The sequence below is a fragment of the Oncorhynchus clarkii genome, chromosome 29 (genome assembly GCF_045791955.1).
Source record: "Oncorhynchus clarkii lewisi isolate Uvic-CL-2024 chromosome 29, UVic_Ocla_1.0, whole genome shotgun sequence".
NCBI classification, from domain to species: domain Eukaryota; kingdom Metazoa; phylum Chordata; class Actinopteri; order Salmoniformes; family Salmonidae; genus Oncorhynchus; species Oncorhynchus clarkii.
Window position 1 is genome coordinate 9012055 of NC_092175.1, and position 144179 is coordinate 9156233.

The 144179-nt window shown below is 45.4% G+C and overlaps 6 protein-coding genes and 1 pseudogene across 13 annotated transcripts in view; 5 read left to right on the top strand and 2 right to left on the bottom strand.

Moving 5' to 3' along the window:
• Nucleotides 1–17242: 17242 nt before the first annotated feature.
• Nucleotides 17243–68804, top strand: LOC139388067 (seizure 6-like protein). 2 transcript variants are annotated; one of them, XM_071134586.1, is made up of 17 exons: nt 17270–17541; nt 44462–44947; nt 45203–45342; nt 50421–50616; nt 52248–52433; nt 52640–52811; nt 52971–53137; nt 53414–53608; nt 53863–54001; nt 61009–61205; nt 61872–62066; nt 62303–62494; nt 64411–64605; nt 64944–64979; nt 65606–65720; nt 67799–67904; nt 68034–68804. In XM_071134586.1, exons 1-17 carry the CDS (start codon nt 17454–17456, stop codon nt 68061–68063), a joined length of 2835 nt encoding a protein of 944 aa, XP_070990687.1. In that variant the 5' UTR covers nt 17270–17453; the 3' UTR covers nt 68064–68804. The 2 variants fall into 2 exon arrangements, with proteins under 2 accessions (XP_070990686.1, XP_070990687.1); XM_071134585.1 differs by lacking the exon at nt 64944–64979 and having other exon boundaries at nt 17243–17541.
• A 1398-nt stretch (nt 68805–70202) lies between these two features.
• Nucleotides 70203–72711, top strand: LOC139387802 (protein-tyrosine sulfotransferase 1-like; annotated as a pseudogene).
• Nucleotides 72712–73424: 713 nt separating this feature from the next.
• On the top strand, nt 73425–75448 carry LOC139387912 (polyubiquitin-B). Its single transcript, XM_071134274.1, has 2 exons — nt 73425–73485; nt 74346–75448. Exon 2 carries the CDS (start codon nt 74353–74355, stop codon nt 75268–75270), a length of 918 nt encoding a protein of 305 aa, XP_070990375.1. The 5' UTR covers nt 73425–73485; nt 74346–74352; the 3' UTR covers nt 75271–75448.
• A 4443-nt stretch (nt 75449–79891) lies between these two features.
• LOC139387911 (tubulin alpha chain, testis-specific) lies at nt 79892–83349 on the top strand. Its single transcript, XM_071134273.1, has 6 exons — nt 79892–80158; nt 80424–80646; nt 80743–80891; nt 82088–82240; nt 82408–82935; nt 83049–83349. Exons 1-6 carry the CDS (start codon nt 80156–80158, stop codon nt 83343–83345), a joined length of 1353 nt encoding a protein of 450 aa, XP_070990374.1. The 5' UTR covers nt 79892–80155; the 3' UTR covers nt 83346–83349.
• A 15231-nt stretch (nt 83350–98580) lies between these two features.
• LOC139388039 (tubulin alpha chain, testis-specific-like) lies at nt 98581–101826 on the top strand. Its single transcript, XM_071134534.1, has 6 exons — nt 98581–98720; nt 98867–99089; nt 99207–99355; nt 100505–100657; nt 100826–101353; nt 101467–101826. Exons 1-6 carry the CDS (start codon nt 98718–98720, stop codon nt 101761–101763), a joined length of 1353 nt encoding a protein of 450 aa, XP_070990635.1. The 5' UTR covers nt 98581–98717; the 3' UTR covers nt 101764–101826.
• Nucleotides 101827–101911: 85 nt separating this feature from the next.
• LOC139388332 (vacuolar protein sorting-associated protein 37B-like) lies at nt 101912–112051 on the bottom strand. Its single transcript, XM_071134943.1, has 4 exons — nt 111869–112051; nt 105941–106112; nt 104748–104830; nt 101912–103388 (listed from the first exon to the last, which is right to left on the bottom strand). The coding sequence occupies exons 1-4, from the start codon at nt 111980–111982 to the stop codon at nt 102999–103001; spliced, it is 759 nt and encodes a 252-aa protein (XP_070991044.1). The 5' UTR covers nt 111983–112051; the 3' UTR covers nt 101912–102998.
• A 1812-nt stretch (nt 112052–113863) lies between these two features.
• Nucleotides 113864–144179, bottom strand: part of LOC139387881 (electrogenic sodium bicarbonate cotransporter 4-like) — a 35560-nt gene continuing 5244 nt past the window's right edge. The window contains exons 3-27 of one of the 7 annotated variants that reach the window (XM_071134206.1): nt 143940–144176; nt 139025–139154; nt 138604–138764; nt 138207–138362; nt 137709–137834; nt 136358–136413; nt 129384–129541; nt 129186–129273; nt 128793–128947; nt 128477–128608; nt 128096–128270; nt 127882–128015; nt 127597–127777; nt 127436–127526; nt 126653–126684; nt 126222–126413; nt 125066–125179; nt 124525–124686; nt 123240–123418; nt 122944–123016; nt 122786–122854; nt 122482–122655; nt 115917–116087; nt 115308–115414; nt 113864–115056 (exon numbers count right to left, since the gene is read on the bottom strand). In XM_071134206.1, coding sequence (XP_070990307.1) covers nt 115310–115414; nt 115917–116087; nt 122482–122655; nt 122786–122854; nt 122944–123016; nt 123240–123418; nt 124525–124686; nt 125066–125179; nt 126222–126413; nt 126653–126684; nt 127436–127526; nt 127597–127777; nt 127882–128015; nt 128096–128270; nt 128477–128608; nt 128793–128947; nt 129186–129273; nt 129384–129541; nt 136358–136413; nt 137709–137834; nt 138207–138362; nt 138604–138764; nt 139025–139154; nt 143940–144176 — 3251 coding nt within the window. In that variant the 3' untranslated portion in view covers nt 113864–115056; nt 115308–115309. Of the gene's footprint in view, nt 115057–115307; nt 115415–115434; nt 115732–115916; nt 116088–122481; nt 122656–122785; nt 122855–122943; nt 123017–123239; nt 123419–124524; nt 124687–125065; nt 125180–125476; nt 125591–126221; nt 126414–126652; nt 126712–127435; nt 127527–127596; nt 127778–127881; nt 128016–128095; nt 128271–128476; nt 128609–128792; nt 128948–129185; nt 129274–129383; nt 129542–136357; nt 136414–137708; nt 137835–138206; nt 138363–138603; nt 138765–139024; nt 139155–142445; nt 143038–143939; nt 144177–144179 lie in introns of those variants that run through there. The other 6 variants (XM_071134204.1, XM_071134205.1, XM_071134209.1 and 3 more) reach the window with 6 other exon arrangements.

Consider the following 144179-nt stretch of genomic DNA (forward strand, 5'->3'; position numbering starts at 1 on the left):
AGCTGAAGAAGAAGAAGACCGTGCCTTATGGGATTCCACTTCGTTACGAAGCCAGCAGCGTTGCAGGCTCAGTTGAAGTGCCTACCAGAGGGACTAACACCTTCGATCATTTTCACTCCATCAGCTTTGAGACACTTGGCGGAGGCATGCGTGAACACGCAAATGGAGGGCCGAGGGACGATGATTTGGGGTTCAGACACATTTGTTGTTGGATTCATGCATAGAGATAGATAGAGGACTCATCTTTGTATCTGTTTCATTAATCAAGTGTCAGTGACAGCGTTGGAATCGAGGCAATCTCAATTTTGAAGAGGTACATTACTCCTTCACAATTGGTTGATCCTTCCTGATGACCTGGTTGGACATGTCTCCAACTGGGTCACCAGGAGGGATCAGCCAATGAAGTTGGACGTCCCACCCAGTTGATTACATTACAATGGTGGAAGCCCTCAGTGGCACTGCCCATGCTAATACAGCCTTTTGACCACTAGAGGCCTCTATCATTCTCTATGGATTCATGCCGCTTGTGTTCCAGTTTCTTTTTAGGGAAAATCCCGTTGGAAAATCCTATCCACTGTGTGGTGAGTTGGCTAGCACAGTAGCAGTCTCTCTAGTCGAGACAGACAGATTGCCTCCCACAATGCTCCAATGTAGTTGCTACCCTAGGTCTGGGATTTCCAAGACTAGTAACAGTAGTAGTGAGTGACTATGTTTAGCCTACTGTGTAAGCGTATACAGCGTTGTAGTGTATGACTGTGTAACCTTAGTGTGTTTGGCGTAATGAGGGATGTCTTTTAACGGTGATGTTGCTGAAAACACATAAAGCAAGCCGTTTGTTGTTGTGTGAGAGCCTCAGTTCTTCAATTCTCATTCTCTACAGTATATGTGTGTGTGTGTTTGTGTTCTGCAGACAGCCGTGGGATGTATATTTAATGCAACTCTGTGGGCTCGGATCTCTGCAGTCAGTGGAGAACAGAGTGGAGAAAACATGAGCTGAGTGTGCGACCACCGCACCCCTAAGGGGAACCCACACAGACTCACTAACACACACACACACACAAACTCTCATAAAAGCAGACACACACACTTGCTCCTAGACAGGCCATCAAAGAGTACCGCTTTGGGAAGAGAGCAGAGAGAAAGATGAACGGATGAGAGAGAGAGAGAGAGAGAGAGATGCATCCATTTAATGAAAGAGAGAAAGAGTAGAAAGTGTTGGCCATAAGTGTATTTGACACAAACTTCAACATTGTAACACAACACCCATTTCTCTTTAACTAGGCCTACTCAAAAGCCTGCGTAACAGCTGCACATTCTCTATGCCAGACGAATACAAGACCTCGTCCTCTGATTGCAATGCTGGCTCATATTTCTCCCATAACATTCAGACATAAATACAGGCCTTCAGTAATGAGCCATCCAGTCGGGTTTCATATGAAATATAAATAGCAGGATAATGTGGAATAATTCAGATGATTACGGAGCTGATTGCGTCCCTGATGGCTTCTAGCTTGACCGGTGGAATTGACCACTTTAACGACAGCGACATATCGACTGAATACTAATGAAACTGACGAGAGAGTGTGGGTGTTTGTGAGAAAGAGAGTGGTTTGAGGGATCGACTGGATGAGGAAATAAAAACTAGCTGAGGACGAAATCCCTAATCCCTTATAGCTACTGTTTACAGGCCTCCTGGGCCATATACAGCGTTCCTCACTGAGTTCCCAGAATTCCTATCGGACCTTGTAGTTATAGCAGATAATATTCAAATTTTTGGTGATTTTAATATTCACATGGAAAAGTCCACAGACACACTCCAAAAGACTTTCGGAGCCATCATCGACTCAGTGGGTTTTGTCCAACATGTCTCTGGACCTACTCACTGTCACAGTCATACTCTGGACCTAGTTTTGTCCCATGGAATAAATGTTGTGGATCTTAATGTTTTTCCTCATAATCCAGGACTATCGGACCACCATTTTATTACGTTTGCAATCGCAACAAATAATCTGCTCAGACCCCAACCAAGGAGCATCAAAAGTCGTGCTATAAATTCTCAGACAACACAAAGATTCCTTGATGCCCTTCCAGACTCCCTCTGCCTACTCAAGGACGTCAGAGGACAAAAATCAGTTAACCACCTAACTGAGGAACTCAATTTAACCTTGCGCAATACCCTAGATGCAGTTGCACCCCTAAAAACTAAAAACATTTGTCATAAGAAACTAGCTCCCTGGTATACAGAAAATACCCGAGCTCTGAAGCAAGCTTCCAGAAAATTGGAACGGAAATGGCGCCACACCAAACTGAAAGTCTTCCGACTAGCTTGGAAAGACAGTACCGTGCAGTATTAAAGAGCCCTCACTGCTGCTCGATCATCCTATTTTTCCAACTTAATTGAGGAAAATAAGAACAATCCAAAATGTATTTTTGATACTGTCGCAAAGCTAACTAAAAAGCAGCATTCCCCAAGTGAGGATGGCTTTCACTTCAGCAGTAATAAATTCATTAACTTCATTGAGGAAAAGATCATGATCATTAGAAAGCAAATTATGGACTCCTCTTTAAATCTGTGTATTCCTCCAAAGCTCAGTTGTCCTGAGTCTGTACTACTCTGCCAGGACCTAGGATCAAGAGAGACACTCAAGAGTTTTAGTACTACATCTCTTGATACAATGATGAAAATAATCATGGCCTCTAAACCTTCAAGCTGCATACTGGACCCTATTCCAACTAAACTACTGAAAGAGCTGCTTCCTGTGCTTGGCCGTCCTATGTTGAACATAATAAATGGCTCTCTATCCACTGGATGTGTACCAAACTCACTAAAGTGCCAGTAATAAAGCCTCTCTTGAAAAAGCCAAACCTTGACCCAGAAAATATAAAAAGCTATAGGCCTATATCGAATCTTCCATTCCTCTCAACATTTTTAGAAAAGGCTGTTGCGCAGCAACTCACTGCCTTCCTGAAGACAAACAATGTATACGAAATGCTTCAGTCTGGTTTTAGACCCCATCATAGCACTGAGACTGAAGGTGGTAAATTAACTTTTAATGGCGTCAGACCGAGGCTCTGCATCTGTCCTCGTGCTCCTAGACCTTAGTGCTGCTTTTGATACCATCGATCATCACATTCTTTTGGAGATATTGGAAACCCAAATTGGTCTACATGGACAAGTTCTGGCCTGGTTTAGATCTTATCTGTCGGAAAGATATCAGTTTGTCTCTGTGAATGGTTTGTTGACAAATCAACTGTAAATTTCGGTGTTCCTCAAGGTTCCGTTTTAGGAACACTATTGTTTTCACTATATACTTTACCGCTTGGGGATGTCATTCGAAAACATAATGTTAACTTTCACTGCTATGCGGATGACACAAAGCTATACATTTCAATTAAATGAAATTGCCAAAATTTTCCTCGTTAGAAGCCTGTGTTTTAGACATAAGGAAGTGGATGGCTGCAAACTTTCTACTTTTAAACTCGGACAAAACAGAGATGCTTGTTTTAGGTCCCAAGAAACAAAGAGATCTTCTGATGAATCTGACAATTAATCTTGATGGTTGTACAGTCGTCTCAAATAAAACTGTGAAGGACCTCTGCGTTACTCTGGACCCTAATCTCTCTTTTGACGAACATATCAAGACTGTTTCAAGGACAGCTTTTTTCCATCTATTTAACATTGCAAAAATCAGTAACTTTCTGTCCAAAAATGATGCAGAAAAATTAATCCAGTTCTAGGTTAGACTACTGCAATGCTTCACTTTCCGGCTACCTGGATAAAGCACTAAATAAACTTCAGTTAGTGCTAAGTACGGCTGCTAGAATCCTGACTAGAACCAACAAAAAAAATTATCATATTACTCCAGTGCTAGCCTCCCTACACTGGCTTCCTGTTAAGGCAAAGGCTGATTTCAAGGTTTTACTGCTAACCTACAAAGCATTACATGGTCTTGCTCCTATGTCACGTTCTGACCTTTATTTCCTTTGTTTTTTCATTATTTAGTATGGTCAGGGTGTGAGTTGGGGTGGGCAGTCTATGTTTGTTTTTCTATGTTTCGGCCTAGTATGGTTCTCAATCAGAGGCAGGTGTCATTAGTTGTCTCTGATTGAGAATCATACTTAGGTAGCCTGGGTTTCACTGTGTGTTTGTGGGTGATTGTTCCTGTCTCTGTGTTTGCACCAGATAGGCTCAGTCATTTGTTTTTTTCTTTTCACTTGTTTTGGAAGAGAAGAGAACGAGCGCCATTCTCCTTGCGGAGATGGTGCTAAATACATCAACACGGTCGGTCCCTGGGATTGGGCTGGCTAGCACGATTAGGTTTGCTTGGAAGGAAAAGGAGATGGAGCCTTTAGGACGGGAATCTTTTGGAAGGATAATATTGATGGGGATTCTAAAGCTGACGGTGAAGGACGTGTTTTGTTTCCAAGGCAACTCGTTGGAGGGAGCATACGACGTGGCACTATATACAGAGGTAAAACACGATGATATCCTGAGAAGGGCAAGAGCAGTGGGAGGTGAGAGGCCGATGTGCCACTACGAAATAACAAGCCTGGCGAAGAATAATTTTAGGGTTGTAACTGTCAACATTTACAACCCTTACGTTAAGGACGAAGAGGTGAGGGCTTTTCTGGGGAGATATATGGATAACGTCTCCTCAGCAAGGCACCTCAAAGACTCCCTTGGGTTTTGGAATGGGAGGAGAGGTTTCCAGGCCCTCCTCAGAGAGGACCCAAAGGGACATGGTGGCTACCTCCATCCTCCTGCTATGTTCTCCCTAGGGGCTGACAGGGGGACGTTGTTTTATGCACGTCAGCCCCCATTTTGCAGACGCTGTATGGCCTACGGTCACATATTCGCCTCATGCAGTACAAGAAAATGCAGATTTTGTGCATCTGAGGATCATGAGGCGAGGGATTGTGACAAGCCTAAGACGTGCCATGGGTGTGGCTCGTCAGCACACCTGTGGCGGGGGTGCCCGGCCCGTCAGCGGTCATATGCGTCTGCGGCTGGGGGGGGAGCAGGGGCGGGGGATGGGGGAAGAAGAGGAGGGGAAGGAAGCACGCCTCATGATCAGAGTACAGGTCCAGAGGGGAAGGCCACAAGGAAGGAGGAGGAGCAAGAAGCGGCGGAAGGAAGAGAGAAGGAAACGGAAGGCACGGGAGTAGGAGAACCAGGAAAAGCGGCGGAAGAAGGCAACCGAGTGGAGGAGCATGAGAGAGAAGAAAGCGATGGAGGAGTGGTGGAGAAGGAGACGGTGGAAGAGCAAGTGGACTGGGGGGAATGTGCCCTGGTGGAAGAGATGAGGGGTATGGTGGAGGAGCTGGCGGGGGGGGGGTGGTATCTCTCCACTGCCGTCATCACCAAAGAAGAGAATGAAGAGGAGGGAGCGATTGGCCGATAGTGAGAGGGAGGGGATGGCCAAGAGAGTGATGGGGGTGGGAGAAACCTCTGGGTTGCTGCTGGTTTCCACAGGCTCTCAATACTTCAACAAGCATTTCTCAACGGCTGGCCATGCCTTCCGCCTGGCTACTCCAACCTCGGCCAACAGCTCCCCCCCCCCGCAGCTACTCGCCCAAGCCTCTCCAGGTTCTCCTTTACCCAAATCCAGATAGCAGATGTTCTGAAAGAGCTGCAAAACCTGGACCCGTACAAATCAGCTGGGCTTGACAATCTGGACCCTCTATTCCTGAAACTATCCGCCGCCATTGTCGCAACCCCTATTACCAGCCTGTTCAACCTCTCTTTCATATCGTCTGAGATCCCCAAGGATTGGAAAGCTGCCGCAGTCATCCCCCTCTTCAAAGGGGGCGACACCCTGGACCCAAACTGTTACAGACCTATATCCATCCTGCCCTGCCTATCTAAGGTCTTCGAAAGCCAAGTCAACAAACAGGTCACTGACCATCTTGAATCCCACCGTACCTTCTCCGCTGTGCAATCTGGTTTCCGAGCCGGTCACGGGTGTACCTCAGCCACGCTCAAGGTACTAAATGATATCATGATATCATAACCGCCATCGATAAAAGACAGTACTGTGCAGCCGTCTTCATAGACCTTGCCAAGGCTTTCGACTCTGTCAATCACCGTATTCTTATCGGCAGACTCAGTAGCCTCGGTTTTTCGGATGACTGCCTTGCCTGGTTCACCAATTACTTTGCAGACAGAGTTCAGTGTGTCAAATCGGAGGGCATGCTGTCCGGTCCTCTGGCAGTCTCTATGGGGGTGCCACAGGGTTCAATTCTCGGGCCGACTCTTTTCTCTGTATATATCAATGATGTTTCTCATGCTGCGGGCGATTCCCTGATCCACCTCTACGCAGACGACACCATTCTATATACTTCCGGCCCGTCCTTGGACACTGTGCTATCTAACCTCCAAACGAGCTTCAATGCCATACAGCACTCCTTCCGTGGCCTCCAACTGCTCTTAAACGCTAGTAAAACCAAATGCATGCTTTTCAACTGTTCGCTGCCTGCACCCGCACGCCTGACCAGCATCACCACCCTGGATGGTTCCGACCTTGAATATGTGGACATCTATAAGTACCTAGGTGTCTGGCTAGACTCTAAACTCTCCTTCCAGACCCATATCAAACATCTCCAATCGAAAATCAAATCAAGAGTCGGCTTTCTATTCCGCAACAAAGCCTCCTTCACTCATGCCGCCAAACTTACCCTAGTAAAACTGACTATCCTACCGATCCTCGACTTCGGCGATGTCGTCTACAAAATTGCTTCCAACACTCTACTCAGCAAACTGGATGCAGTTTATCACAGTGCCATCCGTTTTGTCACTAAAGCACCTTATACCACCCACCACTGCGACTTGTATGCTCTAGTCGGCTGGCCCTCGCTACATATTCGTCGCCAGACCCACTGGCTCCAGGTCATCTACAAGTCCATGCTAGGTAAAGCTCCGCCTTATCTCAGTTCACTGGTTACGATGGCAACACCCATCCGTAGCACGCGCTCCAGCAGGTGTATCTCACTGATCATCCCTAAAGCCAACACCTCATTTGGCCGCCTTTCGTTCCAGTTCTCTGCTGCCTGTGACTGGAACGAATTGCAAAAATCGCTGAAGTTGGAGACTTTTATCTCCCTCATCAACTTCAAACATCTGCTATCTGAGCAGCTAACCGATCGCTGCAGCTGTACATAGTCTATTGGTAAATAGCCCACCCATTTTCACCGACCTCATCCCCATACTGTTTTTATTTATTTATTTTTCTGCTCTTTTGCACACCAATATCTCTACCTGTACATAACCATCTGATCATTTATCACTCCAGTGTTAATCTGCATAATTGTAATTATTTGCCTACCTTCTCATGCCTTTTGCACACAATGTATATATAGACTCCCCTTTTTTCTACTGTGTTATTGACTTGTTAATTGTTTACTCCATGTGTAACTCTGTGTTGTCTGTTCACACTGCTATGCCTTATCTTGGCCAGGTCGCAGTTGCAAATGAGAACTTGTTCTCAACTAGCCTACCTGGTTAAATAAAGGTGAAATAAAAAATAAAAAATCTGTTGGGTGGGGACACACCTAACAAGACTCAGGACTGGGTACAGGAGGAGGTGGGGAGTTTTTTGTTTGGGGACTCAGCCTCCCCAAATTTTTTCCAATCCAGCTGCAGCACTGGGGAGGGGGAGGATTGTGGGGGTAGACCCAGGGTGCAGGGCACCCCGGAGCCAAACACTATTCCTGCATCCTGGGTTGGTGAGATGGAGGAAGAGGGGGGGATGTTGGGAGTACAGATGGTGTTATCACCGGTAGATATGGAGCAGGGGAGCATCGGGTGAGTCTCCTGTTTTTGTTTTTTTCTGTCTGGGTTTAGAATTTGAGTGTATTACATGTTTTTATTTTATTCTTTCATGGGGTCTGATTTTACTTTTGTTAGTTTAAATGTAAGGGGTTTAAGGGATTGTGTTAAGAGGAGTGCGGTTTTTAGTTATTTGGAGGGTGTGGGGTTTGATTTTTGTTTTTTACAGGAGGTTCACCTGAGGGATGGAGGGGATGTTAATAGGTTTAAGAGGGAGTGGGACAAGGGGGAGTCGGTTTGGGGTGTTGGGGGGGTGCACTCATCGGGGGTAGGGATTTTGTGTGGGCACAGGGAGGTTAAAGTGGAGGATTCTTTTGTGGTAATGCAGGGGAGGGTTATAGGGGTGGATGTCACGATAAGGGATTGTAATTTTAGATTAGTGGTGGTGTATGGACCACAGGTGGTGGCAGACAGGAGGGAGATGGTGGACTGTCTGACGCCCCTGTGTGTCACAAATAGGAAATTAGTGATAGGGGGGGATTTTAATACAGATTTAGGAAGAGGGGGGGATAGCAGTGCGGGCGCCATTGCCAGGCTAATGGCTTGCCATGGTCTGGTAGATGGTGGTCTGCACACTACTCCGAAAATGGACGGTCCTACATGGCGCAACTCCAGGGGGGTTGAGCGGAGGCTCGACTATATTTTTGTACCCAGGTCTTTGGGTAAGTTGTCTGGGCGGCTGTTGCCTGTTTTCTTTTCGGATCACGACGGGGTGCTCCTGCAGGTGCGGTCGCCAGTCTGCCTCTTTGGTAGGGGGTACTGGAAGCTAGATCGGGATGTGCTGGAGGAGCAGGCTTTTGTTGACGGGTTTTATGGTTTCTTTTGGAGGCTTGAGGGTCTCCGGTCCATGTGCGAGGGGGTGTTAGAGTGGTGGGAATTAGTTAAGGTGAGGATTAGGGCTTTTATAATAGGGTATTGCAAGATGAAAAAAAGGGAGGAGAGGAGGGAGGTGGATCGTATCCAAAGGTTAATTAGAGTACGAGGCAGGCAACCTCGGCGGGTCGTTTGACTGGGAGAGATCCGCAACCCTAAAGGCGCAGCTCAGGGAGTTGCAGGAGCGGAAGGCTCGAGCTTTCCTGGAGCGTGCGCATAGTGGCTTTCTAGAACACAATGAGACTTGTTCTGCTATGTTCTTTAAGTCGGTTAGGGCCAGACAGAGTAGGAAGGTAATGCATGGCGTTAGGGAAGAAAATGGTAGTATAGTTAGAGAACCAGAGGATATGGTCAGGGTGACAACTGATCATTTCCAAGGTTTATTTAAGGAAAGGGAAATAGATGTAGAGCAGGGAAATGTGTTTTTAGAACACTTGTCCAGGCGGTTGCCGGAGGACATTAGAGAAGTGATGGAGGCCCAGATCTCACTAGAAGAGGTTGAGAGCGCTCTTAGGAGGATGGGAAAAGGGAAGGTGCCTGGGATAGATGGGCTGCCGGCTGAGTTTTATCTCAAGTTTTGGGGTATACTTGGACCAGTGGTCCTCGAAGTCTTGAAGGCCATCCTTGAGACGGGGGTCCCGGGGGGGATCAATGGCTGTTGGTGTGCTGTCACTTTTATATAAGAAGGGGGAAGTAACAGACCTTGGCAACTGGCGGCCGTTGACGATGCTGTGTGTAGATTACAAGCTACTTGCAAAGGTTTTAGCAGACCGGTTGCGCACAGCCCTTCCCTACGTCGTCCATGAGGATCAGACGTGCGGGGTAGAGGGCCGCTCTATTAGATGGAACCTACAGTTAATCAGGGACTCCATCGCTTGGGTTGAAGATAGAGGACTGCCTGTAATGGTAGCAGCGCTAGATCAGGCGAAAGCCTTTGATCGCGTTAATAGATCATTTTTATTCAGAGTGTTAGGTCGATTAGGATTTGGGGAGAAGTTCATAGGATGGATTCGTACATTATATGTCGGAGCGGGGTGCCGAGTTAGTGTAAATAGTCACTTGGGTGACGTTTTTGACCTCTCGTCTGGGGTCAGGCAGGGGTGCCCACTCTCGGCTCTCCTCTTCGTTCTGTACATGGAGCCTCTGGGGGCTGCCATTAGGGCAGACACAGGGGTGGAAGGCTTGTTGATCCCTGGAAGTGGTAGGCTGCGTGTTAAGATGACGCAGTACGCCGACGACACTTCCTTGCTGCTGTGCAAGGACTCGTGCCTGACAAGGTCCCTTGCCATCTTTGGGGATTTCACCCGAGCGTCGGGAGCAGTTCTGAACCATGCAAAGTCTTCCGTCAAGTTTTTCGGAAGATGGCGCGGTAGAACGGATGTGCCCGGGGGGTTATCTCTCTTGTGAGGGGGCCCTGAGGATTCTCGGGGTCCATTTTGAGACCTCCGGCTCAGCGACGCTAAACTGGAACATGCGTATCGCAGTGGTACAGAGGAAGCTAGCAATGTGGAAGGCTAGGTATTTGTCTTTTATGGGCAAAGTCCTGGTTCTAAAGGTGGATGTGTTGCCGTCTCTTTTGTATTTGGCGTACATCTACCCATTGCCGGCTAGTCTGAGGAGGCCTCTAGTGAGGCTTGTGTTTCAGTTCATGTGGAGTGGCAGGTGCGAGTGGGTCGCCAGGGCACGCATGCTTTGTCCCATCGGGGAGGGAGGTAGGGGGGTACCACATTTCCCCCTCAAGCTGGATGCAATTTTTGTTTCTTTCTTGTTAACGGAGCTTGCTCATCCAGTGATACACCCGTCCGGTTACCTCCAGCGGGTGTTCTTCTCGTATCAGGCGAGAAGCGTAATGGTGTGGTCTAACACGGGTCCTCGGGCGGAACAGCTGCCGTGGCACTTTGGTCATGCGGCCAAGTGGCTGCGTGCGCACCCTGAGGTTGAAGTTGCCCGAGTAGGTTTAGATCACAGGCACCTGTACGAGGAGGTCAGAAAGGCAGGGAGTCCGGCGCCTGTAGTGGGCATCTCGGAAGTGGTCTGGGAGGGAGTGCAGGTCTGGACAACAGGCTCAAGACCTGAATTGGTTGAGCCTCCATAAGTGCTTGCCGGTACGTTCCATCATGTACCGGGATAGTTTGGTGCAATCCCCCACCTGTCCAAGATCCTCTTGTGGCAGGGAGGAGACTGTGCGCCATGTCTTTTGGGACTGTGCCTTTGCCGGAGTAGTATGGGCTAGGGCACGGGTGTTGTTAGGTTTGGTAAGGGGGGATTTTGTATTGACGTGGGCCAGGTTAGAGAGAGGTGTAGGGAGAGCGAGAGGGACGAATTGGGACAGGTTTCTGCTCTGGCTTCTCATGAGTCTCTTTAAACGGGGGCTGTGGGAAGCCAGGCAGAACATGGTGAAGACAGGGAGAGATTGGGGGGTGGAAGGGATAGTGAGGAGGGTGGAAGGAGATTTGAGGGGGAGGATGAAGAAGGAGGAGAGGAAGTGGGGGCAGCATGCTGCCCGGGAGAGGTGGAAGGGGGGTTTAGGGCTGGGTGTCATTTAGATTTGTAAGGGGATAGATTAGGGACGGGGAGATAGGGAAAGGTAGTTTGTAGGATGACGGGGAGGGAAGATGCTCCCCTGAGGTTTTGTTTGGGGTTTTTGTTTAGTTAAATTAAAATACCATTCTTGAAGTATGAATGAAAATTATGAGTTGTAAAGAATGAATGGTATTGAATGTAAGAAATAAAAAATAGGGCTGTTTTTGGTTTTCCACGTTTATTGTTTTGTAGTGTTCGTGTTTATCTTTTTTTATTAAACATGAATCAATATAACCACGCTGCGTTTTGGTCTGCCTCTCCTTCACCACAAGAAAACCGTTACATCCTACCTATCTTTCTGATTTGGTCCTGCCGTACATACCTACACGTACGCTACGGTCACAAGACGCAGGCCTCCTAATTGTCCCTAGAATTTCTAAGCAAACAGCTGGAGGCAGGGCTTTCTCCTATAGAGCTCCATTTTTATGGAATGGTCTGCCTACCCATGTGAGAGACGCAGACTTGGTCTCAACCTTTAAGTCTTTACTGAAGACTCATCTCTTCAGTGGGTCTTATGATTGAGTGTAGTCTGGCCCAGGAGTGTGAAGGTTCTGGAGCAACGAACCGCCCTTGCTATCTCTGCCTGGCCGGTTCCCCTCTCTCCACTGGGATTCTCTGCCTCTTACCTTATTACAGGGGCTGAGTCACTGGCTTACTGGTGCTCTTTCATGCCGTCACTAGGAGGGGTGCGTCACTTGAGTGGGTTGAGTCACTGACGTGATCTTCCTGTCTGGGTTGGCGCCCCCCCTTGGGTTGTGCCATGGCGGAGATCTTTGTGGGTTATACTCGGCCTTGTCTCAGGATGGTAAGTTGGTGGTTGAAGATATCCCTCTAGTGGTGTGGGGGCTGTGCTTTGGCAAAGTGGGTGGGGTTATATCCTTCCTGTTTGGCCCTGTCCGGGGGTGTCATCAGATGGGGCCACAGTGTCTCCTGACCCCTCCTGTCTCAGCCTCCAGTATTTATGCTGCAGTAGTTTGTGTCGGGGGGCTAGGGTCAGTTTGTTACATCTGGAGTACTTCTCCTGTCTTATCCGGTGTCCTGTGTGAATTTAAGTATGCTCTCTCTAATTCTTTCTTTCTCTCTCTCGGAGGACCTGAGCCCTAGGACCATGCCTCAGGACTACCTGACACGATGACTCCTTGCTGTTCCCAGTCCACCTGGCCGTGCTGCTGCTCCAGTTTCAACTGTTCTGATTGCGGCTATGGAACCCTGACCTGTTCACTGGATGTGCTACCTGTCCCAGACCTGCTGTTTTTAACTCTCTAGAGACAGCAGGAGCGGTAGAGATGCTCTTAATGATCAGCTATGAAAAGCCAACTGACATTTACTCCTGAGGTGCTGACTTGCTGCACCCTCGACAACTACTTATGATTATTATTATTTGACCATGCTGGTCATTTATGAACATTTGAACATCTTGCCCATGTTCTGTTATAATCTCCACCCGGCACAGCCAAAAGAGGACTGGCCACCCCTCATAGCCTGGTTCCTCTCTAGGTTTCTTCCTAGGTTTTGGCCTTTCTATGGAGTTTTTCCTAGCCACTGTGCTTCTACACCTGCATTGCTTGCTGTTTGGGGTTTTAGGCTCGGTTTCTGTACAGCACTTTGAGATATCAGCTGATGTAAGAAGGGCTATATAAATAAATGGGATTTGATTTAATGTTGATCTGAGATACGTAATAACAGAAGCACAAGTCCCCCATCCACATATTTGTGTGCATTAGAATGAGTCTTCTACCCAGTCAATCAAATGGACCATGGGAGACAGGTAAGTCAACAGGCACGTAGTGAGTCCCAGCGCTAGTTCCTGTTGATGGTGTTGTAACACATGAAAACTAAACATGGTCTCCGTAGCGATAGAAACCTTCTGAGAGGAGTTGTAGAGATCTACAGCAAGCTGCCATGGCCACAGGGCTACTCCATATGCACGGCACACACACACACGGTACTACACACACACACAGTGCCACACGTATTGCACACACACACTTAGCCCCCTCATTCGACAGTGCACGGCTGAGTGTGTGTGGGATGGAAAGGAGATTCCTTACTGGTTTCAGGGACAGCCATGACAATGAGAGCGAGGAAGGAAATGGAGAAGGAGAGATGCATATTGATCTTGTGCTGTTCAATGGCTAACACTGTTTTCCATGTTGTGTGTGTCTCAGTGTTCAGAGGACAAGGAGCCAGGAGTTCAATGAATCAATACAACTACTAGTGCATGACCTACAGTATCACCCACTGCATATTTGTGTGTGTGTGTGTGTGTGTGTGTGTGGTGTGAGTTAGCTTATGCGAGCTTAACTGTTGGCAGTGACCTTTCTGACACACACACACCACATAAATGCTAGAATACTACAGTGTGAGATGGTAAGACTGCGGGTCTGTGATAATCATTGAGCTCGTCTCACTGCAGAGGCTTATCCCCCCTCTCTTCTGCGTACACACACACACACACACACGTGCCGCATAAGCACATCTCTCCCCTCTGATGCCTTCCCCCTCACTATAGAGAGAGAGAGAGAGAAAGGGAGGCAGGGAGGGATAGGGAAAGTGGAGAGAGCGAGGGTGTGGTGGTGGGGGAATGCCAGGAGGCGAGTACTGAGAGATCTCCCAGTAATACTTCTCTCCATACCTCAATGTGTTGTCTCTTCCTTTGTTATCGGGGATGGGGAGAACACTGTGATATTGCTTAGCATCTTAGATGTTTTACCATTAGAGAACGAACAGAGGCACGGAAGCTTTACTGTGTTTCTATCGTGCACATCTCTGGGATCTGAACACCACTGGTTCCTGTGGCCTGATAGTGTTGAGTGTTTCAGCACCATGGACAGCAGCCTGTATGATGTTTGACTCTCTCTCGCTTCGTTTTGATCCATTTCTGGCACGCACGTCTCTCCCTGAAGTGTTGCACTCGTACACTCCCCCCCAAGGATTGATAAGCATTGTGTTTGTGTCGACAGAGGGACTATCATGCGTTTTACACGCCAATCCTATGCTTTTAACTCCCTGAGAAGGTGACAACGGGTGTACACTTCAGGGAGAAGGAAGAGAATGTTAATTGGGTCTGGGTAAAAGGTGGAGAGGTGGATGTCTTAGTGCTGCTGTGGTGATTAGTATGTAAATCCTACCAGCCCTGTTACTGTGTAGGACATGACAGGCTCAGTGCTGGGTCTCTGTGGTGTGTGTGTGTGTGTGTGTGTGTGAGTACGAGAGTGAGAGAGAGATTGGTGGGGGGAGGGGAGGGGACAATAATGTAGTCAAGTCACTAAACCTCCAGTCCGAATCGAGTGCCAAGTCCCTAGCATTCAAGTCCGAGTCCTTTGTGCTCGAGTCACGAGTCCCTTGTTAGTGCTCAAAGCTACATTTTGCAATGTAGAAAGCTGAATAACTTACTGTCTTGCACATTGGTAAGGCTAGCCGCTATCTGACATTTGCTTTTCTATATATCATGTTGAATAATAACAAGGGAGAGAGACTTTCTGACAACAAAGTCACGACTGGTCGAGTCCGAGTCCTGGACCTGCGTATTACGTAACACTCACCGTCCCACTCTGTTGCGTCCTTAGTGTGTGTGTGTGTGTGTGTGTGTGTGTGTGTGTGTGTGTGTGTGTGTGTGTGTGTGTGTGTATGTATGTGTGTGTGTGTGTGCACATGCAGTGATGCGCACTACAGAGCACAATACTTTCAAGCCTAGACAGCTCCTCAGACCACCACAGACTCTCTCTCTCTCTCTCTCTCTCTCTGTCACACACACACACACACAAGCACTGCATGTGATAGTTGAGGAGATTGGGGACTATGAAAGGGACAGATGGAGAGGGCCAGCTGCTGTGGTCCTTAATGAGGCATCTAGTTGCATAACTCAATCCTAAAACCCCAACACTTTCTATTTACACGACATGACCAAAAGTATGTGGACACCTGCTCGTCAGACATCTTCCAAAATCATGGGTATTGATATGGAGTTGTTCCCCCCTTTGCTGATATAACAGCCTCCACTCTTCTGGGAAGGCTTTCCACTAGATGTTGGAACATTGCTGCAGGGACTTGCTTCCATTCGGTCACAAGAGCATTAGTGAGGTCGGGCACTGATGTTGAGCGATTAGGCCTGGCTCGCAGTCAGCGTTTCAATTCATCCCGAAAGGTTAATGGTTTGAATCCCAGAACCGACTAGATGACAGATCTGTCCATGTGCCCTTAAGCAAGGCACTTAACCCTAATTGCTCCTGTAAGTTGCTCTGATAAGAGTGTCTGCTAAATGACTAAAATGTATCTATCTCTTGCTCTAAACCCCGAAAATATCTATCTCTCTATCTAAACCCAATACATTCAATCCATCTCTCTAAACTCGACACTTTTATCTGTCTATCTTATCCCTGACACTTTCTATCTCTCTCTTTCTGTCTATCTCTCTCTAAACCCAAAACGTTCTGTCTATCTTATCCCCAATACTTTCTATCTATCTTATCCCCAATACTTTCTCTCTCTCTAAACCCAATACTTTCTGTGTCTCTCTAAACCCAATATTTCTGTCTCTCTCTAAACCCAATACTTTCTATCTCTCTCTAAACCCAATACTTTCTGTCTATCTTATCCCTGACACTTTCTATCTCTCTCTAAACCCAATACTTTCTGTCTATCTTATCCCTAACACTTTCTATCTCTCTCTAAACCCAATACTTTCTGTCTATCTTATCCCTGACACTTTCTATCTCTCTCTTTCTGTCTATCTCTCTCTAAACCCAACACTTTCTGTCTATCTTATCCCCAATACTTTCTATCTATCTTATCCCCAATACTTTCTCTCTCTCTAAACCCAATACTTTCTGTGTCTCTCTAAACCCAATATTTCTGTCTCTCTCTAAACCCAATACTTTCTATCTCTCTCTAAACCCAATACTTTCTGTCTATCTTATCCCTGACACTTTCTATCTCTCTCTAAACCAAATACTTTCTGTCTATCTTATCCCCAACACTTTCTATCTCTCTCTAAACCCAATACTTTCTGTCTATCTCTCTAAACCCAATACTATCTATCTATCTCTCTAAACCCAATACTTTCTATCTATCTTATCCCCAACACTTTCTATCTCTCTCTAAACCCAATACTTTCTGTATATCTCTCTAAACCCAATACTTTCTGTCTATCTTATCCCTGACACTTTCTATCTCTCTCTAAACCCAATACTTTCTGTATATCTCTCTAAACCCAATACTTTCTGTCTATCTTATCCCCAACACTTTCCATCTCTCTCTAAACACAATACTTTCTATTTATCTTATCCTTAATAGTTTCGATCTCTCTCTAAACCCTGACACTTCTATCTATCTAGTCATGCTCTCTATTCATTCTCTCTCTCTATTCATTCTCTATCCATTTTAAGTGTACCACAGCGAGACTTTCTTTCTGCACTCTCTTTTCTGTGTTTCTCTGCTCCCCTTTTGCCCTCTGTCCTTTCAGATGTACAACAGGGCATCGCCATGGATACTGGCATTTGCTAGGTGAATACCAAGGGGTAGAGCTCTGTTGGCACACACACACACACACACACTCACACTCACACTCACACTCACACGACAATCAGCAGTTTTAATTCCTAATTATTGACAAAGGCAGGTACATTGTCTGTGGTAGACTAAATCCCTTTCAAGTATGAAAAGACAGTAAATTAACATTTAGGCTGAATATGTTAAGCTTTCTTTTTAATTTTAGAGCAGCTTCAGCACGACTTCTGTTTGGTATTTTGGTATAGCCAGGACATACTGTATATTCTAATGTATTGATCTGTCTTTACAAGCTGTGTGTGTGTGTGTGTGTGTAAAACGTATGTGCACGTGTGTGTGCGCGCAGTGTGAGAGATCGAGAGGCATGCAGTTTGGCACAGCAGAGCGGGAGGAGAGAGAGAGAGAGAGAGAGAGAGAGATCAGGACAGAAAGAGCAGAAGAGGCAGAAGAGACGTGGCACATTGCGAGGTTCAGGCGAAGGGAGGCAAGACATGCGGACGGCAGAGAAATCACCACCACCACACTGTGCGCTGACAGAGGTGTAGAAAAACAACATCTAGGAGATCGCTGTGCAGACCGGCTGTCGAACACCAACCTATTCTCCGCGTGCATTCCGTTAGCAGGTCTATCTGGACAGAACGGCTCTGTCTGGTTGTATGAAGCCATGCCACCGGGCCATTACCGAATCGGTGCCCTATCAGCGCTACTCTGTGTCTGTGTGATTTGGACCGGGTTAGCAGCGGAAACACAAGGTAATGATGCTGGGTTTAACTTTCTGGCCGGTGTGTGTGTGTGTGTGTGTGTTATCTCTGTGCTAAGCCATTTGATGGATTTGTTTGAGGTTCCCCTTGGCTCCTATCCAGCATGAATGACTATCACAACTTTGCTTTGTCTGTGTTGCTAAATAGCGTAGGCTACTAGAATTCTAGCCTGTTAGAATCATGATACAAATCTTAATTTTGATCCTAATAGGCTATTCTAATTGATTTGTTTGAGCACTTTCAATTACATTATATACAGTGGAGGCTCCTCAGAGAAAGAAGGAGAGGAACATTCTACTCAGCGAATTTCATTTTAAAAAATTATAAAACTTAATAAACGGTATCCTTTTAAGACAAAACATGTCACAAAAAATCTGATTAAAACACACTGTTTTGCAATGAAGGTCTACAGTAGCCTCAACAGCACTCTTTGCAGTAGCACCATGGTGTAGCCGGAGGACAGCTATTTTCCGTCCTCTTCTGGGTACATTGACTTCAATACAAAACCTAGGAGGCTCATGGTTCTCACCCCCTTCCATAGACTTACACAAATGTATGGAGAAGAAAACCCTGTCAGCAGTGCCGCTTACTGACAACAGCCGAGACAAACAACTTTAACACCTTTTTTGATAGATTTGAAACAGCGGGCAGGCCTCCTGTAAATGACTTACCCCTCCCAAATGACAGTCCCATAATTATCTCTGAAAAGGATATCCTTCAGGTCTTCTTTAAACTCTATCCTTGGAACCAACAAGCTGTGGTGATCTAAGCTGGCAGATTATCAGGGCGTGTAAATGGCAACTGTGTGACATATACAGAAGACCTTTTCAAGTGTTACTGGACAGCTGCAGAATCCCCGAAATCTGGAAAACTGCAACTATTGGGCCCCTTCCCAAAGTGAATAATCCCAAATCCCTGAATGACTATCTCCTTGAGCTCGGTGATAATCAAATATTTGGATTGTGTTGTCCTGGGACGGAGAGCCTACTTGACCGTTCCAGTTCGCATATAAACCAGGCCACGGGGAGCGCGTTTGACAAATAAAATGTGATTTCATTTGAATGCCAAGCGTCACATCTGCCTGTAGCCCGGCAAGTGCGGGGAGCTGGAACAGGCCGCACTGAGTTGTGCTGGCGAACTGGGGATACCGTGCGTAGAGCTGGCGCAGGATATCCTGGGCCGAAGAGACACACCGGAGACCAGGAGCGCTGAGCCAGCACAATCCGTCCTGGCTGAATGCCCACTCTAGCACGGCAACTGCGGTGAGCTGGAACAGAGCGCACCGGGCTGTGAATGCGCACCGCATAACCCGGTGCCTGACCGGTCACACGCTCCCCACGGTAAGCACGGGGCGTTGGCTCAGGTCTAAACCCTGACTCCGCCAATCTCCCCATGTGCCCCCCCAAAAATGTGCTGCCTCTCGTGCTTGTTTCGAGGTCGCGAACCCCGGTGTCGACGTTGTTCGTCCCTCGCTGCCTCCGTCTGCTCCCATGGAAGGATATCCATTCCGGCCTGGATCTCCTCCCACGTCCAGGATCCTTTACCCTCTAAGATGTCCTCCCATGTCCAGTCCTCCTGGCCACGCTGCTTGGTCCGTTTTTGGTGGGATCTTCTGTTACGGCTATCGTTAGTACAATGAAGAGTGGACCAAGGTGCAGTGTGGTAGGCGTACATCGTATTTTTATTGATGACACCAAAACAAAATAACAAAGACAAAAACAAAAAAAAAACGCTCAGATCTGTAAGGCTAAGAAACTAAACAGAAAACAAGATCCCACAAAACCCAAACAGAAAATGACAACTTATATATTATCCCCAATCAGAGACACCGATAGACAGCTGCCTCTGATTGGGAACCACACTCGGCCAAAACAAAGAAATAGAAAACAGACATTCCCCCCTGAGTCACACCCTGACCTAACCAAACATAGAGAATAATAAGGATCTCTAAGGTCAGGGCGTGACACTATAATTGACTCAAAACTCTCAACATAAAACAGATGTACAAAAAGGGACAACAAAGACTGTATTTCCTGAGGAGATTAAATATATATCAGGTCAATAAAAGAATAACAAGTAAATTCTATAAATCCTTTGTTCAGAGTGTTCTCACTTTCTGTTTCCAAGCCTGGTACAATCAGCTATCCATCGCAAATGAAAACCAGCTGCACAAAAAAGCAAAGCTGTGAAGCAAAATCTGTGGAGTTAATGTCAAGAACATGGAAGCGCTGACCAGACACACCCACTCAACCAGGAGTACCAGCTCCTACCATCATGCCGCAGATACAGTCCAAATCAAATCAAATGTCATTGGTCACATACACACGGTTAGCAGATGTTAATGCGAGTGTAGCAAAATGCTTGTGCTTCTAGTTCCGACCGTGCAGTAATATCTAACAAGTAATCTAACAATTGAACAACAACTACCTTATACACACAGGTGTAAAGGAATGATTAAGAATATGTACATATAAATATATGGATGAGCGATGGCCGAACGGCATAGGCAAGATGCAGTAGATGGTATAGTCCATCTTTACAAAACCGCCAGAGCCCAGAAATAATTTATTCCCACCAGTATAAATCAATTGAATAAAGAACAGCTCAGCCCCTCCCGCTTCCCAGAATTGTATGAACTGAATTATAAACTTCATCCACATGTTGTCTGCTATATTTATTGCCTGTGATTTATGGATTTCTGCACCTGTTGTTATTGTTGTTTGTTGAGAGGCATGACACATTTCCCAAAAGGGACACACAATAAAGAAGTATTGTTGTTATATTTAACTAGGCAAGTCAGTTAAGAACAAATTCTTATTTACAATGACAGCCTAGGAACTGTGGGTTAACCGCCTTGTTCAGGACAAAATATTTTTACCTCGTCAACTTGGGGATTTGATCCCGCAACCTTTCGGTTGCTGGCACCAACACTCTAACCACTAGGCTACCTGTTGCCCCATTATTAAGCAGTACTTATGGCGACTTCCGAAGGACGTCCTACACTATATCAGCGCTCTTGCAGTATGAACTGACATGTCTATCCAATCAAAGGATCAGAGAATGAATCTAGTACTGAAAGCATAAGCTACAGCTAGCTAGCTAGCGCTGCAGTGCATAAAATGTGGTGAATAGTTGACTCAAGGAGAGAGAAAGACATTAGTTTGTAATAGTTTTGAACAAATTAATTTTTTCAAAAAAATAAGACGCAGCAGACAGAGAGAGCGCTAGCTATATTCCGTTTGTGTATTTGTTTGTTGTTGAGTAGGCTAATTTAGCCTACTCAAACAACCGGACTCAAACAGAGAGGAATACTATTTATGTTAGCTCGCTGGCTAAGGATATCCTACACTTCAACTTCTTCAAGACAGGGTAAGCTTTCGTTGGCGGCCGCCGGTGTCACTTCTAAACTTCTTGCTGTACACTGTACTGCAAGACTGTACATATGGAAATGAGATGAGTCATTCAATGCTGGAATGTATTGTGGGTTTACTAATGTATTAGTTCTAGTTTGTTGACCGTAATATTATTTTGGTGGCATCGATGTAGGATGTATTGCGGTTAGCGGTTATGGTATGAAGATTGAAGATTTAGCTTGTGTAGATTTTTTCCGCCTGGTGTTGTGTTTTGCACTCTTGTCCAAAAGCGAAGCAAAAATGTGAGAGAATTATACAACGAGCAAAGTGGTGATGCTGTATGTGGCTGCTATGAAAGTGAACCTATGTGTGCAGGTGATCAGGGGGCGAATTTATTCCACCAATTCTGTCGCAAAACGTTTCTTAAATGGAAGTGAATGGAACAAAACGGGCTTACCTGAATTTGTCCAATGGAAACTCTCGGTTTAGTTCTGTTTTACAACTGTTTGGACTAATTTCACCCCAGATCAGCTAGATGCAGGGAAGAGTGTGCATGGCCGTCTGTCTGCCACCTTGATTATTCCAATTATTCCAATTTGTCTCTCGACCTGTGCACCTACGTTATAAACGTTCATTTGTCGGCTAAGTTGTAGCCACCTCAGGATGGATACAGGCTAATGTGTAATGCAGTAGCCTAAACCTTTCGATGTAACATTGAGCTAGCTGGGTGAATGGAATAGGAATGACAGTCATCCAAAATACTGTAATAGAAACAAGGCCATGCCCCACCCCCCGCCTCAACAAAAAAAAAACATCTCTGAAGGTGCTTAGGCCATTCGGCTAAAGCTACATTCGACCTATTATTTTCTTGCCTTGATGAGAGAGCTTGTTAAACAGGCACTGGCATAGCCTACAGCGTGACGTGTGGGAGTCAAACAAAGAAATAACACAAAACACACAGCAATTAGCATAGCCAATCGTTGTTCGGGATTCTGCCAGCGAATTTATGAATACCTCTGGTTGTCGGGAATAAAAAATACGTGTGTGCACGCGCGCGCGTGTGTGTGGTGTGTGCAGAGTTTAGAAAACGTGGGGGTTTGTCTGGTTGCTGCAGCATGATCTGGAGCCGCGCTCGACAAAGGTGATGAAGACTTTGCAGGGTCCCCCCTCTAGTGTGTGTGTCAGTCAGACAGGCTACCTATTAACCTCCACTATCCCATCGGCTAACTGAATGTCAGACATTCAGACAGCACCGTTTCTCTGTTGTTGATGTTCTCTATTTAATCAACATGGTCTCTGTCTCTCTCGCTCCTCTACCCAGTTCATGGGCTGTACAATAGCAAATGATTGTGTGTTTAGCCTTTCGGAGAGGCTGTTAGTTATTCCTCCTCGTCACGTCTTGATAAAAACGGCGATATAATATTATCCTATTAGAACTCGGTAGCCATATAGCCGATCTGTTTTCTAGTCATATCACAGACAGTGGGCTGCCATGCAACTGTCTCTAATACATTGTATCAGCTTCTGCTGTGTGTTTGTTTGTGTGTGCGCGTGACGCGTCTGAGAAATTTGCTGCTATGCACAGATATTTCATCTGTAGGAGAATGTGTGTTGTTATTAGATTGACCTCGTTTCAACATGCGAGAGGTTATGACAATTGTATCATCGCGGTCTCCCACCCGGACGCCAGTTGATGGTGACTGTATCGGCTAGGGCACACAGGTCTGGTCTCTCCATGAACGCAGGGCTCTAACTGGTCTAAAGCAGGGGTCTCCAACAGGTCGATCGCGAGCTCTCAGTAGCTCGCAGCCCACATATGAGTAACTCGCCAAACAATTCTGAAAGTAGGCCTACATGACATGTTTCGTGTTTTCCACCGCAAACTGTCATAAACAAATCTCACATGTATCAGACACCGAAATCTCCCGGGTACTATCTAATCAACGTAACATTGACATTATCCCACCGCTGGTTAGGTTCTATTGGCCAAACATAACACAATATCTGCCATTTAATTAACAACAATATTGCCCCTGTCTGTCTGTGTGGTGCGCGCTGTTTGTCTATCACTCCATGTGTATGTAGTAAGTTGATGTGATGACCATCTTGTGGGTTGACAGAAATACTTTCCCCAAAACCTTCTCAATTAAATGTTAACTGGCCTTACTTGTCAGAAGTATATCATGAGTAAGTATATAATTTGTATATATTATTTGTTATTTGCAAACTTTGCAATGAAATGCGCAACAGCAGTACAGAACCATTGCTAGACTGACACATGACTCACTTGCTAGATGCGCAATTAAAGGGCCAGATGCGCAATTAAAGGGGAATTACACTCAAAAATCTAAATTGGTTAGTTTTTATTCCAGATCTAAATAACAAGATCTTCTGATGTGAATTAAGCATTGACATGGACCCAGAACATTCTATTTCGTTTTTTCTCTATGAACAATTGTACTTTTGAGAGTGGAAACCAGCAAAAATCTAAACTCAGGAAAAATAAAACTGACAAAACATAAATTGGAGGAAAAAAATCACTGATTTTATAGGGCCCCCCTTAGAGTTGTTTATTAATCATTATTTTACCAGGTATATTGACAGAAAACATAATGCACTACTTTCTCTTGAACACTAAGGACCCGGGGAAGAGAAGAATGTGCCTATTTGAAAGCTAGAAAAAAATGAGTAGCCTGCGACATGTTTCATATTTTTTAAGTAGCACTCATGCCAGAAAAGGCTGAAGACCCCTGCTCTGGAGTCTAGCCAGTCTCTCCTCTCCTCTCTCCTCTTCTCTCTTCTTATCTCGACTTCTCTCCTCTCTTCTCCTCTACTCTTTTCTCCTCCCCCCTTCACCTCCCCCCTTTTCTCGCCTCCTCCTCTTCCCTACCCTTCCCCTGGTGTTACATTCACTTCCACTGTTTCTGTCCTCCTTCCCCTTTCCTGTCATCCTTTTCTCTTCTATTCTCTCTCGCTCTTACTCTCCTCTTCCCCCTTTCCTTTCTTCTCTCTTCATACTCTCCTCTCCCTTCCTTTCCAATATCTTTCTCCCCCTCCTCTCTCTCCTCGCCGTGGCAGGTTGTCTGTTCTCTCCTCTGTAAAACTCACTCAGCCGTAATTTGTCTTTCTCCTCTCATCACATCACCTCGCATTCTTTCCCCACCATCCATCGTGTTCTCTCGTTCGGCAGAGGCCCACCCTTGCTTCTTCTTGTTTTTCTAAAGGCTGAGTAGAGAGAAGCTGTAACTGTGAACAACACAGGGAAATATGTCCTTCAGCGCAATCAGCCCAGTCTTCTTATTGGAAAACCAACTAAGGCCTAAGAATTCTAGAACACATTTTTTTGCCATATGTATGGACAGAATATCTATTTCCATTTAACATCAAAACGGTGTGTGTGTGTGTGTGTGTCCAGGATTATCAGTTCTGGCTGACTGTGGGGTTATAGGGATGCTGCTGACACTATTCCACAATAAAAGCAATTAACTGCAGCTTAACTGTGTGGCTAAGCTGCTCTGAACCCATCCGCAGTGTGTGTGTGCATGCGTGTGCGTGCGTGTGTGTGCGTGCATGTGCGTGTGTGATTGAACTGTCAGGGCTTTTGTGTTGGGCTGTCTCTTCCTCTGCTCTTTTCCTGTTGCTGCTGTTGTTGGCCTGACTAGGTGTTTGTGCTTTGACGTTTCCGTGGCTTTAGCCCAGCCTCTACTAGGGGTGGGATGAGAACAGAACAGAAGTTTGTATCAGGATAATAACCCAGTGAGAGTACTAGGCCGGGATTCAGCTATGCACATTTTTAAAGCCAGCGTTTCCGCTCTCGCGGTGAGACCGCATTCACGGCAAATGCAGATTGTGTCGGCTCAGTCCAAAATGACCTTTAAATGTCAAGCACGCTTTAAGGCGGCTCTACCACTGATCAGATAGAATCCCGGCCCTAGTCCCACTCCTCTATACCCGACTGATTGGATTCTAGGGAGTTTTTCCTAGCCGCCGTGCTTCTACACCTGCATTGCTTGCTGTTTGGGGTTTTAGGCTGGGTTTCTGTACAGCACTTTGAGATATCAGCTGATGTAAGAAGGGCTTTATAAATACATTTGATTTGAATTTGATTTGATTACACCTCATATGTTTCACACTCACAACCACACTCTCCTCTCCATAGCATGGCTTTGAAACCACTAATCCCAGGATGACGCTATGGCACGTCTAGATGTTGAAAAGGATGACAATGTGCAATGCCCTGAGCTATTTCAGAGGTAAAGGTTGAGGGTCATTGGTTAGCATCACATTTGTGCACAGTATAAAGTGTGGTAAGCCATTCTGTCTGGGCCCTGTTCAACACTAACTATCATTATAAGGCTGATGGTTGTGAGCTGAGTTTGTGGCTTCAGTTGATTGGCACGATTAGGAGCGTTTCCAGCCGAGCGTTTTATACTGTTAATTTAGTTCATGTTCCATCTTCCCTTTGCTTCAAAGCCTCATCCCTCATAGCCATCATCTGAATGGCCTACTCTTCCGTCTCCCTTCATTACAGAGTCCCATTGAAGAACCTGTCTGGTCCTGTTCCCGAAACTCTGTGTGTGTGTGTGTGCACGTGCGCAACACGCGTGTGTCTGTGTGATAAAGGAAGGCGCTACTCAGATCGACACCGATAGCTACGGCTGTCTGGCGTGATGTTAAATAAACATATTTGTCTTGTTCACTTCTCAGATGCTTCTCTTCTCTGATCTACTACGGAAGAGGAGGGGGGGGGAGCTTGCAGAGTTTGAATGTAGCAGTGTTACGCAACTCCAACGTGGCAGCTACACTAACACTCTGTAAGCTTCTAAACTTAAACGTTTCTATCGAATTAAGATTTCATCCTAACATCCTAGCTTTCTACTTCTCTCCCTCCATCGTCTCACCTGCTGACCAGACCGCACACGCGCGTGCATCAGTGTGCGTTGATTTTGTCCACCCACACCAGACGCGATCAGGACGCGCAGGTTGAAATATCAAAACGAACTCTGAACCAACTATATTCATTTGGGGTCACGCGCGTCAACGAACATCTGCGTAGCCAGGCGCTAAAATAGAACTTGGTTCTATTTGACGCTTGACGTGAAATAAGTACTGCCTCTCCCATCTCCTCATTGGTTTTTAGGAGCATATACCCACCTGGGTGATTGAAAGATGAACTGAGTTCCACACTCCAGTCCAGTTGGTGGTGGTAATGCACCTTAAAGTTGGTTGCCAACCGCCATATAAAGTCCAAACAAGAAGTCAGAAGGAGGAGAGATTGCTAGAAACAAACTATTTACTATTTTATCTGTGGATGAATTGTCAGAGTAGAGGACCTTGTGCATTTCAGGTAAAATAACAACCCAATGTTTATATCCCAGGACAAATTTAGCAACAGCAAGCTAGCTAGATATATTGCCTTAAATGTTTAATGCATTCCGACCTGTCAAGCAGCGTGGGTTCCAATGATTGACTAACATGTTTGCGTAAGATAATTTTGCAACGCTCCCTCACTTGCAGTGTGGGCAGCATGTCAGTGATAGTTTTGGTGGGAAAAGCCTATTCAAGCTGTAAGACAGTAAAAACAACCCATCCCCCTGGAACTATCCCTCTGGCTCTTTGTTGTCGCGCTCCAGTTTTCAGCTAATCTATGATCTTTAACATTTATTTTTATCCCTAACCAAAAAAGTCCCCCCTCCCCCCACCAACAAAATCTAAATCACAGTGCAGTTATCACAATACTACAATACTACCACTAACAGGTCCTGATCGTCATCATAAAGGGAACATGTTTAATTCAACAAATACCTAACGCCACAATGCTGTAATGTTAGTAGGAGGAGATATGCATCTTTCAAACTATTTGCCACAGATGTAAAGCGCTCCGCACATCATCGTGGTCAACAGTTGTAAAAATGGCCGAGAGTGAGACAGGGAAGCGACAGTCCTGTATGGCAATTAAATGAAATGAGAAGGTGGCAAATAGCAAACTTTGCGAGATGGAATTGAGCTACAATGGCAGTACAAGTGCAGTGCTTAACCATCTGAAAGGGAGGCACCGTGAGACCCAAACTGTTGCTGGCAGCAGCGCAGGCCCCCAAAAACAGACATTGGACAGGCTCTTCACACAGACGGAAGTGCGATGAGTGACAGAGTGAGAAAATCACAGCTGCTAATTCCAGAAATTTGTGCAGTTGATATGCAGCCATTGTCAGTGGTACACTCTTAGAAAAAAAGGTTCCAAAAGGGTTCTTTGACTGTCCCCATAGGAGCACCCTTTTTGGTTCCATGTCGAACCCTCTGTGGAAAGGGGACAGCCGAAGAAACCCTTTTAGATTCTGGATGGCACCTTTTTTTCAAAGAGAATTTCGTCTTCAGTCCCCCACGATGGCATATCCAGGAACCAGACTACAAGATTCCATGTTGAAAAACTGTGACGGCCAGGATGGAGTAATTGTACAGTGATTGCGCTGCAGGTACAAACGCAAGCTCTCAAACACCCCATATGTGGCGTTAACAACAGATTGTTGGACATTTATGAACACGCTGTCATTCATCACTGCAGCGAGCCATCACATTGATGAGAAGTAAGATGTGAAGTCCCATGTATTGAACACTGAGAACATAGAGGAGAGGCACACAGCAGAGAACCTAAGAATGGCATTAACTACCATCGTTGCTGAGTGGGCGTGGGGGACAGCAGTCAGCTGAGCGCAGTCCGAGAGGGGAAATGTCTATGTGAGAATAGAGACAGCATTGCTTCTTCAAACAACAAACAGCATACCTCCAAAACGGGCTCCAGAAACAAACTATGACAATACTTTGCTTACAGAGCAGATGATGAGGGCCAGCCCACTGAAACAACTAAAGGTGTTACGAAGCAGTGCAGTTCAAGGGAGGTTTAGTTTCAAAATTACATTAAAATTATATTACATATTACATTTGCATTGTAACGTCATTCTGCTAGCTACTATATTTGAATTGTTTTCGAGTGTCAATGATATGAACATACATTCAGCATGACATTCATGTGAGCATTATGACATGATTACAAACCAAAAGTTCTGTGAAATTCACTCATATATTTAGACTATTTCACATTTGTCTGCAGCCAGCCAGTAGCCCTGGGCAGAGCGTTACACCCTGGGCAGAGCGTTACACCCTGGGCAGAGCGTTACACCCTGGGCAGAGCGTTACACCCTGGGCAGAGCGTTACACCCTGGGCAGAGCATTACACCCTGGGCAGAGCATTACACCCTGGGCAGAGCATTACACCCTGGGGGTTGAAATGCACTCTGGGAATAGTAGTATGCTGGGAAAGTCTATGGTGTGTACTAGAGACTATTGCAAAATAGAAGCTTCAGAAATGTCAATACAAAACCTAGGAGGCTTGTGGTTCTCACCCCATTCCATAGACATACACAGCAATTATGACAACTTCAGGAGGACATCCTACAACCTATCAGAGCTCTTTATGATATGAAGGTTTGACTTGGAAAGGATTTTTCGCCTAGTCACAGACAGCTGATGTGTTGTGCTCTGAAGTCCACAAGCGAAGGGAAAAGGTGAGAGGAGGAGAGTGTGTAGATGTGGGAAGGAATTTTACAACAAGCAAAATGATCATGCTGTTTGTATGTGGCTGCTATGAAAGGGAACTGTGTTTGCATGTGATCATTGGGTGTATTCATTCTGTTGGAAAAAAAAATCTTAAACGGAAGCAAACGGAATTAAGCTTTTTAAACATACTTGAATTTGTCCAATAGAAACTGTCATTTGCAACTGTTGGACAAATGATTACACCCTAGATCAGCAAGATCAGGCAAGACTGCCTGTCACCTTGATTACTCTTAATTTTTCTCTTGACCTGTGCACCTACGTTGTAAAGTTGTAGCAACCTCATGATAGGTACAAGGAAAAGTTGAGGATCATGTAGTAGCCTAAAACTATCGATTGTACATTAAGCTGGGTGAATGGAATATGAATGACAGTCATCCAATATGCTGTAATAGAGATAAGGCCATGCTCATAAAAAATAAAGAGTTGTCCTCCCTCATCTTAAACGGCACCGACCACCACTGGACTATACAGTACATACACACTCACTTGCACACACTACACTGACACTCTCACACAACCCACACACATTCACATACACTACATACACACACACATACCGGCACAACACAAACACACATATACACACACAGACACTTAAACACTGATCATATGCTGCTGCTACTCTGTTTTTTATTTTACTCTTGTTATTATCTATCCGGATGCCTAGTCACTTTACCCTGCCTTCATGTACATATCTATGTCAAATACCTCGTGCCCCTGCACTTTGATCTGGTACGGGTACTCCCTGTATGTAGCTCCACAATGATCTGGTACGGGTACTCCCTGTATATAGCTCCACAATGATCTGGTACGGGTACTCCCTGTATATAGCTCCACATTGATCTGGTACGGGTACTCCCTGTATATAGCTCCACAATGATCTGGTACGGGTACTCCCTGTATATAGCTCCACAATGATCTGGTACTGGTACTCCCTGTATATAGCTCCACAGTGATCTGGTACGGGTACTCCCTGTATATAGCTCCACAATGATCTGGTACGGGTACTCCCTGTATATAGCTCCACTTTGATCTGGTACTGGTACTCCCTGTATATAGCTCCACATTGATCTGGTACGGGTACTCCCTGTATATAGCTCCACTTTGATCTGGTACGGGTACTCCCTGTATATAGCTCCACATTGATCTGGTACTGGTACTCCCTGTATATAGCTCCACAATGATCTGGTACGGGTACTCCCTGTATGTAGCTCCACAATGATCTGGTACGGGTACTCCCTGTATATAGCTCCACAATGATCTGGTACGGGTACTCCCTGTATATAGCTCCACAATGATCTGGTACGGGTACTCCCTGTATATAGCTCCACATTGATCGGGTACGGGTACTCCCTGTATATAGCTCCACAATGATCTGGTACGGGTACTCCCTGTATATAGCTCCACAGTGATCTGGTACTGGTACTCCCTGTATATAGCTCCACAATGATCTGGTACGGGTACTCCCTGTATATAGCTCCACAATGATCTGGTATGGGTACTCCCTGTATATAGCTCCACAATGATCTGGTACGGGTACTCCCTGTATATAGCTCCACATTGATCTGGTACGGGTACTCCCTGTATATAGCTCCACAGTGATCTGGTACGGGTACTCCCTGTATATAGCTCCACATTGATCTGGTACGGGTACTCCCTGTATATAGCTCCACATTGATCTGGTACGGGTACTCCCTGTATATAGCTCCACATTGATCTGGTACGGGTACTCCCTGTATATAGCTCCACAGTGATCTGGTACTGGTACTCCCTGTATATAGCTCCACATTGATCTGGTACGGGTACTCCCTGTATATAGCTCCACATTGATCTGGTACGGGTACTCCCTGTATATAGCTCCACATTGATCTGGTACGGGTACTCCCTGTATATAGCTCCACATTGATCTGGTACGGGTACTCCCTGTATATAGCTCCACAGTGATCTGGTACTGGTACTCCCTGTATATAGCTCCACATTGATCTGGTACGGGTACTCCCTGTATATAGCTCCACAGTGATCTGGTACGGGTACTCCCTGTATATAGCTCCACAATGATCTGGTACGGGTACTCCCTGTATATAGCTCCACAGTGATCTGGTACGGGTACTCCCTGTATATAGCTCCACAATGATCTGGTACGGGTACTCCCTGTATATAGCTCCACAATGATCTGGTACGGGTACTCCCTGTATATAGCTCCACAATGATCTGGTACGGGTACTCCCTGTATATAGCTCCACAATGATCTGGTACGGGTACTCCCTGTATATAGCTCCATTGTTGTGTATTTTATTCCCCTCTTGTGTTACTATTTTCCTTTGTATTATTTTCCTGCATCATTGGAAAGGGCTCTTAAGCAAACATTTCACAGGAAAGTCTACATCCGTTGTATTTGGCGCATGTGACAAATAAGGTTTGAATCATTCTACACCGTCGTACTACACCGACTCTGGCACTCGTCGGATGTGGCAGGGCTCGCAAACCATTACAGACTACAAAGGGAAGCACAGCCGAGAGCTGCCCAGTGCCTCGAGCCTACCAGACGAGCTAAACTACTTCTATGCTCGCTTCGAGGCAAATAACACTGAAACATGCATGAGAGCAACCAGCTGTTCCGTAAGACTGTGATCACGCTCTCCGCAGCCGATGTGAGTAAGACCATTCAACAGGTCGACATTCACAAGGCCGCAGGGCCAGACAGATTACCAGGATGTGTACTGCGAGCATGCGCTGACCAACTGGCAAGTGTCTTCACTGACATTTTCAACCTCTCCCTGACCGAGTCTGTAATACCAACATGTTTTAAGCAGACCACCATAGTCCCTGTGCCCAAGAACACTAAGGTAACCTGCCTAAATGACTACTGACCCGTAGCACTCACATCTGTAGCCATGAAGTGCTTTGAAGGGCTGGTCATTGCTCACATAAGCACCATTATCCCAGAATCCCTAGACCCACTCCAATTTGCATACCGCCCCGACAGATCCACAGATGATGCAGTCTCTACTGCACTCCACACTACCCTTTTCCACCTGGACAAAAGGAACACCTATGTGAGAATGCTATTCATTGACTATGGCACAGTGTTCAACACCATAGTGCCCTCAAAGCTCATCAATAAGCTAAGGACTCTGGGACTAAACACCTCCCTCTGCAACTGGATCCTGGACTTCCAGACGGGCCGCCCCCAGGTGTTAAGGGGGCCCCTCAGGGGTGCGTGCTCAGTCCCCTCCTGTACTCCCTGTTCACTCATGACTGCATGGCCAGGCATGACTCCAACACCATCATTAAGTTTGCTGATGACGCAACAGTCTGATAGCCTGATCACCGACAACGACGAGACAGCCTATAGGGAGGAGGTCAGAGACCTGGTCGTGTGGTGACAGGACAACAACCTCTCCCTCAACCTGATTAAGACAAAGGAGATGATTATGGAGTACAGGAAAAGGAGGTCTGAGCACGCCCCCATTCTCATCGACGGGGCTGCAATGGAGCAAGTTGAGAGCTTCAAGTTCCTTGGTGTCCACATCACCAACAAACTAACATGGTCCAAGCACACCAAGACAAGAGGGCACGACAAAAACCTATTCCCTCTCAGGAAACTGACAAGATTTTGCATGGGTCCTCAGATCCTTCTACCTCCAAGCCATAAGATTCCTGAACATCGAATCAAATGGCTACCCAGACTATTTGCATTGCCCGCCCCTCTTTTACACTGCTGCTACTCTCTGTTGTTATCATCGATGCACAGTCACTTTACCTACATGTACATATTACCTCAACTAACCGGTGGACCCGCACATTGACTCTGTACCGATGACCCCCTGTATATAGTGTCTCTATTGTTATTTTACTGCTGCTCTTTAACTACTTGTTCCTTTTATTTCTTATTCTTATCCGTATTTCTTACAACTGCATTGTTGGTTAGGGGCTCGTAAGTCAGCATGTCTTGGTAAGGTCTACCTACACCTGTTGTATTCGGCGCATGTGACTAATACAATTGGATTTGATTTTGATTGATTTCATTTTGTCGGGCACCCATAGCTATCATATGCAGTACCATTTCTGCCTTGTGAATTCACATATAATCGCATGCTTTTTTTCTTAAACCATGTACACAAGGCCAAAATGATCGCGCTTATGACAGCTAGGGGGCAATGCAGTTCCATCTACCGCAGTCATGGCTACCACGGCAGTTTAAACATTACCGTTTTTTAAAAATTTACCTAGTTGGGACTTTTAGAAATTAGGACACGGGATTGATCTGTGCCTGTGGAGAGTAGGGGAGAATGGAGAGTAGGGGAGAGGGGAGAGTGGAGAGTAGTGGAGAGTAGGGGAGAGTGGAGAGTAGGCGAGAGTGGAGAGTAGGCGAGAGTGGAGAGTAGGCGAGAGTGGAGAGTAGGCGAGAGTGGAGAGTAGGGGAGAGTGGAGAGTAGGGGGGAGTGGAGAGGGGAAGCGAGAGAGAGAGGGATATCATAATACCATTGACATTAAAACCAGTAGATAGCGATAGCGGTGACATATTCCTATGGAAAACTCCCTATGGCGCATGAAGCTGAAAAAAATGTGCATTTGAAGCGAGCTATATTTCCCAATGGGGCTGAATGCCACCAAAAAAAAACGCTAACAATCATGGTTAATGTGGCCATAACTAGCAAAGGATCATGGTTCATGTAGTTGTTTTCATCCTGCCTGAGCGAGTCAACCTGGTTTAATGTCGATGAACCTGATGCTAGCCTACTGTTAAACCTTTACAGCAGAAGGTTCATTTGGAAGCTTTGCGTTTCCTAGCACCTAGGTCGACATTGGAAAGCAAAACGAACGGCTAATATTAACTATGGTCATCAGAATTACGACTGATTTAATATGAGACTCTTTCGAGTGGCGATTAGTACAGTTAAATACAGAACATTCTGGCATGGTGACTCTCTTAGTAAAATCAAACTTGTGGGGGCATGGACTAGACAAGGTGTCGAAAAAGCGTTCCACAGGGATGCTGGCCCATGTTGACTCCAGTGCTTCTGACAGTTGTGTGAAGTTGGCTGGACCATTCTTGATACACATGGGAATCTGTTGAGCGTGGAACAACCCAACAGCGTTGCAGTTGTTGACACACTCAAACCAGTGCTACTATCGTACCCTGTTTCAAGGCACTTAAGCCTTTTGTCTTGCCCATTCACCCTCTAAATGGCACACATACACAATCTATGTCTCACATTTCCCCAGGCTTAACCATTCTTCTTTAACGCCTCTCCTCCCCGTTATCGACACTGATTGAAGTGGATTTAACCCTTGTGTAGTTTTAACAGTCTGAATACTCCCTTTGTCCTAAGGGTTCAAAAAATAATAATGACCCGCCTTCACTAAACCCCTAAAATAAAGCAGCTTCATTGAATTTGAAACAACCTGTCGTTCACCACAAACTTTGTGAATATCTGGGTTTTCCATTTTCACAATGCAGAAAGACTGAATTTAATCAGTGGACACCACTCGTTTTTATTACAACACACCTGTCATCATTGTTTTATTTACTAAAGTAGAGGTTTATAATTATTATTATTATTATTATTGCTAAAGGTACTGCATAAGTGTAAACATGATTTGTTTAAAGCAAGAGGTGGCACTTGTATGGCCTAAGAAAGGAGATGAAATGTGCAGAAAGTAGTTTTGAAGGCATTTTATTGAAAGGAAACAATAAGGGTCTTGAACTTTTTTGGGCAACATAGTGATACATTCTTATATACTGTACAATGAGGAATTTAACTACAAAATACTGGTCTTCTCCCATTTCTGTAACCATTGCCCTCACCTACAAGGTGTATAAACAACAACAATAAATAAGAATAAAATAAGATAATAGATACAAAACAAAAACGTGAAGAACATTAATCAACCAACTCTAATTAGCACACGTAGGACAGCATGCACGTGTGTGTGCATAGTATTTGTTTCCTCAGGAGGACCACATTCTTGTTCGTCTTTGGGAGGTAAGAAACTAGAGTAGTGGTGGGGGTGAAGGAAAACTTTGATAAGAAGGCCGCTCTCCCCATTGTTGTGAGGAGTGCAAGGGGGAGCTCAGGCTTGTTCTTTCTAACTGCGCCAACCATGGTGATCTTCCTCTTCAGGAGCTGCTGGCTGAGCTCATAAGAGGTGAAGAAATTGTCAGACGTGACATTGTGCCCCCTCAGTCCATCTGTCACATCAAGCACAACCCGCATCCCCTGGTTCTTATCCGGGCCTCCACTGGTCGGCTTCCCTGTGTAGACTTGCATCTTCCAAGCGTAGCTGGATTGTGCGTCACAGGCCACCCATATCTTGATGCCATACTTTGCTGGGCATATACTGCCGGAAAGGACGGCAACCTATTGACAAAAGAGATTACTATCAGTAATTAGTATCAGTGTCACAGAAAACAATCACATAAATCAATGATATTACATTAATACATAATAAAATGAATAGTGAAAATCACTTACATTACAGATATGAAAGTAAAAATGTACCTCTGAATGGAACCAGTTGCTCCTCCACTGTTACTTCAGGCCCAGGGTTGTAGAGGTATGGCAGACGCTCCACCCACTTCTCCCAGAACTCTCCTATGGCTCCTCCCACTCCTCCCAGACCTCTCTTATGGCTCCTCCCACTCCTCCCAGATCTCTCTTATGGCTCCTCCCACTTCTCCCAGACCTCTCTTATGGTCGTTTGTTTGTCTCTCACACGTCTTGCAGGTCTTGACTCATGGTTATCAAACCGTAGCATTCTTGAGAAAGTGTGAAATCACCCTTCCACTCTCAGCATCCCAGAGACCACATGTAGCCTCGCCTCGGGACCTATACACACCCGCTAAGATTAGCAGCCCTATGTAGGCACGCAGGTCAATCTCATCCATCTTTTTCCAGTTGTCTCCATATTTTCGGAAACCCTCTAAATTTAATGGCTGGTGTGATGACATGTAGAATGTTGAGACACTGTCCTGGACATGGGCAACTGCATGTCTTGTGGGCTCTGGGGTCATCCTTGTGACATTTTGTGTTGCCATCCTGCCCTGGTTGTCATATGGTGACAAGGACCATGTTATTTTGCTGTTCTTTGACATTAATGTCTCTCTTTCAGCTTGGGGGATTTCTTTATCTGAAGATGATGCATCGTGCTCTGGGTTGTATTCTTCCCCATCTTCTTCAGATACCTCCTCCTCTTCTAAATAATTTGTTTCCTTATTCCTCCTGGACATCTTAATAAATCAGGTCTACGACCTGTTGGGCACTGAAACGTGCGCTCATGGCTTCAGCAAAGAGAGAACTGGGGGGACTGTCATCTGCAGCACCTTTATAGCCTCTGACTGCATTCCCCATTAGTAAATAACGCTTTCAAGAAATGTTTATTTTGTCTGAAATCTTGTTTATTTTGTCTGAAATTGTTTTTATTTTGTCTGTGAACTTGAGTCATGTGTGGGGTCGTGGAGGGGAGATGCTGCACATGCCCAAGAAGGTTTTTCGTTTTGTCTGAGTTTAATCAGTAGCACACAATCTCAATTTCTCTGTGTGTGTGTGTGTGTGTGTGTGTGTGTGTGTGTGTGTGTGTGTGTCCTTGTGGTGTTTCTGGCTTGTAAATTAATTTATAACTGCCGGGTCAGAAATGACCCTAAGACAATCTTTGTACCCTGGTGGTGTACAGATTTGATGGAAATATGAACAAAGGCGATGTTTCACTTTTTTTAATGTCGGGGTCACTCTAGGAAAAGTCATCGAATTTCAAGTTGAAAAAATATATAATTTAGGGGGTTTTCTCCGCTGTTAAACATAGGGGTCATTTTTGACATAATAAGGGATCATAGCTTTCACCTGGATTCGGCTGGTCTACGTCATGGCACGAGCAGGTGTTCCTATTGTTTTGTACACTCAGTCTAGGTCCAATATCTTCTCTACATCATTTACATCTGGTTTTAGTCTTTTAACGTGACACTGAAAGCATTTTTCCATCCCAAAAAATGTATGTGACAAATTAAAGGAATAAAATGCTTAGGTGGTCCGCAGGAGCATTTTAATGGAAGAAAAATCTCTGGTACAGTCCTGCTGGAGGATTCATCACACACACACGCACGCACGCACACACACAAACACACAAAGACTCTTCTCTGAAACCTGAGCTCCCCGATGGGTAGAACTGATGGGACGATGACTGACTGACGTTGATGACATCACCCATTAGGTTGGCCCAGACCCCATACTGACGACATAACCCAGGAGGATAACTGAGATTCCTGTGATACCACCAGAGATGATTTGGATGGTGTCATCGTTCTTGGTAGCAGAATGAGATATGGCTAGGTAGTTGGAACGTGGGAGAAGAGGAGTGGGGGAGTGGAGGAGAAAACGATGAACTGGTGAGGCGTGTATGGCTGCGGTGGGATAGTAGGATAGAAAGAAGAGGAGTAGGGAAGCAGAGAAGTGGAGGAGGCAGTCATCACGAAACCTACAGTACAACCGTAGATAGAGAGAAGATAACAAGTGAGAGAGCGGAGGAGTGAATAACGAGCTATACATGGCCCATGTTGCTATTGAAAGAAATCAGTTAGGATTCCCCCGAAGCCTGCTCTTTGGCTCCACTATAGCCTAGTTAGGGTCCTATATGCGTGTGTTTAAATGTGCGTGCGCGAGAGATCTTCAGAGGTCATTGAAACTCTACTCGCACACCTGTCTCCCTCCAGTTACCAGTAGCATCAAGGAATGAGATTGAGGCAGAGAGAATAAAAGAAAGGAGGATATTGAGAGATGAATGGTGGGAGAAGGAGGGCGCAAGGGGGATGGGGGAAGTGTGGGGGGACGAGACGATAGAGGGGGATGAGGGGCATTTGCAGAAGTAACAGACAGCTTCTCTCTAGGGACAGAAAGCCCTGTTCTGTTTTCACTGCTCTTAACGCACACACATCTGCACAGTGAGCAAAAAAAAACATACGCACGCACGTGATAGAACATGTAGCACAGGTACATGGACTTCTTCCAGCCTGAGGGGTTTCCATGGGGATTGGACTTCAACATGGAGAATGTTCAAGAGCCTTGCCATCAGCTTGGGGAGCTAACACACGTCTTCAGGTCTCGGGCAAGGTGACTCGTCTTGTGAGCGCGCTTTACCGAATCGTCTTTGTTAGACATGATTGAGTTGGGAGGCCGTTTGAAACAGTAGGCCGACACACATTATGTTGAAAGGGCTTATTAATCATTGCTAATAGTGATTATTAATAACTTATGTGTTGCCCTTGAGATACATAGTTACACAACATTCTCTGTATAAAGAATATCTGGGGGCAGAGGGAGAGGGAGGATGGGATGAAAGGAGAGGAGAGGTATGGACAGAGTACAGAGGAGGTATATAAATAGAGTGATAGAGGAGGGTGTGTGTGTGAGAGAGAGAGAGAGAGAGAGCCCACAGATGATGCCATCTGTTCATAAGAGTTGGTCATGCCTGGGTGGAATAGCACCTGCTTCTGACACCACATACGACCCAGATGGGACTCTGTGCCTGGGACCCTGAACAATGGCATGAGGACGGTGTGAGTCAAGAACCAAAGGCTTTAGAACCTAAATCTTTAGAACCCAAGGCTTTCGAACTTAGTGTGTGTTTGTTTAGTAGTTGAGTGCAATGTTCCCTCTAAGCTGCAACTCCTCAGGACTGCTGCACAGGAGAAATATCAGCCCACACAGAGACGCATGAGGTTGAACTTCCCTGAACTTTCTAGAGTTTTCCCTGTTAATTAACACTATCAATGTTTCCCTTTACTGTGGGAATTGTTATCCGATCAATGCAATATTAGCCACTTTCAATGCAACATACTAAAACAAAACGAACTATGCAAGACTTAGTATGCAAACTATGCAAGACTTTTGGGCTCCCGAGTGGCGCACCAGTCTAAGTCACTGCATCTCATTGCAAGAGGTGTCATTACAGTCCCTGGTTCAAATCCAGGCTGAATCCCATAGGCCGGTGCACAATTGGCCCAGCGTCTTCCGTGTATGGATGGGGTAGGCCGTCATTGTAAATAAGAATTTTTTCTTCACTGACTTGCCTAGTTAAATAAACAATTTAAATAAATAAAATGCAAAACTAACTATGCAAGAGATTTTCTTGTAGGCAGGGCGCATCATAGTAGGATTCTATTGCATTGACAGGCACGACACAGACCAGTGCGCCATAACCAATCAGAGCTGCAGTAGGCCTATATGCAAATAGGCCATTGCCATATATGGATTTGTGCCATTCTCTTTGAACTGGACCGTTTTACAACATGAGCGGTCATGATTATTATGTGCTTGTTTTGAGATCAAAGTGAGACCTGTAGCCACATTTGTTTACATTCTTTGCTAGTTAATGAGTTATCCCAGTTATAGATCATTATCCCAGTTATAGATAATTTGTAGTCAGCAATGTGGGAGGGATTGCTTACCAAATGTGTACATTTCTAGCCAGTAGTGGAAAAGGTACCCAATAGACATACTTGAGTAAAAGTAAAGATACCTTCATAGAAAATGACTTAAAATAAGTAAAAGTAAGTCACCCAGTAAAATACTACTGGAGTAAAAAGGTATTTGGTTTTAAATATACAGTGCCTTGCGAAAGTATTCGGCCCCCTTGAACTTTGCGACCTTTTGCCTCATTTCAGGCTTCAAACATAAAGATATAAAACTGTATTTTTTTGTGAAGAATCAACAACAAGTGGGACACAATCATGAAGTGGAACGACATTTATTGGATATTTCAAACTTTTTTAACAAATCAAAAACTGAAAAATTGGGCGTGCAAAATTATTCAGCCCCTTTACTTTCAGTGCAGCAAACTCTCTCCAGAAGTTCAGTGAGGATCTCTGAATGATCCAATGTTGACCTAAATGACTAATGATGATAAATACAATCCACCTGTGTGTAATCAAGTCTCCGTATAAATGCACCTGCACTGTGATAGTCTCAGAGGTCCGTTAAAAGCGCAGAGAGCATCATGAAGAACAAGGAACACACCTGGCAGGTCCGAGATACTGTTGTGAAGAAGTTTAAAGCCGGATTTGGATACAAAAATATTTCCCAAGCTTTAAACATCCCAAGGAGCACTGTGCAAGCGATAATATTGAAATGGAAGGAGTATCAGACCACTGCAAATCTACCAAGACCTGGCCGTCCCTCTAAACTTTCAGCTCATACAAGGAGAAGACTGATCAGAGATGCAGCCAAGAGGCCCATGATCACTCTGGATGAACTGCAGAGATCTACAGCTGAGGTGGGAGACTCTGTCCATAGAACAACAATCAGTCGTATATTGCACAAATCTGGCCTTTATGGAAGAGTGACAAGAAGAAAGACATTTCTTAAAGATATCCATAAAAAGTGTTGTTTAAAGTTTGCCACAAGCCACCTGGGAGACACACCAAACATGTGGAAGAAGGTGCTCTGGTCAGATGAAACCAAAATTGAACTTTTTGGCAACAATGCAAAACGTTATGTTTGGCGTAAAAGCAACACAGCTGAACACACCATCCCCACTGTCAAACATGGTGGTGGCAGCATCATGGTTTGGGCCTGCCTTTCTTCAGCAGGGACAGGGAAGATGGTTAAAATTGATGGGAAGATGGATGGAGCCAAATACAGGACCATTCTGGAAGAAAACCTGATGGAGTCTGCAAAAGACCTGAGACTGGGACGGAGATTTGTCTTCCAACAAGACAATGATCCAAAACATAAAGCAAAATCTACAATAGAATGGTTCAAAAATAAACATATCCAGGTGTTAGAATGGCCAAGTCAAAGTCCAGACCTGAATCCAATCGAGAATCTGTGGAAAGAACTGAAAACTGCTGTTCACAAATGCTCCCCATCCAACCTCACTGAGCTCGAGCTGTTTTGCAAGGAGGAATGGGAAAAAATGTCAGTCTCTCGATGTGCAAAACTGATAGAGACATACCCCAAGCGACTTACAGCTGTAATCGCAGCTAAAGGTGGCGCTACAAAGTATTAACTTAAGGGGGCTGAATAATTTTGCACGCCCAATTTTTCAGTTTTTGATTTGTTAAAAAAGTTTTAAATATCCAATAAATGTCGTTCCACTTCATGATTGTGTCCCACTTGTTGTTGATTCTTCACAAAAAAATACAGTTTTATATCTTTATGTTTGAAGCCTGAAATGTGGCAAAAGGTCGCAAAGTTCAAGGGGGCCGAATACTTTCGCAAGGCACTGTACTTAAGTATCAAAAGTACATGTAATTGATAAAATATACTTAAGTATCAAAAGTAAAAGTATAAATCATTTCATATTTCTTATATTAAGCAAATCAGACGGCACAATTGTCATGTTCTTTCAATTTACAGATAGCCAGGGGCACACTCGAAAACTCAGTCATGCTTTACAAAACATTAGTGTTTAGTGAGTCTGCCAGATCAGAGGCAGTAGGGATGACCAGGGATATTCTCTTGATAAGTGTGTGAATTAGACCATTTTCCTGTCCTGTATTCAAAATGTAACTAGTACTTTTGGGTGTCAGGGAAAATGTATGGAGTAAAAGTTATCCAAAATATAAATAGTAAAATAAAGTACAGATACCCCCAAAAATGACTTAAGTAGTACTTTCAACTATTTTTACTTGTACTTTACCTTTAACTGTTTCTAGACATCTTTGAAAAGCAAGTCAGGTCAAGAGCTTTTTTTATGTCTTAAAGGGGAAGTGTTGTATTTTGAGACAGGCTTGATTAAGCTAAGTAGCCAATAGGCAGAGGGTAGCATAATCTGCCTAATTCTCTGTAATAATGGTATGGGAGTAATAATAAATTGTATTTTGGAAAGTGGTCTCTTGCATATAGACAGGTCTCTCGCTCTTTCTTTCCCTCTCTTTCTCTCTCTCTCTCTCTCTCTCTCTCTCACACACACACACAATTGTCCTTCCTTACTTCATCTCTTCTTCATTGAGATGTTTGGCACCGTTAATGTGCATAGTCACACACACACACACACACACACACAGCGATGTGTTGAACACTGTGTCAGGAACATGATAATGTGTTACTCAGCTCCACAAGGGTGTGAACCTGATATCTTGTGAGTGTGCGTGGGTGGGTGTATGTATGTGTGTGTGCGTGTGAGAGAGAGAGAGAGAGTTAGTGAATGAGTGGTAGTGAGTCTGTGTGTTTCTAGGTTGTGTTTTTTTAAGCGTTTTAAAGGCATACTGCTAGAAAGTTTCAGGATAGGCCAACAGCATTAGATGTTGTTGTATTTAATTCTCTACAAACCAAATCTCTGAGGCACCGAATACTGACATCAGGATGTAAGAGAGTGAGGTGTTTTCATTCATCTCTGATCAGAACATCCATTGTTGTGTTTTTTGTGGGGCTTTTCAGAGCATGCAGAATATAACGCCTTGGTAATACCAAAACATCCCTACTGTGAGGGAGTGAGTCATCACCATCACAAAGACATTGGTTTAATGGTGTTTGTACAGCATTTTTATCATTCTTTTGTTGTTGGGTCTGTAAAATCCTCCTTATTGTCCCTGGTCATTCTATGAATACAGCACTACATTTTCGACAGAAACCATCGTGTTCCTGTGAGGAGGGTCGGCAGGGTAGGCTAGTGGTTAGAGCGTTGGACTAGTAACCGAAAGGTTGCCAGTTCGAATCCCGAGCTCACAAGGTACAAATATGTGGTTCTGCCCCTGAACAGGCAGTTAACAGGCTGTCATTGAAAGGCTGTCATTGAAAATAAGAATTTATTTTAACTGCCAGCTAGCATCCTACTCACGAGGAGACGTGGATGATACAGGTGTGCCTGATCTGATACAAACACACTTTTTTCTTCCTCATTGGGTTAAACACTAAAAGGGTTGAGGGAAAAAAAAGTGGAAGAAGGAAGAAAAAAGTATATTTGTATCAGATCAGGCACACCTGTTGTCGTGTATCATCCACATCTCCTCGTGAGTAGGATGCTAGCTGGCTGCAGACACAACCGACACTATAAAAGTCCAACGCTGTTTTCCTTATGTCACTGTGAGGATATGGGAATATAGAAAGCAGCCTGTTCTGATAGCAGGTGGTAAGTGGTCCAGTGTTTTTGCAGTGTGGAGTGGAGGGGTTGCTGCTGTTTAGGCAGCAACGCAAGTGATACACTGGCCATGAAGGGCCTGGCTGTGTGTGTGTGTGTGTGTGTGTGTGTGTGTGTGTGCCTGCGGGCTTGTGTCCACTGTTCTGTTCTTTTTTAGTGCTGGGCACTTGGAGATGTTATTTTAGCATGCGTGGGAGCAGTGTGCCTGTCTCTGCTTTTTTAAATGTTCTTCTCACTCGCCCTTTTTCATTCTCTCTCTCTCTCCCTTCTCTCTCTCTCTCTCCCTCCCCTCCCCTTCTCTCTCTCTCTCTCTCTCTCTACCATTTTCTCTCTCTCTCCCTTCTCTCTCTCTCTCTCTCTCTCTCTCTCTACCATTTTCTCTCTCTCTCCCTTCTCTCTCTCTCTCTCCCTTCTCTCTCTCTCTCTCTCCCTCCCCTCCCCTTCTCTCTCTCTCTCTCTCTCTCTCCCTCTACCGTTTTCTCTCTTTCTCTCTCTCTCCCTTCTCTTTCTCTCTCTCTCCCTTCTCCATCTCCCTTCTCTCTCTCTCTCTCTCCCTCCCCTCCCCTTCTCTCTCTTTATCTCCCCTTTTTCTCTCTCTCTCCCTTCTCTCTCTCTCCCTCCCCTCCCCTTCTCTCTCTCTCTCTCTCTCTCTCCCTCTACCGTTTTCTCTCTTTCTCTCTCTCTCCCTTCTCCATCTCCCTTCTCTCTCTCTCTCTCTCCCTCCCCTCCCCTTCTCTCTCTTTATCTCTCTCTCTCCCTCTCCCTTCTCTCTCTCTCTCTCCCTTTTCTCTCTCTCCCTCCCCCTTCTCTCTCTCCCGCCCTCTCTATATCTCTCTCTCTCTCTCTCTCCCTCTACCGTTTTCTCTCTTTCTCTCTCTCTCCCTTCTCTTTCTCTCTCTCTCCCTTCTCCATCTCCCTTCTCTCTCTCTCTCTCCCTCCCCTCCCCTTCTCTCTCTTTATCTCCCCTTTCTCTCTCTCCCTCTCTCCCCTCTCGCTTCTCTCTCTCTCTCTCCCTTTTCTCTCTCTCCCTCCCCCTTCTCTCTCTCCCGCCCTCTCTATATCTCTCTCTCTCTCTCTCTCTCTCTCTCTCTCTCTCCGCCATGCCTGACTGCCTACCCTGTCTCTACCTCGCCCAAAGAGTCGGTGGTCTGCCTGTGTGAGTGTGTGTGTGCATGTGGTGTGTATGCATGTGGTGTGTGCTTATGTGTGCGTGTGTGCATTCTACCTGTTTGTGTGTGAAATAAAGAACAGGCTATTGGGCTGGGCTGCTCGTCCTGATGCCAGATCGCCCCAGTAGTCCTGATAACAGTGGAACAGGCAATATAACAGACAGTAGAACAAACAGTAGAACATACAGCAGAACAGACAGTAGAACAAACAGTGGAACAGACAGTAGAACAAACAGTGGAACAGACAGTGGAACAGACAGTAGAACAGACAGTAGAACAGACAGTAGAACAGACAGTGGAACAGAGAGTGGAACAGAGAGTGGAACAGAGAGTGGAACAGACAGCGGAACAGACAGCGGAACAGACAGTGGAACAGAAAGCAGGTCCTAACACAGGTCCTAACACAGCCACACCACATTCACTAGACACACAGAGAAGAAAGGCTACCTGGGAGCTCGGAGCTGTCTCTCTCTTTGCTCCAGCTTAAGCGTGCACAGCAGGCCCTCCAGTTCCTCAGTCCCACCCACTGGTTTGCATTTCTCCCCAGACACCGGACCGGCTGCAGGAGAGCCCTAACATAGAATGAGTCAAAAAAATACAATTATTCTCAGTGCTAAAAGCAGCACTAGTGTAAAGACTACATATCACCTGTAGTCTCACTCCCTTTTACACTTTATTTTTCTCTCTCCGTTTCTCTAGGTGAAGTTGACTCCATACAACCCTCCCCCTCCCCAGCCGTAGGGGACACAGACATAGACTCATCCCGAGGGAGAAGTTCCGTGGTTGGGTTAGTGCCCAGGGCGGGGATGGGTGCCACTGGTGATCTGCTCGAGTCATTCCTGGCCCAGAAGGATCGTCTCCTCTACCAGACAAGGGGGGTGGTCCTGCCCTCTGCTCAGCCCCAGGACCTGCTGCCTCTCCTGGGCAGAGGACTGAGCGTGAGGGGCCTGTCTGGTGGTCTCTCTATGGATCAGCAGGGTCTGTTGAAGAGGATAGGATCCCTAGTCTCACAGCCCCACGACAGTGGACCCCTCCTCCCGTCACAGCCCTCCCAATCTGACAACAACCCCATCCCCTCCTCCTCCCAGTCCGGGACACACACATCCACACACACACCGCTGGGACAGCGAGATGAGGTCACCGCTATCATCATGGCGACCATGGCTGCAGACACACCTTCACCAGGTTTATGTTAGAGAATGTTCTCAACGTTAGAGAACGCCTTGTCCTTTTTACAGAAAGCAGTTGTTTACCTTTCTCTGACTGAAGACATAGATGTGCTTATCTCACCAGCATCCTGGATTACGCTGTGAAAATAAATTGCTTTTCCAATATTTTTCCAGTATTGTTTGTCATCTCCGCTCCTCACCTCCTCTTCTGTCCCCCTCCTCTCCTCCCCTCCCCTCTCCTATCCTCCCCTCTCCTAAACTATCTCTCCAGCTGTGTCCGGCTGTATGGTGAATTTCTCCGACCCAGAGGGATACATAGACTCTTCTGACGACCCCCCTCTACCAGATGGAACATTCCTACACTGTACATACACCGTCACTGTGTACACAGGCTATGGAGTCGAGCTACAGGTAAACAAACACCCACATTGACCCACAGAGGGTTCGTATAGTCATGAATAAAAAAAAAACTGGTCCAGGTGTGGAAAAATCATGGAAATGAATGTCATAATGTCTGTTAATGTCATTTATTTAGGCACAGTTTTTTTATATTTTATCAATCAAATAAAAAATCAACATGTCAGCCAGGATCGGAATGAGACGAGCGCATTCTATGTTTGCGCGCATCACCAGCATGTGTACGAGACGAGTGGGCCGCTGCTCAAGGAGAGATGAGATAGTTGGGACATTGTAGCAGCAGGTAAGCCTATAAAATATGATAGAGAACAGACAATTCAAAACGTACACTGTATATTGTATCCTCGAATTAACTGTTCAGCTATAATTAGCATGTACAAAAAAAACAACGTTCTACCGACGCTCGCGAACAAAGTTGATTAGCTTTTTGGAATGATTCAAATGATTCATTTAAATTATTATTTTTGACGAAATGAACGATTCACCTCTCCGTTGTATTAGTTGGGATTCGGTTATATCGTGGTGAATCGACCCATATGAATAATTTGTGAATCAGTCAATTTAGGATTTTTTTTTGTACCTTTATTTAACTAGGCAAGTCAGTTAAGAACAAGTTAACAACTACCATGTCAGCTCGGGGAATTGCAACCTTTCGGTTACGCGGGTCAACGCTCTAACCACTAGGCTACCCTGCCGCCCCATAAAATGTTAGATGTAGCCTTTTGGATTCTGTGCCTTCAAAACTCGTTTTGTGCATACTTCCAGTTGATTTGTCTAATCTATTGTATGGGGACATTGCATCTCAATAGCCTGCAATGTAAACACTTCTAAGGTAGCTAAGATAAACACATTATGACTAAACTAGAAAAGGTACATTTCCAGAATAACATTTGTGGGCTTGCATCAGCTGAATACAAATATTTGTAGCGTACCATAGCCGTTTGCTCTTTGATATGATGAATGAGAGAAGTTTTCAAAAGGCATACAAATGACTTGGTTGTATTGTTGCAATGTAATACATCAAGGGTGGTCAGCCATCATCCAGGAGAGCTAATGGGTGTGTAGGCTTTTATTCCAGTCTCCCTCTTAACAAACTTTTTTTTAATTTTTTATTAGCTGCTCAACCAGACCTTTGATAAACTGGCTCTGGTGTGTTTTAGCAGGGCTTGATCAAAAGCCTTTACACACTCTTCAGACTGAGCGTTGACCACACATGTGTTTTATACAGGTACTCTACTTTGTGTGTCTACTTTATACAGGTACTCTACTTTGCTTTACACAATGGCAAGAGACGGTACATGGGATCAAAGAGCAGTCTCCCAGTGTCGATACCACATCACGCTTACTTTTTTGATACATACATAGAGACACCGGCAGTTGTTGATCATGGAAATGTGGTTAAAAGTCATGGAGAAGTCATGAAATTCCATCCGTCACAATGTGTATGAATCCTGTATACATTCACACTCACAAATACGCGCCACCCAATTATATGTGATAAAGTGAAAATCTGAGGCTGTAGTCTACAGTCCCGAGACAGCTTTGACAGAGGGTGCAGGATCATTTTTTTTTAGCCTGATTTAGATAGGCTATGTTTCTGCACATAATTTACCCAATTTAATTTTTTTAGGCTATTTGTTCGTCAACTTGTCTAGAATTAGATACATTAAGCTTCTCTGCTGTCATTGTATGTTGCCCTAAAAGACTAAATAAATAGTTGCTCACCAGAATAATGTCATAAATCGATAGAATGAATGCTTCAATATAGTTGACATGGGTACATTTTTCTCTGTCATCTCTACTTGTTTTTCGAGGAGGAAATTACGTTTAGGGACCGGGGATAAAATACAATAACAAAAAAAGACGGAAAAGATTTTCTGTGCAAAATTTCCAAATGATATCAGTTTGACCGGTTATACAGCAATAGAAAGTTGTCAACGACCCAACATGTTTCTGATCAGATTTCAGTTGGGCTTGGATCCATATTTGATGTGTTTGAAATGCTGTCAGATTTCATGACGCTGATAAAGACAGCACTTCTACAGACGGTCTCTAACTGCACATTCACATTTTCTCAAGATGATGAAAGAAATCCTATTTCTCCGCGCCTGTTCCCGAGTAAAAATGTTGCCTACATTTGGAGTATAATTTCACTGCAAGAAGTATATAATTCTGCTGGAATTTATAGTAATACCTCAATCAGACCGACAGCGTCTTTGCAAAGTGGTAAATTCGTAATTGTAAATTCTGCAGGTAAACTTTTTTCATTATGTAATCCAACATTTTAGTGGATATGTGTGCAACCCAAAAAAATTGCGGGTATTTCTGTCAATTCTCCGCAATACAACTTGATGCATACCTTCGATACGTCCAACGTATGCACCACACAGAACGCACTGCAACTGACTCTGCAACGCAATGCTGCGAGGCAAACGCAGCGTTCCATTGGAAATGAATGTACTTCTGGTGTACCAAAATGCAATATACTGTCGGTCTGATCGAGGCGTGAGGCTGAGGTGAGAGGTTACAGACCTACTTTCAGTGTTCAGATTTCAGTTTCCATTTAACAAATCCTAACCGTATGCTACAGTTCCCTTGACGTGCAATTTGCCTATTTGAAGGCCCTGTCTTGTGACTGTTGAATTTGTAAAGCGCCTCACAATCGTCACACATTACACAGCAGCACCGCTATCATCCTCTTTAACCAATTCTTTCCTAAACATGAATTTTCAATTTTATCTTTATTTTCAACTGTCCGCAGCTTTTCTCTTATTAAATTCAACTCCAACATTGTCCTTTTTGCACGAGTCGATCAACGTTAACTTTTTCTGTAAGGTATTTAAGATATTGTTTTCTCTTTATTCAACCCCCGCCCCCCCCCCCGGCCTTCACCCTTCCACCCACCCTTCATCCACCCAGTATTTCATGACCCTAAACCCACCCGCCCGCGGATATAACCGCGGGGACTGCGGGTTAGGAGTCAACCCGTGCAACAATAATTCACGAACGCATCCACACACATGCACACACACACACACACACACACCAGTGGAGGCTGCTGAGGGGAGGGCGGCTCATAATAATGGCCAGAACAGAGTAAGTGGAATGACATCAAACACATAGAAACCATGTGTTTGATGTACACTGCTCAAAAAAATAAAGGGAACACTTAAACAACACAATGTAACTCCAAGTCAATCACACTTCTGTGAAATCAAACTGTCCACTTAGGAAGCAACACTGATTGGCAATAAATTTCACATGCTGTTGTGGAAATTTGGTGGAAATTATAGGCATTTAGCAAGACACCCCCAATAAAGGAGTGGTTCTGCAGGTGGGGACCACAGACCACTTCTCTATGCTTCCTGGCTGATGTTTTGGTCACTTTTGAATGCTGGCGGTGCTTTCACTCTAGTGGTAGCATGAGACGGAGTCTACAACCCACACAAGTGGCTCAGGTAGTGCAGCTCATCCAGGATGGCACATCAATGCGAGATGTGGCAAGAAGGTTTGCTGTGTCTGTCAGTGTAGTGTCCAGAGCATGGAGGCTCTACCAGGAGACAGGCCAGTACATCAGGAGACGTGGAGGAGGCCGTAGGAGGGCAACAACCCAGCAGCAGGACCACTACCTCTGCCTTTGTGCACGGAGGAGCAGGAGGAGCACTGCCAGAGCCCTGCAAAATGAACTCCAGCAGGCCACAAATGTGCATGTGTCTGCTCAAACGGTCAGAAACAGACTCCATGAGGGTGGGATGAGGGCCCGACGTCCACAGGTGGGGGTTGTGCTTACAGCCCAACACTGTGCAGGACGTTTGGCATTTGCCAGAGAACACCAAGATTGGCAAATTCGCCACTGGTGCCCGGTGCTCTTCACAGATGAAAGCAGGTTCACACTGAGCACATGTGACAGACGTGACAGTCTGGAGACGCCGTGGAGAACGTTCTGCTGCCTGCAACATCCTCCAGCATGACCGGTTTGGCGGTGGGTCAGTCATGGTGTGGGGTGGCATTTCTTTGGGGGGCCGCACAGCCCTCCATGTGCTCGCCAGAGGTAGCCTGACTGCCATTAGGTACCGAGATGAGATCCTCAGACCCCTTGTGAGACCATATGCTGGTGTGGTTGGCCCTGGGTTCTTCCTAATGCAAGACAATGCTAGACCTCAGGTGGCTGGAGTGTGTCAGCAGTTCCTGCAAGAGGAAGGCATTGATGCTATGGACTGGCCCGCCCGTTCCCCAGACCTGAATCCAATTGAGCACATCTGGGACATCATGTCTCGCTCCATTCACCAACGCCACGTTGCACCACAGACTGTCCAGGAGTTGGCGGATGCTTTAGTCCAGGTCTGGGAGGAGATCCCTCAAGAGACCATCCGCCATCTCATCAGGAGCATGCCCAGGCGTTGTAGGGAGGTCATACAGGCACGTGGAGGCCACACACACTACTGAGCCTCATTTTGACTTGTTTTAAGGACATTACATCAAAGTTGGATCAGCCTGTAGTGTGGTTTTCCACTTTAATTTTGAGTGTGACTCCAAATCCAGACCTCCATGGGTTGATAAATTTGATTTCCATTGATTTATTTTTGTGTGATTTTGTTGTCAGCACATTCAACTATGTAAAGAAAAAAGTATTTAATAAGAATATTTCATTCATTCAGATCTAGGATGTGTTATTTTAGTGTTCCCACTAAAGTGTTTCCATTCCACCAATTCCGCTCCATCCTTTACCACGAGCAAGTCCTCCCCAATTAAAGTACCACCAACCTCCTGTGGCACACACACCGATCTGTGTTGAAATAGTTGACTCTGTGGTGAGCTCACTCTGACCCCTAGTGGTGTCTGCTGGAACAGCACCCTGTCCTCCACACAACACTGGGGCTGTTCCAGGTCCTCTTTTTTGCAGTCATGCTGCACATATTAGAATATTTCTGTATCGTAGCAATCTTGGTTCATGAGATGTTAAACTCTCTCACACCGTCTTTCTCCACCCCCCCCCCCTCTCTCTTTCACTTTCTCTTTCTCTCTCTCCCTCTCTCCCTGCCTCTCTCCCTCTGTCTCTCTCTATCTCTCAGGTGAAGAGTGTGAATCTGTCAGAGGGAGAGCAGCTGTCAATCAGAGGGGTGGATGAGGGTGGGGCCTTGCTAGTTCTGGCCAATCACACGCTTCTGGTGGAGGGTCAGGTGATCCGCAGTCCGACCAATACCATCTCAGTATACTACCGCTCCTTGCCTGAGGGGGGCATGGGCATGTTCCAGCTGCACTACCAGAGTGAGTACATGCATGCACACACACACACACAAACACACACACACACACACACACACACACACACTCTTTCATGTTTTGAAATCAAAGCCTTCATTAAGTCCTCAGGTGCTGTTGATTCTCTGTCTACCTGATCTGTTAATTGCCTCCCCACTTAATCTCGTTTTGTAATCAATTAGCGCTGTGACTGGATGTGTCATATCAATTAACTGATTGGAACTCTGGTTCATTGGTTCATCTCATCTCAGCCCTTTGATAGTGTAGATGTGTGTGCACATGATTGTGTGGTTGTTTGTGTTTGTATGTTTCACCTGTAATGTCTCCCTTTCTCATCTCACCCCTGTGATCTCTCCGGCTGCAGTCAGAGAGCACACTTAAAAGACACACCCTATCCCCTCAGCCCTCAAATGAAGTGGACACATCTGATGACGTATCATGACGTCTGACGAGTATACACTTGCAGAGCGAGGGAGGAAGGAATGCATTTTAAATGGACCACCCTTGGCTGGAAATTCGTCACTCCTTCATCCCGCGATGATTGTGTTTTCAGCCACCAGTAGCTTGTGGGTGCTTTATATGCGCTACAGTCAATTATGAGTGCATGTCTACTTACATTAAATATATAATTATTCATTTACGCCTACTGTATGATCGCTAGCAAATTAATTAGCTAACTAACGTTAGCCTGCCTAGCTGGAACATGTTTTATTTCTACAATTTCCAAAAGATAACCAAACAACACACATTTACATTTTATGAGACGTGTTGGTGCCGTCACGTGCATTAGTAGCACACTTCCTACATCCGACGTGAACATAATTGTTCACTCGCCAACTCGACTAAAAACGAGGGCTGAGGGTCTTGCGTTGCAAACTTCCTTTGCATGGCTAATCATTTGGACCTTCCTCCAGGATTCCCCCAAGGGCATAAGGCGGGTAAGTGGACGAGGGTGTGTCTTTTATGAGTATGAACCGCAACCTCTGTGTCAGTTCAGATGTGACAGGGCTGGACAAAGATGGTGGATAAATTAAGATAGTTCACTCGTTTACCATTGAAAAAAAAATTGGTCAGTTCCGGTCTGCTTAGCGGGGTAGTTCTCCCATAGATGCCAATGCAATAGCTTATTTCGTTGACTGTAATGTAACCAGAAGAAATTAGGGAGTGAGGTGCCTCGCTTCCTTCTGCGTCTCTGGATAGATGAAGTCAACGTGGCATGAAAACCATATCTATTATTCTGGCCTGTCTTCTCCATGATCTATTATCCTGTCCTGTCCTCTATCTATTATTCTGGCCTGTCTTCTCCATGATCTATTATCCTGTCCTGTCCTCTATCTATTATTCTGGCCTGTCCTCTCCATGATCTATTATTCTGGCCTGTCCTCTCCATGATCTATTATTCTGGTCTGTCTTCTCCATGATCTATTATTCTGGCCTGTCCTCCCTTTATCTTTATTCTGGCCTGTCCTCCCTTTATCTTTATTCTGGCCTGTCCAGTCATCTCAGATCAAATTAGAACAGGAAGCCAACTGTGGAACAGAATAGCATAAAATATGATGGGAGAGAATGACAGAATGGAAATCTCTGTCTCTCCCTCTCTCATTCTCCCCTCCTCCCTGCCCCTCTCCCCCTGACAGTATTCCGTCTGAGCTGTGCCCTGCCGAGGAGGCCTCATTTTGGGGAGGTGTCAGTGCTAGACCTGCTGCCAGGGGGCACTGCCCGCTTCCACTGCCATATGGGATACCACCTGCAGGGGGCAGTGGCGCTCACCTGCCTCAATGCATCTCTGCCTGTCTGGAGCAGCAAGGAGCCCAGCTGTAGAGGTAGGGAGGAGAGGGAGAGACACATGCAGATGCAGGGACACACACATACATATTCACACACACACACACACACATCTCAATGCCCTGCTGCTGTCTGGAGCAACAACATGCCCAGCTGCAGAGCTGGGGAGACACAAACACACACACACACACACACACACACACACACACACACACATATAATCATCACCTCTCTCCCTCCATAGCACTATGTGGGGGCTCAGTGAAGAACGCTACAGTAGGGAGGGTCCTGTCTCCCTCTCCCCGCCTGGGGCCCGACGCCACCCAGGACCGTTCCTGCTCCTGGTCCATGGAGGCCCCCACAGCACAGAGACTACACCTGCACCTGGAGAGACTGGCCCTTGGACCCACCGAAAGGTCAGAGAGAGAGGGAATGTGTTTGATCTTTGAATGTGTAAACTATAATTGTGCTGTAATCAACTTTGGAAATGGATCAAATCTTCAAGTTGTTAATAGGTCTGCATATCCCAACAATCTGGGACCCATAAAGTGTTCCAATGAAATTTCTCCCTCCAGACTTGTGTTATGGAGCGGTCTGGACGCTGGGTCTGTGGTGCTGTTTGACTCGGGCCGGGGTGGTCCAATACCGTTTGAAGGGGTGATCAGTGAGGGTCCAGCAGTCAGGGTACAGTTCATCACTGACCAACCTAACCACAATACAGGCTTCAACATCCGCTATGAGGGTAAGAGCACACAAACCAGATGAAACATTTCATCATATTCCCCAACCTTTCTGTCTAACCTCCTCTCTCTCTCTCTCTCTCTCTCATTTCTCCTCTCCCATCTCTCTCTCTCTCTCTGCCTCTCTGCCTCTCTGCTCTTTCATTTCTCCTCTCCCATCTCTCTCTCTCTCTCTCTCTCTCTGCCTCTCTGCCTCTCTGCTCTCTCATTTCTCCTCTCTGCTCTCTCATTTCTCCTCTCCCATCTCTCTCTCTCTCTCTCTCTCTCTCTCTCTGCAGCGTTTAAGCGTGGCCATTGTTATGAGCCCTACCTGCAGAATGGTAACTTCAGCACCACTGACCAGGCCTACGGTGTTGGCGCTGTGGTGCAGTTCAGCTGTGATACTGGTCACTCTCTGGAGCAGGGGCCGCCAGTCATAGAGTGTATCAATGCCAGAGACCCCTACTGGAACGACACGGAACCACTCTGCAAAGGTGTGTGTGTTGGGAGGGTTGTATATTTGTGCGTGTTGGGAGGGTTGTATATTTGTGTGTGTGTCTGTAAAATCCTATGGTGCCATTTTCTTTCACATTGAGAGAGTTCTGATGTCAAGCTGTGAGGCGTTTATCTTTAATGATACAATTTGACAACAGAGTTTGATGTGAAAATATACAGTTCCTTTTTTATTTTGTATTTTTAAATTGTAATATCTCCCCCCTCTCACTCTCTCCTCTCCCTCCGTCTCCAGCCCTGTGTGGGGGAGACCTAGCAGGTCCTGGGGGTGTGATCCTGTCTCCCAACTGGCCAGAGTGGTACGGAGAGGGAGAGGACTGCAGCTGGAGGATACATGTAGGGGAGGACAAATGCGTGCTGCTCGACGTACAGCTGTGAGATATATATATATACACACACACATTAAGATTAGTTCCAACCAAAATGTGACTTTTAACCCCTCAAAGACATACACACTAGAGATCTTCACGGATCCAGCTGTACCCGAATACCGAGACCCAGAATTCTAAGTAATGTCACGGGTCTGGGTTGGATCTGATAGGAAGGCCTATGTGTCATTTTAAATGACTCGTCCGGAAGGATCCAAACAGATCCGAATGCGACTGCTGCAGAAGAGAGATAAATTGGATAATTTTATACTGCTGCTCTTGCTTTTCGTGAGAGTGGCACGTAATAGCTTGTTGTTGTCAGCCAATGAGAAGTCATCAAAGCGGCAATGGGCTACAGTGATTGAGCCTCCGGGTTGGGCAAAAGTGAGGAAAGATCTAATCAATGGGAGGATGGAATTAAAATGATGGTATGAAAAGTTAAAGGAGAAGCTACAACGACCGGGAGCCAAAAGGTAGGCTGCTACTTCATATTCTGAATGGAGTTGTTGTTGTTTGTAGGCTAACTGTCATCTCTTCCTCCCTCCTCCCTGTTCCCGTGTCACTCGCTCACACTCACAGTAGCCTAAACACACAGCCCGGCCCCTGCTAGAGCGTCCGTCACTTCTCTCTACCTCACACTTTATCTGCTCCGGTTAATAAAGTCTCTTCAAAATGGACTTTTCTGCTGCTTCCCTCACTCGGACCGGGTCCGGATCCAACCAGGTCAATGCGGAATGGGTCTAGTTGTCCTCGGATCCATTCAGAACGGGTCTCTCTCTCTCTCTCTAAATATATATTTATGCATATCAGGTCGGATGGGAAATCTCCATGTCCATGTCTAAACGGCCTCTAATAAACACACGTTTTGGCGAAGTTTGGGGGGCTGCCACACTGGGCGCTGTTGTTGTGTGGGGGGGGGGGGGGGGTTTGTTAAGTGCATTTCGGCAGGCAATGGCATCTAGGATTTGATATGTCCCGCCAGATTTCTCTGGTCGGGACCTGGGATTTGAACTGGCAACCCTCCGGCCACTGGTTCGCCTCTACAACCACTAGGCTACCTGCCTGCCACATACAATCTGCCACATACACACACCTGTCAGATTTCTGATGGTAATAGGTTGTCAAAGTAGCCAGATGTTACTGAGGTCATCAAGCTCCCAGCATTCCATCTGACTCATCCAACGTTTAGTCTCTGACACGTCACCCCTTTACCTCACACTGAGTCAGTGGCCATTTTTTTTTTTGCATGACAATCTTGGTGGGGCAAACTGTGAAACCGGTGAAGCAGCGACCTATTACTCAACAGTACATTAAATGTTAGGGCCGACATAAAGCTGTCCCGGCGGCTGAGCTTTCTTTTCAGCACCGTGAATCCTTACCACCTGCTACACCTGGCTATCAGAGGAGACTCGTCTGGCAGCAAAACTGTTCATTCAGCCTCATTTACTGCCTTTTGAAGAAAAACAAAACAGCTGAACCAGCTGACTTTCTTCAATAAATACGGTTTCTACTGACTCCTCGTGGATTTGTGTAACTCGATAAGAACCGGCCTCTCCTTCAATAATAACGAATGCCAACATGACTTTTGAACCACACGCAAACATTATTACATTTATGTTCAGTAAATTCATCATGTTGGTTCTCGTATCGTTAACACTTCGCTCGAAGTATGATCAAGTGCACGTGGTTCGTTTCTGCCTTGTGCACTTTTAATTAGGACGCTGCCACGATTGGAGGTCTGCTGGTTGGTTTCTTCTTCTTTGCCTTGCACACGAAGAGACAACACACATGATGTTAACCCTTGGCGAAGTCACAGCTCTCAGGCACCTCGCTAGCGGAAGGTCAGGCAAAAGAGAACAATAAGGGGGTACGGAAATACAGATAACCCGCGATGGGCCAAACCAATAAGGGGGTATGGAAATACAGATAACCCGCGATGGGCCAAACCAAAATATACACAACTTTTACAATCACGTGTATGTACAATATAGATATGAAAAAGTGTTTGTACACCAAAAACTAACATTAGCTATGCAGCTGTAATTATATTTTTTAAAAACACACTGAATTATTATTATTATTATCAAATTATTAACATCCCCTCTTGACTTGGCCTATTTGAATTGGACCTTGTGTGCAACTTGGTGCATAATCTAGGGGAACAACATCACACTGCGACATGCAAAGCAGCTGCGCCGGGGTAGGCCTTCGTTCAGCACATTCCAAATGGACAGCGACAGAAATCCAGGTAGACATCAGTACAGATCAATTCAGCAAGATGTTGAGTAACTTAACTTTACTCTTAATGAAGTCACCCCAGAGAAAGAAAGAGGGGGGGGGGGATTCAGCGGTTATGTGGTCTGAAAAGGAAGGGAAACACAATCCCAAAGATCCACTTATAGACATTATACTGACGCATTCTTTTTTACATCCGTTATTAGACAGTGGCAACGATGATGATTATGAACATGGTCTTTTGCCTGCTAATGTCTGCAATGCAGTGAAGAAAACGATATGACAACAATAACGTCTAATGTAACTGGTCCCTCTAACAGTACAACTGGCCCCAGCTTGGCCCCCCCAGTTGAAATGGTCTAGAACCGCCACTGTTACAGACCCAACAACATTATATAGTATCCCCTCCTTTTGGAGAAAAGTATATGAGCTCTTTATAATACGCAAAGTAAGCAAAACAATTAAATACATAATTCTAACATTGCCTAAAATGATTAATAAGATACTAATGAGATAGACCTATATACTGTAAGCAATATAACAATTGAGATGTACAAACTATGGCATAAGGGAGAGATGAGTGGATAAGAGGCAATCCGCAATTTCGTCATGAGCGGGCTGAGATGGACGTAGCCTATATGCCTATTCGTTTAGCTACCCAATTTCATGGGTGCTATAATTCGGGCGAGCACGTACCTATTCTCTTCCGTTTGTCGGTTGTGAAGGTCATGGCTGTCCTATATGCTTTGTCTGGCTGAGTCACATTGTTTGATTTCCCCAGTACTCTACGTTTAACAGCGTTGGTCTATATGTGATGCACAGTTCTCGTGTTTTGAGACCCTTTCAGGCAGATGTTTTAAATCCGCAGTCAAATGACCCGGTGGCTTCATGGGTGGGATGTTATAAATACATCTTATATTTTCTTTATGTTTAGTACCAGTCAAACGTTTGGACACACCTACTCATTCCAGGGATTTTCTTTCCCTACAGTGTAGAATAATAGTGTAGACATCAAAACTATGAAATAACATATATGGAATCATGTAGTAACCAAAAAAGTGTTAAACAAATCAAAGTATATTTTATATGAGATTCTTCAAAGTAGCCACCCTTTCCCTTGATGACAGCTTGGCACCGCTACTGACTGGTACTGTATATAAACTCAACATCTTTTTTGAAGCCCATAACCATTTGTGTGAGGTGTATACTTTTGTTTCAAAGCAGATTTGTTTAAGACTACCAAGAAACACTGTATGACCCTGATTTGGTGCACTGCAGTAAAAAGTTAAACCCAGACTTGGACCACACACCCACTCCACCGAATAGCAGGCAGGGAAAGCAAAATAGTGATTACCTTGCGACGCTCACAGTTAGCCACTGCTTCATTCCAAACCACTCATTGTGTCACACCCCGATCTGTTTCACCTGTCTTTGTGATTGTCTCCACCCCCCTCCAGGTGTCGCCCATCTTCCCCATTATCCCCAGTGTATTTATACCTGTGTTTTCAGTTTGTCTGTTGACAGCTTGTCTTGTTTGCTCAAGGCAACCAGCGTTTTGTGTCTCAGCGCCTGCTTTTTCCAGTTTCTCCTTTCTCGCCCTCCTGGTTTTGACCCTTGCCTGTCCTGACTCCGAGCCCACTCTGCCTGCCCCTGAGCCTGCCTGTCGACCTGTACCTTCGCCCACCTCTGGATTATTGACCTCTGCCTGCCTTGACCTGTCTATCGCCTGCCCCTGTTGGAACATTAAACTATTGTTACTCGACGTGGTCTGCATCTGGGTCTTACCTTCATACCTGATACATTGTTGAATTTATGATTTCCGACTTGATTTGTATTAAATGCTTATGTCCAATGGCCGATGAGCCATCTTCATATGACAAGGCCTGAAAAGCATTGCCAGTAGATTGTCGATGTGATTCATGATGACTGCTTATCTTGCAAGCCAGCCAAGATTTTGAAAGTATGATGTCCAATCAAAGCTACGAGAGAGAAACTCAAAACAACAAAAAAAAGAAACGTCCCTTGTTCAGGACCCTGTCTTTCAAAGATAATTCGTACAAATCGAAATGACTTCACAGATCTTCATTGTAAAGGGTTTAAACACTGTTTCCCATGCTTGTTCGATGCACCATAAACAATTAATGAACATGCACCTGTGGAACGATCGTTAAGACACTAGCAGCTTACAGATTTTAGGGAATTAAGGTCACAGTCATGAAAACTTAGGACACTAAAGAGACCTTTCTACTGACTCTGACAAACACCAAAAGAAAGATACCCAGGGAGGAGGCATGAGGACTGCAGATGTGGCCAGGGCAATAAATTGCAATGTCCGTACTGTGAGACGCCTGAGACAGCACTACAGGGAGACAGGACAGACAGCTGATCGTCCTCGTTGTGGCAGACCACGTGTAACACCTGCACAGGATCGGTACATCCGAACATCACACCTGCGGGACAGGTACAGGATGGCAACAACAACTGCCCGAGTTACACCAGGAATGCACAATCCCTCCATCAGTGCTCAGACTGTCCGCAATAGGCTGAGAGAGGCTGGACTGAGCTTGTAGGCCTTTGTAAGTCACCAGACATCACCGGCAACAACGTCAACCATGGGCACAAATCCACCGTTGCTGGACCAGACAGGACTGGAAAAAAAGTGCTCTTCTTTGACAAGTCGCGGTTTTGTCTCACCAGGGGTGATGGTCGGATTCGTGTTTATCGGCGAAGGAATGAGCATTACACCGAGGCCTGTACTCTGGAGCGGGATTGATTTGGAGGTGGAGGGTCCATCATGGTCTGGGGCGGTGTGTCACAGCATCATCAGACTGAGCTTGTGGTCATTGCAGGCAATCTCAACGCTGTGCATTACAGGGAAGACATCCTCCTCCCTCATGTGTTGCCCTTCCTGCAGGCTCATCCTGACATGACCCTCCAGCATGACAATGCCACCAGCCATACTGCTCGTTCTGTGCGTGATTTCCTGCAAGACAGGAATGTCAGTGTTCTGCCATGGCCAGCAAATAGCCCGGATCTCAATCCCATTGAGCATGTCTGGGACTTGTTGGATCGAATGGTGAGGGCTAGGGCCATTCCCCCCATAAATGTCCGGGAACTTGCAGGTGCCTTGGTGGAAGAGTGGGGTAACATCTCACAGCAAGAACTGGCAAATCTGGTGCAGTCCATGAGGAGGAGATACACTGCAGTACTTAATGCAGCAGGTGGCCACACCAGATACTGACTGTTACTTTTGATTTTTAATGTGTCCCTTTGTTCAGGGACACATTATTCTATTTCTGTTAGTCACACTGTGGAACTTATGTCTCTGTTGTTGAATTTTGTTATGTTCATACAAATATTTACACGTTAAGTTTGCTGTAAATAAACACAGTTGACAGTGAGAGGCCGTTTCTTTTTTTGCTGAGTTTATAGCGTGATTTGACGTCATTTTTGTCTGTGGCCAATGACCTTGAGCCTTCTTGGACAGGCAATTCTACTGTAAATCTATGGTAGGGCTGCAGGGGGGCTTGATCGTCCTAGCTCTCCCGCAGATTCTGCGGTGATGTGATGTCCCCGTGAGTGACAGAACTGATGGGGTCATGATAGGGGCTGCACCAAATGTTTGATGTATTATAATAATTGATTATAATAGGTTGTATTAATAGAAGGGGAGGGACTGTGGGACCCCTCCTCCTCTACATTTATAGGGTCCTAGACTACAGATTAACAATATACGGGTATATATTCATTGCGAGGTTTTAGAATTGTTCCACAGTTTTTTCTAAGTCTCTGCCTCTTATAAAGAAATGGGGGTCTGTGAGAAAGCATTTCAAAGATAAACAAAGAGCCCTGCAGGGGAGTAGAAGAGATAAGAGCATAGTCAGACATACCTCTATAAATCAACTTGGAGGAGTGGACATTTCCTGCCGAGGCCTTAGAAAACACTGGAACTATTGTATATCTTGCAAGTTTGTATAGCTGTGTATGCATGGGCTTGGTCTGAGGAGTAGCAGGTGACGACGTATGCAGTGACATCACAGGGGGTTGACTACGAGCAGGATAAAAGCAACTTGGACTTTTCCTACGGGGCGGAACTGTGATGTTTGATCTTCTGTCTACGGCTGTGTTTTGATGAAAATGGTTGTGGTTTATAAGGGCACCTTTTGAGTGTTCCTTATTTGTTAAGTTAAAAAAAAAACGGAGCACAGAAAAACGGAACCAACAGAACCCTGAGCCAATCACGGCTCAACTAGAGATAGACAATGCCAATGCACTGTGATCTCGCTGGCTGCCCCTCCACTACAGACGGCACTGAGCTAGGCTGAAACTGCTGCATCATGGCGCTGCCTTACTCAAAGAAAGAGGCCAAGTTTGTCTGCTGCTTTTGATTAACTCAAGGTTGTTGTTTTTTACGTTGTTTGCTGAAATGACATGTGACACGAATGAATGCCAGAATGACATGCAAAACAGGGCAACTCTTTTGTTGTTGTTTAAACAGGTGGGATTAAAAACATGAATGACGAGTCGCCATTGCACAGAGTTTGCCATATGGTGCTGATACCATATACACTCATATCATGTGATTTGGGACGTGTTGAATGAGTCCAATTTAAATTCACAATGTTTATGGGCATGACAAAAGTAGGCTACTTATTGCCAAAGCAACGGGCAATTCCACAGTGCATAGTTGATTCAATCTCTAGTTGTTGAATCACACATTTTTCTAATGGTAATTTTGCCCTATCTCCCTGTCTCTCTCTCTCTCCCCCTCACTTCAGTCTGAACCTGAGTGACAGTGACATGTTGACCATCCTGGACGGTGATGAAGTCACCACCCATATCCTGGGCCAGTACGTGGGCGGAGCCGGGCCCTTCAAAATACAGTCCACGACCCCTGACCTCACCGTGACCTTCCACTCCGACCCTGCCGGCCTTGTCTTCGGCAAGGGAGAGGGCTTCATCATCAACTACATGGGTAAGAGGGGTGGGGGTGGGGGGGGGGGGGAGAGAGAGAAGAGAAGCAGAGAGGGAGGGAAGGAGAAGTAACAAAATGAATTGATAAGAGACGGTAGCCAACATTGGAGGAATAGACGACTCGGATATATGCCTAGTCGGCAGCCGAGTTGAAACGGAGAGTCAGTGAAAGATAGACAGAGATAGAGAGATAAAGAGGAGGCTGAGGAAATGAGAGAGACAGTGTAATGTCCCAGACTCTGTCTTTCTGTCTCCTCTCCCTTTTCTCTTCCTCCGCTTTACCCTCCTCTCTCTCTCTTTCGCTCTCTCTCTCTCTCTCTCTCTCTCTGCCCTTATTCAATCACATCCTATTTGTCTCACCGTCCCACTTGGCCTGTATGCGTGCGGATAAACACACACATACACAAACACACACACACACGCAATTATTTGGAATGCTCTCCACGTTCACACGAGGAAACACAAACATGCAATCGCATTAGAATATGCACACTCGATCATTCTATATGTACACTGTACACACCCGCACTTGTATACACTTCTTTCACCAGAAATTTAGAACGACATGCCTGCAGAAATACATCTGCAACCCTTATTTTGTATGTGAGAATACATTTATGTAAATCACTATAAGCATTTCTAAATGTTTGTTTGTGTGTTTCCACAGAGGTCTCCCGTAACGACTCGTGTCCGGACCTGCCGGAGATCCAGAATGGCTGGAAGACCACGTCCCATACTGCCCTGGTGCGGGGCGCTCGCATCACCTACCAGTGTGACCCAGGCTACGACCTGGTTGGACGGGAGACTCTTACCTGTCAGCTAGACCTCACCTGGAGCACACAGCCCCCCTTCTGCGAGAAGAGTGAGTTAACTAGGGTGGTTGGGGGAGGGTGTGTGTGTGTGTGTGTGTGTGTGTGTGTGTGTGTGTGTGTGTGTGTGTGTGTGTGTGTGTGTGTGTGTGTGTGTGTGTGTGTGTGTGTGTGTGTGTGTGTGTGTGTGTGTGTGTGTGATTGAGAGTTCTTGCCTAGTGCAAACCCCACTCTGACACCCATTCTCTTCTCTCTCTCTCTCTCTCCCTCCCCCCTCCCCTCTCTTCAGTAATGTATTGTTCAGATCCGGGTCACGTGGAACACTCTACCAGGTCCCTGTCCGACCCGAAACTCCTGGTGGGGACCACCATCCAGTACAGCTGCTACCCCGGCTTCATCCTGCAGGGCGGTGCCACACTCACCTGCTACGGACGAGAGCCTGGCACCCCTGTCTGGACGTCCAAACTACCCCACTGTGTCTGTGAGTACCTGTGTGTATGCATGCGTGCGTAAGTGAATGGATGAGTTTGTGCTACAGTTGGAGTGGGGTAAGTTGAGCCACCTTAGATTCTAGGAAACCCTACACAAAATGTATAATTTGACCAAAGGAAGGAACCACATGGACAATGTGGAAAGCAAGTTTGGTCCAAAAAAGGATTTATTGTGTAAGAGGTTTAATGATGGTTGTATCTAAACCAAAGTAGATCATTGTAAGATTGTTTTCTACATCAGTTGGGGTCTCTGTAAGCTTCAACATGAAGTCCTAAACCTAGCGTGAAAGTGGATCATTGTAGCAGTGTAGGCTAATATAGTTGAAATGTTTGCCTTGGGCGAAGTTGAGCCAACGGCCATGAGGTAAGTTGAGCCAACGACAAGTTGAGTAAGGCATTATCGCAAGGCATTATCGCTGGGATATGAGGTAACAACAGGGCCTGGCTTATGTTAAGTGTGTTAAAAGATGATTAAAATAGAAAAAAAGCGATTTCTATTGTGCTAAATCCCCTTTTTGAGAAACAATGATCGAGGTAGTATTTCATTCAGTACAGAAACTTCTGGGTGGCTCAACTTACCCCATACCCAGGGTAGGTTGTGCCAAGAGACCACTTTATTTCTGGACAAGCTATGTCTTCAAAGCTGTCATGTTTATATGAATTCCAGGGATATACAACATCCTGAAATATAAGTAGATATCTTTGTTAGACAGAATACTATATTTCCCTTGACGGAGTGATGCTGAATGTTTTTAAAAAAAGGGGGGGCTCTACTTACCCCACTCTCCCCTAGTGGGGGGCTCTGCTTACCCCACTCTCCCCTGGTGTGTTTTTCCGGGACGTGTGGCTGCATGTCGACCGTCAGTCACTGTATATTAAACCTGAACAGTGCAGTTCTCTCTCTCTCTCTCTCTCTCTCTCTCTCTCTCTCTCTCTCTCTCTCTCTCTCTCTCTCTCTCTCTCTCTGTCTCTCTCTCTCTGTCTCTCTCTGTCTCTCTCTCTCTATCTCTCTCTCTGTCTCTCTCTCTCTGTCTCTCTCTCTCTCTGTCTCTCTGTCTCTCTCTCTCTCTCTCTCCCTCTCTCTCTCCCTCTCTCTCCTCTCTCTCCCTCTCTCTCCTCTCTCTCTCTGTCTCTCTGTCTCTCTCTCTGTCTCTCTGTCTCTCTCTATCTCTCTCTCTGTCTCTCTCTCTCTCTCTCTCTCTCTCTCTGTCTCTCTCTGTCTCTCTCTCTCTCTCTCTCTGTCTCTCTCTCGGTAGACCAGAGGCTTATTTTAATAGCGTTTGATGTTGCAGAGGTAATCTGGGATGAACACTTGATCTCTGGCGGAGACGACTCGACGGGGGCTGTCTCTCTCTTTGTCCTGCTGACACCGCTCCCAGCGTGTATGTTCATGGTTATTAGAGTGTGTATGAGTGTGTGTGTGTGTGTGTGTGTATGACAACTTCCTCCTCCTCTCTGCGTTCTCATGGTTGTTAATGTGTGTCTATGTGAATGTGCGTGGGGGTGCGCAGCTGCACACGTGCGTGCGCGCGTGAGTGTGTGTGAGGCGTTTAATATGCTAATGCGGTATGCAGATCAGGCCCTTGCCACCTGGAAGAGGGGCGGAGGTTACCCATTAGTCATAGCAGCTCGGCTTGAGGCTGTCAGATCAGGAAGAGAAGCTGTCAATCAAACACCCTACCCTCCTTATTTGTCAGACTGTGTGACTCACACCTCCTTAGAACCAGTTCTCCAGCCCTCTACCTCCAGTACCTCATGCTGTTCCACGTAATTGAGCTATTTCACTTCTAGCATTGATTCAACTGGTCAAGGGCTCGATAAATATTAAGCAGGTTATTGTTGACCCCTTTCTCTCTCGCGCGCGCACGTGCACACTTTCTATCTCTTTCTCTGTCCCTCGCTCCAGCGGAGGAATCTGTTTCCTGTGAGAACCCTGGTCTCCCTGACAACGGATACCAGATCCTGTCCAAGCGCCTCTACCTGCCCAGCGAGTCGCTCACCTTCATCTGTTACCAAGGCTTCGAGCTCATCGGCGAGGTCGCCATTAAGTGTATCCTGGGGAACCCGTCGTTTTGGAGCGGACCACTGCCACTGTGCAGGGGTGAGGCCCAGCCGCCAAGCACCCACACGCCACCCCCGCAGACCTGCATGGAATGGAACATTCCTCACCATGACTTTCCACATAGACATGCTACATGTGAATGGTGCTTGTTTAAGTAATGATAATGTCCCCGTGCATGATACAGCTCTCAGCAGCCATATTTGTAGTTCCTCCACTCTCTGTAGTTGTTTAAGACTGCTGGGCTGTGGTCAGAAGTAGTGCAACTATATAAAAAAATGTATGGTCTCTAGACAGCACTAGAAATAGTGTACCTGCCACCAGTATGATATACTTTATCTACCCTGTCAATGTCTGAGAGAATGTCTGATGTCTTGCAGCCAACCATGACTGTTTTGGCAACCATGCTTTGGAAGGTGAGTCTGTCTGTCTCTGTTTTTGTCTGTCTCTCTCTCTCTCTGTCTGTGAGCCTGCCTGTCTGTCCGTGTTCTTGTCTGCATGTCTCCCACTGGGCACACACTGGTTGAATCAACGTTGTTTCCACGTCATTTCAATGAGATGATGTTGAACCGACGTGGAAGAGACGTTGAATATTACATCTGTGCCCAGAGGGCTGTCAATGAAATGTTTTTTAGCAGATCTCCCCCCTTCTAGTTCTGACTTCGCCGATAACTATTGTATTGAGGAAAAGTGTACTTACTATGCCTGTGATATGTGGTTGTCCCACCTAGCTACAGTATCGTACGATGAATGCACAAACTGTAAGTCGCTGTAGATGAGAGCATCTGCTAAATGACTCAATGTCAATGATGGCGATGCACTCTTTTCCCTAACTACCTGTATGCTGTATTAATTGCCGATGCGTGTTGGACTCGCTTTCATATTTCTTTCCTTTTGTGATGCTTATCTGTTGTTTTGACCTTTTCATTGAAGACGCCATGTCTATTTCTCATTTATTTGAGTATTTTTTTTATCTCCCCCTGCTCTCCTCTTCCCTCCCCTCTCCTTTCTTCTATCCGTCTATCTCCCCCATCTCCTCCAGTTGTTGAGGCAGCAGCCGGGTCAGGTCTGGACGGTGGCAACATGGCATTGGCCATCTTCATCCTTGTACTTCTGCTCTCCGTGCTGCTGGGAGGAGCCTACGTCTACATCACACGGTTAGACCACACGCCCTCTCACCTCAACATTGCACATTTGAATATAGCTGAATATTCTGTATTCAACTCGGTTTAAAAGCTACAGTGCCTTGCGAAAGTATTCGGCCCCCTTGAACTTTGCGACCTTTTGCCACATTTCAGGCTTCAAACATAAAGATATAAAACTGTATTTTTTTGTGAAGAATCAACAACAAGTGGGACACAATCATGAAGTGGAACGACATTTATTGGATATTTCAAACTTTTTTAACAAATCAAAAACTGAAAAATTGGGCGTGCAAAATTATTCAACCCACTTAAGTTAATACTTTGTAGCGCCACCTTTTGCTGCGATTACAGCTGTAAGTCGCTTGGGATATGTCTCTATCAGTTTTGCACATCGAGAGACTGACATTTTTTCCCATTCCTCCTTGCAAAACAGCTCGAGCTCAGTGAGGTTGCATGGAGAGCATTTGTGAACAGCAATTTTCAGTTCTTTCCACAGATTCTCGATTGGATTCAGGTCTGGACTTTGACTTGGCCATTCTAACACCTAGATATGTTTATTTTTGAACCATTCCATTGTAGATGTTGCTTTATGTTTTGGATCATTGTCTTGTTGGAAGACAAATCTCCGTCCCAGTCTCAGGTCTTTTGCAGACTCCATCAGGTTTTCTTCCAGAATGGTCCTGTATTTGGCTCCATCCATCTTCCCATCAATTTTAACCATCTTCCCTGTCCCTGCTGAAGAAAAGCAGGCCCAAACCATGATGCTGCCACCACCATGTTTGACAGTGGGTATGGTGTGTTCAGGGTGATGAGCTGCGTTGCTTTTACGCCAAACATAACGTTTTGCATTGTTGCCAAAAAGTTCAATTTTGGTTTCATCTGACCAGAGCACCTTCTTCCACATGTTTGGTGTGTCTCCCAGGTAGCTTGTGGTAAATTTTAAACAACACTTTTTATGGATATCTTTAAGAAATGGCTTTCTTCTTGCCACTCCTCCATAAAGGCCAGATTTGTGCAATATACGACTGATTGTTGTCCTATGGACAGAGTCTCCCATCTCAGCTGTAGATCTCTGCAGGTCATCCAGAGTGATCATGGGCCTCTTGGCTGCATCTCTGATCAGTCTTCTCCTTGTACGAGCTGAAAGTTTAGAGGGACGGCCAGGTCTTGGTAGATTTGCAGTGGTCTGATACTCCTTCCATTTCAATATTATCGCTTGCACAGTGCTCCTTGGGATGTTTAAAGCTTGGGAAATCTTTTTGTATCCAAATCCGGCTTTAAACTTCTTCACAACAGTATCTCAGACCTGCCTGGTGTGTTCCTTGTTCTTCATGATGCTCTCTGCGCTTTTAACGGACCTCTGAGACTATCACAGTGCAGGTGCATTTATACGGAGACTTGATTACACACAGGTGGATTGTATTTATCATCATTAGTCATTTAGGTCAACATTGGATCATTCAGAGATCCTCACTGAACTTCTGGAGAGAGTTTGCTGCACTGAAAGTAAAGGGGCTGAATAATTTTGCACGCCCAATTTTTCAGTTTTTGATTTGTTAAAAAAGTTTGAAATATCCAATAAATGTCGTTCCACTTCATGATTGTGTCCCACTTGTTGTTGATTCTTCACAAAAAAAATAAAGTTTTATATCTTTATGTTTGAAGCCTGAAATGTGGCAAAAGGTTGCAAAGTTCAAGGGGGCCGAATACTTTCGCAAGGCACTGTATATTGTCCACGGTCATATGGAAACTCTATGACGATTGAATAAACACAAACTGCCCTGGCTACCTTCCTATTTGACATGGTTGAATAACAGGAGGCTGCAACGTTACAGAACATTCAGATAGGAATGTATTGTGTAGAACAGATATTATTCTCTGTCATATGATATTATAATGTCAGCTGCTCTACATGCCACAATTCTATCTGCCACGTGCTTAACGTTTCACCTCAATGTATAGACTCAAATGAATGAGATGTGATGTCATACTCTCTCTCTCTCTCTGCTCATGGAAACAGTGGTGGTGTCCTGAAGGTTCTGGTTGTTTTTAGATTCCTGACACCATGCTGTTCCTCTCTTGGCCACCAGGTGTCGCTACCACTCCAACCTGCGGCTGCCGCTCATCTACCCACACCCTTACAGTCAGATCACCGTGGAGAGCGAGTTTGACAACCCACTCTACGAGACAGGAGGGGTGAGGAAGAACACGCACAAACACACACACGTGCTGAAAACACACACACGAACCTAGTCATTGTATGAGACAGGAGGGTCCTTACTACTGGTTTTTAACATTTCTCTCTCTTTCTTCCCTCTCTCTCAGGACAACCGTGAATATGAGGTATCAATATGAGGACCATCTCCACTGTTGGAATCCCAAAATGAAGCATCCACCCCACCAACCCATCCCCCTACCCTTCCTCCTCCTCCTTAGACCGGCCCAGGTGGAAGTTATGTAAATACAGACTGACTATAGTCTTGCCCCTTTCCCCCATGATCCCAGTGACCCTGTCCTCCAATCACAAAGACAGGAATGAGAGAGAGGGAAGATGAGTCAGAGAGGCAATGGGGGAGAGGAGAAAGGGGAGGACAGGAGATACTGTGAAAGGGGGCTGCAGGATTTTGGGGGGGATAAAGAGACTGAAGCACTTGTGACAAGTTGTCCATTTACTCGTGTCTACCATTAGAGAACAAATACAGAGACAGGGAGGGAATATGTGAAGAAGAGAGAGAGGGGGAGAGAGGTGAGGGAGAGAAGTGGAGTGAGAAAGAGGAGTGAAAGATAGAAGGAAGTGACCTCACAGGACGTGAGGTCATTATCTCTTCCTGGTTGTGCCCCATCTTCCTGCCTGCAGTCATTTCTAAGGCCTGGTTTTACCGTAGTAACTGACCTGTACAATCTCAACCAACCCATAACACCAGAAGATGTATTTATTTTGATGTATATGTGACGTTTTATGCGGATTCATGAATGTACATTTTCATTTTGAGAATACAAAAAGAAAAGACGCACCATGCTACTGACTTCCCTAAATAAATGGTCCAAAAAAAGTATGAAAGAATCTTTCTATCAAAATAAAACACACGCACTTGTCTTTGTTGTCAGTTATTTATTTGAGTGTCCCTCCCTTTGTCACAGGGCAGAACAGGGAATGTGAAGAAGTTAACATTCTCTCCTCTGACACTGTGCAGTGTTGTCCTGCTAATGTAACAGTATATCCACGCACGCACACACAGGCTGTGTCTCAATACTCCTTCACAGCTCCTAGTCTCCTTTCCTTCAAGGACACAGTCTGGTAGGTAAAAGAAATGAATCCATTCCACACACTGGACTTTTTTTGTGTGCACTTCCAGTCACTTCATGGCACAGGAAGGAGATTAGGAGCTGTGTTATTTGTCACGTTCCTGTGTGGAGATCCTATACCACAATCTCTCACACACCAGAGGTGACAGCTGTTGGAACTGGTTTACTTTCATTCTGACCCATCAGCTTTGTTCCCCCTCCGTACACAACAGCCTCAAGAACAAAGTTGCTTTCTGCTTCAATGCCGATTGCTGCTATTCACAAATGAAAAGTTACTTTTGCGAAAGCAGCTACTAAACACTAAACAGTTGTGAAAATTGTGTGTGTACTTGTCTGTCTGTGAGGGCATATGTGTAATTACCCAACAAAACAGCTGAATAGAGAGGGTGTCAGAGACATACAAAGCCCTCGGGATGTAAAGGCAGGCTTGACTGAGTCGTGCAACAAAGTCGACATGATGGTCGAGCGTCAAAAAAAAAAAAAACAGCCTCAGAACAGTGGAGCAAGTATATGAGCTACTGTATGTGTTTTTAATGTTGGGTCTGGGGAGATTTTCCTTCAAATACATTTAAATCCATATGGAAGTTGCCACGGTGACTTCTGTCCTATAGTGTACATATAAGACAGGATAAGGCCATGTGGGTCAGAGAAATCAGTCCTGAAAAGGCTTCAACCACTCCTCTCTTCTCTAATCACAATCTAATGTCCTTTAAGTCACTCTGTTACGCGCCAGTCTTCACCGTCAAACTAGTTCAACTTCCTCTTCCGTCCGTTAAGGCGCGGCAAACATGTCTCTCATGTCAATGTTTTATAGCATGTTGTCGACTTTCTTTTATCACTCAGTTGGTTTGTCGAGCTGCATATCTGTTCTGATTCTGACCTTGGTCACTGGAGTAACAGCGAAGGTTCTAGAATGCCTGATAAGACGGTGTGAAGTTTGTGTTTCATAGTTACTGACAGGCACTGACTCAACGAATAATAATATAGGATCAACTCTAATGCAACACAGAAAGGGTCAGGACGAGAGGCTTGTTTGAATTTGCTGTATCACCATTGTCTTTTATATTTGTAACCATCTTCGTCTTCATCGGATGAGGAGTAGGAAGGATCGGACCAAAACGCAGCGTGGTAAGTGTCCATGATTATTTATTATCACAGACCACGAAAATAACAAAGTGAATGGACGAAATGAAACTCCAAAACAGGAAACAACTACCCACAAACACCAGGTGGGAAAAGGCTACCTAAGTATGGTTCTCAATCAGAGACAACGATAGACAGCTGCCTCTGATTGGGAACTATACCAGGCCAAACGCATAGAACAGAAAACATAGAAAAACAACATAGAATGCCCACCCCAACTCACACCCCGACCAAACCAAAATAGAGACATAAAAAAGAAACTAAGGTCAGGACGTGACAATATTTGCAGACATTTAAACAAAACTTTTCCATCTATGCCATGAAAAGATTCTCCCGTCTGCAGGAATAGGTCTAGGTGTGTTGTGACATTTGTGACATTCCTCTCTAGGTTTCTTCCTAGGTTTTGGCCTTTCTAGGGAGTTTTTCCTAGCCACCGTGCTTCTACACCTGCATTGCTTGCTGTTTGGGGTTTTAGGCTGGGTTTCTGTACAGCACTTTGAGATATCAGCTGATGTACGTAGGGCTATATAAATAAATTTGATTTGATTTGATTTGATTTATGTTGTTAAACAAAAAAACATTTCCAGGCTTTATTTTTGTTTTTGCGGTGCTACGAGGAGAGACCTGCCATAATAGTTTCATCGCAGACAAACACTCGTGTTCTGCAGTGTTGACAGAAGAGAGACAGTTTGTTTCTGTATGAATATGAGACGTAAAATCTCCCTCGGTCTTGTTTCCCTCCCTCTATCCAGAAAGTACCTCTCTCTGTACACTTCACCAAGGTTAGTCTCACTGAAACTAAAACGTCTCTTTTACAAGAAAGACCTCGTTTTTAAAAAAGCAGCGCACACACAGGCGGCCTACTACTTGTGACCAAGAGACCATGACCAAGCACCACCATCTCCATCGGTGATGAGTGTGTCAGCACGGATGGGATTGACAGGGGTCCTGATCTTGGGTGGACTCTATACCCTGACCCAGTTCCGGCATTTTCTGTCTGCCCTGCCGGCGGCCATTCCAGGGTGGTGGTAGACCTGTGACCGTGCCGGTCCAGGGCAGGTGGAGGGTCAGTGCTGATGCTCTTCTGGTGTTTGTGGGAGGGGTGCCTCACACCAGGAAGCCACCATGATGAGGTACATCAAGAGAGAGGAGGGGGAGAGTATTTATTTACTTGTACTTACCCACGTACTTGTATTATTATAACCCCCTATATATGTATTTACCTCTGTACCCTGTCATTTTGATCTATGTCTTATTTCCCACCGTGTGTAGAGCCGTACTGGGTGCCCACCCTGCTGTGTGGTGTGGAGAGGAGACAAGGGTAGTGGCCAGACTGCTGGGTCTGAGGTTGGGCTAATGAGGAGGGGGACAGCACCGAGGTCCTGGACCGAGTGGTCACTGCCTTCCTTCTTGATATCATAGTTTGACACAGGGGGCCAGCTCCTGTACTCTGCAATAAAGACCCTTTCACTCTGAAGAACGCTCAGTATCTCGCTTAGCTCTTCCCCAAGTAGGCCTGGTGTACTTTGCTACACAGATACACATACCTCCGTCCAGAAGACACATATATACGCTGACCTTACTGAACCAAAAAGCCTCTGTCACTACAAACACTGCTGTGATCCCATGCTGCCCCATATCAGCCATACAGACAACCACAAGACACCACAAGACACCACAAGAGTAACAGACACCACAAGACACCGGTGGATTTGACCTCTCTAGCTACAAGGACTGCCTGGCCAAGTGGAGCCCAGCCACACAGGCCATGTGGCACAATGCACTAAGGTGTGTGTGTGGGGGCGGTCCTTTAATCCTTGTGTGGACCTAAAATCCCCCAAATTCATCACAAGGATTGTAAAACAAGGAACATTCTCCAAAGGCTATTTTAAGCTTAGGGGTTAGGTTTAGGGTTACAATTTGGGTTAGGGTCAGTATGCATGTAAACTGCATGATGTGTGTGTGTGTGTGTGTGTATGTGTGTGTGTGTGTGTGTCAGCATGGAGTGGTCCACAGACCAGGTGATGAGGCCAGTGAACGTGAAGGCTATGACGCGGTGGGCAGGTCACATCCCCTAAGACTTAGTGGCAGACATGGATGCCATTGTCCCCATACTGGGGACACAAGGCTGCCACCCCAGAGCCAAGCCACCTAGCTATGGACAGCCTGACCCACAGGTCCTCAACAACACACAGAGGGTAAGGTCACACACACACACACATGGTTTTGCTGATGTAAATCTCATGTCCTCTCTCTGATGAGTTTCGATCAAGGGGGAGACTTTAAAACTCCTGTAACAGGCCTACATATGAAAGGACAGCCCTGGTTAGTCTAGCAGAAGAGCCACCAATCCTCAATGTCTAGATTACTGTTGATTGACTGTTTCTACTACAGAACGAATCAACGTTGGTTCTGTCCACTTCCTTATTTAGACGTCCATGAATAGAAAAACAGATAGAAAGTGTCAGCGCCTGGAACAATGGTCAGTATGACCTCTCTCAGGAAAGACAACAACATCAACCAAAAGTCTGCTGACTCAGCACAGTCAGGCTGAAGTCAAAAGGGAGGCCCGTGTTTGTTCTCTAGACCTCATAGATCTGAATAAGTGCCAGATCTGCTGGTAGAGCTTAGGAAGGAGTCTGGATTGGAGGGAAAAGGCCTTTCCTGTTTGTGTAGAATGAAAATGTTGATCCATGCTGTTAATGCAATTTCTATAAAATCACTTTGATGCCCTGAAATAAACAGTCCACATCTGTGTTGCATGAAATTAAGCAATACAGTATTCTATGCACCAAAAAACTGTTCTCTGGGAGAGCTCCTAATATGTTGATTCATGTAAATGTATCAAAACTATGCTTACTCAAAATTGTAAAGTTTGAGACTTTACTGACATAGCCAACGCATATACCGATTTGACTAGTTAGCTGGCAAGGTTCATACTGTCCGAGGCCGACTAGTTTCGTGTTGACTGAGCAGCTTGTTGCTAGAGAACGACGAATCACTATTTTTGCTAATTTCTATCTCCGCCAACGATCGACTTCTTTTATCCGACCGTCCATTCTTACACAGATACTTCGAGTTAAAAAAATAACTTTGATATAAAACGTGTTTACTGTGGTATGTCGTAGATTTTGTCCCTTCATCCAAAATAATCCATATGATAACGGATATTTATCGAATCCGCAGTTTATAGTTCGATATGGGTGTAACGGCGGAAGGATACGTGACTGTAAGGTATAAATACCACAGCCCTTTGTTTGCGAGAACAGAGTCGTTTCCTGAAGACAGAAGCTAGAATATTCAAGAACGCCGGTGGCTCATTTATTCTGTAAGTAGGGTATTATCCAAAATAAGCACGAATGACTAAACATTTCTCAGACATTTAATTCAGCTTGATGTATATTTCGAACTTAGTGCTTTTCCATTCGTATTGTGTTTGTACAAGCGTACGTCGACGTTAGCCAGTCAGACCAGCTAATTTTCTAGGTTACGTTAGCTACTGCAACTAGCTTGTTTAAGTATAAATATAGCTGACTGTATGGTGTTAAGTTGACTAGCTAAAAAAGGTGTGCAACAGTGGTTATTTACTATTGATAGCCTTCACCTTTATTCGACTTAGCTAAATAGCTAACGTTTATTTGAGCCGCAATTCAAATAGTGACTGACTTAATGTGAAACACAGCTCGTGAACTAAACCCAACTTGCTAAGATCTCATATTTGCCTGAACGGGCATTAAATGATGTACTTAATTTCAGTTAGGCCTATTGTTAGGATTCTGAACTTGATGTGTTTATTAACAGGAGAACGTTAAATACGTGTCGACAATGAAATGGCTGCTCCATAGAATTTCCAAATGTTCAACCAGCTTGTCAGTACTTGAGGACTATCAGATTATAAAATACATTTTAGAAATAGGCGGGGTTTAGGGCTATGTGGCGTGTTAACAAGTGACGACCCAAGATGGTTCTAAAATGGTGGCACCTGGAGCCTGCTGATGTAAACGTCAGCCGAGTACTGCCCCCAATGGGAGGCTCTGCGCTGCCCTATTTAGAAATTCGCCCACGAAATTGATATGAACACTAGATTGACACCTACAGTTTGAATCATGTATAGCCTGTTTAATTTTAATCAGAAATTGCTTTATTCTTGGGAGCAGTTTATTCTAATATTTATTTTATCTATCTTAGTGTCAAGATGCAGATCTTTGTGAAGACACTTACCGGCAAGACCATCACCCTGGAGGTCGAGCCCAGTGACACCATCGAGAATGTGAAGGCCAAGATCCAGGACAAGGAGGGCATCCCCCCAGACCAGCAGCGCTTGATCTTCGCTGGTAAGCAGCTGGAAGATGGTCGCACTCTCTCCGACTACAACATCCAGAAGGAGTCCACCCTCCATCTTGTGCTCCGTCTGAGGGGTGGTATGCAGATCTTCGTGAAGACCCTTACCGGCAAGACCATCACCCTGGAGGTTGAGCCCAGTGACACCATCGAGAATGTGAAGGCCAAGATCCAGGACAAGGAGGGCATCCCCCCAGACCAGCAGCGCTTGATCTTCGCTGGTAAGCAGCTGGAAGATGGTCGCACTCTCTCCGACTACAACATCCAGAAGGAGTCCACCCTCCATCTTGTGCTCCGTCTGAGGGGAGGTATGCAGATCTTCGTGAAGACCCTTACCGGCAAGACCATCACCCTGGAGGTCGAGCCCAGTGACACCATTGAGAACGTCAAGGCCAAGATCCAGGACAAGGAGGGCATCCCCCCAGACCAGCAGCGCTTGATCTTCGCTGGTAAGCAGCTGGAAGATGGTCGCACTCTCTCTGATTACAACATCCAGAAGGAGTCCACCCTCCATCTTGTGCTCCGTCTGAGGGGAGGTATGCAGATCTTCGTGAAGACCCTTACCGGCAAGACCATCACCCTGGAGGTCGAGCCCAGTGACACCATCGAGAACGTCAAGGCCAAGATCCAGGACAAGGAGGGCATCCCCCCAGACCAGCAGCGCTTGATCTTCGCTGGTAAGCAGCTGGAAGATGGTCGCACGCTCTCTGACTACAACATCCAGAAGGAGTCCACTCTTCACCTGGTCCTGCGTCTCCGTGGTGGCAACTAAGCAGCTTCTCCTCTGCTCTTAACGATGTCTCATCTTAACCCCCATCTTAATCTCCAATCCCACCCATTGACCGCTTCTTCCCTCTAACCCCACCCTCTGACTTACTTTCCCCTCTCCCCTAACCTCTCATCCCAGCTCTTCATTCCTTTAAATTTCAATAAAGTTCAAGCATTCCTGATATCATTGTCTTTGAAGTGAAATATTTGAAGTACAAAGCTTTGAAGGAAGTTCTATTTTGGGCTATGTTTCAATGTTAAACCTAATGAAATGCCTCATGCTTTTAGAGGTGTGAGTACAGTACTATATTAAATAACTCATTTCAACTTCTGAAGTTATCTGTGGTGAAGTTGGGAGGTACTTCATTGTAAATAGATGGGCTGGTCACAGTAATGGATGTACATAAGACATTGCAGTCGAGGGATGTCTGTAAATACCTATGGAGGTAATTGACACCTTAGCACTACCACTTGTACTTGTACAATCATTCAAAATTAAAGATTAGTTTACATTAAACCTGGAAACATGTTTTCACAGTACTATAATAGCTATTCAGTGCCTACATTAAAATGTCAATACTACAAGATGCTGAAACACACTGCAGATTGCATTTTCCATTAAGGTAATTTGTCAATAGATTAAAGGTAATTAGTCTTAATGCTTATATGCAGCTCTAGGAAAATTAAGAGACATCTGCAAAATTTTATCTGGTTTAACATTTTTGTTTAAACTACTGACAATTCAGTGAACTTGTGGAGGATCGGTGATTGTCTGGGAGTGCTTCAGCCAGGCTGGAATCGAGATTTGCCTTTGAAGGACGCATGAATCAAGACGGGTACGCCGTTATCCTGAAACTTGCTTGCTTCTGCTCTGACAATGTTCCGGTTAGTCGGTGTGGATGGAGGACCACCAGATCAAGACCGTCATGGCCATCTCCAGACCTGAACCCCATTGAAAACCTCTGGAATGTGAGGAAGATGCATGGTCACAAGCCATCAAACAAACCCGGGCTGCTTGAAATTTTGCGCCCAGGAGTTACCTAGTCACCCAACATTGTGAGAGACTGGTGGAGAACATGCCGAAACACATAAAGCTGTGATTGAAAATCAGGGTTATACCACCAAATCTTGATTTCTGATCTCTTCCTACGTTAAACCATTAGTATTGTGTTTAAAAATGAATATGAACTTATGTTCTTTGCATTACTTGAGGTCTGACAACACCATCTTTCTCTAATTTTGACCAGTTGTCATTTCCTGCAAATAAATGCTCTAAATCACATTTTTATTTTGGAGAAATGTCAGAACAAAACAACATTTTTAATTTTACCCAAACATACCTATAAATAATAAAATCAGAGAAACTGATAATTTTGAGGGGGGCTCTTAATTTTTTCCAGAGCTGTAGATGTTCATTAAGTCCAGTAGACATGAGGGCTTTAACCCCAGAAATGCTCACCTCAGAAAGCCCCTTGCATAAGGAAGAGCAGGATGCCACTGGACTGAGGGGAGATGCATGTAGACCACGTCACCTTCCTCCAGCCATAGAGACAATGCATTAGTTATATATATATATATCACTTTCACTACCATTGTTTTGTTCCCTATTCCATGTAAATTGGTCATTGTGGTATAGGTAAACACCCATCCATTATGGAGATCTGTAATCCCTGGCAGTGAACCTGAAGTAGTAGACTCTTACTCGTGCTGTGAAGATACCTGCATCTGAAGAGAAGCAAGGAGAAGTGAGCACAGTCCATCTCATAGACACTGACTAATGTTAACTGTAGCTAGCTTCAGTGTGTGTAGATTAATTTGGTTACTGGTCAGCTTATTCATTACCTGTGTTTGGTATGTAGGCCGTGCAAATGTTGGTGGTGACTTTTGTTGTAGACCAGGGAGGTTTCGGTATTGACGGGTCCTGCGACTTCATCAGTCAAAACAGCGGAGAAGGACGCATTTGGTCTGTTAGTGAATTCAAAGATTCACTAACAGCACACCACTACCTTCACCACGCTATATTTTGAAGCCCAAACAAAGGAAAGTCCATATCTTGACAGACCTCGTGCCGCATTATGCCATACTACAAATGTTGAAACATGGAGTGTTTCTGTGAATTAGAAGGTCATATCTAAGGTATTTTAACTGCATTCTCTCTCTTCAGCTCCTTCACCTTCTTGTCACTGGCACAGTGACTGTCCTCAAAGGCTGTTTCCAGAAAATGGTCAATTAGGGTATCAATGTCCTCTTAGACCACCCATCTTCCCACTGTCAATGTCTGTCATTGGCCTTCAGGGTTAAATTGAACAGAAAGGAAATGAGTCTTTGAATAGGCTAAGTGGCCACTGAATCGATAAGTAACACTTTCACAACAAGCTTTATTCTTCTATCTTGATCAAGTTATAAATGTGAAGTATTCCATTCCTAAATACAGTTACTTGCATTCTCTTTCTCCAGCTAGTCCACCTTTTTCTTCTGGGGCTGCAATTGTCTTAGTGGCGCTCAGTACCTCTCCGAGAGCCGTCACCTCCTTTTTCTGCTCCTCCACCTCCCTCACTGGCTGTCATTCTGGCACCCATGGCAGTCATTACATAAGAGAGGAACGTCAGTTAATTTGTCTCATAAACTTAATTTAATTCAAATATATATTTGCTCTTATCATTATCTGCATTCTCTGTGTCCAGCTTGCCAACTTAGTTTTTTAGGAACTGCACTTCATTCTTGGTGATTCCCAGATCTGTTGTTAGTACCATCGCTATGTTTGTCTGCTCTTCCACCTACCCCTCACTGTCCCCCAGTCAGGTCTCACATGTTCCTCAACTCCACTCTCTGCACCACCAACATGTCTCTCAGCTCTCTCAGCTCAGCCCAAATGTCAGGTGGTGGTGGTGGTTTGGCTGTTTGTTTGTTTCCGGGACATCTCTGCAGCTTCAGTCTTTCGGCTATCAAGTCCTCTCGTTCTGTTCTCTCCCCCAGTCTCTCTGACCCCTCCACTCTCTCCCTGAGCCCATGTCCCGGACAGGCAAAACAGCAGCAGAAATGACACTATAAAGAAATGTACATAACGTCTTTACACAACGTGATAGAAAATGTGAAACAGTGTCAAGGACTCTGATAAAGAAACACTGGGTGAGCTGACCTCATAGCAGGTCATTAAACTAAAGGCTGTGGGAGAAGGTCTCTTCGACACCATAAAGTTAGTAGATCAAGTGCTAAGAGCAGTTAATTATTCATTTATAATGATTCATTAATATGGCCAATATGAGATTTGATTTAGTACATTAGTTTACAGTGGACGGGAAAAGTACACAATTGTCATACTTGAGTAAAAGTAAAGATACATTAATAAAAAATGACTAGAGTAAAAGTCACCCGGTGAAATACTACTTGAGTAAAATACAAAGTATTTGGGTTTTAATTAAATGTACTTAAGTATCAAAAGTAAATGTAATTGCTAAAATATACTTAAGTATAGTATCAAAATGCAAGGTATAAATCATTTAAAATTCCTTATATGAAGCAAACCAGATTGCACCATACATTTTTAGTAATTTTTTATGGATAGCCAGGGGCACACATTATTTACAAATGAAGCATGTGTGTTTAGTCCTCCAGATCAGAGGCAGTAGTGATTACTGTGTGAATTGCACCATTTCCCCGTCCTGCTAAGCATTCAAAATGTAACAAGTACTTTTGGGTGTCAAGGAAAATGTATGGAGTAAAAAGTACATTATTTTCTTTGGGAAAGTAGAGAAGTAAAGTAAATATAAATAGTAAAATACAGATACCCCCAAAAACAACTGACGTAAAACTTTAAGTATTTTTACTTAATTATTTTGCTAGTTTATGGCTTTAATGATGTCCCATGTTTGACTGCTTTTAGTGTCTTAAAACTATTTAATTTGAGTGGTCTACAATGTAATTTTTTGTATCTGTATTTTATATAGTCAACTATTGTATCATTTGTGGAGTGAAACTTTGTTTATCTAACTCTTTTTCAAATGTTTTTTAATAGAATACCTGTTCTACAAACCAGATTGAACCCTATTGAATGTTAATCCCCAACACATTTGAGCTATGTTCTCTCCTCCCCTCACTCACTTCTCCCCTTCTCTCCTCCTGTCTCGCCCTCCTCTGATTTCAAATGATGCTGGAAAATATGTTGTCTTTTCATTTTTATACAGATGAGTAGAAGAACAAGGACAAGAACAACACACACATCAGAAAGATGATTTCATTTGAGCACTTTGTCCAGCATCATTATTGGTAACCCTGGACAAGTGCTATAGAGCAGTTTACTTTGGGCTAGAAGATAAAGCATGCTGCAGGACTAAAATAAGAGCTAGCCTTGACCTAGTAGGCTACTGCTGTTTCCAGTTCTTGGCCAGTTACAAGTTTACCTGTAAGTTTTTGTCATAAATAAGAGTTTGCGTTTTTTCTTTGAGCTGAATCAAAAAGAATCATACATTCCAATATTGCCAGCTACACAAGTAGTGAATAGCAGAAGGAAGCATTGAATTCACCTCACTGACTTTGACCTAAAAAAGCCCGCGCTGTCGTTTGAAAATGCAGGATTGGTCCAACCAAACATCCAAACTAGCCAATATAACAGCCGTAAATCAAGTTGATTTTTGAAACGTTATATAATGGTCCAATTGCAAAAGAGAAAAGATTGATTGACACATAATCTGTTTGAAATACACCCAATTGGGTTTAAAGGAAGGCGGGCTCATTCATGGGCCTATATTATTGTGAATCATCGATGTTTTTCAATTTTTTTTGTCAGTTAACCGTTGGAAGTTGTAGAGCCTAGGTAGCCTAGCTTAGCCAACTGTCGAACGCATTTTTTGTTAAACATTAATTAGCTACAGGTCTTACTTATAATCAACATGGTAAGTTTTCTGTCAGGAAGATGAGTGACAAACAAAACAATTTTGGTCAAATGATCTAATGGTAGCCAACTTAGCTAACATTGGCTATTTTTTTATATATTTTTTTTACATTGGCTACCTAGCTTGCTAACTTAATATCAGCTACCTCGTAACTAACAATTCAATATTGATGTAATAGCTAGCTAAGTAACAAACACAAATATGCCAGCTTTTACACATTTGTCTTAAGAGCTAGCAAATTGTGTCAAGTGTTATTTCTCCACAGCGTGAGTGCATCTCTATCCACGTTGGTCAGGCCGGTGTTCAGATCGGGAATGCCTGCTGGGAACTGTACTGCTTGGAACATGGGATCCAGCCCGATGGGCAGATGCCCAGTGACAAAACCATCGGCGGGGGGGATGACTCCTTCAACACCTTCTTCAGCGAGACCGGAGCGGGAAAACATGTCCCCCGTGCTGTGTTTGTGGACCTCGAACCAACTGTTGTTGGTAATGATGACCATTTGCTAAAATATTGACATGACTAAGATTTTTTACATTTATTTTTCAAAATCCCCACTGAACTGAGTTCTGATTATTTCATAGATGAGGTTCGCACCGGGACATACCGTCAGTTGTTCCACCCGGAGCAGCTCATCACCGGTAAAGAGGATGCCGCCAACAACTATGCTCGTGGCCACTACACAATTGGCAAGGAGATCGTCGACCTGGTGCTGGACCGAGTTCGCAAGCTGGTTAGTAACAGCTTGCGAACTAATAGCGATGTTTTTCCAACTGCTAGTTATGTAACTTTTACTTGCAAGCTACTTGAACAGGGTTGTACACCAGTGAGGCCAGTCAGTCGCTAATCTAGTGTCTTGCACAGGTCAGTTTTTTGGAATCTGCACCCCCGAGCCGTTCACATCAATGCCAAGCCTAACCTGATATTCAACATCAGAGACTGTAATTGTTGGACTTGAAAAATACTGTTAAAACACCACCAAATCATCTTCCATTTAAAAAACAAAACAATTGGTATAATAGAAAGATATGTGATTGTAAGCAAGGTTTGACATGAGTATGTCTTAGCCAAATATTATCTGTTTGGGCTTGCAGTCTACAAATTGTTTGCAATTACGTTCTGGCCCGCTGACCATCAGATCGAGAGAAAAAATGGCCTGAGGTGGAATCTAGTTGATGATCATTGGGTTATAGGGTGCAAAAGGGGCCTACATTTATTTAGTAGGCTATTAGCTGCTAGCATTAGCATTTACCAGCCGCACAGGTTTAAGATTTTATATGGCCTGTGTGTAGTGTAAATGAACAAAAGCTGGAATTAATGTAATAATTATCAGATATTTAACTAGATTGTTGTAAACGAATACCTGCTTGCATTTTTGCAGGCTGTGTATCCATCTCCAGGGTTGACCTCAATGACTCCAAAATCCTTCCAAACTGGGGAATTTCACTGTCATAATCTTTCTTTTTATTTCTCCTGTTACATTAGCCCATTTTGCATGATCTAGGATTCAGGGAAAATAAACTTAGCAATGTATTGTCGAGTGGCGGAAGGGAACATAAGCTCTGCGCTTGGGCAAATTAGGAATGTTTCAGCACTACACAAATAGGCCTACAAATGGACAGTTCCTTGCTCCACTCTCACTGCGTGGCTTGTATTCTGGGCCTGGCTATGTCAGCCTCACTGCTCAAGTAGCCTAATGGAATTTGCACCACAATTAAAACTTAAGCTCCTGTGGTTGTAAAAAAAAACAAGTATTATCTTGACTTAAAAAGTTTCTGGCCTGCAATATAATTGTTCTGAAACTTGGGCTGAAAGAATGTTTTATTTCCCACCAGCCGATTTCTTTTTGCGGGTCAACCGCAGCAAACCGTGAGTATCCAACACGGTGCAGGGCTCTACCCTTACCCCTTGTATTCTCCCCCCCCCCAGTCGGACCAGTGCACTGGGCTTCAGGGCTTCCTGATCTTCCACAGCTTTGGTGGTGGAACCGGCTCAGGTTTTGCCTCTCTGCTCATGGAGAGACTGTCTGTGGACTATGGCAAGAAGTCCAAACTGGAGTTTGCCATATACCCCGCCCCTCAGGTATTTCTAAGGTTTAGTTGCTCACATTAATATTTGGAAGATTTCCATGTCAGCAAAATTAGTACTGTACTTTGTCCTTGTACTCAATACTTGTGTTTGTTTAATAGGTACATTTTCATTATGTGTAACCTAAAGATGACTGTTCTACCTCTTGTGTATGTGTTCAGGTGTCCACAGCAGTGGTGGAGCCCTACAACTCTATCCTGACCACCCACACCACCCTGGAACACTCAGACTGTGCCTTCATGGTCGACAACGAGGCCATCTACGACATCTGCCGTCGTAACCTGGACATCGAGCGCCCCACTTATACTAACCTCAACAGGCTCATTGGCCAGATCGTCTCCTCCATCACAGCCTCGCTGCGTTTCGATGGAGCCCTCAATGTGGACCTGACTGAGTTCCAGACCAACCTGGTGCCATACCCCCGTATCCACTTCCCCCTGGTCACCTACGCACCTGTCATCTCTGCTGAGAAGGCCTACCACGAGATGCTTTCTGTGGCAGAGATCACCAACGCTTGCTTCGAGCCAGCCAACCAGATGGTGAAGTGTGACCCTCGCCATGGCAAGTACATGGCCTGCTGCATGCTGTATCGTGGGGATGTGGTGCCTAAGGATGTCAATGCTGCCATCGCCACCATCAAGACCAAACGCACTATCCAGTTTGTTGACTGGTGCCCCACCGGCTTCAAGGTAAACATATAATGGGTTTATTCATTCAGTGATCTATCTTCCTAAACCTTTTCAAGTACAATTGGTTAGTCAGATTATTATAATTTTTTTTGTTTTGTTCTTGTGCCCTGTAGGTAGGCATCAACTACCAGCCACCCACGGTGGTGCCAGGTGGAGATCTTGCCAAGGTCCAGAGAGCCGTTTGCATGTTGAGCAACACCACAGCCATCGCTGAGGCCTGGGCTCGACTCGACCACAAGTTTGATCTGATGTACGCCAAGCGTGCCTTTGTACACTGGTATGTGGGAGAGGGTATGGAGGAGGGGGAGTTCTCTGAGGCCAGAGAAGATCTGGCTGCCCTGGAGAAGGACTACGAGGAAGTGGGAGTGGATTCGGTGGAGGGAGAGGCTGAGGAAGGAGAGGAGTACTGAATCCTGACCTGATTGAAAAATGTTTTACTGTTGATTGGTAATTTTAATAAAAGTTCTGTTTTCACTCCATTCTCCTGTGGTTTTTTCCCTACATGATTTGCGTGTAAGCAGGAAAATATACCTTATTTTTTCACAGTTATTCAATTAACAATTTCTGCACAGAAGATATAACGCACTATGTCCAATTGATAGAACAAATGGAGCTTACTGGGACATTATGCAGAGCACACATAAGTATCAGTTAAAAATATATATTGATTAAAAGGAAAATGGGTAAATCAACCAGCCTGCTAGTTTTGTTTCAAGATCATTGTAAATTCCTATGGAGTATAAAACTGGTGTACAGTACCAGAGGGGACTTTTGAAAGATTTGTAGATCAAGTTTAATATGAATAACCAAAGTCTAAGATTAACAGGCTTAGGAGATCTTATATGTTTTGTTCGATGAGATAATAGTCATTTAACATTACCTTTATGAGTTATGAAGCCTTTAGGTACTTTTTTTTATAACAAATTCTTCAACATTCACAAGAAGTGACATTAGCTGATGCAGATTATCTCAGGGGGAAAAAATGAGATCTTCTAAGTCTGTTTAACAAAGACCTTATTTTCGGTATTTATCTAAAAACGCAATTTGTTTTCTTAAAAGGCTTTGTCCAACAAACCGTGGTGGAGTTGGTGCCTACAAAAATACGCCATTACTATTTCTCACGATTGCGAATGTACCCATAGGAGCAAAGCAGAAAGAGTTCCATCAGTCTGCTGTGATTTGTTGAATCAATGAAACTAGCATTACAAATACATTCCATTGCATGAGCCACATGAATTGTCATAATTTAAAGGGGAATGGAAACACTATGATTTAGAACATCAGCTAACTAAATCGTCATATTGGCATTGTTGCATCACTGGCAGGAGAGAACATTTTGGAACACCCCAAAAATGGTTGAATTTCCCAAGTAGCGCCGAGTCTGAGAATGAGTTTATTACAGAGAATTAAATAATGTTAGGGAGCTAATAAACTTACTGAAACCGTTCATGTTTGAGCCGCTCGTAGCCCCTGATCAAAGAGTTTGTTCTCGTAGCAGTAACAACACAGATATGCCGCTTGAAACACCTCAGCTAGGAGGTCGGCGTAGGCAAACAAACTGGTGTGAGGGGATGCTGCCAGATAATGGCTAGGGTATGAGTGTGTTTTTTTTGTTTTCTTTATTTCACCTGTATTTAACCAGGCAGGCCAGTCGAGAACAAGTTCTCATTTACAACTGCAACCTGGCCAAGATAAAGCAAAGCAGTGCAACAAAAACATAAACACAGTTACACATACAAACGTACAGTACAAACACAATAGAAAAATCTATGTACAGTGTGTGCAAATGTAGAAGATTAGGGAGGTAAGGCAATAAATAGGAGATAGAGACGAAAATAATTACAATTTAGCATTAACACTGGAGTGATAGATGTGCAGATGATGATGTGCAAGTAGAGATACTGGGGTGCAAAAGAGCAAAAATATAAGTAATAATATGGGGATGAGGTAGTTGGGTGGGCTATTTACAGATTGGCTGTGTAAAGGTACAGTGATCGGTAAACTGCTCTGATAGCTGATGCTCAAAGTTAAAGGAGATATAAGTCTCCAGCTTTAGTGGTTGTTGCAATTCGTTTCAGTCATTGGCAGCAGAGAACTGTAAGGATTGGCGGCCAAAGGAGGTGTTGACTTAGGGGATGACTAGTGAAATATACCTGCTGGAGCGCTTGCTATGGGTGGGTGTTGCTAAGGTGACCAGTGAGCTGAGATTGGGCAGTGCTTTACCGAGCAAAGACTTATCGATGACCTGGAGCCAGTGGGTTTGGCGACGAATATGTAGCGAGGGCCAGCCAACGAGAGCAAACAGGTCACAGTGGTGGGTAGTATATGGGGCTTTGGTGACAAAACGGATGGCACTGTGATAGACGACAGAGTATGAGTGTGTGTGTTGTAGAGAGATGGCAGCGATACAGCAGAAAATCCCAGCGGATGGTGGCTGTATTACATCCAGTCAGAGGTTCAAATCAAATTTTGTTGGTCACATACACATGGTTAGCAGATGTTAATGCGAGTGTTGCGACACGCTTGTGCTTCTAGTTCCAGTGCAGTAATATCTAACAATGTATCTAACAAATTCACAAGGACTACCTTATACACAGGGATGAATAAGAATATGTACATATAAATATATGGATGAGCGATGGCCATGCGGCATAAGCAAGATGCAGTAGATGGTATAGAATACAGTATATACATATGAGATGAGTAATGTAGGATATGTAGACATTATTATTATTTATTTTTTTATTTTAATTTTTTTGAATTTTTACCCCTTTTTCTCCACCATTTCGTGGTATCCAATTGTTGTAGTAGCTACTATCTTGTCTCATCGCTACAACTCCCATACGGGCTCGTGAGAGAGGAAGGTTGAATGTCATGCGTCCTCCGATACACAACCCAACCACCCGCACTGCTTCTTAACACAGCGTGCATCCAACCCGAAGCCAGCCGCACCAATGTGTCGGAGGCTACACCGTGCACCCGGCAACCTTGGTGAGCGCGCTGTCGCTGGTGCGCGATGAGACAAAGACATCCCCACCGACCAAGCCCTCCCTAACCCGGACGACGCTATTTTAAAGTGACTAATGATATCTTTATTAAATCCATTTATTAAATGTATTAAAGTGGCCAGAGATTTGAGTCTGTATGTTAGCAGCAGCCACTCTATGTTAGTGATGGCTGTTTAACAGTCTGATGGCCTTGAGATAGAAGCTGTTTTTCAGTCTCTCGGTCTCTCGGTCCCAGCTTTGATGCACCTGTACTGACCTCGCCTACTGGATGATAGTGGGGTGAACAGGCAGTGGCTCGGGTGGTTGTTATCCTTGATTATATTTTTGGCCTTCCTGTGACATCGGGTGCTGTAGGTGTTCTGGAGGGCAGGTAGTTTGCCCCCGGTGATGCGTTGTGCAGACCACACTACCCTCTGGAGAGCCTTGTGGTTGTGGACGGAGCAGTTGCCGTACCAGGCAGTGATACAGCCCGACAGGATGCTCTCGATTGTGCATCTGTAAAAGTTTGTGAGGGTTTTAGGTGACAAGCCAAATTTCTTCAGCCTCCTGAGGTTGAAGAGGCGCTGTTGCGGCTTCTTCACCACACTGTCTGTGTGGGTGGACCATTTCAGTTTGTCTGTGATGTGTATGCCGAGGAACTTAAAACTTTCCACCTTCTCCACTACTGTCCCGTCGATGTGGATAGGGGAGCGCTCCCTCTGCTGTTTTCTGCAGTCCACGATCATCTCCTTTGTTTTGTTGATGTTGAGTGAAAGGTTATTTTCCTGACACCACACTCTCGTCGTCGTTGTTGGTAATCAAGCCTACCACTGTAGTGTCGTCTGCAATCTTGATGATTGAGTTGGAGGCGTGCATGGCCACGCAGTCATGGGTGAACAGGGAGTACAGGAGAGGGCTGAGAACACACCTTTGTGGGGCCCCGAGCTTAATGACAGTTTGGAGCGCACTATGATGTTAAATGCTGAGCTGGAGTCAATGAACAGCCTTCTTACATAGGTATTCCTCTTGTCCAGATGGGATAGGCTCCTGTCAGTCTGTCAGTTAGTGGACTTACCACTAATTCTTATGAAGGACTTCCTTGCAGAGATGTATTTTTTATATATAAAAAATAAAATAATTGTGAGTGCACAACATTAAAAAAAAAATATATATATATACATTTTTTTTAAATTATGAACACAACAAATACAAAATAATAGGTTACTCGACCAGTCAGCAGCCGAGATACCAGTTAAATAATTTGTCAAATGTAGCTTGATTATAAATTGTTTAAGGTTTAATATCAGTAGTGGGTAGGTGTTTATCATCAGCGCTGTTTGGCGCGTTAGTAACACATGTAACGTTTGATTAAACGGCCCGAGTCCGAATCGCAGACAGTATCATGATTCATGAAATCTCATTCTTACCAATAATGGGGCGTGCTCATTATAAATACATTGTAATTTAGTTTCAGGCGAACTTTTCTCATGCTTTTGGTTGCAGAGCGTACATGCTGGCAGTTTATCGCCAGTTCACCCTATGGGTACAAGAGAGAATTGGACGAGGTGTACGGTATCTCATCCTTGCGTGTGTCGTTTCTTCCATAAAGCGCGCATAGCCAGAAGCAAAGCCATTGAATAAACGTTTGAATAAAACCAGTTCATTTAGTAAATCTAGCCTAAAGACATAGACCTAATGCCTGCACCATATGTAAAAATAGTATTTGTTAGCTTGTCCACTATAACAGGTTCAAGCGTAACCAGATACACTTGCTTTGAAGATAAAACTACTTTCCGTGCGCACTAATCCTGTGTCCCTGTCGCTAGAATAGCGACTTCAACTAGATTTGGCTGCCATCTATTTGGAAAGGAACGGTAACTACACCGGGCAGCTAGTTGGCTGAGTAAAAGTAGACTTTAATAATATATGCCATTTAACAGACGCCTTTATCCAAAGCGAACTGGGTAGATGGTAGTGGAAACAGATCATAGAAACGGGATTACAATTTTGATATCATAGTCCTTGCATCTATAGCTCTGTCTATGCATTTGACAGAGCTTACATTTCTCCAGACCCATCCCTCAGCTTTTTACCGAAAGAGGAGCAGAGAGACACGTTGTTATTGTTTCTACTGCAGATTGCCACTTTATGAAGTTAAGATGCAGATTAAATACACACCAAAATACATTACAGATACTATTAAAATGTCCCAGCACTCAGACAGTTAGTGAATACACAGCATCAAGCACAGCAGACAATCAATCAAATGTTTTTATTTTATTTATTTTTTTACAAAAGCCCATTTTACATCAAAATTAATAACCACAATGGTTATAGAGGGTGCAACAGTTCAACGCCTCAGGAGTAAATGTCAGTTGGCTTTTCATAGCTGAGCATTCAAAGGTTGGAAGAGAGAGTTGAAACAGCAGGACCGGGACAAGGTTGTACATCCATAGAAAAGGGTTTTTAAAAAGAAAAAATCTGCGGAAAAACTATTCCACTCTGATTCCCTTTATGAACTGGTGTATCTTTGAATTCGCTGTTGAATGGCATGCTCCTTTCCCATTTTCGGAACGCCACCCCGGTACCCCAAAGTGATCGATAGTGTATCTTGGCTCGCACTGTGATTGTGATTCTGAGCTCTCAGGTTCATACAGGGAGTTAGGGACCACTTCTCCACCCACAGCACAGGAACACTCAGGCACCCAAGTGTCAGTTTGGCATGCTGTTCTAACTGTTCTTTCCTGTTAGTAGAAAACAATTGAGACATCTATTAGGCTGTAGTTATATTCAAGAATCACTGCAGATACTTGAAATAAACAATAGCCTTAGAAATGTCATGGATTTGCATGTACCTCCTCTGCCTCCTACACAGTCTCCTCCAGGATGAAAACCGTTTCAGGGATGAAGATGGCATCCTGAAAACAAACAAACATTTTGTTAAGACAACTGAACCCAAATATATTAGTTGGCATTAACAAGCTACCTGTCTTGTATGCTTTGTCAACTAGCACACACACACACACACACACACACACGCACACACACACACACACACACCTTCCTATAATTGTGAGGACCCTAATTTCTGATAAAATTGGGAACAAACAGACACCTCATTCCAGCCCAAAGTGGTCACATAAACCCAGATAGCAATTCAAAACCTGAAAAACTTGTTAAAGAGGTTAAAGTTCAGCTTCTATCCCAGTTCTATCTATCATTCTTTAAAAACATAACTGAACCTTTTATTTTATTTTATAATCTTTCCACTGCATTTTATATTGACGTTCTTATGATATATTTGACTGTTTATGTGTATGTACCACAGGAGGTTGGTGGGACCTTAATTGGGGAGGACAGGCTCGTTGTAATGGCCGGAGTGAAATGAACGGAACGGTATCAAATACCTCAAACACATGGTTTCCATGGTTTCCAGATGTTTGATGCCATTTCATTCTCTCCGTTCCAGGCATTATTATGAGCCGTCCTCCCCTCAGCTGCCTCCACTGGTATGCACTTTCCTATATGTGAGAGAGCTCCTACAAGGAATTCCAATGCATGTATTACTTTTAATACCTGCAAATGGAAAATAAACTACTTGAACTCCTTATGAGTGTCTGCAGACGACTAGGCCGTTGCCATCTGACAAAAGGTGAAAGCATCACAGGAATATTCTGCAAATGTTGATGAAGACGTAACTCAGTACACCCGAAACATGCAGTCTTTCCAAAAGACTCCCATGAAGTTATAGTGTGACGTTAAAATAACATACTCAGAATCTACTGCACTTTGCTGTACTGTTTTTGATGTTCCCTCTGTTTAAACAACTCTTACAATAACACTGTTGAAATACCAGTGGTCTTTTTTTGGTTTTAATGTCTTTCAGGGTGAAAAACTAATTGTACATGAATATATTGTAGTTTTCATAATAAAACACACTTGAAACAAGAAAAAAGCATGTTAATTGTCAAAACAATTTTGTTATCGATTTTACATTGCCTCTCCCAGTCACAGGTTGACATTTGTCATGAATCTTGCCCTGGAGGCAGAACTGCGCGATTATTTCTAAATATGCCGGCTGCAAAGTCGATATTGGCTATATCGTAAACATTTACGGAAAATCATTTTGTTTTATGGTCTTAATTTAAGTTAAGGATTAGCAGTGTGATTCAGATGTTATTACTTTATGCCTGTGCCAGCTAGTGACCACCTTGAAGAACTGCCTCTAGGGCAAGATTCATGACAATAAATGCCAACCTGCCTCCCAGTCATCCTCTCCTTATCTTTACAAGGCTGCAGAACATGCAAGCTAGTGATGCTGGGGTTGTCTCATAACCCACAGTTCCCAGACGGGTGGGTGGCATGCAGGTTGAATAAAGAGAAAACAATACACAGTGTACAAAACATTAAGGACACCTGCTCTTTCCATGACAGACTGAACAGGTGAATCCAGGTGAAAGCTATGATCCCTTATTGATGTCACTTGTAGATCAAGGGGACAGGACAAGTTAAATATGGATTTGTAAGCCTGGAGACAATTGAGACATGAATTGTGTGTGTGCGCAATTCAGAGGGTGAATGGGCAAGACAAAATATTTAAGTCTTTGAACAGGGTATGCTAGTAGATTATTGCCAGTTTATATTCATAAATAAAACTTCACCAAACACATTCAAATTAATAAAAAATCAAATAAAACAAATTTCCCATCTCAAGAGGTTCAAAAAAATAAATACTATAATAAGTGCCAGATAAAGTAACGGTTGCCCATAACAGGGTTTTATATTAAATCATGCATACATTCCTTGTGACAGGGGGAATAGAAGCGTGTTGCGTGCAACAGGAAGTGGCAATTGAATGCAAGCTTCACCCAAAAAATGAAATTGCAATTGTCTATGGGTAACAGGGTTGACGTGTTGTGCTCGACACACTGTTTTCCACCACAAAAATAGAGAGCCTGTTATTTTCTGTTCTCCATGGCCTGAGTGCTGCCCTCAAATACGGCCACCCCTGCTTGGACTCGGAGTGCCCCCCGCCTTGATGGAGGCCTCCTTGTGCACCTGTTAACCTGAAACATGCTCTGTGCACCTGGTGATCCGCCCGCTTTTATCCGCTCAGAGACTAAGTCCCCAACCCAACCTCCACAGCCCAAGTGCTACCCCCTACTCTGAGTGCCCCTCACTTTGGGGAATGCCTCCTCGTGCACCTGGTGGCCTTTTAACTTCCACAGCGAGTCCCAACCTGACTCCCAGTCCCATCAGAGGACGGGCCCAGGTGGATGGGCAACCACCACCTAGACCCCTACCTATCCAGAGCCCAATGTCAATGTCTTATGCCTTCTACCCACCTGCCTGGGCTCTCTCACCCTGTGGCTGGCCTCTGGCCGCTGGCCCTTCTCCGTGCACCTGGTAACCCGTAAGTAAAAAAGGAGGATGGTGGAGGAAGACGCTTCTGTCCCTGACAAAAGCTTGGATCGAGGGCTGACTTTTAATAGATCGCAGCGAGTGAGCTGCTCCGCTACGTACGAAACCCTGACCCAGAATCAGGTCGTCTACGAATGATTTAGCACCAGGTTCCCCACAAACATGCGGTGCGCATCATGAGAGGGGCAGCAACTCATCCGGCTACACCTCAACCCTGTCACGAACGGCTCTACTTGCCTGCCAAAAGAGGCTATCTCATGTCTCTTCACAGTGTCAGACTAGAGTCAAGCTCAAGAGGGTCTTCTTTCCCTGCTGATTCCGTCAAGCCCGTTCCCTTGGCTGTGGTTTCGCTAGATACAGTGGGGCAAAAAAGTATTTAGTCAGCCACCAATTGTGCAAGTTCTCCCAATTAAAAAGATGAGAGAGGCCTGTAACACTTCAACTATGACAGACAAAAGTAGAAGAAAAAAATCCAGAAAATCACATTGTAGGATTTTTTATGAATTTATTTGCAAATTATGGTGGAAAATAAGTATTTGGTCAATAACAAAAGTTTATCTCAATACTTTGTTATATACCGTTTGTTGGCAATGACAGAGGTCAAACGTTTTCTGTAAGTCTTCACAAGGTTTTCACACACTGTTGATGGTATTTTGGCCCATTCCTCCATGCAGATCTCCTCTAGAGCAGTGATGTTTTACGGCTGTTGCTGGGCAACACGGACTTTCAACTCCCTCCAAAGATTTTTGATGGGGTTGAGATCTGGAGACTGGCTAGGCCACTCCAGGACCTTGAAATGCTTCTTACGAAGCCACTCCTTCGTTGCCCGGGCGGTGTGTTTGGGATCATTGTCATGCTGAAAGACCCAGCCACGTTTCCTCTTCATTGCCCTTGCTGATGGAAAAATGATACATGGCCCCATTCATTCTTTCCTTTACACGGATCAGCCGTCCTGGTCCCTTTGCAGAAAAACAGCCCCAAAGCATGATGTTTCCACCCCCATGCTTCACAGTAGGTATGGTGTTCTTTGGATGCAACTCAGCATTCTTTGTCCTCCGAACACGACCAGTTGAGTTTTTACCAAAAAGTTATATTTTGGTTTCATCTGACCATATGACATTCTCCCAATCTTCTTCTGGATCATCCAAATGCTCTCTAGCAAACTTCAGACGGGCCTGGACATGTACTGGCTTAAGCAGGGGGACACGTCTGGCACTGCAGGATTTGAGTCCCTGGCGGCGTAGTGTGTTACTGATGGTAGGCTTTGTTACTTTGGTCCCAGCTCCCTGCAGGTCATTCACTAGGTCCCACCGTGTGATTCTGGGATTTTTGCTCACCGTTCTTGTGATCATTTTGACCCCACGGGGTGAGATCTTGCGTGGAGCTCCAGATCGAGGGAGATTATCAGTGGTCTTGTATGTCTTCCATTTCCTAATAATTGCTCTCACAGTTGATTTCTTCAAACCAAGCTGCTTACCTATTGCAGATTCAGTCTTCCCAGCCTGGTGCAGGTCTACAATTTTGTTTCTGGTGTCCTTTGACAGCTCTTTGGTCTTGGCCATTGTGGAGTTTGGAGTGTGACTGTTTGAGATTGTGGACAGGTGTCTTTTATACTGATAACAAGTTCAAACAGGTGCCATTAATACAGGTGGAGGACAGAGGAGCCTCTTAAAGAAGAAGTTACAGGTCTGAGAGCCAGAAATCTTGCTCGTTTGTAGGTGACCAAATACTTATTTTCCACCATAATTTGCAAATAAATTCATTAAAAGTCCTACAATGTGATTTTCTGGATTTTTTTTTCTCCATTTTGTCTGTCATTGTTAAAGTGTACCTAGGATGAAAATTACAGGCCTCTCTCATCTTTTTAAGTGAGAGAACTTGCACAATTGGTGGCTGACTAAATACTTTTTTGCCCCACTGTAATAGGTAGGGACAGTGGGAATCTCGTTCATCCATTCATGCGCATCACTAATTAGATGATGAGGCATTTGGCTACCTCAAGAGACTCTTAATTATGTCCCGCCGTTTACCCCCATCTTCATCGAATTTCCTCACGTTGACATGAGGAGGTCACAGCCACCCCGAAGGTGGTTTGAGTGCGACCGCGACGGGTATGCAGTCAGATATCATCAAATTGACATCCATTTGAGTCACGCCCGGTGTTATCATCAGAGGCTTTTCTGTCTTACAAACTGGACATCAGTTTCCGCTACTAACCTTCTGCGGACGTTAACTGGGTTTTTACACCCAATCGACATCAAGTTCCAGTGCAATACTTATAGGCTTGAGAACCAAATACCAATCGACAGGTGGGTACACTCCTTTCAATTTCATCAAGTTGACATTCAGTGATCCGTGCCCAGTGGGAACCCAGGCTTCTTCCGTTCGTTTTATGGTTCTGCAGCAAATCCATGGGAATGGATGGTACTACCCACATCAGATGTAGGCCTCCCTCCCCAGACAAGCTGAGGATACATCTCCCCACTTCATAGGGCATGAGCCAGATCCATGCAATGCCCTGTCACTGCGGGGACAATGGGTTTAGTTTAGCAGGACCCAACCCCCCACCGGTCCGCCTTTGGCCCGCCAGCGGACACCACCCCGACGAATCCCCGCACGCAGCCCCTTGTGAGAACACAGACGAGAGACAGCAAGATGGGCTGCACAACAAACTTCCAATGGTGGCAAGAGGAGGGTGATGGAGCGACTGTTCCCCCAGCCGCAGATCATGCCCAGCCCCACTTCGCACTCGAGCCCGACCCAGCCCTTAAATCCAATCCTAATCCCGAAGTTAAGGATCATTTTTGCCAACTTCCCTTACCTACATTGTTATAACATGCCAGAGGCTGTTCACCTTGGAGACCTGCTGTGGATATCGGTACAGCCCAGCGTGAGATTTACACCTACTCCCCCGGATTTTCAAGGGCCAGTGAGAGATCACTGGACGATGCCAAAACCGCAATGTTTTCAAGGGCTTGGGCCTTACTCTCGGGGCGAACCCATTCCAGGGCGCCCTGCCCTTCACAAAGAAAAGAGAACTCTCCCCGGGGCTCCCGCCAACTTCTCTGGGATTGGTCGTGTTACCGCACTGGATGCCTCGCGGCGCCTGTCTCAGCCAGTCCGTGTACATTCGGAACCTTGTTTGAAGTCAGTAGGTCACATGACCTAGGAGGTATTGACATTTTGAAATATTCATGTAAAAACGTGTGAGATGAAAATGGACAAACTAAAGGGTGTGAAATGTGTAGGCCCACTGAGTGTACATTCTGAACCTTGTTTGAAGTCAGTAGGGCACATGACCAAAGAGCTATTGAAATGTGAAAATGTAAATAAATAATTTGAAAAGGGCGAGATGTAAATCAACACAAAAAAGTGTGTGCAATGTGTGTATATGCCATCGGGTTAGCTAGAATCAGTTTTGAAAATTTTAGGAGTAATGGTTAAAGAGCTATTGAAATGAGAAAACTTTGATTTGTCACTATGTTGACGGTCCCTAAAGGAAAACTACAGGCTAATATCCTTGAATATCCAACCGGAATCTGTCTTTACCTAGGTGATTCGGGATGGAGATGCAGGTAGGAAACCGGTGCAGTGTTTACTTCATGCTATTATCTTGGCTGAGCTACTATGTCATGCACCGGGAAACAGACTCCAACATCTCAGAAGAGATAAGGTAAGGTCTTGTCTTTTAGTTTAGCAAGTTGCTTGTAATTAGCTATAGATGGCTATAGAGTGGTGCAGTGCAGAACATTTTGTTGGATGCGTATGACAGCTCTTTGAATTGCAAGTATAGGACTGTGTTCTGAACGGAGAATTCAGCGCTTCAGGGGAGGGAAATGGGCAGGGTATATGCAAATTAAATACTTAGTGTTTTCTACAGTTATGGAAGTTGTTCAAATGTGCTCTTTGAGTATTTCTTCAGTAGTTTTCCTCAAGGAGAAACCCACCCCTCCCTCCCCCACTTCTATGTCAAAGATAATAAAATATAAACACTTTGGTAAATACTACAGTATACTACAGTCAGCAAAAACACGATAGTAATTACTATAGTATATACTCGTCTTTTTTTGCTGCAGCATTTACTGTATACTATAGTAAACTGTAAATACTGCAGTATACTACAGTAAAGTCAACAAAAACAATACAGCGAATACTATAGTATTCCTACCATAGTATACACTGTAATATTTTTTCAAATTCATTGATTTACTGGAGACAAGCTGAAACACGTCTGTATCAAGAGGTGTACGTAAATACTCTTAAACGAGCTAAGTGGAACAAAGATGACTTCATTCCCCTTACAGAAGATGAAAATAAACGTCATACTCATCTCAGGGGTGTGGAAGATGATGCAATACAACAGCTATCAACAACAACAAAAAGTTCCTGTTCTTCTCATAGACCGTACAGCATCCTCTATTGACATGCTCATACCACATAGGAGCCAGGTGGGAGTTCCCAAAGAAAACCCTCTTTGCCAGACTGTCGTCCAACACACCCATCAGGGGATCTGACTTCCTACGGCACTTTACCTCTGTCTGCGGAGTGGAATATCCCGAGCGCCTCAGGTCAACTAAACGTAGAAAACAGATGATGAATTCACAAGATCACAAAATGGACCAAGTCGCTAAGTTTATGGGTCATGATATTCGCGTCCCCCATGAATATTATAGGCTATCTGAGAACACCATGCAGCTTGCCAAAGTTAGCAAATTGCTGATAGCAAGCAATAGAAAAGGGACCACATGCATACTAAAGCAAGTCTTTGGATCAGATCGACTTGGATACAGATGAAGACTCAAGAAGACATGGAAGCAGGATCAGCGGGTGTTGTTCAGAACTCACTCAGTTCGGTAAGTTGGTGACGGTAGATTGGCTGCTTTCGTAAAGCAAGTGGAACGCTGTATTGTCGTTACTTGATAATATGTGGATTTGTTGTTACCGTTATGTATGTGCCATCTTTTTGTGTTTTTCAGGCAAGCCAGAGAAAGAACTGAAAAAATGCACTACAGAGTCAAGACAGAGCCACCAGAAAGAGCCCCAATAATACTTGGACGCAGGATCAGAGAACAGCGAGGGTTGTTCAGAACTCAGTCAGTCCGGTAAGTTGGAGAGGGTAGACTTTGAGGCAGCTTCCCTGACATGAAGCCCCCCAAACAAATATTTGTATTTGTTTGCGATTAGGTTTTGAAGAGAATGACTCCTCAACCCAAGAGGTCCTGGAGCAGCTGTGAGAAAGCTTAGACTGTGAGCAGAAAAAAGCAGGCAGGTCACCAGGAGCACAGACAGAGCCTGTTTCAAATTCCCGCTCCTATAGACGTCTTAGTAATTCCAGGGAGTAAGCTGTACACTCTCAGGCCCAGGGAGAGGGCAGGCAGGCGGGCAGGGAGTGTAGGCCTAGAGGCCAGGAGTCAGAGGTCACCAGTTCAATGGGGGCCTGCCTGGAGGTCAGGAAGGCCCCAGGGAAAAGGCTCAAGTGAATAGGTGTGTGAGTGACCAAAGAGCTATTGAAATTAGAATGTTTACAAAATTAATGTAAAATTTTGTGAGATGAAAATGGACAAACTAAAGGGTGTGCAATGTGTAGGGCCACTGAGTGGCCTGAACCTTGTTTGAAGTCCGTAGGTCACATGACCAAGGAGCTATTGCAATTCAAATGTAAAAAGAAGTTTGGACTTTGTTTACACTCCCTAAATAATCTAGGAATACAAAATGTTGCTCACATTTCCAAGTTTATTAGCGTTGCAAATCGAATTAAGGTCCAAATCGTGAAAATAAGACCTGCGCAATGTTGTGCGCAATTTTTCCAACATCATGACACTTATTTGGAGTCTGTGGCACAAGTGGTTTGAAAGCTATTGAGGTTTGAAAGTGCAAATATCCAACCTGAAACTGTTTTTTACCTTAGTTCCCGAATCCCCCAATTGCCCCCCAGCAAAACGTGCCTACATTTAGGCTTTTGTTTATGTCTATTTCACTCTGTTGAGGTATACATTGGAGAATAATGCTTGTATGGATGTCAACCCCAATACATGTCGACGTCATCAATCAACTGCATTACAGTTAAAAACTACTTTGACTACCACCACCGATTTCTATATGCTAGCTATGCTACCAGCTTATACGAATGGGAGTTAGCATTTCGCAGTCACATTTCTTAACCTGAAAAGGGACAGCTTCCAAATGTTATGCAACGAAACCAGCCAAATATATCCAAATCGGATTTTCCGATTGATAGATCAGATTGGTTGAATGTGCGCCAATCCAGCGTCCTTGTATTCCATTGACCTCTTTACAGCATTTACCTCCCCGATCTCTTTCCAGTTAGTTCAACTGTACTGCAGCGCCAGCTGTGCCATCAGAGTCCCTGGGTTCGCGCCCAGGCTCTGTCGTAACCGGACAGAGCCTACATGAGGTACCATAAATCCCTACATGAGGTACCATAAATATGTTTTTTTATTTGTGACATTGTTCTGAAAGCCTTGCTTTACAGTTCTCCATGTTTGTTGTCAACCAATCATGTCAATGCAGTGCAAAACAGAGCCCTCGCATTGTTATAAAATGCAAAATATGGGAGGAGCAAGGCGATTTGGCCTCTGCAATTGCATCACAACCTCTGTGCAGAGCCACATTTCCAGATGAAGCATAAACTAGCGCAGCGCTAGCTTGACCTGCAATAAAGTTAAGAGAAACAAGTTGAGGAAAACGTAACTAAACATGTTTTAATATCACCTGAAGCAACATAATTATACTGACTCGAATAACAGGATCATACTTTGTAATCGCCCAGAATAAATGCGATCTCTGACATAGACTCCTCCATTTTGCGTTGAAATATATTTATGCCGCGTTCAAAACAACTGGGAATTCGGGGGAAAAAAAGCAAGCTCCTACATGGGAAATCGATTTGAAGGGTCATCCAACTCGGAATTCCAACTATTTCCAACCTGAAGATCACTGACGTCGTATTTTACCGAGTTCACAGTATTTTTCCGAGTTCACGCGGCACGAGTGTCCGAGTTGGAAGACCGTTAAAATCGATTTTTCCCAGTCGGAGCTCGTTCATTTCAGAGTTCCCAGTTCTGAACGCGGAATATGTTTTGTCTGTTCATTCGCGGGGCTCGGTGAAGACGTTAGGCGTAACGAAATGCTTCGTACGTTGCATGATGTGAACGGAGCACGTCACACAGACAGAGAGACAGACGCAACCAATCGGGTTGAAACAAAGGCGGGGCTCATTCTGGGGTATATATCATTGTGAATCGACGTATATTTTCGAAACAATTGGGCAGTTGACCGTTTGAAATTATATAGTCAAGAGCGACGTTTCGTAGCAAGCCATAATAACTGCAGGTCATACTTTATAGAATCGAAATGGTACGTTTCATGTCGAGAGTAACTTTAGTGGCGGTGGCTAGCTCAACGGACGAACTCATTTTGGTCTCGCTAACGTTAGCTGAATTCCCTTGCTTTAGCTAACATTAATTAGCCAGTCAATATAATGATTTCATTTCTACCCACAGCGTGAGTGCATCTCTATCCACGTTGGTCAGGCCGGTGTTCAGATCGGGAATGCCTGCTGGGAACTGTACTGCTTGGAACATGGGATCCAGCCCGATGGGCAGATGCCCAGTGACAAAACCATCGGCGGAGGGGATGACTCATGCAACACCTTCTTCAGCGAGACCGGAGCGGGAAAACATGTCCCCCGTGCTGTGTTTGTGGATCTCGAACCAACTGTTGTTGGTAAAGGACGAAAATAAAGTTGGTATTCAGATGTTAATCTATGTGACGTTAGATAGCGAATGTAACTTGTATAAAAAAAGGCCCGTTTAAGAAATCGCGCCTGAACTGTTTTTGTAGATGAGGTTCGCACCGGGACATACCGTCAGTTGTTCCACCCGGAGCAGCTCATCACCGGTAAAGAGGATGCCGCCAACAACTTCGCCCGAGGCCACTACACCATTGGCAAGGAGATCGTCGACCTGGTGCTGGACCGAGTTCGCAAGCTGGTTAGTAACGTTGTCTTTTTGTTACCCTGAACTGAAGCCGTCTGCTTTCAATTCCTAGTTGTGTAAGCTAGCTACTATAGCTGCATAGCAGCGTTTTATTTTTGGGGAGGAACAAATAGTTAGAGTAACGTTAGCTTGTTGTATTGCATGGCTCTGATTACCCATTTTACGAGGAGAACGTGTGCGCTCAAGTTGAGAAATGCACTGTTGACTAATCACATTCCGTGCATATTTGCGCAACCGTGGAATTCAAACCGAGGGTGCAATGAGAACTAGTGGGACTGTTGGCATCAATATTGGGCGGGAACTACGTTTCTATTCAAACCTTGCTTGAGATGACCCGATAGAATTGGAGGAAAGATGAGGGAAAAAAACGGACCCCTCTGACGCTGTACGTTAATATGACGTGTCATGACGTAACGTGCAGCACGCATAATTGCAACTCATTCTGTGTCGTATAGCCTCTCTCCACCAGGTGTAGCACTTCTCGCAGATTTAAAAACAAGAAAAGGACAGGGTAAGGGGAATACCTAGTGAATTGTACAACTGAATGCATACATTTTTGGGTCATCACTGCAAGCCAACATGACTCTCAAAAGCCGTGACAGCAGCTGTGTACTTCTGAAAACAGATGCGCATGCTTTGATGTTTCTACAACAATACATTGTATTACTAATAAGACTGTCTTAACCAAAATATCACAGATGAGACTAATTGCACCTGACCCTTTAAGGGCAGTAGGTTACCGTGGTAGTGCTACTCAAGGCCATGTTTGTGCCTGTCGAGTGTGAGCAATGAGTGGGATTTGAAAATGGCCTTAACCAGTACTCCATATCCCTTTCTACCACTGCTAAAATCTGCTCCACGCTTACACAAAAAACCTGCTCCAAATTTGCTCCATTCATTACAATCATAATTTAACTAACACCCATCTATTTTTGTGACTACCTGGACCTTCAAATTGGTGTAAGTATGGAAACCAAACCATATGATTTGAAAAGTATGAATTTGCAAATGCTAGTGAAGTGCTTATACTGTGGAGCCCTGGCCACCTGCCAATGTGGCTGGTGAAAGCCTTCTTAGCCACAAATGGCAAATCTACCTGCGGCGGTTGTTAAACCTGTGAGGCCTGTCTGTTTCTCACCCCAGTCGGACCAGTGCACTGGGCTTCAGGGCTTCCTGATCTTCCACAGCTTTGGTGGTGGAACCGGCTCCGGCTTTGCTTCTCTGCTCATGGAGAGACTGTCAGTGGACTATGGCAAAAAATCCAAACTGGAATTTGCCATTTACCCGTCACCTCAGGTATGAGTGGTTTAATTTACTTGCTCACATTAATATTTGGTAGATTTCTACATTAGCAAAATCGTATTGGACTTAATTGTCCTGTACTCAATACTTTTCTTCTAAATGGAGATGTTGATTATCAAACCGTGACACCAGATGACAGGTCTACCTCTTGTATGTGTTCAGGTGTCCACAGCAGTGGTGGAGCCCTACAACTCTATCCTGACCACCCACACCACCCTGGAACACTCAGACTGTGCCTTCATGGTCGACAATGAGGCCATTTATGACATTTGCAGTCGGAACCTGGACATTGAGCGCCCCACTTATACTAACCTCAACAGGCTCATTGGCCAGATCGTCTCCTCCATCACAGCTTCTCTGCGTTTCGATGGAGCCCTCAACGTGGACCTGACTGAGTTCCAGACCAACCTGGTGCCATACCCCCGTATCCACTTCCCCCTGGTCACCTACGCACCCATCATCTCTGCTGAGAAAGCCTACCACGAGATGCTTTCTGTGGCAGAGATCACCAACGCTTGCTTCGAGCCAGCCAACCAGATGGTGAAGTGTGACCCTCGCCATGGCAAGTACATGGCCTGCTGCATGCTGTATCGTGGGGATGTGGTGCCTAAGGATGTCAATGCTGCTATCGCCACCATCAAGACCAAACGCACTATCCAGTTTGTTGACTGGTGCCCCACCGGCTTCAAGGTAAACATATAATGGGTTTATTCATTCAGTGATCTATCTTCCCAAACCTTTTCAAGTACAATTGGTTAGTCAGATTATTATAATTTTTTTTGTTTTGTTCTTGTGCCCTGTAGGTAGGCATCAACTACCAGCCACCCACGGTGGTGCCAGGTGGAGATCTTGCCAAGGTCCAGAGAGCCGTTTGCATGTTGAGCAACACCACAGCCATCGCTGAGGCCTGGGCTCGACTCGACCACAAGTTTGATCTGATGTACGCCAAGCGTGCCTTTGTACACTGGTATGTGGGAGAGGGTATGGAGGAGGGGGAGTTCTCAGAGGCCAGAGAAGATCTGGCTGCCCTGGAGAAGGACTACGAGGAAGTGGGAGTGGATTCGGTGGAGGGAGAGGCTGAGGAAGGAGAGGAGTACTAAACCCTGACCTACTTACTGACCAATGTTTTACTGTCGATTTTAATAAAAGTTCTTTGGTCTATTCTCCTGTGTCCTTTGTACCATCTGTTCTTAATGTTTGGTGTCCAGTAGATGGCAACGAACAGACCACTGGGACATTAGGCAGAGCACACAGTATCAATTATAACAGGTTTATTGATTATTATGGAAAGTGAGCATGTCAACCAGTCTGCTAGTCTAGCATTACATTAGTTAGTTCCTAATGGAGTATAAAACCGGTACCATACGGGGGGGGGGCTTTTAAAAATACCTTTAAATAGTTAATATTTGAACCCCTATATGCTTTCCCTACTTGAGGTGAGCTGTTCTGTAAGTGCAACTGAGAACCCACTGTACAGATTACAGCTAGGTGTGCATATAATTAGTCATTAAAATCACTGATACTAGTCCAAGAGTGCTGTAGCCTGGCTGGCGAGCACCCAGCCCATCAGGGAAACAATTACTTTGGCATACTGACATCAACTTAAGCTGCATGGTTATTGCTCTAAAAATTTTACAATTATCAATTCCAGTTGGGAGAACTCCCTCTTATACCAGTATACAAAACTAGCCAAGTGTAAGATTCATATCCACCCCAAATGTTTATCTCCTTAACACAGTACATTCCTAGTCTTGTTTCTATGAACTTTTTGCACGTGAACTCACATCCTCCCAACCAGCTGGAAAGAAACAGACTCATCGATTAGTTGATTTTAAAATATTTACGATGCCATGCAGTACATTTTGAATTTAAATGAAACTATACTATTTGTATAGTTCTGTTCATTGTTGATGGACCAGGACTTCTTCCTTTAGAAGCATAGGAACTTTTGAGCTAACTATGTTATGATTACCAACCTCTGTGTGCGCACACACCCTTCAGAGAGGGACCTTTAGCTTACAAAAACATCTATACTGCAAGTTACCATATCTACCAGTCAGACAGATGGTTAGGTTTAGCTATGTGTTCAGAAGATTAAATCAGAAAGTTAGTCTTGGAATAAAACTAAGAGAACCAACCCCTAATGTACCGTCCAGGCTGTAGTCACTGGACAGAGTCCGTCTGAGAGCGGAGAGCCTCTGAGAAGCTGGTCAGAGGACGTTTCCCTCAGTGTTACTGACAGAGGGGCTGTAATTGGTTAGGTCACCAACCCTCATTGGGTCAACCCTTCAGTGTGCCACAGGTCAAAAGGTAGGGAAGGTCATCCATGGCGTTTCTATGGAGACGGACACTGCATGATGAAGCCAGTCCTGGGGGGCGGGTGTTGCTGGGAGGTTTGAAGGTAGGGCTGGGGCATGTAAGGGCAGCTGGGGAAAGGCATTGGGGGATAGGGGGCGACTGGATAGGGTAGGCCGCTGTGCTGAGGGGAGGGAGAAGAGGCAGCTCGCGTGGATTGGGGGGAGGGGGCCCCATTGGTAGAGGGGAGGTCCTGGGGTCGGCTGGGCTGGGAAGGAATCTGGGTGGGCCGAGTGAGACCCTTCAGCGCCAGCTCTCGGAGTTTGTCAATCTTGACGCGGCGCAGGTGAGCGAGATGGCGCCTCTGCTGGTAGTCGTCGATAAAGCAGTCGAGAGGCAGCTCTCCATCCAGGAACGAGTCTGCCATGTTCTACACAGGGACGGCACAAGCAAACACACTTAAACTAACACACGTCAACACAAAATACCTTAGAGTGAGTATTATTGTACGTGTCGCAGGGGTGAAAATAAGGCTGTACGGTATCCCGGGCAAAATAAATAGTGAGGGTATGCCATACCGATAAAACATGAACCTATCACAATAATTAAAACAAAATGTCAAGAAAACTGTAGGCTATTACACTCCTTTTTTATCATTACCGCATGTCTGAGGCATGAAAAATGCAAATGGAATTGAAAACAAGTGGTATAGCCTACACTCCAAAATCCGAAGTGGTTAAATGAAAACACAGACATTTTGCCAAGGCAGAGAGGAGTGGCCGGTGCACGGACTGAAGGGACAAACAATCGCCAAATGTCATTATACTTTTTTGGTGTTTTGTGTAACATGTCTCGTTCCATTCACCACTGTTTGGAGAATGGAATGTGTGAACGTGCGCATGTAGCCTAGTAAAGCCCTTTGAAGTGATTGTTTGACAATCAGATAAAAAAAACATGACTGGTTGTGTTTATGCCCCAATAAAAAGGTCATACATTTTAAAAGTGAAATGACAAGTTTTTATGACAAGGCCCACAGAGATCCTATTGAATTAATATGGATTTTATATCAGATCGGTAAAACTGTCAGAGCAGCTTACCGATCGCTGCAGCTGTACACAGCCCATCTGTAAATAGCCCATCCACCCAACTACCTACCTCATCCCCAAATTTGTTTTTGTTTTTCTGCTCTTTTGCGCACCAGTATTTCTACTTACACATCATCATCTGCTCATCTATCACTCCAGTGTCAATAGCTAAATTGTAATTAGTTTGCCACTATTGACCTATTTATTGCCTTACCTCCTTACTTCATTTGCACACACTGTATATTTCTATTGTGTTATTGACTGTACGTTTGTTTATTCCATGTGTAACTGTTGTTTGTGTCGCACTGCTTTGCTTCATCTTGGACAGATCGCAGTTGTAAATGAGAACTTGTTCTCAACTGGCCTACCTGGTTAAATAAAGGTGTTCTCAACTGGCCTACCTGGTTAAATAAAGGTGTTCTCAACTGGCCTACCTGGTTAAATAAAGGTGTTCTCAACTGGCCTACCTGGTTAAATAAAGGTGAAATAAAAATAAAAAGGAAATAAAATACGTAAATCTATGATTAGACCCATAAAAAATGTTGGTGCACGTGCAAATATAGGAGATCCTGTACTGGGAAGAAATTAATTCTACTTTCACCCCCGAGTGTGTACATGACTGTATTAATCTGTGTTCGTGTGTAGTTGTGAGAGTGTATTGTAGCATAAGTGTAGTTGTGAGTGTATTATTGTGTGTCTCTCACCTCAGTCTCTTCCTCTATCTTGGCTCCCTCAGCTTGCAGCAGAGCCAGCAGAATGTCCAGAGAACTGTTCTCTGTACCAGGGTCTGAGAGAGAGAGAAACAGTTAGAAAACACTAAAACAAACACTGATCACCACACAGTGAATCACTGTCCTGAATCTAAGTCGTGACCTGATTTCTGGGGCAGGGCTGGAATGTGACGGGACTACAGTAGCTGGCTGGCTGGGCCATTCAAAGGACGCAAAGCAGCATTGAGTACAGGAAAGCCAGGGGTATCAGGTAACAGCTGACTGACACAGTGATCACTAGATGGCCATGCTAGAAAGGACAAAGAAAATGTATTGAAGATCAAGCACATAAGATATCTGTTCTTGATTTAGGGGTTAATGTTAGGGCTTAGTTTGGTGGTGGAAACTGTGGTTAGAAAGTAGGTCCGGGAGATCGCGATACTTGTTAGTACTGTGGAAAGGAAACAAAACATGAAGCGGATTTAGCTTCTTTAGGAAAACAGCCCTAATGTTGGAAACAAAAATAATTATGTTGTCATCCAGAGTCACATGTATTTATTTTCCAAACTATAAAATCACACAATATTTTACATACAGCAGGTTTTTAAAAGACCAAAGAGTTTGGCCTGCTTCGTGTTTGAATTTTTGACATGGGGGAAGAAAAAAAAAACATTGCGATACTGGTATCGTCACAGCCATTTTAGAAAGGCTGTGTGCTTCCCTCCTTTCTATCGTGGCCATGTTGTGACAACCCGAATGACAGAGGATCAGTATCTTGGAACGACAACTGACTGAACTGGCTAGACCAGACAGACATGTAGCTGGTAGAAAATAGTCAGCTACCAACACAGACACAGAGAGAGAAAGACTAGTCTTTCAGAGAGCAAGAGTGCACAGATTGAGATGTAGAGACAGAGACTGGTACACGCTGTGGACTTAGTAATGTGGACTAGCTAGGGCTCTTATCGAATGTGGACTTGCTAGCATTCTTATCTAGTGTGCACTAGCTAAAGCTCTTACCAATTGTGGACTAGCTAGGGCTCTTACAGAGTGTGGACTTGCTTGGGTAGCGTGCTAGGGCTCTTACCAAGTGTGGACTAGTTACTAAGGCTCTTACAGAGTGTGGACTTGCTAGGGTAGCGTGCTAGGGCTCTTACCAAGTGTGGACTAGTTACTAAGGCTCTTACCGAGTGTGGACTTGCGTAGCTGGTAGTTGTCGTAGAGCTCCTGTAGGTGGCGGTAGCGTGAGGTGAGCTGGTTCTTCTGCAGGTCCAGTCTCGGCTGCAGCTGGAGGTTCTGTTCAGCCAGGCTGATGTTACTGCCTAGGGTCAGCTCCTTCACCTGCTGCACCTCACGCATCTATAACACACACAGTGACATAGACACACACACCGTACACACAGGGAGAGAGGTAAAAGGGAGATAAGGAGACAAGGGGGAAGGTGGGGTCAGTAGCACTAAACACAATACATGCAGACAGAGAGAGATCGACCCACCCAGACCTCCACGCCGTGGTATGTAGACCTATAGGTCAGGGACAAGCCAGCTTAGAGCCTAACCGCTGGAGGTTAAATATGAGTCTATTCTTATGGAGGACACGGATTACTCCACACCTTTATTGAGTGCTGTGTTTTAGCCTTGCATGGCCCCAGCCCTGCACCGGCTCACTATAGAGTTCAGCAGGCTATCAGTGACGGTGTTTAAACTGTGTTTGACTGTGTATGTCCTGTATTGATTTCACTGCCCTCAGAGCGATCAGAGCTCTGCTTTCTGCAGCGATACAATGCAGATATAGTAGCCTACGACTCGTGTGTCTATTACAGGGATTTATAATCTGCGTGTAGGTTTTTGGTGAAGGGGATTGTAAAGATATCAGTACTAATGAACTAAGCTATAATTAAATCATAAATAACATGGTTGGGATAGTATGGTGCCTTGCTGGCATCAAGCCAGAGTAGCAGGCACTAGACAGCCTTCCAGCCGTAGAGGCAGCCACAACCACAGATTTGCATCTCTGCTCACAGGTTGTTTGTGTAAATCTATTTCCACATTGGTGGGTAAGGATGAGCATCTTCCACCAGCGTCATGGTGGGGAGTCTTGATTCAGCCTCATACAGTACCGGTCAAAAGTTTGGACACACCTAATCGTTTCAATTTTTTTTCTTTATTTGTACTATTTTCTTCATTGTAGAATAATAGTGAAGACATAAAAACTATGAAATAACACATTAAATCATGTAGTAACCAAAAAAAGTGTTAAACAAATCTAAATATATTTTATATTTGAGATTCTTCAAAAGTAGCCACCCTTTGCCTTGATGACAGCTTTGCACACTCTTGGGATTCTCTCAACCAGCTTCATGAAGTAGTCACATGGAATGCATTTCAATTAACAGGTGTGCCTTAAATGTTCATTTGTGCAATTTCTTTCCTTCTTAATAATGCGTTTGAGCCAATCAATTGGTGTTGTGACAAGGTAGATACAGAAGATGGTGAAGGAAAAGCAGTCAACAAGTGCTCAGCATATGTGGGAACTCCTTTAAGACGGTTGGAAAAGCATTCCTCAGGAAGCTGGTTGAGAGAATGCCAAGAATGTGCAAGTGTAGCCGACGTGAAATGGCTAGCTAGTTAGCAGTGGTGCGCGCTAGTGGCGTTTCAATCGGTGACGTCACTTGCTCTGAGACCTTGAAGTAGTGGTTCCCCTTGCTCTGCAAGGGCCGCGGCTTTTGTGGAGCGATGGGTAACGATGCTTCGAGGGTGACTGTTGACGTGCGCAGAGCGTCCCTGGTTCGTGCCCAGGTCGGGGCGAGGGGACGGACGTAAAATCTATACTGTTACACAAAGCTGTCATCAAGGTAAAGGGTGGCTACTTTGAATAATATAAAATACATTTGGATTTGTTTAACACTTTTTTGGTTACTATGTGCTTCCATATGTGTTATTTCATAGTGTTGATGTCTTCACTATTATTCTACAATATAGAAAATAAAGAAAAACCCTTGATTGAGTTGGTGTGTCCAAAGTTGACTGGTACTGTACATGTCTACTGGATTAACAAATACAGAAGATGAAGAAGCAAGAAGACGGATTTCCCAAAACCTACACTACACAAGGCTGGCTAGGGATGGAGAGATGATGAACAACATAGTGGCAGAATGCTGTACAGTTTTTGAAAACACTGACATCCGTCCTCTGCTCCAGCTTCTCCAACCTAATGTGTGTATATCGGTGGGGTTGGATAAACATAGTCCATCTGTAAATAGCCCACCCAATCTACCTACCTCATCCCCATACTGTTTTTATTTATTTACTTTTCTGCTCTTTTGCACACCAGTATCTCTACCTGCACATGACCATCTGATCATTTATCACTCCAGTGTTAATCTGCAAAATTGTAATTATTCGCCTACCCCCTCATGCCTTTTGCACACAATGTATACAGTGCCTTGCGAAAGTATTCGGCCCCTTGAACTTTGCGACCTTTTGCCACATTTCAGGCTTCAAACATAAAGATATGAAACTGTATTTTTTTGTGAAGAATCAACAACAAGTGGGACACAATCATGAAGTGGAACAACATTTATTGGATATTTCAAACTTTTTTAACAAATCAAAAACTGAAAAATTGGGCGTGCAAAATTATTCAGCCCCCTTAAGTTAATACTTTGTAGCGCCACCTTTTGCTGCGATTACAGCTGTAAGTCGCTTGGGGTATGTCTCTATCAGTTTTGCACATCGAGAGACTGACATTTTTTCCCATTCCTCCTTGCAAAACAGCTCGAGCTCAGTGAGGTTGGATGGAGAGCATTTGTGAACAGCAGTTTTCAGTTCTTTCCACAGATTCTCGATTGGATTCAGGTCTGGACTTTGACTTGGCCATTCTAACACCTGGATATGTTTATTTTTGAACCATTCCATTGTAGATTTTGCTTTATGTTTTGGATCATTGTCTTGTTGGAAGACAAATCTCCGTCCCAGTCTCAGGTCTTTTGCAGACTCCATCAGGTTTTCTTCCAGAATGGTCCTGTATTTGGCTCCATCCATCTTCCCATCAATTTTAACCATCTTCCCTGTCCCTGCTGAAGAAAAGCAGGCCCAAACCATGATGCTGCCACCACCATGTTTGACAGTGGGGATGGTATGTTCAGGGTGATGAGCTGTGTTGCTTTTACGCCAAACATAACGTTTTGCATTGTTGCCAAAAAGTTCAATTTTGGTTTCATCTGACCAGAGCACCTTCTTCCACATGTTTGGTGTGTCTCCCAGGTGGCTTGTGGCAAACTTTAAACAACACTTTTTATGGATATCTTTAAGAAATGGCTTTCATCTTGCCACTCTTCCATAAAGGCCAGATTTGTGCAATATACGACTGATTGTTGTCCTATGGACAGAGTCTCCCACCTCAGCTGTAGATCTCTGCAGTTCATCCATAGTGATCATGGGCCTCTTGGCTGCATCTCTGATCAGTCTTCTCCTTGTATGAGCTGAAAGTTTAGAGGGACGGCCAGGTCTTGGTAGATTTGCAATGGTCTGATACTCCTTCCATTTCAATATTATCGCTTGCACAGTGCTCCTTGGGATGTTTAAAGCTTGGGAAATCTTTTTGTATCCAAATCCGGCTTTAAACTTCTTCACAACAGTATCTCGGACCTGCCTGGTGTGTTCCTTGTTCTTCCTGATGCTCTTTGCGCTTTTAACGGATCTCTGAGACTATCACAGTGCAGGTGCATTTATACGGAGACTTGATTACACACAGGTGGATTGTATTTATCATCATTAGTCATTTAGGTCAACATTGGATCATTCAGAGATCCTCACTGAACTTCTGGAGAGAGTTTGCTGCACTGAAAGTAAAGGGGCTTTTTGCACGCCCAATTTTTCAGTTTTTGATTTGTTAAAAAAGTTTGAAATATCCAATAAATGTCGTTCCACTTCATGATTGTGTCCCACTTGTTGTTGATTCTTCACAAAAAAATACAGTTTTATAGCTTTATGTTTGAAGCCTGAAATGTGGCAAAAGGTTGCAAAGTTCAAGGGGGCCGAATACTTTCGCAAGGCACTGTATACTCTTTTTTTCTACTGTGTTATTGACTTGTTTATTGTTTACTCCATGTGTAACTCTGTGTTGTTGTCTGTTCACACTGCTTTGCTTTATCTTGGCCAGGTCGCAGTTGTAAATGAGAACTTGTTCTCAACTAGCCTACCTGGTTAAATAAAGGTGAAATAAAATTGTAAAAATAAAAAAGAAGACGACAAATGTCCATCTTGCATGGACTAATAAAGTATATCTTATTTAACCAGATGTCAACCGGCTGTGAGAGGTGTTTATAGGGCTGGGCGATATGGCCAAAATATTATAGCACTGTATTAAAAAGAAATAAAAAATGACGCTATGATGTTATTTTATGTTTGTTAATAAGACATTTTCTAAATTTGCGTTATGAGTAGTGTGTGACCCTAGGGTGGCAACACATACATTCTAAGTGATTTCAATGGGTCTTTCTCCATACTAATTGTTTCATACTGTTCAATTCAACTTGAACCCCAAAAGTCATAATTTTCATTAATTTCTGCATTTGAGATCATCTCCACACTGCCACTTGGGCTGCACGATATGTGCAAGTAATCTGGGCCTTATTTTTAACCAAATGTTGCAATTTGACTTGCGATTTAGAGCAAAACGCTTGGGTTAACTTTTGGAATCATCGGAATAGAATGTATATTCTAATTATATTGTTAGAATATAATGGTGGGCACTTTCAATACAGTGTTGTTTGACATGACAACGAATGAAAATACCAGGGAGGAGTTATTGTGACAGACTAGGAACCAATGAGTTGAGAGTTGTTTCCTTGGGGACCCTATAATCTTTGGCAACATTGTTTTTTTTTTGTTGGGCTACATTGAATGTGTTCTCTTAGCTACTTTATGTAGCTAACATATTATTGCTTTGCCTCTAATTTAGAAGACACTGTTGCAAAAACAACATGGTGATTTAGGTCTACACCAGCACTGGTATTATCATGCTGTATAGCTAATTACGCTTGCTCTGACTCAGTACATGTAATAGCTAGCTGGCGATTAGCGGCTAACAAGATTTAGGAACAACTTTCTAACAAAAGACAAACTGGCTGTTTGCAGATGTAAGAAACACAAGATAACAGTGTAATTATAGAATGTTAGTGTATTTATATTAAGAAGCAACGTGACAACCGCATCGTTGTCATCAACAGTGTTGCAGTGTCCGGTGGTTGAGGAACATCAAATGCGCTCCTTGAGTGACAGGGGGGGCTTGGCTAGGTCCGTGTGGGAAAGCGGCATAGAGAGTGGAGATAGATGGCTCAAGTAGCGAAGTAAACTATAAAAATGGACGTTACACACTGCTTTTCACATTTAACAAACCAAACATTCAAATACCGGTATTGAGGGTCAAGTAAAAACCCAAACCGATCCGTACATCAATACCGGTATACCGCCCAGCCCTAGGTGTTTATAGTCGTAATATATCTGCGTATGAACCAGCTGTGCTCTGTGTGCTAAATGTGTCAACAATGATGACTAAAGAGGTGTGCTCCACCTAGGTTACTCAATAGGAAAACCTCTCCCAACTTTTCACAGATGTCGCACCTTCCAGAGAGAGCTGATGGCCGGTTGTCTTGTGTGTTCCCTTAGCATATAATAGGATCAAATACCACCACTACTAGGTACCATAAGACAGATCAGGGACCAGGTCCCCTCAAATCTGTTCAGTTCCTAAACGCGGGTGGGTCCATTACTTCTGTAAAAATGGGCATCAGATTGCATTTGTGCCTTAATGACAATGCCGCAATACCATTTGTGACCTGCTATATGTACACAAACAGGGTTATTGTCGAAAGTGATTCGACAATAGAAATATTGTGCCAAATGTTGAGTACAGTACAAGGAGCATGCTTCTCAGCTGTGCTGCAAAGAGGTGGATGTTGATGAGCTTGCTCAATGCATTCAAGAAGGAATTTATGAATGAAGCCAGGTCTGCCTGACGACATACATAAGTGCACAGCTAGCTAGATGTTTTGATTCTGGTTAGTGTTACTAGGGATAGCTAACGCTAGCAAAACACAATGGGAACTTACCTCGTCCATTTCTTTGACAATATCATTTAGTTTTTCATCGTCTTCAAGCAACTCGTTTAATTGAGTCATTGTGAATGAGCTAAATTTATCCGTGAGTTCTGCCATTTCACCCATGATGGTTGTTGTCTATCGATCCGTCTAGCTACAGTTGTTTCGGCTCAGAACAGAGAAGTGCTTGGATCACAAACCGGAAATAGGGACGATTTCTGGCAAATCAGAAGGGAGCAAAGAATCATGAAAATGGTTGTGGAATTTCTGATGTAGTTAGCTGGCAACTTTTTCAATAAACATTATCTTTACTTGTATGCTAGTTCTGTGTTTCTTAAAAACGTATCTGAGAAGACCATGACGTTATTAGGTTGTTTACATGCTAAAGGATAAATTCTCAGGGCTAAAAAAAAATCACAAAATTCAGACAAGACCTGTAGCATATTTGCATACCATTTTATGAACATGTGTTTGTAAATCTTTACAATACAAAGTAAACATACTCTGAAATGTATACACATACACTCATAAAGGTGAATGCACTGAACACAAAAAAACGAATAAATGCTATAAACCAGGGGTTCCAAATTACATTCAGCCGCGATTCGATTTCTTCTTGAACGTAGTTAATTAAACATAGTTATACATAATTTGTACACTGAAAATTGACCGAAAGAAGCTCAAACAGATACAGTATTTGACAAAAACAGAATCATTTCAAACCTTGATTACATTGGGATACGATCACATATGCCTCTATTTATGCGTGAGAATAATTGGTAACAGATTATCTAAATTAACATCACTTTCAGATCATTTTTTAAATTTACTTTTAATTTTATGTCCAAAACATTATTATTATAATACATTTATATATAAAAAGAGAGAGAGAGCGAGAGAGACAGAGACACACACACACATAGAACAAAAATGTAAATGCAACATGTAAATTGAGTGTCCAACGTTTCATGAGCTGAAATAAAATATCCCAGAAATTTTCCATCCACACAAAAAAAACATGTAAAAAATGTTGTGCACAAATTCGTTTACGGATGTTAGATGCTGTTATGCTGTTAGGGTGAGCATTTCTCCTTTGCCAAGATAATCCATCAACTTGACAGGTGTGGCATATCAAGAAGCTGACAAAAGAGCATGATCATTACACAGATTAACCTTGTGCTGGGGACAATAAAAGGCCACTCTAAAATGTGCAGTTTAATCACACAACACATTGCCACAGAGCGTGCAATTGTCATGCTGACTGCAGGAATGTCCACCAGAGCTGTTGCCATAGAATTGAGACGGAATCTAAAACAAAAATCCAGAAAATCACATTGTATGATTTTTAAGTAATTAATTTGCATTTTATTGCGGAGGCCATTGTGGAGAGGTTGGAGTCTGTTTGATTGAGTGTGTGGACAGGTGTCTTTTATACAGGTAACGAGTTCAAACAGGTGCAGTTAATACAGGTAATGAGTGGAGAACAGGAGGGATTCTTAAAGAAAAACTAACAGGTCTGTGAGAGCCGGAATTCTTACTGGTTGGTAGGTGATCAAATACTTATGTCATGCAATAAAATGCTAATTAATTACTTAAAAATCATACAATGTGATTTTCTGGATTTTTGTTTTAGATTCCGTCTCTCACAGTTGAAGTGTACCTATGATAAAAATGACAGACAGAAAATCGGCAGTGTATCAAATACTTGTTCTCCCCACTGTATGTGCTGTCAACCTACAGTACAATTTAGTTGCCTAAGTAATGGAGACAAGAGTGTGAGTGTTTGTATTGTTGCGGGCCTCGTTGAGTCTTAGAGGTCAGATAGCATCCATTTGGAGGACAGAGGTTAATGCGGGGGTAAAGGTTGTGACACCTTGAATAGAGGACAGTCTCCTCGGACTTTACCTGGATGGCGAACGGGGAAACAGGAGGGCGTGATGAGGATCCGTAGGTAAGGCTCACCTGGGATTCAGCTGGTGAGGGGGGGGGGGGGGGGGGGGGGGTGCAGAGGGACTCTGAGGGAGGCACATTCAGGTGCAACAAGCCCAGGTTACACACACACACACACACACACACGCTCTCACCCTCGTGAGCTCACACAATCACAGTCTCACGAGCACGCACAAACATAGTTTCACACTTAGTTTGTTCATCTTAAGATAACTACTGTAGGTGAGACAACAACACATCACAATGGTATCAAGTACATTTTCCCTCAACAAAGTATTTATTGGCAAAGTCAGTGCCAGTGGAAAAAGACAGTGGTCTTGGGGCATGCAAATTGATAGCAATCTGATGGCTTCTTGTGGTCAATTTGCAGAATAACACTGCATTATAATATTGGGTTTCCGTCACATTATAGCCCTTCCTTTGCTAACTGTGCCTTCAGAGTCGTCGTTACATTAGTACAAGAGGTTCCTGCTACAAACCACATGGCACACAGTGAATAAATTACACACGGGAGATATCATCAAAACAAACACACACAAAAAACTACTTCTGCATTGGTTTCAGGTGCATGGGCTCTGGTATCTAAACGACTGTCAGTCGGCCCTCACAAACTACAGTAGGGCCAAAGGATAGCGCAGGAAAAAACACACACAGCATCCAGTGGTTTTAAGCAGGCGCTGGAGATCAGAGAATATGTTGAGGGAAAAGAAACCTCAGTCCACACACCGAGATCTATGCTCCAACAGCCTCGGACAGTAAACTTATGGTTCCGAGCGGCGTGGGATTCATGTGTCTGGGTATGTCTCCCAGACCGTACTGTGATTTGTACAATGTTTAAAAGTGTAATAACTAACTACTATCCAGCTGAATGTAATAGACATATGTTTACATGTTAAATATCACATCATATCTACATTTTATAGAATATTTGTATACATTTATATGAAATTCAATGTGTATTACGTTTTTTATTTTTTAAGTAAAAACAGTGGTAAAGAATGCTAATAATAAATGGATGTTTGCTAATAGTTATTAGCTGTGCGTGGGATTATACAGTAGTTGTCAGTAGTCTAGCTGGCAAGTAGTAAGTGGATGTATGCGTGCGTGTGTGTTTTTACATGTGTGTGTGTCAGTAGTCATAGGTGTGGACATTCTGGCAGTGTAGTCCCCAGTCGGTGTGTGCGTCAGGGCCGGGGGAGATGCTTCCGGTGACTTTCATCTGGATTTACACTAGTGTAAACATTCTTCTCCTGTACACACACACACACACACACACACACACACACACACACACACACACACACACACACACAGGGTTGAATGGCAGAGGTAAGAATTGGTGAGGGGGGACAAAAATATATATAAAACCTTCAGTGTCTCATAACATACATCAGTAACATCACAGTATTATGTGCTCTATCTGTCGCACAATAATGACATCACAGTAATACATACAACAGTCCACATTCATTGGGTCCCTCAAAAGAGAGGTTTTACTCACAGTCAGACGGGGGGCTGGGTGGGTGGGGTTACAGAGGGGTCAGGTGCTGAAGGCAGATCTATGGTGTCCATGGGTATCTTCACTGGAGGAGGGAGGGGACTCTTGGGCTGTGGCAGAGGGGGGAAACAGGGGGGAAACTATCAGCATGCAGGAGGAACTGATAGAGGAGTGGCTTAACAGAGACGTGAGGGATGATGCCCCAAATACACACACACACATCCAAGCACACGCTCACACACACATTGCATGCTTAAATCTAAGCAAAACGGACCGATTCTACTACAAAGACAGGATTGAACCATGCAGGTAAAAGTGTGAGGGAGAAAGACATCAAGACACACCCACACACACAAAGACAGACCAACCAACATCGAGGCAGACAAACAGGCAATAGTAAGTGTTATACAGTGCCTTTTCAGCAACACTGTGGGACAGAGAAAAGAGAAAGGTATTAGTCAGAGATAACAATCCGAGGAACAACACACATCAATATAAAACACTCAACAAAACAGATGGAGCCACTCCTACACACCACACCGCCATTACATCCTACTCCCACTGCCATTCTGGCACTGTGTGTGTGTGTGTCTGCTAGTCCTCGTCTCTCACCTCCTCGTCGCTCTCCGGCTCTGCTACTTTGGTCCTTTTGTGGTCTTTCTTTTTCTTCCCATCCTTCTCCTTCTTCTTGTCTTTCTCCGGCAGGATGTCGTCCAGCCAGGCCAGGTCGTGTTGAGAGAACATCAGGTCCATCATCTTACGCACCACCATCAGACCCAGGATCTACACATCGAGAAAAAAAAGGGTACGTATCCCCATCAACCCATGCACCGGCTCACATTTCCAATAGGAAAGAAGGTATAACCAAACGCGCTTCAGCCCAGCCCAGCCCATTCATCTTAAGATAGCTAGGTGGGACAACCACATATTGTATCACAGTCATAGTTAGTACAATAAAGTAGCTATCAGAAAAGTCAGCTAGTAAACGGGGAAAAAGTCAAGTGCATGTGGGTTATTTTTTTTGGGGGGGGTGGGGGGGGGGCGTCGTGGTCTGGCGTGAGAAGGGGATGCGAAGGGGGAGGATGCTGTGGGATTATTTAAGATACTCTTTGTAGAAGCAGGGTTTTGGATGTTTTCGGAAGATGGGCAGGGACCACTGCTTTTAATCAGGGCAAGGTGACCGGAAACATGACCGAATACAAACAGTGTAGCTATCCCTCTGCAAGGCAATCAAACAAGCTAAGCGTCAGTCTAGAGACAAAGTGGATTCGCAATTCAATGGCTCAGACACGAGAGGTATGTGTCAGGGTCTTACAGTTAATCACAGACTACAAAAGAAAAACCAGCCCCGTTGCAGACCAGGATGTCTTGCTCCCAGACAGACTAAACAACTTCTTTGCTCGCTTTGAGGACAATACAGTGCTACAGCCCGCTACCAAAACCTGCAGGCTCTCCTACACTGTAGCCAACGTGAGTAAAACATTTAACTTCTTGGTGAAAGGGGGGCAGTATTGAGTAGCTTGGATGAATAAGGTGCCCAGAGTAAACTGCCTGCTACTCTGTCCCAAATGCGAATATATGTATATTATTAGTAGTATTGGATAGAAAACACTCTGAAGTTTCTAAAACTGTTTGAATGATGTCTGTGAGTATAACATAACTTATATGGCAGGCGAAAACCTGAGAAAAATTCAACCAGGAAGTGGGAATTCTGAAGTTTGTAGTTTTTCAACTCTTTGCCATTCCAATATACAGTGTAAATTGGGTCATATTGCAATTCCCAAGGCTTCCACTAGACGTCAACAGTCTTTAGAACTTTGTTTGAGGCTTCTACTGTGAAGTGGGGGCGAATGAGAGGGGAGGCTCAGCTCAGTGAACACGCGTTATTTAGCAGGCGAAACCCCTAGGACAAACCATTCAGATTTTTTTTTGAGGTCACTCTCTTTTCAATGGGTTTTCATTGGGAATCCAGATGCCTAAGGGACCTTCTTGCAGTTCCTATCGCTTCCACTGGATGTCAACAGTCTTTAGAAATTGATTGAGGTTTTTCCTTTGTGTAACGAAGAAGTATGGACATCTTGAACGAGGGTCACTTGAAGTGTACTGTTAGATAGAGGCGTGTGACAAGAAAGATAGCTACAGTTGGCAAAGTTTACAGGTAACTTTTGAGATATTTTGTAGTCACATTGGGCAAGTTGGAATCAGTGTTTTTCTGGATCAAACACGCCAAATAAATGGACATTTTGGATATATATTGACGGAATTCATCGAACAAAAGGACCATTTGTGATGTTTATGGGACATATTGGAGTGCCAACAAAAGAAGCTCATCAAAGGTAAGGTATGAATTATATTTTTATTTCTGCGTTTTGTGTCATGCCTGCAGGGTTGAAATATAATTTTCTCTCTTTGTTTACGGAGGTGCTATCCTCAGATAATAGCATCGTTTGCTTTCGCCGAAAAGCCTTTTTGAAATCTGCCATGTTGGCTGGATTCACAACAAGTGTACCTTTAATTTGCTATCTTGCATGTGTGATTTAATGAAAGTTTGATTTTTCGCAATTTATTTGAATTTGGCGCTCTGCATTTTCCCTGGCTTTAGGTCAGGTGGGACGCTAGCTTCCCACATATCCATATCTCTAATTCCATGTATAACACTTGTATTTTCATCAACATTTATGATGAGTGTTTCTGTAAATTAATGTGGCTCTCTGCACAATCACCGCATGTTTTAGAACTACTGAACGTAACGCGGCAATGTAAAATGAGATTTTTTTATATAAATATGCACTTTAGCGAACAAAACATACATGTATTGTGTAACATGAAGTCCTATGAGTGTCATCTGATGAAGATCATCAAAGGTTAGTGATTAATTTTATCTCCATTTGTGCTTTTTGTGACTCTCTTTGGCTGGAAAAATGGCTGTGTTTTTCTGTGACTTGGTGGTGACCTAACATAATTATTTGTGGTGCTTTCGCTGTAAAGCCTTTTTGAAATCATACAATTCTCATTAATCCAGCCACAGTGTATCTTTAAAATGGTGCAAAACACTTGTATGCTTGAGGAATTTTAATTATGAGATTTTTGTTGTTTTGAATTTGGCGCACTGCACTTTCACTGGTAGTTGGCGAGGTGGGACGCTACCCTCCCACATATCCCAGAGAGGTTAAACGTGTTAACCCTCGCAAGGCTGCAGGCCCAGATGGCATCCCCGGCCGCGTACTCAGAGCATGCACAGACAAGCTGGCTGGTGTGTTTACGGACATATTCAATCAATCCTGATCCCAGTCTGCTGTTCCCACACGCCCATAACCGTAAGGCTCTCCAGAGGGTAGTGAGGTCTGCACAACGCATCACCGGGGGCAAACTACCTGCCCTCCAGGACACCTACACCACCCGATGTCACAGGAAGGTCAAAAAGATTATCAAGGACAACAACCACCCGAGCCACTGCCTGTTCACCCCGCTATCATCCAGAAGGCGAAGTCAGTACAGGTGCATCAAAGCGTGGACCGAGAGACTGAAAAACAGCTTCTATCTCAAGGCCATCAGACTGTTAAACAGCCATCACTAACATTGAGTGGCTGCTGCCAACATACTGACTCAACTCTAGCCACTTTAATAATGGAAAAATTGATGTAATAAATGTAACACTAGCCACTTTAAACTATGCCACTTTCTATAATGTTTTTTTTACCCTACATTGCTCATCTCATATATGTATATACTGTACTCTATACCATCTACTGCATCTTGCCTATGCCGTTTGGCCATCACTCATTCATATATTTTTATGTACATATTCGTATTCATTCCTTTACACTTGTGTGTGTATAAGGTAGTTGTGAAATTGTTAGGTTAGATTACTTGTTAGATATTGCAGCATGGTCGGAACTAGAAGCACAAGCATTTCGCCACACTCACATTAACATCTGCTAACCATGTGTATGTGACAAATCAAATTTGATTTGATTTGACTCTGCTGTCCTAGCTGGTTCCACTATTAGGGTGCCAGGACAGAAAAGAGCGTGGACTGGGCTGAGTGGGAGCTGCCCTCTCGTAGGAGTGGGAGGGCCAAGAGACCAGAGGTGACAGAACATAGTTCTGGGGTTTGGGGTGTAGCGTTTGAGCATAGCCTGAAGGTAGGGAGGGGCTGTTCCTCCTGCTGCGCCATAGGCAAGTATCATGGTCTTGTAGTGGATGTTAGTTTCGACTGAAAGCTAGTGGAGTGTGCGGAGGAGCAGGATGAGAATTTTGGGAAGGTTGAACACCAGGCGGGCTGCAGCATTCTGAATACGTTGCAGGGGTTTGATGGCACAAGTGGGGAGCCGAGCCAACAGCGAGTTGTAGTCCCGACGGGAGATGACAAGTGCCTCGATTAGAACCTGCGCCGCTTCCTGTGTGAGGCAGGGCCGTATGCTACGGATATTGTAGAGCATGAACCTGCGTTAGTGAGTCACTGTTTTGATGTTGGCAAAGAACAGCATGGTGTTTTCCAGGGTCACGCCAATGTTCTTTGCACTCTGGCAGGGGGACATTGTGGAATTGTCAACTATGATGGAGAGGTCTTGGGAGTGGGCAGCCCTACCCCGGGAGGAAAGGCAGCTCCGTCTTTTCGAGGTTGAGCCTGAGGTGGTGGGCCGACATCCAATCTGAGATATCTGCCAGGCACACAGAGATGCTTGTCGCCAATTGGTAGGAGCGGCGTGCCAGGTAGGATGCAATTCAAGAGTGTGAAAAGCCTGAGATGCCCATCCCTGAGAGGGTGGAGAGGAGGATCTAATGGTTCACTGTTTTGAAGGCAGTGGATACATCTCGGAGGATGAGGACAGAGGAGAGAGAGTCAGCGTTGGCAGTGCGGAGAACCTCTGTGACACAGAGAGGAGCAGTCTTAGTTGAGTGAACCGTCTTGAAACCTGACGGGTTAGGGTCAAGAAGATCCTTTTGAGAGATAGCGAGAGTGTTGGTTAGAGACAGCATGCTCAAGTGTTTTGAAAATGAAAGAACGAAGGGGTACTGGTCTGTATTTTTTTTTATGTCAGAGGGACCGAGTGTTGATTTCTTGAGGAGGGGAGCGACTCTGGCCAGTTTGAAGTCAGAGGGGATGGTCAGGGAGGAGTTGATGAGGGCAGTGAGAAATGGGAGGTCTCCAGAGATGGTCTGGAGAAGGGAGGAAGGGATGGGGTCAAGCGGGCAGGTTGTTGGGTGGCCGGACCTCAGTAGTTGCAAGATTTTATCTGAAGAGAGAGGGGAGAAAGGCGTAGGGTAGTTTTGTGTGAGTGGGACCAATGGATTCTGTAGGCTGAGTGAATGAGGGATGTCGCTAACCTTCTTTTCAAAGTGGTTGACTAAGTTGTCTGCGGAGAGGGGGGGGGGGGATTAAGGAGAAAGTCGAAAAGAGTTTCCTAGGGTTAGAGTGACAGAAAGTGGTTTTAGCAGCAGATACAGAGGACGAGAAGGTAGAGATGAGGAAGTGAAAGGATGATAGGTCCTCCGGAAGTTTAGTTTCCCTCCATTTTCGCTCAGCTTCCCGCAGCCCTCTTCTTTAAGCTTGCAATGAGTCACTCGGAGGAAGGCCGGAGCCGGCCGGGAGAAAAGGGGGACAGAGCAAGTCATAGGATGTGGAAAGGGAGGAGAGTAGGATTGAAGAGGCAGAATTCGGATACAGAGGGGGGAGAAGGATTAAGCAGAAGTGAGAGATAATAGGATGAGAATAGTGGGAGAGAGGGAGTGAAGACTGCGACCGCGCATGACCGTCTGGGTAGGGGCTGAGTGGCTGTTGGAGGAGACGGAGACAGAAAAGGAAACACAGTAGTGATCAGCGACTTGGAGGGGGAGGGGGGGGGGGTTGCAGTGAGATTAATAGGCGAACAGCCTACATTAAAGATGAGGTCAAGCCTATTGCCTGCCTTGTGAGTGGGAAGAGACTGGGAACGGGTCAGGTCAAAAGCGGCAAGGAGAGGGAAGAAAGAGTTAGAGAGAAATTAATTGAAGGCAGACGTAGGGAGTTTGAAGTCGCCGAGTACGAAGAGCAGTGAGCCATCGTCAGGAAATGAGCTCACCGAGCTCATTGAGGAACTCTTAGGGGACCTGGTGGGTGATAGATAGCAAGTGACAGCATGGAAGTTAAAGGAGGAGATGGACAGGTGTGCGGGAGAAAAGAGAAAATCTCCACTTAGGAGGAATTCGTAGCCCGTGGCCACCACCACCACGACCAGATGCTCTCGGACTATGAGAGAGAACGCAGTCAGATGAAGAGAGAGCGGCTGGAGTAGCCGCTTTCTCTGGTGTGATCTACTGAGATGTACTCAGCGGTCTTGACCACAGATCGGCAGTTCCAAAGACCAGGAATTTCACATGGGTTGTGTGCGCAGGGTACACTAAATTAAAAGGTCTGTAAAGCCTACAGGGAGAGGAGGGAACATGTATAGAAACACACACACATAGTTGCCAAAACTACATAAGAGCAAAATGAAATCATCTGAAAATAACTAGGTAAGATAGTCCAATGAGAGAGTGGTGTGGAGTCTTCCTCTCTTTCCTTCCTCAAACACCTCGGCCGAACAACTCGTTCGAAGCGCCTTTGTTTCAGTGGCGGTCTTAGTTTGGCGATGAGACCGCCGCTGAGAAAACAGGGTAGACTGAAGTACTAACACTAATTGCCTTGTAGAGGTGAAGAGCACACCTCCCGGTACTAATTACTGATTGCCAAGGAGAGGAGTGTGAAGGAACATTTTATGTTTGTTTCTAATAACCAATTTGACTGGGTTCATGCAAGTGACTGATTGATCGTGCCTGGGAGGAATCTTCACTATCAGTCTAAGCAATTTGGCAGTACGCCCAGAACCAAGGGATATCTCAGTTTCAAGGTCTCAGCTTGGAGAGAAGAAGCCTCGTGAGGTATTGGTCGGTCGCATGCATGAATCAAACGTTAATGATGAATTTGTTATGAATAATGAATCATGTAAATCATGCAAATATGACCTGTCTGTGTAAGCAGTATATTGGAGAACTAATGGGACTCTCCCGGCCGACGTGTGCTATGCTGCATTCAGTATTATCCAGCTTGCTGATAATAAAGAATTACTCATTTAATATTGACTTCAGGTTGTCGCTGGTATTGCACTTCCACGACACTACCCCTCCAACGCAGACACACACACAGAGCGATCACCATGACAGGGAAGATGATGGCCGCTACGGTAGACTTGAGGGTCCAGAGGACAGCCAGACAGATAATCTGGACCAGGGTGAAGAGATGGACTCTCCTCAGAGGAACGTGACGCAGGAAGGAGAAGTCTGGCTGGTGCTTGGCTGGCATCAGATACAGCTTGATACGCTCCCAGAACTAGGAGGGAGAGAGGAGGTGGGTGAGTACACACACACATAAACGCGTGTGTGCGTGCAGACATATACATACATACATACACACACAGACAGACACGCATACGAGTGCACATACACACACACAAATGTACCTGTATTCCTGCAAGTGAGGCTACTCCCATGTAGAGGAAGACACCGTAGAGAACAGGCATGGGGATGTACTGGGGGGAAACACAATATACAGGTTAACACAATCCTCCATAACACCACCCACTTTGTAATGTGGAGGCCCATTCTCTCACTGACTCACCTGAAGGACAGGAGCTAGGAAGATGGAAACTCCAGTTAAGACAAACACCAGAATACCCGTCAACCTCTGCTCCCTGTAAAACACACACACACACACACACACACACACACACACACACACACACACACACACACACACACACACACACACACACACACACACACACACACACACACACACACACACACACACACACAGTTAGAACAAACATCACCGTCAACCTCTAACACACTCACCCTGTCACCCACACCCACTATATCTCTCCTCACTCATACAAACCCTGTATCCCTCCCTACCTGACTCCCAGGAACTGGGGCTGCTCTCCTGGGGCGCTGGACTCACTCTCCATCTTCAGAGAGTCGATGTGGGCGATGGAGATGACAGTTGCAGCCACGTACCAGGGCAGGCCCAGGAAGGAACACACTGCCATCAGAATACCCACCCAGAACAGGTCCAGATGGTACCCACAACCTTTCTGTTAGAGGAAGAAGGAGGGGAGGGAGAAGGAGGGGAGGGAAATGGGGAGCGGAGAGAGAAGGAGGGGAGGGCGAAGGAGGAGAGGGAAGGAGGGCAGCGGAGAGAGAAGGAGGGGAGTGGAGAGAGAAGGAGGGGAGCGGAGAGAGAAGGAGGGGAGCGGAGAGAGGAGGAGAGCAGAGAGAGAAGGAGGGGAGCGAGGAAGGGAGGAGAGAGAAGAAGGAGGGGGAGAGAGAAAAAGGAGGGGAGTGAGAAGTGGGAGAAGGAGTGGGAGGAAGAAGGAGGGGAGAAAGACAGGAGGGATAAGGAGGAGAAGGACGGGAGGGATAAAGAGGGAAAGGTGAAGGAGGGGAGGGAGAAGGAGGAGAGGGAGAATGAGGAGGAGGAGGGGAGAGAGAGGGAGGGAGGGGAGAGAGAGGGAGGGAGAAAGTGAGAGGGAGGGAGGGGAGTGAGTGAGAGGGAGGGGAGGGAGAAGAAGCGGGAGAGAGAAGGAGGGGGAGAGAGAAGGAGGGGAGAGAGAAGGAGGGGGAGAGAAAAGAGGGGGAGAGAGAAGGAGGGGAGAGAGAAGGAGGGGAGGGAGAAGGAGGGGAGAGAGAAGGAGGGGAGAGATAAGGAGGGGAGAGAGAAGGAGGGGAGGGAGAAGAAGCGGGAGAGAGAAGGAGGGGAGAGAGAAGGAGGGGGAGAGAGAAGAAGCGGGAGAGAGAAGGAGGGGGAGAGAGAAGGAGGGGAGGGAAAAGAAGCGGGAGAGAGAAGGAGGGGGAGAGATAAGGAGGTGGAGAGAGAAGGAGGGGAGAGAGAAGGAGGGGGAGAGAGAAGGAGGGGAGAGAGAAGGAGGGGGATGGGGAGCGGAGAGAAAGGGAGGGGAGAGGTAGCATTCAAGAGTTATTGTGTTGCTGTTGTGTTCATGGTTGTATTTCATGGTTATTGAATGGCCGTGTTTATGTTGCATTTATATTTATGTTCCTATTTTTGGGGGGAGAAAACAGCCACGAACAGAGTGTGATGGAGAGGATTCGCCGACGGGCTACGCTCCCTTGGGAGAGACAAGCCTAAGTAAGTAAGTGTGTTCATGGTTGCAGTTGTGTTGTCATTGCGGCCACACTGTACCTTGAGTTTGTTCTCTTTGCGGTTGACGATGACGGCGCTGATCTGTTGGTCCATGAAGATGAGGATGGTGACCAGGAGAGCAGGGACGGCGCTGACCACATACACCCACCACGGGTTCTTACCAAACGGCATCACCACCCAGCCACGGTCTGGACGCGTCGGCTACAACACACACACACACATATTTATGTAGCCTTTATTCACACAGGTTGAGGTTGAATGCTGAGTTACTTTGAGGCCCAGGTCTTTTTTTCAAGTGAGTCCTGTATGGTGCTGAACACACACACACACACACACACACACACACACACACACACACACACACACACACACACACACACACACACACACACACACACACACACACACACACACACACACACACACACACACACACACACACACACCATGCAGTTTACATGCATCACTAAATCCAACAAAAAGACACATGCAACTCATACACCAAAATCAAACATATTGAATCACACTGAAAATGCATGCAACTCATACACAGACACATTGGGTTAAGGGTCAGAAATACCTGAAACTCTGTGGGTACAATTAATTTGGGCGTGTCCAGCCCTACAAGCATATCCAGACCCACAAACGTCATGATTGACATGAAGATGGAGAAATCACTGATCAGTTTCCTCAGCTAGGCCCACCCACACACACACACACACGCACACACACACAGATAAACAAGCAGACAGACAAAAAGAGGGGCGGAAGAGATGGAGGAAAAAAGACAGACGTACAAAACAAATACACCGACAGGAGAGAGGGATGAAAATAAAAGAGAAGTGTGAGTGTCAGTATGTTAATGTCTCAAAATCATTCATTTAAAACTTTTTATCCCCGAATGATTTCAGGAAGAAGGAAGAGATCGAGAAGGAGAGAACGAGCGGAAGAGAGGGAGTGACAGAGCAAGAGATGAGGGGAGGAGAGGAACCTTGACTTCAGTGGGCACGTGCAGTTTGGGCGTGTCCAGGCCTAACAGGTAGTCTATCCCACAGAACACCAGGATGGAGATGATGATGGAGAAATCACCAACCAGGGAACGGTACTGGAGCACAGGCAGGAAGAGGATGGACGTGGTCAGGAAAGGACAGGGTGGGGGACGATCGGGGGGTGGGGGACGATCGGGGGGGGTTGGGGGACGATCGGGGGGGTTGGGGGACGATCGGGGGGGTTGGGGGACGATCGGGGGGGGGGGGACGATCGGGGGGTGGGGGACGATCGGGGGGTGGGGGACGATCGAAGGGTGGGGGACGATCGGGGGGGTTGGGGGACGATCGGAGGGTGGGGGACGATCGGGGGGGTGGGACGATCGGGGGGTGGGGGACGATCGGGGGGTGGGGGACGATCGGGGGGTGGGGGACGATCGGGGGGTGGGGGACGATCGGGGGGTGGGGGACGATCGGGGGGGTTGGGGGACGATCGGGGGGTGGGGGACGATCGGGGGGGTTGGGGACGATCGGGGGGTGGGGGACGATCGGGGGGGTTGGGGGACGATCGGGGGGGGGGGGGGGGGGGGGGGGGGGGGCGAGAAGGAGAGGGGTAAAGTGGGGAGAGTTGACCGTCAAGGGAAGAGGTTGAGTTTACGTGACCTACCCATCACGCAATATGTAATAAACACCAAACAAAGATCCCCTGCATCAAATGTCTCACATTCTATGTCCCAGAGTGTCTCTCACCTTGGTGGGGAAGTAGCGGCTAGTCTTGAACTTCTTGAGGGAGACGGTCATGGAGTAGGTGCCGAAGAACAGGATAAAAGATATGAGGGCCAGGTCTGGGACGTACTTACACGCGTTCCCCAGCAGGGCGCCGCCATACTTCACACACTCCTTCTTACTCAGCTGACTCCAGTCCAGACCTGTTATGTTATACTACACACACAGAGAGACAGAGACACAGAGAGACAGAGAGACACAGAGAGAGAGAGAGAGAGAGAGAATACAGAGTAGTGCAGAAACGAACGTGGACAGGCAGCACAGTGCTGCTAGTCCTGTGACTATGTTACGTCCTACAGTCTATTTTTTGGCCACAGGCAGACTGTCCCCCATGGACTCAACCATCTGAGAAACAGATGAGTGAATGAGTCCCCGTTAGCTCCCGAGCCACTTACCAAATCAGTCATATTATCGTCCGCGAGTGGAACTGAAACGTTAAAAGCCATCGCAGCAGCTGCAGAGAGAGAGAGAGAGAGAGATACAGAGAGAAGTCAGGTGCCCCAGCTAGATTACACCATGCCAGTTATATGGGAACATGACCGATTTGTAGCATGATGTAGCAGTATACTCACTCAGATAGCAGCCAGAGAAAGAGAGCGAGAGAAGCAGAAACAGACAGCACACGCATCAGTTACAGTAGTTGAGAGGGCGAATACAGACAGTACAAGGGGATGGCAGGTAGACTCGAGGTAAGAGTGTTGGGCCAGTAACCGAAAGGTGGCTGGTTCAAATACCGGAGCCGACAAGGTGAACAAAAATCTGTTTCTGTGCTCCAGAGGCTCTATACAATGGAGACCCTGGCCATGACCTCACTCCCTGCGGGTGTCTCAGGGGGAGTTGGAATATGCTAACAAAAAAAAAACATATTTTCATTACACACTTGTGTGTAGCAGACAAATATAAGCACCCTCCCCAAAGCATTATTATTATAGTATACACATCCCCCAAACGAGGGGATACGCCTCGAGTAAGAATGGGATGTGAACTCCCTAAACTGCCCTGCAGATGGCAATACTGCACTTCACTGGTCAGTTCTAGTGAAGCACCCAATTAAGGAGAGGAGGAGGACACGGAGGAGAAACAGGAGGAGTGGCCGGAGGAGGAACGGGAGAAGCGGAAGGAATGAGATGAGGAGGAGAGACAGCAGCAGAAGAAGAGGAGGGAGAGGAGAGGCTCACCCTGGTCAGGTGCGATACATTCACACCTGTATGTGGTAACGTAGTCGGGCTTGAAGACACGGTTGATGGGGTAGTACTTAAAGGAGCCCACCTGTAGTAACACATTACGAAAACAGTTAAGACACCTCGTGAGTGCGTGTGTGTGTGTGTGTGTCACCCACCATCTTCTTGATGGCGTCCGAGATGAAGATGAAGGAGATGAGGCTGGAGAAGCCCTCCTCGGTGAAGCGGGTGATATATTTGATGATGTAACTGGCGTCCGTGGCGACAAGGATCAGACACTGCAGACAGGAGTGGAGACCAATCCACAGACGCAGCTCCATGTAGTCTATAGTGTTAGACCTGGGACACACATTCGCACCAGCGTCAGAAGAAACAAACTAAGTGCACAAAAGAAGGATTAGACAGATACAGCCTGTGTGTGTGTGTGTGTGTGTGTGGCTCACTTGCAGAACTCGTAGAGCAGTTTCTCGAAGATGAGGATGGGTCCCGTAGAACTGAGAATGATGAGAGGCTGACCTCCTAACAGACAGAACACTGTACCTGCCAACGCTGTACCCAGGAAACTCTCCATCACACCCTGCCACAGGGAGAGAGGTGGAGGAGTTGAGACCGGTGTGTAACTTACGCATGTTGGTGTGTAAGTGTGTGTGTGTGTACCTGGTAGTTGTCAGTGGCGTCTCCCAGCAGGCCTCCGAAGGTGATGGCGTTGGTGATGCAGCCCAGGTAGATGAACAGAACAGCAGAGATGGACTGGATGTGAAAGCCCTGGGAGAAATCACTAAGGATCCACGGAACCTTCCTCTTAATGTCCAGCCACAGGCCTCCACAGAACCTGGGACACACACACACACACACACACACACACACACACACACACACAGACACAGGTAAGCACCCCCCCGGCTAGTTCTATTGGCCCCTGCTTAAAATGTTTTTTATTGGTTTCAAATGACAATTGTGATGCCAGAGTGCCTGCATGTTGCTTTGGGGGTCTGGAGATACAATTATAGGAAAGTAAACCTCCCAGCACTCCCATACCTGCCAGTGAATTGCAGTTCCTCTCCCAATTCGTGGGGGATGGGCATCTCCTCATCCTCTCCTCCTCCTGGCCCCCCAGCCGTCCCGGTCCCGTTCACCTGGCCTAGCTCGTTCAGGTTCAGCACAGACTTCCTTTTGGGTAGGGTGGGGGTGGGGGTGGGGGGGGGTTCAGTGTTGAGTTTGGACTAACTAACAGACGAACTAACCCAGGAAGAATAGCTGCTGCTTATACGACATCTAACAGGGATCCAAATATACAAAACTTAATTCAATGTTTCAATTGATCAGTCAGTCACTAAATACATACAGTTTATACCTCATGTCAGCAGAGGGGACCTTCTTGGGGGGCTCAATGCGTATTTTGGGGTCCCACTCCCCTGGGGGCAGAACGATGACCTCATCCAGAAACTCATCAATCCCCGCGATCAGGTCGTCCCTGTCCCGGGCTTTATACGCAACGTCACTGAACAACTGACAGGACAGCAGAGCACACTGTTATACACGGCACATGATGGTGTGTGTGTGTGTGTGTGTAAAATAAAGAGGACAGAGTTGAACTGCAGAGCCCTGTCTGTAGCATACTGACTGAGTGCGTAAGGTAACATATCCACTCAATATCTAGAGGTTATATTTTTATCTTATTTTTATAAATGACAACAATCAATAAAAACGTTTGTCCCTCATTGTTTTGTTTTTTGCTCATTCTTACGTCATCCACCATGAGCGTGGCGATAGCTCGGCCAATCTCGTTGTAGGACTTGCCTTTGCCATGAGGACCCAGCAAGACAAACAGAAACCTGCCAGGAGACACGGGGTTAACACAGCTGTAGAGCAGCAGGACACACACACACACACACACACACACACACACACACACACACACACACACACACACACACACACACACCTGGTAGGTACGGGGACCTCGGTCAGGCCTCCCAGTGTGGTGGCCTGGGCCAGACGTACGAAAGCTACAAATGGTTTATCCAGGAAGTCCACTTCTCCAATCAGAACGTTGGATGCCTCTGCATCACGAGGTATCTTCTTCATGAACTTGTTTTTCATCTGGGGAGGGGGGGGGGGGGGGGTAGGAAGCAGGATGGTCGAGAAAGAGAGAGACAGAAAATGGAGAGAGAGGTGGCAGAGGAACATGAGAGATGTATTTAGAGACCAAAGAGAGACCAGGGCTGCATTCCAAACACGTAAAAGACACACGCTCTCCCCTCAGGTCTCAAATTAAGTGGACACTTCTGATGACGTATCATGACTTATGATGAGTTGACACTTGCAGGGCAAAGGAAGAATGAATGAATTTTAAAATGGACCGCCCTTGCCCTCGTTTGTCCCACGGAACCACCGGTATCTATTGTGTGTGGGTTATCTGCCCTACAGTCAATTATGATTGCATTTCATATCTTGGCTAGAAGAGAAGGCATCTGCTGACATCGAATGCCATCCGATGATATCAGGTAAATCAAAAACTACAAGTGTGATGTCAGGGAAAGTTGGAATGCGCTAGCCAACGTTTCCAAAAGCTAACCAAACAAAAACATTTACATTTACGAGACGTGTTTGTGCCGTCATGTGCGTTAGCAGCACAATTCATAACTTATTCACGTTCGTTTTTACTTACACTTGTATGTTGACTTCTTCATGTTGATGTCGGTTTTAAGTTTTGGCAGACTTTTCTTAACGGATGTACAATCATCTTTGCGAATTGAATTATGGGGCATTTCAATAACCCAATGAAGGCGATTTGTAGCCAAAATACTGTTTATTATAGTGCACGAATAAAGCACGTAGGAACAGCATTTAAAATGTAAAGGCATGTTTTACTGTAACGTCATACGTCAGAGTGGCTGAAGTTCTGTCATTATTATGTCAGTGTTGATATCTAATCGATAGCTGATCACTCACTGCATGTGATGCATAGGACACGAGGCACACACACACGGTACTGTAGCTCAATATTGCCACACACACACACACACACACACACACACACACACACACACACACACACACACACACACACACACACACACACACACTCCATTGGCCAATCAATACTGCTGCTTACTTTACTGATACAAAAATCACACAAAGCTCAACTCTCAATGCAGTAAACATGCCTCGCTCCTACCTCCCAGTAGCACGTGGAAGTGGAGTGGTTGGTGCTGAGGTCAAAATCACCTGCCAATCTTTTAGTGTAGCTTTCAGAGTCAACTCACTATCTTGCCTCTCTCTATATCTCTCTCCCCCCTCTCTCTACCTCTATCCCCTCTCTCTACCCCCTCACTCTCTCTTGCTATACCTCTCTCCCTACCTCTAACCCCTCTCTCTCTCTACGTCTCTCCCTCCCCATCTCTCGGTCTCTGTGACCTACAAACGTGTAGAAAAGAAGGTTCTATCTAGTGCCTAAAAGGCTTCTTCAGCTGTCCCCACTTGAGAACCCTTTGAATAACCATTTTGGGTTACAGGTAGAACCCCTTTGGGTGGAACCCTTTTCACAGAGGGTTCTACATGGAACCCAAAAAGGGTTATTCAAAGGGTTAAAGTGATTGCCGAAGAACCCTTTTGGAATCCTTTTTGCTAAGAGTGTTCTCTGGTCGTAATTTACTGCCTCGAACATGACGTCAGCAATACCCCTATTCAGTATAACAGTCTACTTCAAGGAATACTTCCCCCTTTCTCTCTCTGTGACCTAGTCAGGTGCTGGTTAAAGCCGGGCTGTCAAAGCTCCTACATGTACAGAAGTTTGAATATGAGGACATGGATGTGTGTTTGTGTGTGTGTGGCAGGCAGGCAGGTTACTTTCTAAATGTAATCTGTTACAGTTACTATACTGAACATAAATATAAAATGCAACATGTAAAGTGTTGGTCCCATGTTCCATGAGCTGAAATAAAAGATCCCATTCATTTTACATACTCACAAAAAGCTTATTTCTCTCAAATTGTGTGGGCAAATTCATTTACATCCCTAGTAGTGATAGTGAGCATTTTTCCTTTGCCAAGATAATCCATCCACCTGACAAGTGTGTCATATCAAGAATCTGATTAAACAGCATGATCATCACACAGGTGCACCTTGTGCTGGGGACAATAAAAGGCCTCTCTAAAATGTGCAGTTTTGTCACACAACACAATGCCACAGATGTCTCAAGTTGAGAGAGCGTGCAATTGGCATGCTGACTGCAATTGGCAAGTCTACCAGAGCTGTTGCCAGAGAATTGAATGTTAATTTCTCTACCATAAGCCATCTCCAATGTTGTTTTAGAGAATTTGGCAGTATGTACAACCGGCCTCACAACCGCAGACCTTATGTTTCCATGCCAGCCCAGAATCTCCACACTTCACCTGCTGGATCGTCTGAGACCAGCCACCCGGACAGCTGATGAAACTGAGGACTGTTTGTAATAAAGCCCTTTTGTGGGGAAAAACTCCTTCTGATTAGCTAGACCTGGCTCCCCAGTGGATGGGCCTGGCTCCCAAGTGGGTGGGCCTATGCTCTCCAAGTCCCAACCATGGCTGTGCCCCTGCCCAGTCATGTAAAATCCATAGAGCAGCGGATGTTGAGTTCCACATATTTATTATAAAGTGAAACTTAGCAAGAACAAAACAAATAAATCAATAAACTAACAACGAAACGTGACTACGTGGTGCACATGCACAAAACAATATCCCACAAACACAGGTGGGAAAAGTGCTACCTAAACATGATCCCCAATTAGAGACAACAATTACCAGCTGACTCTAATTGGGAAACATACAAATCACCAACATAGAAAATAAACTAGAACATCACATATAAATAATAAACTAGAATACCCCAGTCACGCCCTGACCTACTACACCATAGAGAAACAAGGGCTCTCTATGGTCAGGGCGTGACCGTGGACCGTCGCAGGAGATTCCGGACCGTGGACCGTCGCAGCAGGTTCCGGTCCGTGTACCGTCGCAGGAGGTTCCCGGACTGTGGACCGTCGCAGGAGGTTCCCGGACTGTGGACCGTCGCAGGAGGTTCCCGGACTGTGGACCGTCGCAGGGGGTTCCGGACTGTGGACCGTCGCAGGGGGTTCCGGACTGTGGACCGTCGCAGGGGGTTCCGGACTGTGGACCGTCGCAGGGGGTTCCGGACTGTGAACCGTCGCCGGAAGCTCTGGACTGGGAACCGTCGCCGGAAGCTCTGGACTGTGAACCGTCGCCGGAGGCTCTGGACTGTGAACCCTCGCCGGAGGCTCTGGACTGTGAACCCTCGCTGGCGGCTCTGGACTTTGAATACACACTGGAGGCCTAGTGCATGGAGTCAGTACAGGTGGCACTGGACTGGTGACACAAACTTCAGAGTGAGTGCGTGGAGCAGGCACAGGACGTTCCTGGACTGGAGAGGTGCACTGGAGGCCTGATGCGTGGAGCCGGCACAGGTGGTACCAGACTGGTGACACGCACTTTAGGGCGAGTGTGTGGAGCAGGCACAGGACGTACCTGACTGGGGAAACGTACTTCAGGGTGAGTGTGATGAGGAGACACAGGACGTATCGGACTGGGTAGGCGCACTGGAGGCCTAGTGCGTGGAGCCAGCACAGGTGGTACCGGACTGGTAACACACACTTCAGGGCAAGTGCGAGGAGGAGACACAGGACGTACCGGACTGATGACACGCTCTTCAGGGCAAGTGCGAGGAGGAGACACAGGACGTACCGGACTGATGACACGCTCTTCAGGGCAAGTGCGAGGAGGAGACACAGGACGTACCGGACTGATGACACGCTCTTCAGGCCAAGTGCGAGGAGGAGACACAGGTGGCACCGGACTGATGACCCGCTCTTCAGGGCAAGTGCGAGGAGGAGACACAGGACGTACCGGACTGATGACACGCTCTTCAGGGCGAGTGCGAGGAGCAGGCACAGGATGTACCGGACTGGGAAGGCGCACTGAAGGCCTAGTGCGTGGAGCTGGCACAGGATGTACTGGGCTGTGAAGGCGCACTGAAGGCCTAGTGCGAGGAGCTGGCACAGGATGTACTGGGCTGTGAAGGCGCACTGAAGGCCTAGTGCGTGGAGCTGGCACAGGATGTACTGGGCTGTGAAGGCGCACTGAAGGCCTAGTGCGTGGAGCTGACACAGGACGTACTGGGCTGTGGAGGTGCACTGGAGACCTGGTGCGAGGAGCTGGCACAGGATGTACTGGGCTGTGAAGGCACACTGAAGGCCTAGTGCGAGGAGCTGGCACAGGATGTACTGGGCTGTGGAGGCGCACTGGAGACCTGGTGCATATATATCCGGCATAAGGCTGTGGAGGCGCACTGGAGACCTGGTGCGTAAAGCCAGCACAAATGATATCCTGGACAATGACACGCTCCTCAAGGCGAGTTTGGAGAGCTGGCACAGGATGTACAGGGCTGGGAAGGCGTACTGGAGACCTGGTGCGTGGAGCCGGCACATATTTTACCAGACTGATAGCACGCTCCTCAGGACGAGTACGGAGAGCTGACTCAGGTAGCATTAAACTGATAACACGCTCCTTAGGGCAAATGTCGTACATCCTCCACCAACTCAACAACTCTCTCCGTTCTTTCTCCTCCAATATCTCCATCCACTCACTGACGGTCTCTGACTCTCTCCGTTCACTCTCCTCCAGTTTCTCCCTCTTCTCCCAGACTGGCTCTGGTTCACTCCTCGGCTCCACCGACCACCCCTTGTGCCCCCCCAAAATATTTTCAGGCTGTTTTTTGGCGCTTTCTTTGTGGCCACGAATCTCGCCGTCGTCGCTGTCCTCCTTGCGTCCTCTGTGACTCCTGGCAAGGAAGGATCTCCTGTCCTTCCATTATTTCTTCCCAGGTCCAACTTATTTCCCCCATTGTAGCACGCTGCTTGGTCCTTGGTGTGTGGGATATTCTGTCACATACGTGAGGAGAGACGGAGCAAGGCACAGTGGATGTTGAGTTCCACATATTTATTATAAAGTGAAACTTAGCAAGAACAAAACAAATAAATCAATAAACTAACAACGAAACGTGACTACGTGGTGCACATGCACAAAACAATATCCCACAAACACAGGTGGGAAAAGTGCTACCTAAACATGATCCCCAATTAGAGACAACAATTACCAGCTGACTCTAATTGGGAAACATACAAATCACCAACATAGAAAAATAAACTAGAACACCACATAGAAATAATAAACTAGAATACCCCCAGTCACGCCCTGACCTACTACACCGTAGAGAAACAAGGGCTCTCTATGGTCAGGGCGTGACAACCAATCTATTCCAGGATAAATCAGTTTACCTAACTTGCCATGAATGGATATTGCATTTTCCTTTATAGGTTGGTTATGTAGGCTTCGTCTAACCCATTGCTTTCTACTACAGATAATAATATGATTGGGTTATATCGTTATATTAAAATCCAAAGTCCGTCAGAATTCCAGTCACTCCATTTAATACGCCTTGATCTTCAAGAATATGACTTGGAAGTATAGATTAGCCATATGGTTTTACTGAAGATTAACACCAAAACTAAGGACTTATTAGCCAGCCCTACTCTGTTGTTTATGATTGTGTTGTCATGGAGGACTGATTGGGCTCATTGCTTCGAGTTGAAAAATAAATGCTGCTCTCACGGAATGGCATGCTTTGAGCACTACTGAAAAGTGCTATTTGCATATGAAAAATGGATGCCATATGCTGCATTTGCTAGTGGGGCAAAAAGGTATTTAGTCAGCCACCAATTGTGCAAGTTCTCCCACTTAAAACGATGAGAGAGGCCTGTAATTTTCATCATATGACAGACAAAATGATAATTTGCAAATAAATTCATAAAAAATCCTACAATGTGATTTTCTGGATTTTTTTTCTCTCATTTTGTCTGTCATAGTTGAAGTGTACCTATGATGAAAATTACAGGCCCAGCAATGGGGTTGACAATGTTTACAAACATTGGAGAAAAACAAGCTTATATTTTGGGTTCTCATGGGGTGGGTCATTTGTGTTTGTATTTTATTATTTCTGTTTATTATGGATCCCCAGAAGCTGCTACTCTTCCTGTGGTCCAGTAATATTAAATCCATTTACATACAGTTGCTGGGCTGCTGGTTTTAAACATTACACATGATAACCCACTACTACAACACATCTACAATACACAGGAGGTTGGTGGCAAACTTAAACTTCAAAGCTGATCTGAATGTCATTGAGAAAACAGAAAAGGTGTCGAAGATGTTCTTCCCGCTCAAACATCCTTTGGAAATGTAAAAGTAATCCTCAAAAGTATTTATAATCCGATTACAATATTTGTGCTGGTAACATAACGGATCACATTGACCGTTTTGTAATCTGTTACTCCCCCAATACTGGTTATCAAGCCACTGTATGGGGGAGTAAATCATTCAAGTGGACTCAGATGGTGTACTGTATGTGTGTGGCTTTGAAGTCCCCCGAACTCTGTCAGGGTGGGCATTGACCCCCTGCACATACTCAGCGTCCCCCTCACACACACACACCATCTCCATCCGCAGCTAAACAATAATACCCAAATCTGTCCTTTGGCCCACGTCGAAAGGAAAGGCAAGTGACTCCCATGAGAACAGTACTATTCTTTATCCTGCTCTCCCTCTCTCCCTCTCATTTTTGACGGGTGGACGCACCCAAACAATTAAGCCGAGACGAACAACAGGAGCTTAGGGTTATGCAATGTAATAACTTTTCCATCATCATTCACACACACACACACACACACACACACACACACACACACACACACACACACACACACACACACACACACACACACACACACACACACACACACACACACACACACACACACACACACACACACACACACACACACAGAACAATGATCTTTGGCGTTACCTGGTCTGTGCTTGGCTTGTCTGAAATGTCGTTCATGCTTCGGCTTTGCGCGGGATCTGAAACATCATATGAAAAACAAGTAGACACACACCACTTTCTATTGCACTCCACACAAACTCGCATGCACAATAATATGCTCACACGATTCCCCTATTGACACCAGTGAATGACTTCGGTGGGTGGCAGTCTGAGTTAACTAGACGTGAAGTTAGCAGTCTCCTCAGCGTATTCACGGGTCGAGAGTTTGTGTAGTGTCATTTTTCATTTTGGAAGTTGCAGCAGTAGACGTCTCCAACCCATCTTTATAGGCAAATACCAGCTATAGGTATAGTGTGAATGCGTCTTTCTGTGGCACTGTAGATGGCTTGGGGGGGTGTGAGCAGAGCTTGCCTGATTGTTTCAACGGCCGATTACATCTAATGGATCATTCCCCCCAAAAGCTGATTTATGATTTAGGGACAAATTAATTAGCAGAGAAAGAACCGGAACAAACCCCTTCCCCCCCACACACACACACACAAAAATGGACCCACTGTGTATTTAGTAAGCTGTCTGGCTCAAGAGACTACTGTGTATTAGGAGCTCTCCAAAATACAGTGTGACCAAAAACTTGCACACTGAAATCACACACATATCTCTATGAAGTTACGAGGTTAGATATGTGAATTAAAAACACACATCTCTATGAAGTTACGAGGTTAGATATGTGAATTAAAAACACACATCTCTATGAAGTTACGAGGTTAGATATGTGAATTAAAAACACACATCTCTATGAGGTTACGAGGTTAGATATGTGAATTAAAAACACACATCTCTATGAGGTTACGAGGTTAGATATGTGAATTAAAAACACACATCTCTATGAGGTTACGAGGTTAGATATGTGAATTGAAAACACATCTCTATGAGGTTACGAGGTTAGATATGTGAATTGAAAACACACATCTCTATGAGGTTACGAGGTTAGATATGTGAATTGAAAACACACGTCTCTATGAGGTTATAAGGTTAGATATGTGAATTACAAACACACATCTCTATGAGGTTATGAGGTTAGAAATGTTAATTACAAACACATGTCTCTATGAGGTAATAAGGTTAGATATGTGAATTACAAACACACATCTCTATGAGGTTATAAGGTTAGATATGTGAATTACAAACACACGTCTCTATGAGGTTAGCCGCCAGAGACAGGAAAGAGGGTGAAAGAATATTAGTTTGCATGTATACACGTGTGTGTATTGAGTGTGTGTGTGTGTGTGCCTGTGCACTTGAGGGTGTCCGTACACTCGCAAGCGTGTCTATGTGTCTGTGCGCTTGAGTATGTGCGTGCGTGTAGACTCACGCAGGCGGCCAAGGCTGCCTGACTTGGCTCGTAAGTCCTCTGTGGAGTGATGGAGGCCAGAGGCTGAACTAGGAAAGCGACTGACGTTACTACGACTGACATTATGAAAAGACTGGGGACTACGGCCTAGAGAGAGAGTGAGAGAGAGAGACAGAGGGAGGGAGGAGAGGGGGAGAGAGAAAAAGCGGGGAGACACAGGAGGGGGGAGAGAGAGAGAGAGAGAGAGAGAAGAGGAGAAAAAGGTGGAGGAGAATGAGAAGAGAGTAAACAGAGGAGAGACGGTGAGGCAGTTTGTGAAAAGAGGAGAGAGAAAATGTTATTGCTGTATGAGTCAAATCAGCATGATACTACGACAAAGATGAAAATCAACAAGAGAACACAACACAGCACACACACACACACACACACACACACACACATATACACACACACACACACACACACACACACACACACACACACACACACACACACACACACACACACACACACACTCACTGGTGGGGGAATTGTTTGATTTTCCCATGTCGGCTAGCGAGAGGTGGATGGGTTTCTTATGCTGGTGGCGATGTTTCCGTAGCAACACAAAGCTGACCTTCTCCCTCAGTTCTGGACCAATCAGACCGTCTGCCACCTGGCGGTCCACGATGTCATCTGGGGTCAGAGGTCAGGGTGAGAGTTCAAGAGTCAGTTGTGTTCAATCCCAAGTCGACCCATAGCCCCTGTCCACTTCCTTATGCACTTCCAACCGGCCAATCAGAGGGCAAGATGGATTTGAACCATATTGCTTACACCTATAAAAATAGTTTGAGTCTCCAGAAGTGCACAGGGCATAGGGACGACTAGGGCTTGATTTGGGAATGGGCCATGATCTGGATCACACGTACACACTCACCCACTATCTGTGGCAGGGAGTATCCCTCCAGATCCAGCAGTACACTGCCAGTCTGGATGCAGGTCCTCAGCTCAAACAGACTGTGGAGGGTCAGGGTGGACACATGGGGCTTACTCCACCTCTCTCCTCCCTCCTCCACCTTCTCCTCAAACTTCACCCACCTGGAGAGGAAGGAGAGAAGCCCCATGAAGCCTTTCGATGTCTGGTTATTAAGGCAGGGTGGACCGACCCCAGCTCCGTGACACTACCGTAGGGCTTTTCTGCTAACACTCTTCTAATGAAACTATCTACAGGTTCCCTACCAACACCTCCCCCTAAATCCACAACTAAAGCCCCCTACAATCTCAAACTAATGAGGGCACACACTCCAGGGTGGACACACACAAATGGTTGAGGTGTGTGTGTGTGTGTGTGTGTGTACCTAGCAGACTCTTTCCACTCCATCTCGTCTCCATCGTGTTGCAGCGTGTCCATCTCCGTAAACAGAGTGGGCGTCGGCATGTCGTCATCTTCACCCAGGATGTAGCGCAGCCTCTCCGCCGCCGGGGACACTGGGAAAGGGAGTTCACGAGAGAGGAAATATCAAGTTACAGAAATATAATTAAAACACGTACGTATCTAGGCATCAAACACATTTCCTAACAGCGTGTGTGAGAACTGTATAAGATATTCCACTAGGATGTACGGCTGATTGACAGTACTGAACGTGTACTAAACTAGGGCATCAGGGTATCAGAAGTCTTAAAAGAATGTGTGTGTTTATTTCTTTGCTTATTTGGAACTATTAGGAACCCTTTTGAAATGTTCAGCCCGCAACTGTAACTGAATAGGACTGGAAAAACTGTAGTACGACCAACCCAGGACTCTCAGAATCTCCTGGCGGTGGATCAAAGCTCATTATTATGCTTCTAGCCCCAGGGCTCTAATCACACTGCCACACCACTGTGTGTGTGTGGGGGGGGTGTCCTAATGTAGCTTACTTTGATCCTGTGTGAATTCCCTTCGACCCATAACCTAAAACAACACCTCTAATCTTTAACCCGTCCCCCCCGAGTCCCAGTCAATGTGGGTAAATACCTACTGCACCCCTCTATACAGTACATGAGTAACAGCCAATGAATAACCTTCCTCTCGTCACTGGGTAGCTAAGCTAAGCAGCACACTGCCTAAGAGCACTGCCCAGCACTGGTCAAGAGTTAGCCAGCGTGAACACATGGAAAGGTCCTGTTCCTAAGAGATTACTGCCCGCTGAGCACACACTCGTTGACTCAGCGTTGTTTCCATGTCATTTCGATAAAATTACATGGAGCCAATGTGGAATAGATGTTGAATTGATGTCCGTGCCCAGTGGGTGAGGACAGACATGCAGACCTCGAGGCCCATTTTTAAGAACAAAGTGAAAATCAAATATAGTTCACAGAGAAGGGAGTGAGAGGAAAAAAACCCAGAGTGAATCGGAGAAAGAGAGAGAGGGCAGACAGAGAAAGACTGGTCCTTCGGAGAGCACTGAGGCGAGTGGCCTGCTCTTGACCTCAGACTCCAGTCAAAGACAAAACAGACACCGCACTATGGCTCTTCACCTTAGATTAGTTCTCACGTGATAGTTTGAATCTATGTTCAGTCTACCCGAAGGGACCGCTCAGTAACATCCTGGGGACCGGTGCCGGTCCAAAGACCAGAGGTTGAGAAACGCAGGCCTCAATAGGACATTCCCAATGCCACGCCCATATGACAGTGACGACGCCCATGTGACAGTGACGACGCCCATGTGACAGCGACGACGCCCATGTGACAGCGACGACGCCCATGTGACAGCGACGACGCCCATGTGACAGCGACGGACACCTATTACGTGCAGGTCGTCGTTCAACGTCATTCATTGAAATCAGTTCCAACGTGGTCGACGGTGACCATACACCTGACAAGTCACCCCTGAAATACACCCAAATAAGAACCAAGACTCAACCAAGTCTTACTACACAGCAATGACACAAACAACATTGTTACAATAAGAAAGCAAATAAATATTAAGATCGAGCTGTCCCCTCCATTCTCCTCCTGTTCTCTGTACCTCCTCCCCCCCATTCTCTTCCTGTTCTCTGTACCTCCTCCCCTCCATTCTCCTCCTGTTCTCTGTACCTCCTCCCCTCCATTCTCCTCCTGTTCTCTGTACCTCCTCCGCTCCATTCTCTTCCTGTTCTCTGTACCTCCTCCCCTCCATTCTCCTCTTGTTCTCTGTACCTCCTCCCCTCCATTCCCCTCTTGTTCTCTGTACCTCCTCCCCTCCATTCTCCTCCTGTTCTCTGTACCTCCTCCCCTCCATTCTCCTCCTGTTCTCTGTACCTCCTCCCCTCCATTCTCCTCTTGTTCTCTGTACCTCCTCCCCTCCATTCTCCTCTTGTTCTCTGTACCTCCTCCCCTCCATTCTCCTCCTGTTCTCTGTACCTCCTCCCCTCCATTCTCCTCCTGTTCTCTGTACCTCCTCCCCTCCATTCTCCTCCTGTTCTCTGTACCTCCTCCCATCCATTCTCCTCCTGTTCTCTGTACCTCCTCCCCTCCATTATCCTCCTGTTCTCTGTACCTCCTCCGCTCCATTATCCTCCTGTTCTCTGTACCTCCTCCCCTCCATTCTCTTCCTGTTCTCTGTACCCCCTCCCCTCCATTCTCCTCCTGTTCTCTGTACCTCCTCCCCTCCATTCTCCTCCTGTTCTCTGTACCTCCTCCCCTCCATTCTCCTCCTGTTCTCTGTACCTCCTCCCCTCCATTCTCCTCCTGTTCTCTGTACCTCCTCCCCTCCATTCTCCTCCTGTTCTCTGTACCTCCTCCCCTCCATTCTCCTCCTGTTCTCTGTACCTCCTCCCCTCCATTCTCCTCCTGTTCTCTGTACCTCCTCCCCTCCATTCTCCTCCTGTTCTCTGTACCTCCTCCCCTCCATTCTCCTCCTGTTCTCTGTACCTCCTCCGCTCCATTATCCTCCTGTTCTCTGTACCTCCTCCCCTCCATTATCCTCCTGTTCTCTGTACCTCCTCCCCTCCATTCTCTTCCTGTTCTCTGTACCTCCTCCCCTCCATTCTCCTCCTGTTCTCTGTACCTCCTCCCCTCCATTCTCCTCCTGTTCTCTGTACCTCCTCCCCTCCATTCTCCTCCTGTTCTCTGTACCTCCTCCCCTCCATTCTCCTCCTGTTCTCTGTACCTCCTCCGCTCCATTCTCCTCCTGTTCTCTGTACCTCCTCCCCTCCATTCTCCTCCTGTTCTCTGTACCTCCTCCCCTCCATTCTCCTCCTGTTCTCTGTACATCCTCCCCTCCATTCTCCTCCTGTTCTCTGTACCTCCTCCGCTCCATTCTCCTCCTGTTCTCTGTACCTCCTCCCCTCCATTCTCCTCCTGTTCTCTGTACCTCCTCCCCTCCATTCTCCTCCTGTTCTCTGTACCTCCTCCCCTCCATTCTCCTCCTGTTCTCTGTACCTCCTCCCCTCCATTCTCCTCCTGTTCTCTGTACCTCCTCCCCTCCATTCTCTTCCTGTTCTCTGTACCTCCTCCCCTCCATTCTCCTCCTGTTCTCTGTACCTCCTCCCCTCCATTCTCCTCCTGTTCTCTGTACCTCCTCCCCTCCATTCTCCTCCTGTTCTCTGTACCTCCTCCCCTCCATTCTCCTCCTGTTCTCTGTACCTCCTCCCCTCCATTCTCCTCCTGTTCTCTGTACCTCCTCCCCTCCATTCTCCTCCTGTTCTCTGTACCTCCTCCCCTCCATTCTCCTCCTGTTCTCTGTACCTCCTCCCCTCCATTCTCCTCCTGTTCTCTGTACCTCCTCCCCTCCTCTCTTTCTGTTTTTGTTTGTTTACCTGTGTGTGAGCCAGGCAGTGTCCAGCGAGAGGCCATGCTGGAGGTGATGGAGGAACCAGAGTCCTCCATGACTAACCACTGGAACCACAACCAGAGACTTTCGGTATACACCTGTACTCCCAGCAGCTCAGAGAGAGAGATATCCCCAACCAGCTGATAGGTCAACACACTACAGGAGGCTTCTGTCAATGTCCGTCCAGCCCAGAGAGGTAGCAACCTACGAGACTCGCGGTACCAGACGAGTCCCTGACACCCTATTCCCGTTTGACAATTGGCTTGTTCTGGAGAAAACTAGAGATACCGGAGTCAAGGCTAGACCTCCACTGATGGGACAACCAGGAGAAGAGTGGACAAACTCCTTTCCTTCCTCTCCACAACTTTCCTGCTCTCTCCCGTTCCCTCTCTCAACGCCTTGCTCCGTTGTCGTCCTCTTCTTATAGCTTTATGCTCTTCTCTTTGCGCCAACTCTGCCTCAACACCTTTCGCTATCCAATAGGCCTTCGTTGTTTAGTGAGCCATGTTCTGCCGTGTGTGGGATGGTGTGTCGTCAGTCAGAAACCCAGCGGTCCAAAGGGCTGAACACTGTTCTGTGTGTTCTGTCCTGCTCCGGAATTGTTTTCCTGTGGAGTTGTTTTGGTCTGCTTTAATCTGAAGCAGAAATCCACTGAAATCTCCAGAGCAGCGAAGGACCAGAGGCTTAAGAGGCCAACACACACCCCACAGCACCCTGAAGCACTCTCCACCCCCTGACACACACACACACACACACACACATGCATGGACACACACATGCACCTGCGCACACACACCCACCGCAGCAGCCTCAAGTACCCTTAACCCTGTGACACACATGCGTGCACACAACAACTACATCAACTTCACTCCACTTTCGTCTGTACGCCCCTTCCTTCCCCTTTTGTGTCCGGGTTCTTCTCCTTGCCTCCGTCCATCCCGGGATCTATACTCTGATGAGTAAAATGACGTGACATATTTCTCCTGTGGAACTGGGGCAGTGGACCCCCTTGATCACACACACACACACACACACACACACACACACACACACACACACACACACACACACACACACACACACACACACACACACAGAGGACCGGTGGTATACCAGGGTTTGAGTTCCTCAGCTCTAATCAGCTTACCAGCTTCAAGACGCTGGTCTCCACGGGAACAGGAACCACGCTTTGACACATTCATTACACGCACACACGCGTGCATACACACACACACACACACACACACACACACACACACACAAACCCTGCTGCTAGTTATAAGCACGCCTGGAAATGACAGGGGATCATTCCTCAAAACAGCAACAACTGTGGCTGGTCATATACTTCTCACGTGTGTACTACTTAAAGTGCACGTGTCCGCACGTGTAAGTCTGTGTGTGTGTGTGTGTCTGTGTGTGTGTCTGTGTGTGCGTGAGTATGTGTGTGTGTGTGTGTGTGTGTGTGTGTGTGAGTGCCCACCTGTGGAGTCAGGGTCAAATATGTCATGTTGTTCCTGCTCCTCCTCCTCTTTGTAGTGTTCCTGGTGGTCATGGTGATTGTCATGGTGTATGTGTTCGTGACGTGTGTGTTCATGGTGTGCGTGTTGGCCGCGGTGTGTGTGGTGTTTCTCTTGTTCGCGCTGGGAGCGGTGTTTACGGCGTCTCCTTTTGCTGTAACCGTGTGTTACCGGAACACCAATATACACTGGCTGGGGTTCTG

Bases quoted from the DNA above. Each gene is read 5' to 3' on its own strand.
- LOC139388067 (XM_071134586.1), top strand. From the start codon at position 17,454: ATGCCACCGGGCCATTACCGAATCGGTGCCCTATCAGCGCTACTCTGT. The intron at 45,343-50,420 runs GTAAACAAACAC...TCTATCTCTCAG, and splicing joins GCTATGGAGTCGAGCTACAG to GTGAAGAGTGTGAATCTGTC. The intron at 52,812-52,970 runs GTCAGAGAGAGA...TTCTCCCTCCAG, and splicing joins GCCCTTGGACCCACCGAAAG to ACTTGTGTTATGGAGCGGTC.
- LOC139387912 (XM_071134274.1), top strand. From the start codon at position 74,353: ATGCAGATCTTTGTGAAGACACTTACCGGCAAGACCATCACCCTGGAG.
- LOC139387911 (XM_071134273.1), top strand. The intron at 80,892-82,087 runs GTTAGTAACAGC...CCCCCCCCCCAG, and splicing joins TGGACCGAGTTCGCAAGCTG to TCGGACCAGTGCACTGGGCT. The intron at 82,241-82,407 runs GTATTTCTAAGG...GTATGTGTTCAG, and splicing joins CCATATACCCCGCCCCTCAG to GTGTCCACAGCAGTGGTGGA.
- LOC139388039 (XM_071134534.1), top strand. The intron at 99,356-100,504 runs GTTAGTAACGTT...TTCTCACCCCAG, and splicing joins TGGACCGAGTTCGCAAGCTG to TCGGACCAGTGCACTGGGCT. The intron at 100,658-100,825 runs GTATGAGTGGTT...GTATGTGTTCAG, and splicing joins CCATTTACCCGTCACCTCAG to GTGTCCACAGCAGTGGTGGA.
- LOC139388332 (XM_071134943.1), bottom strand. From the start codon at position 111,982: ATGGGTGAAATGGCAGAACTCACGGATAAATTTAGCTCATTCACAATG. The intron at 104,831-105,940 runs GTAAGAGCCTTA...TCTCTCTCTCAG, and splicing joins GCTACGCAAGTCCACACTCG to ACCCTGGTACAGAGAACAGT. The intron at 103,389-104,747 runs GTGAGAGACACA...GTCCCTGTGTAG, and splicing joins AGATAGAGGAAGAGACTGAG to AACATGGCAGACTCGTTCCT.